Below are 140745 nucleotides of genomic sequence, written 5' to 3' on the forward strand. Positions count from 1 at the left end.
GAGCTCTACCTCACACCACATATAAAGGAACTTCCCCTTGAATTATAAACTACATGTAGCATAAATCTAGGCAAGCACTGAAAAAAAAAATACAGAAGAATATTTAGTATTCTAGATTGGGCATACCTTTCCTAAGAGAAGAAACTCACTGACCAAAGGGAAACAAAGTGATAGATTTTTTTCTACATAAAATTTTGCAATTTCTATATGGTAAAAGAGTATATAAAAATTAAATTCAGATAGACTGAGAAAAAACATTTTTTGAAAAAAGAAGAAAATCCCTATGGTTAAAAGTTCCTTCCAGAAATTAATAAAAAGCTAGTAAAAATATAAAACTGGGTAAAAAATATAAATAAGGCAATTCACAGAAAAGGAATTGCAAATAGACTGCATATTATATTAAAAAACAATAAATATATTAAAAAATACTTACCAAACTAGAAGTCAGGGAAACCTAAATTTAAAAAAATTCCTTACCATTTATAATTCATTAGATTGGCAAAAAGACTGATATTATCTAGTACTGGCAAGGATGTTGGGAAAATGGTTATTCTCATATGTGCTTAGTGAGATTATTAATTTATACATAGCAGTTTTGGAAAGTAATTCTTGCTTAATATATTAAAATTAAAATGTGCATAATTTCTTACCCACTTCTAGAAATATTTATGATAGAAATAAAAACAAAAATATGTAATAATATTTGTACAAGAATGTTTATTGATTCTTTGCTTGCCACAATTAAAAAAAAATGGAAACAAGCTAAATATTCACCCATAGGTCATAGGATAAATAAATTATGATATATCCATATTCTGAAATACTTTGCTGCTAAGTGAAGTATATCTAAAAGAGCCCACAAGTCAAACAATAATATGTGAGGTATGATTCCATTTTAATTTTTTTCTCTCTGTATGTTTATATATGATTATTTGAGTATAAAAAAAAACTTGTTATAGGTTACTGTGAGTTACCTCAGGAGGACGGTATTGGAATAGAGAGAAGCTTCTGTTTTTAACACTTTCATATTGTTTAAACTGTTCCAACAAGCATACAGCCTCTATTACTTCCATACTTTAAAAAGTTGTTTTAAAATGCTAGTTCACATCTTGTGCATATGAAAATGATGCCTTCGGGAGTAATCTCCGCTTGTGTGTGTTTGCTGGGGCTGCTGTAATGGCTCACAGGTCCCTGCGTTTAGATACCTGTGGGGAAGCTGGGCAGAGTTAATGTCCCGTCCACCATGCCGTATATGATGTGCAATTAATACTACAACCAGACTTTAAACCCCAACCATCTCCGTCACTCAAGGGACTGGATTATCTCTCCTCTTGCATTGCCCACTTGGCCTCCTCAGGACTGAGGCATGTGGGACTGCTTGAGCATTCTTGTGGAAAGGAGTTTTGAGACAGGGCACAAAGGAAATATCTATAAGAGTTCCTGACTTGTGTCAAGATGCAACTAAGTTGCCTGTGCCACAGGGAACTATATTCAATAGCTTGTAATAACCTATAATGGAAAACATTTTGAAAAAGAGTATATATGATTATAACTGAATCAGTATGCAGTGCACTGTATTGCCCTGCAAGCTACCGTCCAGAACTTAATACACTCACCAGGTCAGGGAGAAGTGGCTCGTATCCTGCCAGCATGAAGTATGGGGTCTCAGCGTCAAAAATGAAGTTGATTTATGGAAAATGGACCAAGGGATAGTTCCTGTTTCGCAGAGCTTGAGATTTATAACTGCCACACATATGCCTCCTCTCCAGGTGGCCGAGATGCTTAAAAGAATGGCCTTCTTTTTTGGACATTGAGAGAAAATTATTCCCTCTTCTCACTACAGACAAAGCTTCAGGACTAGATGTGGAATTCAGCCAGTCAGTGTCTTTTTGTCTCTCTTGTTCTTGGAAAAGAATGAAGAGTTTTCAACCTGCTTCTAAGGAAAACTTCCTTGAATGGAAAAATTCAAAGGAAAAAAAGAAGCCTTTGGCTCTGAGGTTAACAGTGATTGTGTAATGTGAAACTGCAGATAGTAAGTGAGATCTCGATTCCAGCGTTTAAACAGTTTTTAAAGTGATTTCAAAGGTAGAGGAAAATTAATCATGAGTTTTCTCTCCAAGGAAAATTCACCTCCTCAGCATTGCCATCAGGAGATCAAAGAAGGAACGTCGTTCTTTCCGAGGTAACCAAGGCTAACTGAGAGCAAAGTGCTGCTAAGCCGTGTCTCTCTCGCCCTGTCCTCCTTGCTTAATTTTTTTAAACCTAAGTTTTACTGAATTCCATACAGTTGGTTTAGACATATTCATTCAGCACACTTGTACTGAGCACTATTCCAGGTACCAGCAATAAAGCAAATATTTTAAGAGTCAGATAATTTTGTTTTATCAAAGTTTTATAGCAGAGTCTCTATTAGGAGCCTGTAAAATGGGGCTTATGATAATAACTTCTTGAGAGTGTTGTTTTCAGGATTAAATGATACTCATCTAAACCACCGTAGTCTCTTAGTAAGTGTTAAATATTTGTTGCTATTTTTGTGTTTTACTAGTCTTTTTTTAATTTTAGAAGATATTCTTACAGAAAATTCCAAAATTTCTCAAGAATAAAATATAACCATATAATCCAAAGAAATTTGATTCTCTCTTTTTTTTTGTATTTATAAATATATTGCATGAGATTATAACATCATATATGGGGTTTTGTCCTATTTTATTCTCTTAAGTGTTATAACTAACATATTGTTATATTTACTAAAATTATTTGAAATAATTTTTAATATCTGAATAATAAAATGGTATTCATGTACTATAATATATTTAGCTATTCTCCTATTGATAGAATTTTGTCATTTTTCATTGTCATTTTATTTTTTAAGAGAAAACTTTGTGTATTGCCTGCATCTCTGCTTATTTCCTTAGGAAAAGTCCCTGTAAGTGAAGTTACTGGGCCAAAGATGATCATCATTTTGAAGTCTAATACATTGTTTTTTGGAAAGAGTGAACTGCCATCAATTTTCACAGCCAAATTTCATGAGAGATTTATGCTTTCATTGGTACTTTATCTGACCCCACTTTCCCATAATGGAACATTGATTATATTTTTATGCTTCTTCTTTTTCCTTAGGTGTGAAAACTCAGGGTTACTCATTCTAATTTTCTTTTTTTTTTTTTTTTTTTAATGTGGAGTGAGTTTAAATCTTTTTTCTTTAGTCACTCCTGCTTCTTATATACATTACCTATTTGTGCCCTTGGCTGACTTTCTATTTTTTTACCACTTGGGATCTTAATGGCATCTTAGAACTCTTTATATATTAAGGACAGCAGCCCATGTCCTATTGTAGCACATATCTCCCTCTGCCACCCCACTCCCTTTTTCTGCCTTTTAGGTTTGTGATAGTTTTTGACATTAAGGTTTGTAACTTTTTAGTACATAAATCTATTGACCCTCTCTTTGTGAATGTTTTAAGTGTTACAGAAGCAGATAGTTGCTTAAATTTTTTTCATTTTGTGATTTGCCTTTTAAAATCTGTTTTAAATTGTTCAGCATTTATTGACAGGTGTGGTATGAGTAAGACTCTAATTTGTTATTTTCTTCCAAGTAGCCATTTTCCCCAGGATCATTTATTGACCAGAGCAACTGTACCTAATTGATTTACAGTGCTTCCTTTATTTTACATGAAAGATTTTCTATATATTAGGACACATTTCTGTATTACTTCATTGACTTTGAGATATTTTTATATCTTGATTCTATCACAGAGCCTTGAAGCTAGCTTTCCCTGTACTGCTTCACAACCTTATTAGCTAAACATGCCTTCTGTCATCATTCAAGGAAAACGTCTAGGAAGGTAAAACCATGTGGCATCAACATCAGAAACCTCCCTTCGGTTTGACAGGAATTCATTTGTCGATGCTTTTTGAATAAGGCCCTTTAATCAGCTAAAAATTCCTTTGCCTTAAGTACCTCTCTGATTGTAACAGTCTTTACTAAGTGTCCATTACAGCACAAGTGTTTGTTGAGCCCAATGCTGTGCCGAAATGAAAGCACTCTGTAAATAATGAATAATAATGTGGATAATTTCTCTCAAATACCCATCTAAAAATTCTTACACAGTTGTTAGTATTGAGGATAATTTAGGCATAATTTTATGACTTCCTTTATACAAGAGTATTTTCTGATTATAAATGAATATTAGCATTTAATATTTATTATAATTTATAAATATATGCAGAATATAGCTTAATGTGAAAATAAAATTAACCATAATCAGAACATAGAGGGCAGATACCACTGAGAATCTTGGTATATTTTCAGGCTTTCTATATATGCTATATACATTTAAAAATAAGGTTCATTTTTCTCTGATTAGGAAAGTAAGATGCTTTTGGTAGAAAATAGTATAAAGCATGAAGAAAAAATCATTCTGAATTTCATGATGTATACAATTTTATTCTTGCTTTTATTTACTAACTTGACACTCTAGCATATGTGTTAAAGTATTTTTCTACATTAAGGAAGAATTCTTTGAAATAGCACACTGGTATGCACTATAATTTCTCTACTGCTAAAAATTTAGGGTCTTCCAATTCTTCAAGATTTTAGATAATGTGCAATGAATACCTTTGAACATAAAGAGTTTTTGTTTTTCAATTTATACCACATTCTTAGGATAGCGTCCTAGAAATGGATTGCTGGTGTGAGTCTCAATAAAACACATTTGTTGCCAAATTGCTTTCCAAAAATGTCATACCTTTCTCTCTATATAAATTCATAGAATATTATTATTCTCTATTTTTTGGAACGTACAGTTCTTGGTAAATAGCGACATTTACTAATCTCTAGGTTTCTCGTCTGTGTTTCCAAAATATTTTACGATGTTTAAGCAATCACAGCTGTGAGTTCTTTTTTTCATCAGTGTCCGAAGGCTTACATTGTTTAGACCGGTGCTTCTAAAAATATGAATCTCCTGGGGATTTTGTTAAGACGTAGATCCTAATTCAAGAGATCTAGGGCGGATCCCGAGAGCCTGTGTTTCTGAAACACTTCCAGGGCATGTGCCTGTATGGTTGGTCTCCAAATCACAGCAAAGTAGTAAGATGCTTTATTACTTTCTTATCAAACCTTGGGCTTCACTTCCTTCCTGACTATTTTATTTTACCTTTAAATTTAAGAATTATTCTTCTTGATGGAGAAGTTCTAAGCGAAAAAAAAAATTTTTTTTAAAGAGAGAGAGAGGGAGTTGACAATGTTGTTTTCAAATGACTATATGTTAAAATTATGCCACATCACCCAAGATGTGACCCTCTCCTTTCCATATTTTGGTTTAATACTATTTTTTATCCCTCTAGCAGACTTCAGGTCATTTTAGGATTGAATTTCACTAATTCTTTTGTTACTCTTTTGTTCTTATCCTTGCCTTTGTCTCTTCTTTTGCCATTTTTCAGTGTGTCCACCACTGTGAGCCACCTCAGTGGTTTTTTAAAAAGCCCTCATATGCTCTTCCTCATTGTGATAATAGTATGATCAGAATTTAGCTCTGTGGAAGCCACCGCCAAACCTCGTGAACCATCCTATATTTTCACTCTATCCATGTCCTCTCATCTTACAGTCCACTCTGAGCTTCTGGAAATCCACTTTTATAAGCTCTAGCAAAACATGATTTTATACCCAGCCTTCCCCTTCTTTGGCTGTTGTGGCCCCTGAGATGGTCTAGCCACCTATCCCCAAGATTCCTGTGATTTGCATGGTTCTTCACTATCGAAATTTGAAGAGACACACTGTGATTGTGTATGTGAAGGAACTTGCTTTGCAAAATGTAAAGCCCTTAATGTGTTGTGTTATATCCCACTGGAGAGTGAGTCATTCCCCTTGTCTTGAAATTCTCAGCAAAGCAAGTAAAAATTAATCAGTCTGCTTTTAACAGAATGAGACTTTCAGATGCTAAATAGTTGAAATCCCTTCCTGTGATACATATTGCTTCTGCGTCATTGGATCTGTGGTCTGCACCGGGAAGGCATACATCTTTGCTATGATGTCACTCCTATTTTCCTCTTTCTCTTTCTTCTAAATAATTCTTCTTTGATTTTTCATTTTAATTACAATTTTATATTCTACATATCAAATACACTTGACGAACTTTAAGGGCTGTAGTATGTTCTATCAAGTGGATGTTCCGTAACTTACATAAACATTTCCCTATTGTAGGAAACCTGGCTTGCCTCAAATTCTTTTTGTTAAACATTGATGACTTATATTATCATTAATATAGTTTTTCTGTATCTTAGATTTTGTTTCCATAATATAGATTTCTGGGTGAAGTTCCCAATAAATAAATTGCTCCAATCTTTTAAAGATAAAGGTTTAAAAAAAACCTTTAACTCCGAAATCCCAGTTTTAAGAACATAGTCTCTAAGATCAATTTTAGTGCAGTAAATTAGATCAAATTAAATGTCTATTTGAAAACTGAATCATTATTGTAAATTGCTCTCTTAACAATTCCCAATCTGTTTTCCAAAAGAAATAATAATGGCTTAACAGTATATGCAAGTTAAAGAGAAGCTGTCATCATCATTTGATATTACAAGCTTAAAATAGTGTTTCCAATTTAACAGACCCAAAACAAAAATGACACCTTGATTTAATTTCTATATGTTTGATTGCGTGCTCAATATTTAAAAATTTGTTTACTAATTATATTTCTTAGTTTGTGAATTATCTTTTTCTGTCCTCTGCCTACTTGTTTTTTATATCAAATTCTAGGAAAAGAATAAAAAACATAGAAATAATAGTAATAACTATCCATGTATTTGTTATAATTATTTTCCTCTGTTTCTAATCTTATGCTTATATGTTTCTAGATCTATAAAAAAGATGTGAATTATCTTTTCACATACAGGGCTAAATATTTATCCTTTTCAACAAGTCTGTTTATTTAGAGAATCATAAAACTCTTGTCATATTCACGGAATGGACACGATCCAACAGGTCCATATTCCTATGGACTTACATGTAACTCTGCTAGTGTTTCTCATTCACTTTGTTATCCACACATAGTTGGTTTTTAGAGACTGTGCTCATGGACTTTTCCTACGTACTTCAGAAAATTACTTCAAAGCCCTGAGATAGAAGCTGCAGAGGCCATCTGAGCATACTGAGGTGCAAATTACGTTGTCACTTACCAGGATCTTTGAAAATAAGCCTAAAAATTGGTATATAAGAAGAGCATTCGGACTGATGTGAAAGCTGTAATAATCAACCCACTTTTGAAAACTAAGCCCATCTCTTTCAAAGGGTCAAGAAAATCATTGTGTGTTGGAATCATTCATTTCATATCTAAAACATCTAAGTAATTTAGATATGTAAAGAATTATAGAGTTCTAAACAAATCACTTGTGCATTAACTTACTAACATCATTGAGATTTATATGCCTCAAGAGGCTCTTGACATGTAACTGTCTTAAGTAAACTGGTCACAAAGTTCATATTATTCTTATTTCAAATATAGCATCAATGAAGGTCTAGTCATTAAAGAGATTGGGGTGTCAATCTAAACTTGGTTTTCCACTCTCCATAAATAGCTTTAAAGCTGGAGGAGCATGGAATGCGGTATTTGCTGAGAGTTTTAAATTGCCCTCTTAATCTCGGGCAAATGCTAGTTCTTATTTTGTTGTCAGAGGATAACTGAGGGTTGGGGTGAGAAAATAGACCAGAACTGCTATTAATAGGTTAACTTCTCAGTTTTTAATTCATAACATTCATTATCCATTTGTAGAATAGGGGAAAAAGAAAGGGAGTGTCATTAACGGCTGGGTCTCCATAGACAAATGCTAAGGTCATATTCATAACAGTGAACCAAACGTTTGGAAGGTGAAAAACACCAATGTCCTGGCAAAGTATCAAGTTTAAGAAATGGTTCTTAATGGGAAAGGGGTCAGTTTTTCCCCCAGAGGACATTTGGCAATGTCTGAAGACATACTGGATTATCCTAACTAACTTGGGATGCTGGGTGGCTACTGGCATCTGGAAGGCAGAGCCCAGGGATGCTGCTAAACATTCTGCAATGCAGAGCACAGCTCCTGAGACAATTATCTGACCCAAAACGTCAGTAGTATTGATGTTGAGAGACTGTGAATTAATGAGATATGTCTTAAAACAACTTGTCTCAATTCCTGTGTTTTTATTGATTTGGTCAGTACGATTTAATATTAAACTTGGGTATTAATGCATAATCACATAATGTATTCATGTGATTAATACGGATAACAAGCAAGATGCTTCAGGGGTCCAGTGGAACATTCGTCCCGAGTTATCTGGGTTGGCTGTCCCCTCTTATTACGAGAACTGAAAAAGCGCCGAATCGTCTCTCCATGCAGTGCAGACACAAACTAGATGATGCAATGTATCGAGGGGTAGGCGGGGAGATCGTTATCTAGGTGTATTATTGTTCTTGGCTAAGGATGTGTAACTTGAGAGAACTAGAAATGAGGAGGGAAACGTGACAGAATTCTCCATTTATCATTATTGGTGCTAATAGATGATACTCTGCAAAACCAGCAGTTCATTTCCCCAAGTTCTTCTGCACAATTTCAGCTCCATTCCCTTTAAAATGTGGATCAGGGATGAAATGTGTGTGGAGCTTGTAGGCATGTTAAACTTTCGCTGCTGTGGTCGAACTACCTTTGGTGTCTTATGTGGTCATGGATGGGCTGCTTTTCACTGCCGTTTCATTTTTTGGCATGCTTGTTCACCTGAGTTGGTAGTAATTTATTGGTTGTCCATGAGTAGGAGAAATGAAATATGTTGTAAGCTTGGCAGACGGCTGTGAGAGGTTTTGATAAGACATTAATTTTGTGAATCTTTCATACCTTAGAACACATTATTAAGATGTTAAAAAATATGAGTATCCCTAGAAAATACCCTTAAAGTATTAGAAAACCCTATTACACAGAAAGTTTTAATAAATATAATGAATTAAAACACTTGACACACTCTCTTTACCAGAGGATGATATGACATGCATTGTTCCTTCTTTTATTTGGTAGCTATTTTTCTTCCACTCACTAAGATCATCAATTCATGTCAAGTAAAAATGCGGGTGAAAAGCAAATTCCTATGGTCATGCTTCAGGTCAAGAGAGTATAACTGAGTTTACACATTGAGCTTATGCTAGACACTGAGAGCAATGATGGGTAAACTAGAAAACCAAGGATATATGTTCAGGCTCAAAAACAAGATGAACATTTGCCTGAACCAGAAACCACCCAGAAGTGAATATGTAAATGGGGCTGAAGCCATTGATATTCTGGGATCTGGTTCCAGAAGCCAGTGGCGGTGTCCTGGAGTTCCATACCAGGCAGGCAAGGGACCCAGAGTCCTCTCAAGATGAGGGATTAGAGAGAGACTTGCTGTGGAAGCCATGGGCTCACCTACAGCTCTCTGACCCATGAAACGAAAACAAATAAATGCTGACAAAATGTGCCCTGACTCTTCAGCTTTATGTGAAGCTGAAGACCTAGGGAAGCTGTTGGAACAGCCATGACTTCATGACCATGAACTAAAGCAATCCATCTGCTGGTTCAGTGTTTGCATTTGCAATGTCCCCAATATCATCACAACATAGGAATCCCAAAACATCATTATGAGTCCTTGTTTTGCATTAGGACCCCCAAGATCCTGTGTGGAAAAGATAAAAACAACAACAACAAACTTCCAGGCAGGGAAGAATGAGCCCAGATTTATGTATGTTGTTGGGGGAGGGGCAGTTGTCAGTGAGGAGACAGGAAGAGAAAAGAAGAGAGAGAGAGGAAAAGAGGGAGGGATGTAGGGAGCGAGGATGGAGATTTTTCACATAACATATACAACAAAATTCCAAACACATGAAAAAATAAAACGTGAAGGAACACTAACAACAAAAGAAAATGTGAATTCAATACATGCAGTATTAAATGTGCTTAGGATGCTTCAAGAGATAAAGAATATATAACTTCTATTTTTGAATTAAACCTTTTGTTTTGAGCTGATGGTAAATACAATTGTTAAAAAATGATATAGAGAGATCCCATGTACCCTTTACCCAGTGTCCCCCAATGTTGACATCTTGCCAAAAGCATAGTACAGTGTCACAACCAGAACATTGCCATTGATGTAATCAGATACAGAATATTTCTACCCACCAGGACCCCTCTTGTTGCCCTTTTATAGCAACATCCAATCCCCTCCCAAGATCCTAACCCCTAGCAACCACTAATCTGTTCTGTATTCTATAATTTTGTCATTGCAAGAATATTATATAAATGGAATCATACAGTATTTAATCTTTTGGGACTGGCTTTTATCACTCAGCATAATTCTTATGAAAGTCATCCTGGTTGCTGCATTGATGAATAGTCTGTTCCTGTTTATTGCCGAATAGAATTCCATGATGCGGCTGCACCACAGTTTAACCATTCCCCTGCTGAAGGACATCTGGTGGTTTTCAGTTTATGGCTCTTACAAATAAAGCTGCTATGAACATTCATGTCTAGGTTTTTGTGGGGGCAAAAATAAAAAAGAGTTCTTTATTTTTCTAGAATAAATACCCAGGTATACAATTCCTGGATAATGAAGTAGTTATATGCCTGGTTTTTAGGAAACTACTAAAGAATTTTTCAGAGTGTCTGTAACATTTCACATTCCCATTAGCAATGTATAAGTGATCCACTTTATCTACATCTTCATCAGCATTTGGTGTTGTCACTTTTTTTTAAATTTTAGCCATTCTGATAGAAGTATAGTGATATCTCATTGTAGTTTTAATTTGCATTTTTTCTAATGGCTTTTTACGTGCTTATTACTGTCTGTATGTGCTATGCACTAAAATGTCTGTCCATATCCCCTGCTCATTGTCTAATGATATTGCTTGCTTTTTCACTGTTGAGTCTTGAGGATCCTCTATGTATTCTAGATACTAATCCTTTGTTGGAAAGGTGTTTTGCAAAATATTCTCCCAGTCTTTAACTTGACTTTTCATTCTCTTCACATGGTTTTTAACAGATAAAAAATTTTAATTTTGATGGGGTCCATTTTATCAGCTTTCTCTTTTGTGGATCTTGCTTCGGTAGCAAGTCAGGAAAGGGGTTGTAGCCTCATCTTTGCTGAGTGGTGGTGAAGATACTGACTTTCCACTAGTTCTCTTCCACTATTACCGCAGTGAGAGGAGGAGGGGCACCTCCTTACTGCCAGGTGGGGGTTAAAGTCCAGGATTCCCACATGGTCTCCGCTGATGCTACAGGGACAGACGTCATTACCACCTCGTGAGAATGAGCCCTGCTTCTCTGACTCTATCCCAGTGTGGTGTGGGGCACCTCATTATAGCCTGGGGGAGGTGGAAGTCAAGGCTCCCCACTCGGCCTTTGCTGGCATGAACAGGGGAGAGCCAGTTTTTCCTACGGTGTTTGGCTGGAGAAAAGCAATTATTGCCCAACAGTGTTCTGTCTTGCCAGGCTTCCCATTTTCTGGTCCTTTGGCTAGAGAGAGCAGGCTTTTCTTGGGACTCTTTTTTGTCCACACCTGATGGTACCTGGGCTCCCAGCTTCTTCAGCTCCAAGTCTGATATATTTGAGGCAAAAAGAAAACCCAGGGAACTCACTACTCTGTTGTTCCTTGTATTTCAAGGTCTCTAGCCAATCTGCCCTCTTCCCTCCCCTTTTTAGAGTTGTGTTACATTTGTTTTATATATAATGTCTGGGGATTTTAGCTCTGCATAGCAGCAAGAATAGAGAAAAGTATGTCAATTCCATCATCTGGAAACAGAGGTCTGTAACTTCTATTTTAATGTAAGAAAGTTTGAATCAAAATCATCAGAAAGAAAACAAGCTCTGGTAGATGTGAAAAAGAATATATTAGAAATATTAGAAATAAAGAATGGTTGTTATCGCCTCTAGTTTCTGCTTCGGGTACAGGGAGCTGAAAGAGGCACCGCTCTCACCATCGTATATCACAGTAACAACGCCGCCAGCAGCACAAACCTGAGCGAACTGCAAGCTTATGACCCTCCCTGAACCATCAGAGAGCCGAGGTCACAGGGCAACCAAGTAGCGCAAAATTTAAGGAGACAGAGGACCTGAAGGGAGAGAGAGACACTTGTTCACTCATGGCAGAAGTCTCTGGACACTGGTAAAAATAATTCAACTGGCATAGAATGTTGATTTTTTTGTCAAATGCTTTTTCTACCATCTGATGAGATGATCATATAGTATTACTTCTTTAGTCTGTTAATACGATGAATTATGTTAAGTTTTCAAACTTTGAAACCAACCTTGGATTCCTAAGATATAAACGGTTGTGAAGTATAATCTTTTCTATACCCTGCTAGATTTGATTTGCTAACATTTTGTGGAGGATTTTTGTGTCTATGTTGATTAAGGCTATGGGTCTATTGTGTTCTTCTTCACAATACCTTTGTCTGGTTTGCCATCATGGTAATTCTGGCTTCTTAAAATGAGTTGGAAACTGTTCCCTTCTCTACTATTTTCTAGAGGAAATCGTATAGAATTGATGTTATTTATTTCTTAAATATTTGATAAAATGTACCAATGATCTATTAGAAAAGCCAGATTAGGCGATATGTTGTGTTCAAAGAACATAATTCAACCAAAAGTGTAAATAAAATTTGAAAATTGAAGAATAGAAGATGAGATGCCAGACAAAAGAAAACTGGAGTACATGAGTTGTTGTCTGATATAACAGAATTAAAGACAAAAATAATGTTATGAGGAACAACGTATGGTTTTATACTGCTAAAAATGAAAAAGAATAAGAACAATTGAAGAGGGAGGTATTATTATCGTGAATACATATGCACGAACAATATAACCAGACACACAGAAAAGTAATAACTGACAAAATAGCAGGGAGAAGTAATCACCAATTTTAGTTAGAAATTTTTCATGTGTTCCCACTCCCATCACAGAGATACAAAGATCTGAATTTATGAACAATTCAATTCCTAATAAGCGGAAACCAGCTATGTAACAGGATACTAGAAACACAAGAAGGTATTATATCCAATAAATAGAATAATAAACTGCGAGCATACACAGAAAATTTGTAGACTCTCCCCAAGTACCAGGGAACAAAAGAAACATCAATAAATTCCAAAATAATACAGACTATATTCTCTGGCAATAATTTAAATAAAATTAGAAAGTAAATGGATTATTTAGAAAACCCTCAATTATGGCACTTACAAAGTATATCACTATATAGCTCTTTTGTAAAAGGAATTCATAAAGGCTATTGCAAGATATTTAAAACTGAGTGAGGATGAAAACACAATTGTCATGAATTGTGTGGTACAGATGAAACAATGTAAGAGAAATTTATTACTTTGTGCATATTTATCAGGAAATAAAAAATTTCTTTTAAAAAGAGCTAAGCATTCAATAATGCAATGAGAAAAAGCAGTAGTGCAAAGTCAAGGAAATAAGAAAGAAAAAGTAAAGATAAGGATAGAAAGAAGTGAAATAAAAAATCATGTAGAATAATAAAAATAGCTCTTTGAAAAGATTGATTAAAACACATAGACCCAGGCAAGACTTTAAGAAAAAGTTAAAATAAACAAATTACAGAATAAGTTAAGTTGAGAAAACCATGGATAAAAAAGTTTTAAAATGACTTTTTAAAAGTAAATAACTATATTTACTAATTTTTTACATTATAATTATATAGGGATTATAATAAAAAAAGTAAATAACTATATGCTGATAAAATTGAAAATCATCATAAAATATACACATTTCTGAAGAAAAATAAAATGCCAGAAATGAGCCCAGAAAGAAACAAAATTTGAATAGACAAATGAGTATTAAAGAAAAAGAAACGGTTGTGTTAAAGAGAAAAATTCACCCCCAGAAGCCACAAGCCAAGGCAGTTTATTTTGGGAATTCTATCAATTTAAAGGAATAGTTAAATGGTAACTTATACAAATTTTTCTAGAAAATAGAGGACACTTTCTAGCTCATTTCATGACATGATGGGACTTGATTTCAAACCAGAGAAAGGTAACACAAGAAAAGAAGCCATAGGCTTATTTCACTGATAAACACAGATACAAAAATTCTAAATAAAACATCGGCTAACCGAAGTCAATAACATATTAAAAAAATACCATAGCACAAAGAATGGGTTTTACCATAGAAATGCAAAAATGGTTCAATACCAGAAAATATATCAGCAATTCTCCACATTAATCAACTGGAGGAGACATGACATGGTTTTCTTAGTAAAAGTGGAAAAATTATGTGCTCAAGTTCAACATCTAATTATGCTATTATGCTATTATCTTATTAAACTAGAAATAGATGTGAATTTCTCCAGTTTAGCAAGGATTATGAATCAAATATCTATGGCAAAAACAAACTAATGGTTAACAGTGGGGGAAGGAGGTGAGAAGGGATAAATGAGGAGTTTGAGATTTGCAGATACTAATTACTATGCATAAAATAGATAAACAACAAGTTCATACTGTATAGCACGGGGAACTATACTCAATATCTTGGAGTAACCTATAATGAAAAAGAATATGAAAAGGAATATATGCATGTATATGTATGACTGAAACATTATGCTGTACACCAGAAATTGACACAACATTGTAAACTGGCTACATTTCAATTTTAAAAAGTGAAAAAAAAATGTCTATGGCAAACCTTTATCAGATATTTCAGAGTCCAAGTCAGTTATCAGCTGTATGACTCAGCACTACTTTATATTCCACTAACAAAGAAGGTCACATATTGTCTGTGGCTGCTTTGGCGACCCACGGCACAGGATGAGGAATTGCAATAGAGACCCTGTAAGACCCTCAAAGCCTAAAATATTTACTGTTTGATCCTTTATAAGAAAAGTTTGATGACTCCTGATCTAGACCATAGAGGAACTTCTACAAATCAACAACACTAAGAGCCTAACTAAAAAAATGAACATCTGACAGTTCATACAACAGGCAAGTTACAAAGAGGCAAACCAAATGGCTACGAAGCAATTGTAGAGTTCTCCAACTTACTAGTAGAGAAAATATTTCCAAACCAAAAAGAGAAGCTTACCAAAATTACATTTGTCAGCTTGACAAAATTTAATTTAAAGCCATTATTAAAAACAGAATTTTGGGGGAAAATTAGTTATTCTATTAATCTGGTTCAGGTACTAACTAATTTGGCTTATTTTTGTTTTGATATGGAAAAAGAAAAGCAGAAGATAACCTTTGTTGCAATTATTAGGAATGAAGAAAAATCCACAGATTTCAAATTCTAAGGGCACATTTCCTTATCAGATTAATATAACCCCTAGTGATTTGTAAATCTGTCAGAACTAATTTTGCAAAACCTAAATAGCTAAATGAACCTTGAGGTGATAAAATTCCTTTTGAGTTTATGACAACAAGACACCAGATAAATGCTTTGGGAAAGAATCAGCTTGCTTGTATTTTCAGAGATGATAGTCTATTCGTTGCAGACTTAATCCACCCGCTAAAACTTGTGATAAGAATGTTCTTACCCACCTCCATCTAGCTCCACCCACCACCTCCCACTCCCGCTGTATTACTCTACCCCATCATGGGAGGGAGTCTTTGATTCAGGATGAATATAATGAAGGTGCTATTGTCTTAGTATCCATGTTCTTATATATGTAAACTTTGCAAACAATAAGTAAAACTGTAGTGCAAGGGCAAAACCCTGTACTATTAGATTATTCATGCATGCATGCATACCACATGCATTTATTCTGTGCCAGATCTTCAACATATAAAAATAGTCCCAGACCTCAATGAAATGTATAATCTAATTAACCAATAACTACAGTACAGTCTGTACTCAGAGAGGAGTACAAACTGGATGTTGCTGAAACATAGGAAAAAGACACCCAGTCCAGGCAGGTGCTGAGAAGGGAGAGTATCAAGGAAGATTCCTAGAGAGAGTGATGCCTGAGGTAAGGCCCAAAACCTGTGGAACTGTCTCTGATATAAGTGTCTAGGAAATAGAGAGGTGAGTCAGTGTGGCAAGAGATAAATACATACAATTAATGAATATGTAGCTAAATGTGTAGATCACTTATGTTTGGATTTCTACACAAGTCAAGGACTGGTTTGGTTCGTATATATCATTATCATAAAAAAAATGATAGTGTATACTGTGTATCTGGGAGGAGAAATGCCTGCTCTCTTCTCTACCACTGGTAGAATGCACGCAATGATTCTACAAATTAAAACCTCTTTAAGGAGGCTATTTCCAAACTTTCCCAGGTAGCCCATTGCAAGTCTGACACCTTTGTTACTCAGGATGCCTTTTCTTAAATCAACATTTATAAACAAAGAAAAACACGAAGGACTTAAGCAATAACAACAAATGCCTTAGACCTTTCTGATATGTTGAGGGTTAGTTTGAACCAAGGAAACCCTTTGGAGGATTATAGACCACTTGGGTAGAGGTCCTGTATATATGAAAAATCACTATAATTTTGATCATATGAAGATTAGAAACTCAGAATTAAAGGCATTTATTGCATTTGTTGGTTTTCTCTTTGAGATGACTAATAAATACAAATGGGCAGTCATGTCAGCGATTATAAATAAAGGAGGGAAAGGTGCTTCTGTATTTCACTTGCTGATGCTGATCTTGCTTTGGGCACGTCTGAAAACTCAGAATATGGACCCTTTGTCATTTCCTTCCCATTTTTTCTTCATCAATAGTTGACACCTCTTCCCACTTACTTGTTCAATCTAAAAACATGAATGTGATCCCTGATTTCTTTCCTTTTCCTCCTCTCCTTCCCCTATGCCCTCACCCCCATTCCTCACCCCTACAAACAGCAACGTGCATATTTACACCTACACTTATAACTGTGAATGTATGTGTACATACACACACAGATATGTATCTTGGTTCTAACTGCTTCTTTATCCGCACCATCACCTCTCACATGGACTCTTATAAGTGCTTCCCTGTTTTACTGTTTGACTTTCCTTTCCTCCCAATCCAGTTTCTATACTGTAGATTGTATCTTTGAAAAATACAAATTATCTCATGTCACTCCTTACCTTAACTCTTTCTGACTCTTTCTATCACAAAATCCAGTCATCTTACCTTCATCAAAAGGCCCTAAATAATCTGGTACCTGCTCGCTTTCCCAGTTTCTTTCTCACTTGCTCACTGTAGTCCGTTCACATCCCTGCTTTCTGTTACTTGAAGTGGCAAGTCCTTCTGGTCTTTATACACGCAGTTATTTCCCTTTGCCTGGAAAGTTCTCCCATCTCTGCATGGCTGACTCCTAATTCTTTCTGTCTCAGCTTCCGTGTCACATCTTAAGTCCTTACTGACAACTCTACCAAAGAATCTGCCTCCTGGCTCCTGTTTGTCTCTATTACAAGGACTTCTGTTTCTTTCATAACCTATCGCATTTTGTAATTACTCATTTCTTGTTAATACGTTACCTATTCAGCTCTGACGGCTACTGTAAGATCTGTGAGGCAGGGACTGCCTACCCAGGTGACAGGCTCAGTACAAGCCTTGCTGGGTAAATAAATGAATGGATCAATTGATGAATAGACCCGTGTCCTTTACTTGGGCTGTATTGATAATAAAAACTATGGAATAAAATGTCTATTAAGTTAATCTATCATTCACACCTGTGTGGGTGAGCAAGGCTGAATAGCAACAAATGTTTTGAATAAAGGAAGCAGCTTCACAATGTTAGTGCTATTTCCCCAGGAGGCTTGGGTTTTATTTTTAGCATTGGAATTTTAAGTAAAAAATAAAAGCATGAAGAATAGAGCAGAAGAGAAATAAAACACCATGCTCTTCTGTCAATTATATAAACCAAATGCTTTAATTTGGAACAAACTAACAGCTGAGACAGAATTGGCAGACATGTTCCAGATAGCCTGGATATCAAACAAATTGTCCAGAAATGTTTAAATTCTCCATAGGTGGTGATAGTGCATACATCTTTCAATTTTAGTTGTCGTGTTTACTGCCTTTCAGTTTGAAAAATAAGTACCTCAAGATGCCTGTCATTTAGGAGATAGAAAGGAGTTATAACACAAGGAAAACTAAAGAAAGTATGTATTCAGAGCTTCTGAAATAAAACCCTATGTAGCCAAATAAAAATCATGAACTAAGCCACAAGTTTTCAGAAGTTAAATTGGCATGACTAAGACTAAAACATCTATGCTGAACAATTGTCCCTTTTTTTGGCAATTGAACTCCTTAAAAAAACAAAAATGATGCTCCTGGGGGAAAAATGGTCACAATGTTAAAGTTTAAATATCTAGAAACCTATTTAGATTTCTGAAGAATATACAGAGAGAAGACAAAAGAGAGGCACTCAGCACCAGTTTTTAATTCATCATGTTTGAACCAAAACTAGTCTTGTTTGGAAGAATTTGTGCCTAGTTATTTAAATTAATTGATCTCACCTCGAGTCTTTTCAAATATTACTGTCTGCTGAATTTCTGTTTAACACGATAAAATATTTAAGACTTTTCCAAAATAGGAGTTCTAATGAACAATCTAGAATGCACTGGAGAACCCTGACTAACACAATGCAGGACCTTAAGATCCATGGTAGGCTTAGGGGAAGAGACTGTTTCCAGACCCACCTGCTGCAGGTAAGAATAGGACTAGCAGACAGAAGCTAGACAGGGAGAGGGGGCTCTTCAACACCTGAATGAGATCACGCAGGGACTGACACCTGAAATCATGCAAACTCTGCTGTGTCATCGAGGACAGTTTGGAAAACATACAGTAGCCACGTCATCTGGAATACACACAGGCCTTTCTGGTGACATATGGGCAGGTAGCATCATTTTTGGATCAGCAAGTACTAGTCTGTCTAGTTCTCCCTGGCCAAAAGAAAAGAAAGAGAAGGAACATTTATTGTGTTTACTATAAGCCACCTATAGGCATTTTGCTTATATTTCATCTTATCCCCACTTACTTGTCCACATTTTCATAACAGGAAATCTTGAAACTGAAGCCCAGAAAAATTGTCCCTATAAAGCTCACATATTAAGTCATTAGAGTTAAGAGTTAAACTCAGTACTTTCTTTCTCCAACAATGTTGTTTCTATAGCTTTGCAAGCCTCGGAGGTCATTTTTGTCAGTACATCAAAAATTGACAGAACTTTTAAAAGCAGATTTATAATAACAAAACTTCACAGGGGACTGATTTATTTAAAGAGCCCTAATTGATAAATATACAATGAGAAATAAAACTGACAAGAGTCAAGTGTTTGAATCAACATTCAGTGCATTCTGTCACTAAACTGAGGCATTACCTGGGAAGCAAAATTACACTCAAAACGTTGTTTGGTTGGTATAAATCAGAAACAAAGGACTGGAATGATCTTTAGCATGAGGTGCCTCCCTTAAGAGAGACGGAGACTTGTCTTCCTCCCTTGGTTACAAGTGGGGTCGCCGTTGGTGGTGTCCGTTGGTCACTGCTCACTGTCCAATGGGCAGTGCTGAATACAGACCATCACCACCATGTTACCTACCATACACACCACGTGAAAACATTTCTCTGTTTCAGATTTACTTTCGTTCACTCATTCAGTATATACTGTGCATCTCTCATGGCCAGACTCTTCTAGGCACTACAAATACAATAGAAAATAAAAATAGTTTAACTCCCTGCTTTTGATGGAGGGAGAACTGAAGCGGTGCTCAGGCAGTTTTTATCTTGTAACATTCATGAGTGTTCCTGTAGCTCCTGTTCACTCACCGGCCCCTGGATTCTTTGAAGATTTACTAAATCTCTGAAGAAGCCCTGCAAGCCAGAAAGCGCAGCAGCGTTTTTATTGTACTCATACAGCAAATGTCATCCATTTTGTGTGCTATCTGTTCCTGGGAGGCTGCTAGCTTGGTTCTCAACTACCTTTTATGCTTACACCTTTCAGAGACACTGGCTCCACAGTGATTAATGTCAATGAAAACGCTTCTACAAATTCGTAGCAGGTGATCTGGGGATTTCATGTGGCACCAGTATTCTCATCACTAAGAGGACTCCGTGACCCTGATTCTGTCTTACTTACTTTTTACTTTAGGATTCTGTTGCCTAAGATACCAGGAGAAATAAGTAGGCTGAGGGCTGAAAATTGAAACTTTTATGATTATACAAGAATTTGATTAAAATGCCACTTGTAAAAGAATTTATTCTAAGTATGAAAGCAGGCTTTGCTCTCTGCTCCCTAACCCCTGCCAAAGTAAAATTTTAAATACCGATCTGTAAGGTAATAGAAAGTCCTTGCTTCTACCAGTGATTAGGTAGGTTTCATACAGTAGATTTAAACAGAACAGTTTCTGCCTTGAAGCAGTTTTCATTCAAGGCTGAATGGCATGCAATTTATACACATAGTAATCAATGCCTCAGTCTTGTCTTGGGAGGATGGGCTAAATCCTGCCCCTCCCATTAACTACCTGTGAAAAGTCCATTTCTAGAGAGGTAGCAGAGCACAGGGGTTGAGTGCGTGGCATGCACAGACTGCAGGCTTTCAACCCCAGCACAGCAGTTACGAGCTGAGTGATCATGAGCAAATTTCTTAATCTCTCTACACCTCAGCTGCTTTACTTGTGTAAAATGAGATGTCCTCATCCATTCAGGCTGCTATGACAGGAAACCATAGACTGGGTGGCTTCAACAGCAAACATTTTTATTCTTCACAGTTCTGGAGGCTGGAAAGTCCAAGATTCAGGTACCAACAGATTCTGTATTTGGTGAGAGCCTGCTTCCTGGCTCATAGACAGCCGTCTTCTAGCTGTGTCCTCATATGGCGGAAGGAGTTGGGGGAGCTCTCTTTCCCTCTCATTTATAAGGGCACTAATACCATGCATAATCTAATCACCTCTCAACTCACCTCCAAAAGGCTCTACCTCCAAATGCCATCTTTCTGGGGATTAGGTTTCAACATATAAATGGGAGGCATATTTAGTATATTGCATGAGGATAGTAATGGTATATATATCTCATGGGATTGTTGCAAGGGTGAAGGGAGTTTTACCTGTAAAATCCTTAAAATACTGCCTGGCAAGAAGTATATGGTCAATAAGTGTCAACTTGTTACACAGCAGTGACTGACTCAGTAACACACCCATTGGTTCTCACTCCTCTTCTTTCTAACTCCCCTTTTCCTTCACTCTTGCTTCCCTGTGATTGCATTCCCTAATAAAACCTTAAAAGATGCACCATTGCCCAAAGTTTACTTTCTGGACTCTGTGCAGTATGACCTCCAAGATTCCTTAACACTCTAAAAATCACATGTGATGATGCCAAGAGAGTGGACTTGCAGTCAGAGCACCCAGTTTTTTTGTCCTGGTTTTAACAATGATAACAAGTGTCCTCAATAGCCAGTCCAGAAGAATCCAAGCTACAGTCATCTGAGCAACAGGACCACCACAGTTTAGAGAAGCCTTGAAGTCTAGGTTCACCCAGCCACTGATGAAGGTGGCAGGTTGTGAGCTTGTTCTCTATTTGACTGGAGCCTGGAAAGGCAGAGCGATGCTTCTTCATGGCCCCACTAGATCCCTCAACATCTAGCAACATCCCTGACACAGGATCAACACGATCCTCACACATTCACCACTTTTATCCTTTTACTGATGCTAAATCTTCAAAAAGGAAAAGTAAATTCAGAAAAGTAAATTTACAACCACTTTCTCTTTGAAAATAAAATAAGGTAAAAAAAATCTGTTTCGAGAGCTGGATATAAAATTCTTTAACAAGAAACAGATCCAATCTACACAGAACTATATTTAGATGGAAAGTCAGCTGGCCACAGCCCAACTGTACCTCCATGTTTTGTTCAGAACTTAGCGTACTCCTCTGTTCCACAGAATATACCACGAGTCATAGACATTGGTTATTTAATACGGATTTTGAGTGCTAGGAACAGCAGTTCTAAAAAGAATCAGGATAACCTGTAGACTTCAATGAATATTTGCAGGACAGAAAAAGGGCTTAAAACACTTGTGACAGAAAAGAGTGAAACCAGCACACCACAGCCATCTCAGACTTACCAGAAAGACTGCTGTCTTGTTTAGTGGACAAGTTTCAGTTCACAGTGTTAGCTGTAAAGATTACACATTCTGATGGGTTTGTATTATTCTACTTAGTTAAAACAGAGCTATGTTTTCCAGAGTCCCCTTCTTTGAATAGTTTCATGTTAGCATCAGCCCCAAGAAATATTTCGATTGAATTTGGAAGGTGGACACGGAGCAGCAGGCATATTCTTTTATGCAGAGAGATATGTTGAACCATATCCTGGGGAATATGAGTCCAACCCTGGTGTTACCATCTATAACTGAGTCTTCCACAAACCATTCTACCATTTCTGCCAGGCCAGCTGCTTCAGGGGTGGTAAAGAATGCAATCATACCAGGACACACTGTGAGCTTGAGCTCACTGCAGTGCTTCATTAGCTCTTATTACTGGGAACAAGTCATTAATGACTGAAGCTAACTGCATCAGAGAATCAGTTTCAGATAATGCGAGACGCATTCAGAGAGACGACCTGTGGAAGCACTTCTAGTACCAAAATTTCTGTCTGTCAAGGTTCAGTCAGAGAAACAGCACTGGGATTTATTAAAACAATTTGACCTTAGCTGTTTGTGGGAACTTGTTAAATAGTTTTGTAAGGTCATTGTCTTCATATCTGGTGCTGGAGTTTGAGGCTACTGAGAAAGGGAAATGAATGTGGAGATGGAGAGAGAGCAGAAAACATGGACCCCACAAGGCTAAACTAGAAACGGTGTTGGTTTTCCACTGGCTCTCAGCCTCCAGCTTGGGTGACATGGGTGACATGGTGTCCTGTAGGAGCTAGACGTGCCCCTGGCTCAGAAGTCAGGGATGCTAAGGGAGGATCTGGGTTTCTGGCTGCAAAGAAAGAGGGATGGAAAGAGTTGTCAAAGGTCAAGGGTAAGATTGGCCTGAACTATGAGAGTGACGGTGGAAATTAATAAAAGGTTATGCATTCCAGAAGTATCTAGAATGTAAAGCTAGAAAGTAAATTTGTCAGAAGTTGGATGCTGAGAGCAAGAGAGAAGGAAAGGGATTGCTCTCAGATAATTTCTAAGTTTCTGGCTGGAGGAAGAAAACTAAGAACATGACGGTGGTACCAAGACATGAAATACAGGGCAGCCAGCAGGTCTTGGAGGAGATGGGAAGGGAATGCTGTACTTGGGATTTTTATGGGAGAAATGCAGAGCGGTGTGTCAAGATTTCTTTTTTTACATGGTTGTGGGGTCACAGTTTGGAAAGAGCAAGGGAGCAGATTCATTGCAGCACTTACAAACTGTAGCTACTTGGAAATAAGCAGATAAACAAAAAAAGAATACCCCTTAAAACTAGGTTGTATGAATCTCATGCAGATCACTGGCTGACACTTTCTGACTGATTATACTGAACCAGTTAGTGGATTTCATTGTTTTATGGAGGCAAATTTCATCTAATTATCGTATCAGACTCTGTGCAGCAGTGTTCAGCTTTCTGATGTTCTCAGAGAATGTTTACCTGCTCACAACATAAGGATGTAGGTTAAAGGGGAGCGAAAGTAGTTACTCAGTAAATAAAGAAAGGGGTCCACCCACAACCACTCAACTTCTGGACCTTCATTTTGTCTTTTTTTGGCATCCAGCGTGTTAACAGATAAAGAAAAACAGAAGCTTGGCAAGGAGATTTAGACACAAGCTACAGTACATGAGCCAACGATGGGGAAATTAGAAAATTAAAAAGCAGATGTAAAATCCTGCTGCCATTACCCATCAGAGGTTTCCTCTGAAGTACAAAATTAATGGCAATAGTCAAATTCAGCCTTTTCCATACCAGAGGCTATCAACGTTGTTAACTAAGTCTACAGTGTGTGACGTGCTTAATATATTCTTCAGAATTAGAATACAAAGTTAGAGTAAGTTAATTAAAAACATAATTGCAATATGAATTAATCGTGTTGCAGGTACCGGACTTTCCTACTGTTACAGCCGTGGTCAGAAACGTCCATTTTTTGCTTTGTGCATTTTGATAACTCAGAATCAACGGTGCTATTTCAACAAAGGGACCCTCTAGTAATGACTGTCCCCTCTTCACTGTATTGTTTTCTGCAAGTTAAATATAGCACAGCCCTCTGGGCTATGTGGGGCACACACACACATACACACACACACAAACCATAGAAAAGGCTTTTGTGTCCACAGCGTTCACTTAAGCTTGGACTTCACATATAGCCCATTCTCTTAATCCTCGGAGAAATAAACCAAAAATGTCTTTTGTCCTAATGTGAATTCTTATTATTTTATTACTCAGAAAAATTTCAATTACTTCCATTAAAAGTAAGCAACAAAGAAGAGCTTCACCTTGGACTGAAAATGGGAAGCAATCTGCTGAATTAAACATAAACTCATGAGGCGTTTTCACAGCTGGTGAGAACGGTCCGTGTTGGTTATCCATTAACTGAAGGGCGGTGATGGGCAGAGATCAGGGTCTTCAGCCCTGGGCGGGCTCATCCTTTCCCAACTCCTCATTACTGCTGCCACCACCCTGGCTCAGGCCCTCATCACCCCTCACCTGGACAGTAGTAATAGCCTTCAAACTGGTTTTATCTAAGTCAGTCACCTCCCGGACCCATTCATTCAGAATATCCTTGCAAAACTCATCTTCCTTAAGCACCGTGCTGATCATGTCACCTCTGCTCAGAAGCTCTAATGTACCCCCTGCTTATCCGATTAAACCCAGGCTCCTCAGTCTGTTGCTGTAAGGCTCTTTTCAGCACTGCCCTACCTCCCTCTTCCAGAATCTTCTTTCACGTCCCCGTTTATCTTTCCTCCAGATACTAGCCAGACTCAATTTTCTTCCCATTCATTGAAACCCACCCCCACCCTTCTCTTGCTTCCATAACTCTACGGTTTCTTCCACATCAATTGCTTTCCCTTCTTGATTTATGCCAATTTGTATGCCATTTTTGTCAAAAAATGCCAACAGCCATGCAAAACCTGTCTCAACTGAAACCTCTTTTATCAAGATTTTTTTCTGACCGACCACCTCTTCCCCTTCTTGAGCCAGAGGAGACCTTCTGCTCATGCGTCTTTCATGGCATTTATCTTATTCTGCTTTGTGTTATAGTTAATTGTTCCTTCAGAATAATCTGTCTCAATTTATTTAATCCATGCTCCCCTTTAGAAAGAAAAAAACCCAATGCAATTACTCTAATGTTTTTGGGATTTCAAAAGAAATGAATTATCATGACAGAAGTGCACATTTACAACATAAATAAGTGAAGGGGTAATTATACACCATACTTATCCAATAATCCAAGATAGAGATATTGTGTGAACATGCAAACAGCAAAAATTGACAAAGATGTCTTTTTCCTAAAGTTGAGAATCAAATAACATCAATAACCTTTATTTTAAAACAAAAATAAACAAAAGAAATAAATGATCATGATTAGTAAAGAAATCAAAGAAATACAGTATTATGGTTTTACAACTATAATGACCCTGACAGAATTTCTCCATTCGTTATTATAACCCTAGTGGATTTTACTACAAATATATATAAAAGCTAAGCATAGTACCTGTCACATGATAAGTGTGCAATAAAGATTAACTATTTTTATGATTATGAATAGCTCCTGTGAGCAGGACAGTCAAATGTTCCAATATTCACAACCAGCTAGTCCATTAAATAATACCATTTTTATTTGCTTCACGGCAAATTTAAGATCTTGTCTTTCCAATAGTGATAATAATGACAGTCACTCCACGTTTTCTAAGACATGACATATGGGCTTGAAGAATAAATGCTACAGTGACCCAGAGAGGACAGTGTAAGTTAGCACTGTGTGAGTAACTGGTATGTTGGTTCTGGGCATTTCTGGGCATCACTGAGGGCTCAGAGTTGGATCATTTTCACACTGAAAACGATATACAAGCTACTGTGATCAACAGTTCAGTAAATCAGGTGAATAGCCACTGTAGAACTTAAAATTGTTCAACCATAATCAGCAATGTGTCATCTCAGGGCTTGGATAGAAAACATATCATATAATTCAAATAACCTGCTGAGGTCACACAAGATAAAAGATTTCAATGTTTCTAGATCCATGATCTTAAATGGAGGTTATGTAACAAAAGGCTAGATTAGTGATGTCAAATATCCACTTGAACTTAGTAAAAAAAAATCATCTATGGTAAAATATTTATGAGCCTAGAATCACCCCAAAAGGGTCTTTTCTTAAGTTTTCCAGTTATAATTATTAGGAAAGGAGGCTCAGAAATTGAGCCAACATCAAAAGATAAAAATGAAGACTAAACTCAATCACTTCTGTTAAAAAAAAAAAAAAAAAAAAGCCGCAAGCACTTCCTTGTCAGATGGCTTAGCAGGATTCAATCCAGAAAAGCAGCGTCACATCTGATAATGCCATTGAATGTTGCTGAAAATACCTTCAAACATTGCAGGAAACATTCCATTGTTCCTTAAAATTAATTTTATTATTTCTTATGAATAAAACCAAAACTGCATTTTACAAGAAATGAGGCAAACCATCCGTGAATACTTTTTAAATTAATGTAGACATTGGTTATAGAGCAAGATAAAGAACTCGGAGTTCAAATCAGCACGTTAACTTGGTTTTGAATCTTATCAAAAAATTGAGGCCTCTACGTAATTTTTACTCTCTTATCTTTAAATTGCAAAATAGTGTAACAAATAATTTTCATGAACTTGAGACTTTTAAGCAAACACCCAAGCAGGTTCCCAGGAATTTTACAGAGTTGTCTATATTTATGCTCTGCCCACAGTGTCCAGGGGTGGGCGATGCCTTTGCGACCATGGGCTGAGTTTGTAATAAAGAGCCTCCATCCTATGCTTTGCTGATGGAAAAGACACTTCAAAGTTCTCTGGGTGATTAGTTAGGAAGACCTAGGCTGGGGTCTGTGAAATTAAGGAAGGCTTTCCAGGGGAAGGGACCTGCGAGCTGACATCTCAGTGATGACAAGGTGCTGGGGGAGAGGAGGCTGTGAAGAAAGGTCCCTCTGAGGATGGAGGACAGGGAGCAGGAGGGCCTGAAAGGAGGCTGTCTGGGAGGCTGGGGAGTGGCAATGCCTCTCTCCTTGACCAAACTTTCGTCAGGCTCCACTGAGCCTCTTTCTACCTTCCCCAGTCCTGCCTCTGGCCTGCCCAGCCCAGTGTGGGGAAGAATCCCACTAAGTCAGTTTAGCAGGAGTCACCCTACCGTGGTCTCCCCTCTTTGTAGTTTTCCATCCACACATCTCCTCACTCTGCTCACTGGCTGTAGATTCCCACTGCTGTTTTTGAATTTGGAGTCGAGCCGGATCTCTCTCCCTGTCTTGGCAGCCTTGACACTGATTTCAGTGGTCCTGAATGAAGCGTTCCTTACCATTTTAACAGATGTTAGACCATTTTTTTTTCCTTTAACAGGAGGGAGAACAAGGAGTTGGGGGAGAGATGAATGAAGGGTGTTAAAATAAATTTCTAGGCCCATGATGGAGCTCTCCTACCTGGGGTGCAAACACAGTGACGTGATCAGATTTGCATTTTTGAAAGATCATTCTGGCCTTTAACAACTAGCAGCAATGCCAGTTTAAAAGTTCTAGACTCCCAGATACAGAAAACAAACTTATGGTTACCAGTGGAGAAGTGGCTGGGAAGGGATAAATTGAGAGTTGGAGATTTGCAGACACTAACTACTATATATAAAATAGGTAAACAACAAGTTTCTACTGTACAGCACAGGGAACTATATTCAATGTCTTGTAGTAACCTATAATGAAAAAGAATATGAAAACAAATACATGTATGTATGTGTATGACTGAAGCATTATGCTGTACACCAGAAATTGACACAATATTGTAAACTGACTATACTTCAATTAAAATAAAAGTTTTTTTACATGAGAGAAAAATTAGCTCATTTAGACATATGCAAATCTGCTCCACAAGAAGCTGCATCTCGGCAGGGACTGGACATCTTTGCCAGCCCACAGCTATCAGTGCCCCTCAAGTCCCTGTTCCCCTGCCTCAGTTCACCTGCAGCTAAAAGATGTGAGCGTTGAGCGGCCAGGACCTTCCCAGCTGCAGAATCCTCCCTGTGCTGTGGGCACGTGCTGGGGGGTATCGGCAGTCACTCCACCAGCCCTACCTGAGACTGGTGAGGGGCTGGGGGAGGACACGGGCAGTGCTTGCTCACAGGACAGCTGATACCCTCAGGCTCTTTTTTAAGATATTATGACATTAAGATACCATTTGAGAAAGCTCCTTTCTAACTGCAAGTCAAGTGCCTGAAGGTTGCCGGGCTTGGGGGAACGAGGGGCGGATAACCATTGAGGACCCCTGAGGACCACAGTGAAAGCCTTGAGAACCATGAAACACTTTAGGAAAAATAAGTGCATTGAGGTTAGCAGAAGAAGAGCACTTGCTGAGGAAAAAAAATCAAACGTTAAAGGTAAGTTTCAGGTGAAGAAAAGGCTAAGGTGTTCCATGCTGTGAAGCCATAAACAGGTAGGAGATGGGACAAGAACGCGCAGGTATCCAAGGTGAGAAGCGGGTAGCCGTGCAATGGCCTCGATTAAGGAAGGGACTAGAGTCCCCAGAGAACCCGGTGAAATGTGTACCATGCACCTGTCATCTCTGTCACACATGCCCCCACGTGACTGATTTATCAGTGACAATAAGTATCTCAGAGAAACCTTTGAATTATCTCACTCCATGCTGAAACAGGACTTTATCTTTGTTTGCAGGAACAAAGAAACTCACTTGTATGGCTTCTCTTCTGCTTTTCAGAAGAGCACCTTCAAGTAGTTTTTTTGCTATTTGGAATTTGCCTCAAAAACACGAGTACGTCATCCCATTACTAAACTTGACTCACCAATAACTTTCCCTGATTAAAAAGAAAGAAGTGGCTCCTTACATTATATTCTCTGTAAGATTTTCCTGTCCTCTGCTGCGTTGGGGGATGTTGCTCTGCCATTCACCATCAGCTAATTAGCAGCGCAGGTAAAATTTTTAGCGTGAGAATTAGGTAAGCATCTGGAGGGAAGAGTTTTTGCTTCGTGATCAGGCTGCCAGCTCCTTTGCGATCTTAGTTGTTTTCAGATTTGGTTAGGCTGTGTTATCTTGCTTTGTAAGTGTTGGAAAATGAGAGAGAAATTTGACAGGTGGGAACAACGCATCGTGTCTGACAATGCTTTTCCAATGAGCGATGGAGGCATTTTAAAAAATTGAGCTGGGTGTACTTTCGTGCTTTCTCTGTATGACTAACTGTGATAATGACAACAAACAAAAGGACTTGCTGTCCTGTAGGTAAAAGCCAATATTATATTATAACAGCAAAAAAGCACAGTCCCTTCTGTTACATAAAAATGGGCTGCTGTCAAGGCCTCCTGGTGTAGTCATCACACAGAGACAGGTATTTTTAAAAGCTGGCAGACTAGGCAAGAGTGACCAACATCACATGAATTTCTTTCCCTCCCGCTAGTTTTCCTGTGGGTGGCAGTCAGCAGTGGATATTATGTGGCAATTGACCTTTATATAAATGAATGAGCATTAGGCTGGCGCATCGATTGGTAAGAATTTTGCTTTCATTAAGCGGTAGGAATCGTGCCTTAGCTATTTGGGTTGGAAAAGCTTGACGCAGTTAGAGTTTTAATTAGAAACATGCTAGCCTTAATTATCTGTTTGTCACTCTTTCTTGATGTCAGTGGAAATGGTCCTACTTTTGATTCCTCGTCCCTAGTTCCATCTCCAAGCTACCCCTCATGGTCAGTTGAATTGTGGGACTAAAACCCCAAAATGTGGAAAATCACCCTAATAATGGAAAGAGACATCATGGGCTAAGAATGCAGGTACTTATGCTGTGGGCTTCAGAAGCCATCTCATTCTGTGGGGAGTGGCTCTTCAGGAGCACCTGAGGTGTCCTTCTGTGGTCCCACAGTGGGTGGATGATGAAGCTGACTTGCACAGAGCGGAGCCTGTTCTCCTCCGGCCATCAAGTCCCCGAACACAGCAGGTTACTTCCCCAGTAACTTCACTGAGGCCCAAATTATCCTCCCCCACCCAGCCACTACTCTTGCAAGTCCCCAGCCCCACCCCAGGCACCAGATGATCTCTGGGGGCAGGACAACCCTGGAGGAAGAAGCCAGATGGCCCGTGACAATGAACTCCTAGAGGAAACTCACCTGTGTGTCCTCACCACACGCACGCACACACACACACACACACACACACACACACACACACACACACACACACACACACACACACACACACACACACACACACACACACACAGAGCTTATTGCATCACTGGGCACATTGAAGATGCCTAATGCACAGTTATAGATTGACCAATTGATGTGATGGGCCAGAGAGTGTCTTCCAGGCCCTAACATCACCCAAATTAATGTGTCATATGAGGGAAATTCTGTAATAAAACATGAAGTGATTGGTGTTAAGGTGATATTCTGAAAAAGCCCTTTTTAAACTCCAAATGGCTTGAATGAAATAACACTGAAACAACACCAGCATTGATGGTTAATGTTTACTGAGTGTTTCTATGTGCCCAGGACCAAACCCTTCACAACTATTCAAATCTCCACCCTATTGCCCTAAGGTATTTGCTCTTATCACTATTTTGTAAATGCAGAAACTTATCACTTAGCCCTGGGGGACTGGCAGACGACCACAGGGCTGGTAAATCCCAGCAGGCCAACTCCAAAGCGGGGACTCCTAAACCTCACTTCCATTGATGAGTTCATTTTTGGATTGGGGTGCATAGAAAACAGCCCATCTTGAGGAAACTGGGCAGAGGACATGTGTTAAGAGGAGAGCAGGAGCGGTTTAGGGCAGAGAGTAAGAGATACACGGCAGGGAGGCCTGGGCACCTGTAGAGAGAAAGAGGCAAGTGTAGGTAAAAACCCATCTCACATTCTCTCTGTCCATTCATATACATGCAGTGGAATATTATTCAATCATAAGAGGGAAATCCTGCCTTCTGTGACAGTATGGACAGACCTTGAGGGCATTAATGCTAAGTGAACAAAGTCAGAGAGAGAAAGACAAACACTATATGTTCTCACTTATACGCAGAATCTAATAAATAGGGAATTTGAAATTTGCACCTCTTGGGGAGAAATGTTAGCTACCTTAATTGTGGTGGTGGTTTCATTGGTGTATACATCTATCAAAATTCTTCAAATTGTACCTCTGAAATGTGTGTAGTTTACTGTACAGGAATCATACCATGATAAAGGTGTTAGAAAAAAAAAAGTTGAACTGATAAAGAAGATGGTTGCCAGGGGCTGGGGGCTGGGAGAAATGGGGTGATGTAGGTCAGACAACACAAACTCCCAGCTATAAGATAAATCGAATCAGAGGATCCGATGCACAGCATAGTGATTATAATTCACACTGTACGATATACTTGACAGTTGTTAAGAGAACAGATCTTAAATGTTATCACCACACACATACACACACAAATTGTAATTGTATGAGGGGATAGTGTGTTAACCAACTTTCTTGTGGTAATCATTTTGTAATATATACTTGTATCCTATCATCACAATATGCACCTTAAACTTGTATCTGTTATATGTCAATACTATCTCAATAAAGCTGAAAACAAAACAAAAAACCCCAAAATTTACATTAAGCATTTCTCAGTCCAAACCCAAAAATCAGTCTGAGGTTCATCCTGGACATAGGTTGGTATTGCCAGCTGGGGAGGGTCCAAGTAGATTTTTCTGAACTGAAAAAATTCTCTGTATTAGCTTCCGACTGTTACTGTAGCAAAACCCTGCAAATTCAATGGCTTAAAAGAAGACAAATTTATCATCTTACGGTTCTGGAGGTCAGAAGTACTAAAATCAAGGTGTTGCAAGGCTATTTCTTCTGCAGGCTCTAGAATCCATTTTTTTTTTTTTTTTTTTTTTTTTTTTTTGCCTTTTCTAGCTTGGTAAGGATGCCTGCATTCCTTGGCTCATGGTCCCATCCTTCATCTTCAAAGCCAGCACCATAGCAGCTTCCAATCTTTCTCTGCTTCTGTTGTTGGAGATGACCTTTTTCTGATTCTGAACCTCTTGTCTCTTTCTTGTAAGGACCTTTGTGACTATGGTAACCTCATGCAGATAATCTGTCCAGGAATAAATCCAACTCAAGATCCTTTATCCAAGATCCTCAACTTAGTCATGTCTGCAAAGATTCTATTACCAGGTAACACATTCACAGGTTCTGAGGAGTAGGATGTGGACCTCTTTGGGGCACCATTACTCAGCCTATCATAGTCAGTAAAAGTCGAAGGTGCTATAAATCCAATCCTCTGAATGGAAAAAAAATGACAAAGATTGGAAATCATCTGTGCTGTTGAGAAGGTGGAGAAATGAAAGTTGTCCTACATGACCCATGAGTAGTGAAGGGTAGAGAGGAATTATTATGATCGAAATTTTGAAAACTTGTATCTGGGTTTAACCAACAATTTTAAAGGCACACATCCCTCCCCTTGTGCCACTGTTTTAGGTGCAGTCCCCATGGAGGAAGGGGGAGCAGGACCACCTCCCTCACCTCTCTCAGGAGGGTCCTCATCATTGTTTTGCTCCACTTGTCTCTGTGATTTTGTGGCTTTGCTCCTTGTCCTCACTACAAAGCAGAGGCATTCTTTTTGCAGTTTTGCTTATAACTGTTCTTGCTCTCACTATGTGTATACATAAAAGTCTGTGGTTTTGAATAATGGCAGTAAGGCATAGTGGTTCCAACTTATTTGTCCACTTTTCCCACTTTAACCAATGCAAGTTAGAGTCCCGTTTTTACTACTGTGCACAGAGTCCATATGTATTAGTTAGACTGTGTTGGCTACCAGCAATAGGGCACTGAAACCTTCAACCAGTCAGGACTTTGTCCTCCCCAACAAGGAGTCTGGGGCCATTGCAGCCCAGATTCCTACTGGCTGCTCCTCTTTCCTTAGCATATGGCCTTGGTCCCACGGTGGCAGGAGCGTTACTGCGCCTCTTGGCTTTAAGTCCAAGTCTCAGGTGGGAGGGAGATGAGCCAAAAGACAGAAAGGGATGCTGTTTTGCGTGTCTCTTCTGTAATGGGTTCACAAAGCTCTTCTCAGTGATTTTGCCTGAATTTCACAGGCCAGAACTGGGTCCTATTGCAGTCTAGATAGAAGAAAGTCCTGGCAGGTGCATCTTGTGGCTTTCTGGATTCTTGTGGGAGAGAAAAATAGGAAGGGGCAGGGGGTTGTGGAATGGATGTGGGTAGCCAAGCCATAGCATCTGCATCAGCTTTAGAGGGAATTTTAGGTGCTTGAGTTTTGCAAAAAAAAACTATATGATCTGAGATGGAACTAAGTTTATCTTAGACCAAAGGCACCTCTGATGGTCACTCCTGCCTCCATCATAAGATGCCTGGAAACAATTAATTTTTGATAATGATTGCCACAAAGTCCAGAAATCGGTCAGAATTATAATTCTATGAATTTGGGGACAGTAGAGTATACTAGTACAATAGCCCTAATAAAATCTCATTTAACCATTATTATTTGTCTTGGCACTACAGAAAAATGAGATTTAAGGAGAAAAGGTTGCTTCAGAGATTATCCAGATTTACTTTCTTCTTTTGCAGATGAGGAAACAGATTAACATGGTGGTGACGTGATTTTCTCAGGGTTTTTCCTGGTTGGTGCAGGACGCAAAGGGACTGGTGGTCAGAGCTCCTTCTGCCCTGAGCTACTTGAAGGTCAGCCCCACGAGCCAGCCCAGAGGACTGCTGGGCTCAGATCTTACCCAGAGCTACACAGACAGTGCTTTATATGATCTCAGTCTTTATTTTTATACCCAGAAAATAATTTCATGCAACTACTGATGTTTCAATCAACACATATTCTATTTATATTTTCATAAATGCAAATTTGATTTTAAGGGGGAAAATTTACAAGCTGGAAGTGAGGAGATTCCAGTGTTTGTGTGTCTGTCTTAATAACAGCTAAAATACACTTCATAGACAACATATCTACTTGTTAAAAATATAAATGGAAACATCTTGGGAGTGTTTATGTTTAAATATCATAATATCTTCAGTGAACCACAAAATTAATACATACATTTTTTTTTTTCTAAGTAATGTTGCCATAGTAAATTTAGATTCAGGATAAACTGAGGTTCTCATATGCTCAGAATTTTTTTTTCATTCTAATAACCTTTATTATTGATCTTTTAAAGAAATGAAATTCAGAGCCTGTATCATATACTATCTAGCATCCTGTCAGTTATTAAATGTAATCATAACAGTTCTTGATTTTCTAAAAGAATGTTCCAAGTAGTGTCAAAGTACTAATTCTGCTTTGACACATCCTTTTTCTTTTGCTTTTTTTTTTAAGCAAACTGATTTAGAAGTCAGTAATTTAAAATACTACATTGTTTAAAAAAATTGAAAGTATACAAGTCAGTAAGCTGGGTCCTATCCGCATGTCTGCCCGTGAGGCTGTGTAACCTCAGTGACGATCTTGACTTCACATCTCTGGGCTTCAGGTTCCTCATCTGTAAGTGAGATTAGTGGACTCGATTACCTCTACTGTGCCCACAGTCAGTGCTACAAAGAGAATGGCTGATTTGTTATCATCTTTTTGATCCTGAGTGCTGTCCTCACTATGTCATTCCAAGAACCTCTAAGAATTATGGGCTCATAGATTTATTACAGGAATTAGACCTTTCACAATCATTGGTGGGGAGAGGACAATGGGGAACTGATGGACTCATGGGGGAACTGGAGGATCAAAAGAGTTCCTGACCAGTCAATCTGAGAAGTCAAATCCAGGCAGCCACTGAAGGGGCCAGGAGAGGAGGAGCTGATGGAGGAGTCTAAGGAGGAATCAGTGGGGCCACAGCAGGTGTCTGGAGATAGGCTTGGGTTGCTGTTGGTCAACCGGATGAGAGTCGGGAAGGATGCTGGAAGAGAAATAGAGGAGAGTGAGCAGAAACTGGAATGTTCTGACCTCTGTATGGCACCTCTGACCATACAACACCCAGAGAGGGAGACTGCTGTGTAATCCTGCCTCCCAAGCCTTGCACAAGGTTCTCTTTTGGCCAGTTCTAACCTGGAACCACCTAAGGATGAGGTTTCTAGGAAGTACAGTTACAGCTTAATTAAGATGCTAATAGAACGATTTAATACAAACCCAGACAAACAAAGTGGGGGGGGGATCTTTGTTCTGTTTCTGTCCACTGTTTATTCAGTCCTTTATTCTATGCATTTTTGTAGTTCGTCTCAAATCCTTGGTGCAGAAAGTTAGGTAATGAAGACTTCTAAAGAAGTATGGCTATGAAAACATCTGAGGATCGGGGGACCATGTGGACAATCTCAAAGTGAAGCTTTTGGTCTAGAATTAACCTGACTGCCTGCTCACACCAGCCCCTCCCTCCTCACAGATGCCCAGGCTGTGGGAGGAAAGAGTAGGAGGTTTTGCAGAAATGGGACACAGAGCCAGAAGGGAAGAGGAGGCAGTGGGCGGAAGTGGCAGGTGGAGATACAGGATGGAGAGGGAGAGAGAGTTCAGGAGAAGAGAATAGGGGGTAATAGAGGAACAGGAGTTTGGAAGAAGCAGGGAGCAGCCATGAAAGTTGGAGAAACAACACTGAATGCACATCTGGCTAATTATAAGAATTATTTTGGGAACTTTCTTTTTTATTACAATGAAATCATTTGTATATCTCAAGGAATACAGGTCACAAATATTTAAAGGTTGCTGCGTTATACTCCATCAGATATCCACCACTCAGCTTAAGGAAAAAAATATTGCCTGCTGCTGAGGGTCTGTGGGGGCCCTCCTCAGACTACCTTTCTTACCCTGGGAAGGTAACCTTGATCCTGAAATTAGACCCCAGAAATGTGAGGTTGCCTTTCAAAAGAATACAAAGGAGAATAAACAGTGTGAGTGGAAGGGGAGTGGATGGGATTTCACTGAGCAAATTTTCTTTCTCAAGAAAAGTGTCATAGAGATTTGTATATTCTGACCACACCAGCTGAGTGGTCTCTGGGTATGTTGATAAGGTCTGAGTGGGCTGGCAGGGGTCATTGTTCTCATCCTGCCTCCAGTATGTTATCCTTCCATGCCTTTTGCATTTTTTTTCCCCAGCAAAACTGGAGCCCTGTGGTTCTGTCATCTAAACAAGCAGAGAAACCTCATCTGCAAATTGGTACCATCTACAAATTAGAGGCATTAACTGAGATAGTTCTTGTATACAGAAATTCAGTATTTAATAGCACCATTGAAGGCTGTTTCTTTGTAAATGATAAATTACCTGGATCTTCTTCTAACATAAAGAGGGCTACTATTCTGTTGCCTTTCTGAGACCTCGAGATCGGTCTCTTTGGGTTCTTTTGGCTTTGTAGGTCCTCAGCAGCCAGTAAGTCGAGTCCATCATAAGGAAGGGCTTTTTAGGTGGGCGAGGTGGGCGTGCACAGCAGAGGGAGCTAAGAGGAAGGGATGGTCTTACCCAGTTTTCAGCCCTTCCCTGTGTCTAACGCTTTGCCTGGCACAGAAGCTTTTGTTGAATTGTTGAGTAGAAAGGAGACAGACATAATTGGTCAGCAAAGCCTCCGCAGCTTTCTAGTTTAACTATGCTTTTCGATCATCTACTTTGATTCCAACCCCACTGTTTCCGAACTGCAAGCAGAGCTGAAAATCCACAGAGAAATCTTTCCAGCATCACTACGTCTGCCAAATGCAGTGATGACTCAGGAGCAACCAGAGCAAGCCCATCGTCCTTCAAACCTTCAAGTATAATTCCTCCAAAGGGTCAGAGATGAGCCAGCATTTTCTGCCCTGTATCTCTGTACCCAGGTTGTCAGAATGGCCTATAATAAACCCCTGAGTGGACACGGGTGGGAGGAGGGGCGAGCAGCCGCCAATGCCAGGCTTGACTTGGTAGGGAAGCTGCAAACTAAATGCAGAATGCTCTGAGCTCCGGACGCAAGTCTGCCAAAGTCAGTGTGGTGATAGAGCAGGTTTTCTCAGCTTCAGCACCGTTGTCATTTTGAATCAGGAAATTCTTTGTGGGGAGCAGTCCTGCGCATTGTAGCACGTGCAGCAGCATCTTCGATCTGCACCCACTAGGTACCAGGAGCACCGCCCCTATCCCCTCCCCACCAAGTTGTGACCATCAATACCTCCAGACATCGTCGAACGTTCCCTGGGGGCAAATTCATCTCCCTTGGGAACGACTGTGTTTAGAATATGTCTATAGCAGTTTTTTTCTCAAAACATGATTCTAACCCACCTGTATCAGAAACACCTGGTGTTCTCATTAAAATGCAGAGTCCTAAAGGGCATTCCAGAATCACTGGGATGTTAGTATTTGCATGTTTGATGAGTGTCCTAAGAAATTCTTATATACATGAGGTTTGCAACCCATGGTCTTCACTAACATTTGAAATAGGAATTTGTTTTGATAATCCAATAATACGTGGCTTGTAAGTAAAACTATTTTAATGAACTTCCTTTAAGTGCAGGATTTTGTTCAAGAAAGCATTTCCATGTCTCAAAGGACAGGGCTTGTCGTAACTAACCCTTGCAGCAATATCTTTTTGGATCCGTCTCCTAGAGTAAAGGACATAAAAGTACCACTCAGTTTTAAGGTTAGTCTTAGCATAGTGCATGGAGGAATGTAAACAGACATTTAAATCCAGGTGAGGGATCAGATGTTGTCTGAGTTTTGAATGAAAAGTGAAAACATTTTAAACTAGGTAATCTGTTAGGATGCTCTTGTGGAGGCAACCTCAACCTTAACATCCTTTGATTCACAGGAGGCTGGGTGCTCTGTGCCTGGTTAATTGGGGGAAGGGGCTCACACTGTCAGAGTCCTGGCTGTGGTGGTTACAGGGAATGCAGTATAAGACTTTCATTCCTCTGAGTGTTGGAGAATCGAAGCTGCCCATGAAGATGTGGGAGAACTGAAAAAGTAGAACAAAAAGACTCTTCAAAATTAACAGAGCCTGCCTTACATTTTTGCTTAGGGCTGATTCTGCCAAGAACAACAGCTAACATTTGTAATGCATTTACTATGTGTTTAATGAGCATTATCTTATTTAATCTTCTCAACAGCCCTAGGAGGCAGGCACTCTAGTTATTCCCCTTTGCAGATAAGAAAACTCCAGTTTCGAGGTAGAACCATGGCCTGAACACAGGCCTTCTTTTTCTAACCCAGACTCTTTCCTCTACCTGATGGGCTGCCCAGATTCCAAAAGGAATTCGACCTGGGAAACACCCTCTAGGGGACAAAGGTTCACAGGCTTCTGTAGACTTAGCAGTTAATCTGTTAGAAGAGCGTGCTTTTTGATCTGGTTCCCAATTTGGGCTTCGGTTGTATCAGCGTCCTCCCTGCCTGCCGAGGTCGCGGTGGGCTGCGGGGTGAAGGAGCAGAGCGGTCCCAGGGGCGAGGCGGGACGGCAGGAAGGTGGCTGGGGCCAGCGGGGCCACCCCCAGGCCTGGGCAGCGAGGCCTGGCACCCCAGGGCCTGCGGGAGGGGAGGCGGCTCTCCCAGCCGCCGCAGATGTGGGCGGGAGCCCTTTCAACAGTGCAGAGCCATCCGAGTTCTTTTTCTGCGCTCTGCCCTTCTGCTGACTACTCCCTTTTGTGCCTTCTTTTCTCCTCTAAGATATTCTCTTTCATCTGCTTTCACTCACTTAGAAATAAAAGGGAGGCAAGGAGGATGAATCCAAGTGATTTTTCCCAGCTCTGTGTCCCCACAGGGAAGGCCGCGTCTCTAAAGCTCTGCAGAGACCCCGGGAGAGTCTGCTGGTCACTGCGGGGGAGAGACGGGACGAGGAGGGCTGAAAGGAAGGCGGCTGTCAGAGCTGAGTGTCTGGAGAAGGGGCAGACGTTGGAGTCAGTATCCTGTAATAACCTGTCATGGAAAAGAATCTGAGAAAGAATACATATATGTATATAAAGAATATAGATGTATGTATTTGCTGAACACCTGAAACTAACATAACGTTGTACATCAACTATAATTCAATTAAAAACACAAACAAAATAGGAGAGAGAACGCGTGGTATTCTGATCGACCGTAGAATTTTAATGTCCAATCAAGCGGGTTCACATTAGGATTTATTTGTATCTGTGTTTCCACAATTCTGTCATCTTTCACTCCCAGTGTTTGCTCTTCCTTCTGACCTGGTCTGAAAAACTCGATGCCTCCAAGGGCAGGACCTAAGGCCATGACAAGGTGACCTTTCCAGTTGCCAGCACGCTGGATTACCTGGTATCCTGCTTGCGGCCCCCCAGTTCCAGCTCCTCAAGTCACATAGAGAAGGGGTCAGGGCACAAAGTTGAGCTCTATTTGTCTTCAAAGCGTATTCTGCAGCCCTGAGAGGGCCAGTCCTTGGCCTGAGACCCCAGACAGAGCTTCCAAGGAACAGAGCCGCCGAGGAACAGAGCCACTGACTGCTCTTTCGTTTCTATTCCTCCTTCATCCTGTAGGCCACCTGCAAATCCAGAATGCTGGGACTGAGGGCTTTTCTTGTACTTGCTTCAGGGTCTCCTGCCACTTCAGCTTGGTGTGCTTATAGGTATCATTGGAGAGGATCTGGCTCGACGTGAGTCACCCAACACCTGTTTTCCTGTGCAAAGTGCCGGTCAGTGGGGAGCGTGAGCCTTCATTCCAAGGCCTTTGTGTCCTGTACTGGGTAAGCCCTCCATTCCAACATCACTTAAGTGTCTTTGTGCCCTGTGTTTGGGACAGAGACATACCCATTACACAATGAAAAGAATGCTCAGAGTTGAAGAAAATAAAGGAAGCAGAACTTGGCTTCCACACAGAAAGTGACTCGTTTTACACACACACACACACACACACACACACACACACACACACACACACGACAAAACTGTCAGGAAACCCCAATTTCCATGCATCCAGTAGAGAGCAACCACCACCAGGAACCTGGACTCCGGAACTTGCTTTCATAGAATAATTTGCTTTTCAAGAACCACATCAATCTTGTCTATTTTAAAGGCTTCCCTCGGGGAGTATCCACTCCCTGAATAGCCACCTCAAAGATAAAGTGCTCCCTCTGAGAGAATGGAGCTAATTCTATTCATGTCTAATTCAAATGACTCCTTTTATCATGATGACAGTGGACTTTGAAATCAATCTGAGATTCTATGGGGATGTTCCTTAATAAGAGCATAAAAGCTTGCTGGAGAAGCAGACCTAATACCGCGTCCCAGTGCTGCCAGGGTTTTATTGTCTCCCCACCCTCCCTCTTTTATATTAGAAGTATTGAAAGAGAAATAGAATAACTTAATGGTTGAGGAGTGGGTATAGCTCAGTGGTAAAGTGCATGCTTAGCATGTACAAGGTCTTGGGTTCAGTTCCCAGTACCTCTGAGACAGGATGGAGGGGGCAGGGCACAGCCATTCAAGGAATCCCACAGCAATTAACATCAAAATAGTGAAAGATTCAACCCCCAGTAGGTCTTGAGGCTCAGAATGATGAGAGATTTAACTTCTAGTAGATCTTGAGCTTCATTATATGCCCATTGTAATATATTAGCATGGTGAATAACATGCCCACAGGTACTACGGCAGTCCCAAGGCTAGCCACAAAAGGTCAAAGAGTGGGAAATGGCCAACTTCCTGGGAATCCCAGCCCCTTCCCCAGGCTATTTGGTCCTTCCACTTATTAGCATATGAAGCCACCAAGCCCATAAAAACCAGCAAAGCAGGCGCTTCGCGGCCGCCCCCCTCTCCCTCTTCGGAGACGGCCCACATTCTGTCTATGGAGTGTGTACCTACTTTTAATCTGAGCACCCAAGCCCCACACCTCGTGGCCTTTCTCTTGCCTTTCAGTGTATCTCTCTGAATAAATCTACCTTCCCTCAGCTGTGGTTTGCTCTTGAATTCTTCCCTGCGCAAGCCAAGGACCCACACTTGGCGGGGCACGTCCCAGGGGCTCAACCGAGACCTGGGACACAGCCTTTCTCATGCCCCACATCTGTTTTCCTGCATCATTTCCATTAAATAAATAAAAATAAATAAGTAAACCTAATTACTTCCCTCCTCCTCCTCAAAAAAAAAGCCTCTTAGAATAAACTTAATGGTTGAGTTTGAAGTCTTGGAGGAAGGAGCAGTGACTCAGGATGGATTTCACTCTGTAAGGTCATATTTTCATATTTGGAGATTTCCACTATGTATAAATCACTGTGTATGAATTAAGGGGTACAGTAGAAAAAGTTTGGATATGTGCAACCTGAGATAGCTCTTTGTTTTAAACAGTTCCCTTCGGCTGGAGTAAGTTTTTTCCTTCCACTTTAGTGCAGCATATCTTCTGAGCACGTGGTGTGTAAAGACCTGTTCTGGATGCTCAGTTTCCCTACACCTTGTCTCCTCTGCAGCCACCAGGCACCGGGTACGATCACTTCAGAACTTAACCAGGGCGGCGCTCATTAGAGGACAGGACAGGAGTCCCAGTGCACACAGCACTGTGACCCTCCAAAGTGGCCTCATGTTAATGACTTCACTGTCTGCCCTCCCCTTTCCCTGGTCTCTGCCCCCTCTGCAGCTTTCCCCATCTCCTATCCCAGAGATGATAAGAACAAGTTTCTAAGAGGGCAATTCACCATTCTGTGGTACCATTCCAACCTTTGGTAAACGGGGAAAGATGAGGCCAATTTTGTGCATAAGCAGGATGGAAGATGCCTCCATGTCATGATTTATTAAAAAGCCTAGGGAGCTATCATTTTAAAGTTTATTAGTCTAATGGGTTAATAGTGTCTTTTAGAAGACACACAGGCTGAAAAGAACTTGAAGAAATGCTGCAGGATACAAACACTATTAATTCAAGAGACGAGGAGCCTATAATTTTGCCCCAGGCCATCTTTCAGAAGAGGCTTTCTTCCACCTTCGAATCCATGTAGGTGTTGCAAGCCAGCCTGCTCGATTTCATTGTTCTGGAAACTCTTTCTAGGAAAATCTTGATAACTGGTACAATATTTATTACTTCTGGTGAAGACAGGAAGGATCGGAGACTTTTCCTCTTTATTCACTCTTGAATTTTATTAATCTTAATGAAATTCAGAAACTTTAATTCAGTGTCCGTTGGGCTTGCCTGATATCTCTGTTTTGAAGAGAATATAAAGTTGTACCTCTTATTTATTTTCCATTTCTCTGAGGGAGTTATACCTGTATCTCCTCAGTCTATTTCCATATAAATATGAGAGGGCTACCTTATGTACATTTTAAGTCATCATGAGAATGTGGATGCAAATACCAGGAGCTTTTTTAGTCAGCAAAAACCCTTTGGACCTTAAAGCTTAGTAACCTGGAACCAAAGGGCAGGGTTGTCTCAGAACACCATTGTAATTCAATTGTCTGAGTACAGATTAGTAATAATACTTGCAAGTGGTGAACTGGTTTTCTAATATCAGCAATAAAAAATGTATGGCTGAGATTTAACATTTCAGGATTACTCTCCTCTCCCAACCATTGGAGACCAGCCAGTGCTGTAGTGAAAAAATAAATATTACGGTTGCCATGGAAACTGAGATCACCTTGGAGATGATGAATACCAGCAGGGCTAACTGGAAGCTGCAATCACATCCTTTCTGGCCAAATTAATCACGATCAAACAAAGATCAGCAAACACTTTTATAAAGGCACATGAGCCCAAATTCCCTTTTCCGGACCACTTAAGTAATACCAAGTTTTGTTCTCTGTGAGTAAAGGAGTGTCCTGATAAGCAGTTATATTTCCATTTCCTGCAAACTTTTTTTCTAGTTCAAATGGAGGGGATGTGGGATGCCTCTTTCATGGTACAGAGAAGGTTTGACGATGAAAGTCCACCTCATACAGGAAAGATCACAAATTTTTTTCCATTATTTTTTCCTTTTGCTATGAACTCTTATCTCTTGAGAATCTGGTGAATCTAGGTTATTATGATTTTTGAAGTTTTAAAAGTTTATGGCTTTTACAGAGACTCCTGCTTGACAGAGCTTGGCCAAAATCATCAAATACATGGTGATGTTATCAAGAAAGTATTATTGGACAGGAAAATATTATTATTGTATAAACAGAAGAGTTCTTAACTGAATGTTGAGATGATAAAAAAAATCTTTGTTATCAGGCATGGTTGGTTGGACCTGGTTTTAAAAGACAGTAAAGTCATTATCAACAGTGATACTATTTCAGTCACATATTTCTATCAAGTATTGGAGGGAGCAATAATAACAGAAATAGTTGTGTTTTTCAGGAAAATAGGATTACATTATGAAAATATTGTTAAAACTTGATAACGTCAAATGTGATTGTTTAGATGTCTGTAATTTACTTTCTAATCCTTCCTCCTGGGCAAAGTGATATTACTATAGGTATATGAATAGTGATGGGTAACATGGCTTCTGTCACAGAAAATCTGAGAAATCTCAGAGGTTTAATTCAACAAAGGTTATTTCTCAATTCCTAACGCAAGCCAATTTTAGCAGCCTACTTAATCTTAACATCACTATTTTGGAAAAACTTGGCTTTTTCCCCTTTCTCTGTAAGAAGAGTCCCAGTTCTTCCTTACTGTATTTCTCTCCCCTGTGAGTCTACCTTTGCTACTTACACAAAACACTTCACTTTTGATCACCAAATACATGGAGGTTTTTCCCGACATTAAGCAATTCTCTGCAACACCAGCTGGGTGTCCTACAATTTAACTCAATTCTGACCCTCTCTACCCGGAGCTAGTGTCAGATCCCACAGGTAATGGCCCAGTCCTACAAGATCATCCCCTCAACACACATGCACTACAGATGCCAGTCACAAGCTCAGGGTATCACCTGTGCTTCTGACCAGCCAGCTACAGATATTAATCAATCCCCCGGGTTCAATTAACACGCTAGAGCGGCTCGCAGAACTCAGGGAAACACTCGTGTTTACCAGTTTTTTAAAGGATATGATAAAAGATACAGATGAATAGCCAGATGAAGACATACAAAGGGAGAGGTCTGGGAGGGTCCTGAGTGCAGGAGTTTCTGTCCCCCTGGAGTTGCGGTGTGTCACCCTCCTGGTATGGATGTGTTCAACCAACCCAGAAGCTCCCTGACCACCCTACTATCGGGGTTTTATGGAGGCTTCCTTGAGTAAACATGATCAATTATTAACTCCATTTCAGCTTCCTCTTTCCCCTCTGGAGGATGGGTGTTGGGACTGAAAATTCCAAGCTTCTAATCATGGCTTGGTCTAGTCCCTGTCCAGGCGTCATCCAGGAGCCCATTCAAAGTTGCTCATTAGAACAAAAGATGCTCCTAGTGTTCTTATCCCTTAGGAACTTACAGGACTTTTAGGAGCCTTGTGTCAGGGACAAGGGCAAAGTCAAAGACAAATATTAGAATAAGAGATGTTCCTAGTGTTCTTATCACTGGGGAGATGATGAGGGTTCCAGGAGCACTGTGCCAGGATCTGGGAGCGGAGACCAATATATGTATTTTCTATTATTTCAAATCACAAAAAAGAGACCAGGAGTTTCATGTGCCTCCTTAAGGGGATCCAGGGAAAAGTACATGATACCAACTATAAAATGTTCTCGCCAAAAAACCTCACTGATCAGACAACCCATCCACAGGACACTGGGGCACAGAAACTTGTCTTTGGGCACAGAAACACCAGAGGGATGCAATCAGCTAAATCCAGAGTGCGGAAAACGATACAGGACAAATGGTTTGTTTCCTTCAACAAAGAAATTGCGGGGTGGTGGGGGAGGGGAAATCTAAAAATTCAAAGAGACTTAAGAGATATTACCGATTATAATGTGTGGGATCCTGACATGAAGAAACCGACAGAAAAAAATTATGAGACAACTGGAGAAATTTTAATACCAATTGAGTATTTGATACTATTAAATTCCTGTTACATTTTGGTGCATGGTAGTGGTGTTGTGACTAAATTAAGATGAGAGGAAACTCCTTTAGGGATACACGCTGAAACATTTACAGAAGAAATGGTAAGTCTGGGATCTGTTCCAAGATAAATTCAGACGGTAATGGTAGTCGGGGTGAGACCTTTACCTTTTCGTTTTTCTGATCTCTCAGCAACAACAAAGCCCTTGCTCATTAGTATGATGTTATTAGAAATGAGTTTCCATTGTTAAAATTAGGGGCTTTCTAAAAACAAAATGGATGTGAGAGATGGGCTTCTGCTTGTGAAATCTGTGGTATTTAAGACAAGAGGATTGGCTAAAATGTTTTAGGGTTATTCCTACACTTTAATGAACAAGTTTAAAAGCCTTGGGATCCCTTTTATTTCATTCTTCATCTTTCACCTGTAGGGGTGGTGTCTGAGGTTTTATTCTTAAACTGTCCTGTATCCAAGGTATTGGTTGAGAGGAGTCTAGTTGTGTCTGTTCCTTTTGAATAACTGAATCGTGACTCTACATGAGTGATTCTGAAAGTATGCTTCAGGGCCTTCCAGGGGCCCTCAAGACTTGAAAGAGGTCTATGAGGTCAAAGTTATTTTCCTAATAGTAAGGTTATGTTTGTTTTTCTCACTCTCGTTCTCTGATGAGTACACGGTGGAGTTTTTCAGAGGCTCCGTGATATGTGAAAAACATCATTGCTCTGCCAGCTAGAAGGAGGCGTGTTTATATTTATGAAAGTTCTCAGTTTCATCTTCCAATGAAGTAAGTACTCAGAGATATAAAGTATGTAAACAAAATCTCTTTGGGGTCTTCAATCAATTTTAAGAAGGTAAAGGGTTCCTGAGCCCCCAAAGTTTGAGAAACACTTCTTTAGATGGTTATCATATGTGCCTTTAGTAAAACTGTCATGCAAGATATTGAAGGGGTTCAGAACACACTACTCCAAAATATGGCACCTTGGAGTATTAAACATCTTACGATGAAGGAATTTGAGCAAACGGCAGAAGCAGGAAGGTGGTTCTGATATCCCCACCTGCCTTTTTCCCTGAAAGCAGGAGATAAATGTCCCGTGTGAGAGGTGTCCTCTCTGTACCTGGAGGAAGGGGGACATTCTTATCATGGAGACAGGAGATGTCAGGCTGAGAAGGCTGTATGCACAAACCATGTTACTTCACCATTGATTCAACTCAAACCCCTCTGTCTTGTCAGTTCTTCACATATGTATCATTTCTTCATCTGCAAGGGTATAAAATCTTTCTGCCCTGACCACTTCTTCATGGGTCTTTGTTCTCTTGTGAAAGTTCTCGTGTACATGTAAACATTTTTAAAAATTGATATGCTTTTAACTCTGTCTTTGTCTATTTAATTTTCAGACCCAGCCAGGAACGCTGAGAGAGTGGAGGAAAATTTTCCCCTCCTCTCCAGTGTAATAGGAGTGTATATATTTTTGGAGAATTAAACTTCACCCGGCTTACAGAACAGTTTTTCTCTTACATGCTAATTAATGTCTATATCGTCATAAGACTCATTAAGCGGCTCGCCTTTGTTATAACCTGGTAGCAAGGAAGAGGGTATCTACACTGATCTGTAATCCTTGGTGAGTATTATAATTAGCCCAAAAGAATTTAGTGGTTATTTGTGCTCATGCTGGCTTGGGTCAGTCTATAGCAGTAATGAAAACCATAAAGCATATGCTCAGGAGATTTGGGATAGAGGGTTAGGAAGCTGGAGGAGAAATAAGACTAAGGGATGAGAAGATAGAATGGAGTTTAAATTCAGGCAGAGAAGACAGGAGGGGGAGGCGTTGGGGGAAGGGCTGGTATGGAAGGAATGCAGAGTTCTAGGTCCTAGAAAAAGCAGGTGGTCTGGAACTTTTCCATTCTCAGCAATTCCTGAAATAGTTCTCTGGCACCTAAGCCAGCCCTGGTTTTCCTTTCTAGAGAAAGACGTTTCCAGAAGAGTAGAGCCTACAGAAGTATTGTTGCCTCCTGCCCCAACTGCTTGCAAAGACTGAGATGATTTATTGCAGAACAAAGTCATTAACTGTCCCAGTTAGAGATAAAGAGACTAAAAATCAAAATGCAATTAATTAGTCAGTTAACCAGCATGAGTTATCATTTTAGATCGTTTCCTCTTGGGAGCTCTGAGGATGGAAGAAGTTGTTCCAAAGAGCCACATGTAGAGACAGGAAGAAGAGGGTACTGAAGGCTGGACTGCCAACAGACATGTATTAAAAATTTCTGTAGGGCCCCTGTGGCTGGGTCAAAGACGTCTCCTTGCCTGGGTGGTTTTTCAAACAGAGTTAAGATTGTGTGCCCTCTGTTTATCAAGTTTGGGAAGACTTTTAGTCTAAGGGACATTTTTTTTTTTTAAATAATGATTTAGAAAGTTCTGAGAAGATCTGTCACTGAAAAAGAAAGAAACAGAATATACTCAAATCCATTCAAGTATAGGCGACATGACATTTTTCAGTTTCTGGAGCAGCTCAGAAACAGTCTTTTCAAAACCGTTTGCCCTTGGTCTTCCTGGCCTCATCCAGCCTCTTCACTCTGAGTCCACTGTTTCCACCCCTTCATCCCTCTTGCTGTCAGTAGTGGGTTCTGTGCATCCGCAAGGCTAGAGCAGACCACAGAGGCAGAACTGACCCAGGCCGAAGTGGATGGTTACTGTCCAGAGCAAGGTGCAAGCTAACGGTCATCACAGCACAGTGGTTATTCCTGTGCAGTAAAGGGGGACCTGGTTATTTGAGCTTATAAACTCCTTGAAGGACAGGCAATGTCTTACCTTGCTTTATGTTCACAACACCTAACCCAGTGGTGTACAACGAACTCTCAAAAAGTGATCATTACAGTGGCTATCCAAGGGTGCAGTCACTGGGGAGATCTCACTTTCTGAGTCACACAGTTCCATTTTGTTGGAATATGTGTGTTTTTAAAATAATGACTGCAGATTATTTCCATAACCATTAATGTCATGCAAATAATTTTAAATGTATGCATAATAGTTGAAGAAAGTCCTGAAAGCAAAGGTGAAGTAGCAGCTTGGGGATGTCAAATCAAAAGGAAAGTCCTAAACACGGCTGAGAGACTAAATGGACAGGGAACAGTAAGTGGCAGGAAAAGCAAGAGAGGGAGATGTGAAAGTCATGCCCTGGTAGGAATCAGCATCCACTGTCCAAATGAGGCAGGACCCAGATGCAAGTTCAAGCTATGCTTTGGGGAACGGGGCAGGAAGAGAGCATGAGAAAAGAACAGACCATAAATTCTTATCTTTATGCTCTGAAATGAGGAAGCAGATCAAAGATGCCCCAGGCACGTCACTTGATGTAGGGCAGGGACAGGTATTGGAAGGAATAGCATTCTAGGCAAAAAGGCACACACCGTAGAAAGACTTAAGACAGGCAAATGCTTGTTGTGTCTGAAGAAAGTGAGTGGGTGAAGCCGAGTGAGGCGGGTAGCAATAGACGAGGTCAGAGGAGTAATAAGGGACAGATTATGGAGGCCTTGCCAGGGCTGGGCAGCCCTTGCAGGGCAGGAGGAGGCGAGTGACGTGACTAATCCAGCTGCCATGTTGAGAGTACACTACACTCAAGGATGGAAGTAGGAAGACTGGTGATGTGACAATTTCAGAATTCCAGGTGAGACAAGGTGAAAAACTGAAACAGTGGAGATGGCTAAGAAATGTTAGAACTATAGATATATTTCGAAGACAGGGCCAAAAGCATTTGCTGAAATAGTGAATGCGGGGTATGAAATAAAAACTAGAATCAATTGTGATGATAGTAAGGTTTCTGGGCTGAGCAACCGGAATAATGGGGTTGCCATCAACTGAGAGGGGAAGACTACAGATGGGCCAGGTTTGTAGGGAAAAACAGGCTTTCAGTTTTGATGTGCTAAATTTCATTTGTCTATTAGACATCCGAGTAGAAAAGATGAGTCTGGAATAAAAGGGAGAGTTTGGGAGTCACGGGCATGAGATGGTTTAAAAGCCATCTGATCACCAAGTGAGTGAGGGTAATTATAGAAGACAGGAGAACCAAGGACTGAGTCCTAGAGCACTGCAGTGTCAGTGAAAAAAGGGAAAAACCAGCCACGAAGACTGACAAAAAGGGGCTAGTGAAGTAGGGAAAAAACAAGAGGATATAGTGTCCAAGAAACCAAAGATGAGGGAGAGAAAGACAAATGAAGCTGGAAAATCAGTAAGACGATGACTGAGAACCAAATACTTCCCCATTTTCTTTGCCTTGATCCAGGTCCTGACTACTCTTTCCCTCCTTGCTTCCAAGATTTCCCAAACAATTCTACAGATCACCATTAAGTCCTGGAAAACCGCCCTCAATGTGGTTTCTCTTCTGCTTAGGAGACCTTACTGCTAGCCTAGGAACCAGTTCCTTAGCCTGGTTTCTGACATTATTGCTAATGTGAACTCCATTTTCTTTTTCAGCTTACTTCCTGCTATTCTCCAATTCAAACACAATACTCCAGAAAGGCTAACATGTCTTGCAGACTTTACTTCTCCATGATTGTAGGTCTATATCTTGGTTGCTCTTTCCCTCTGAAACATTCTTCTTGAAATATTGCCTTGATTCATACAGGTCCTTCAACGTCTACCTCAGGTTGCTTCTTCCCAGAGCATGACCTTCTTTTTGATAAACCTTCAAGGTGTTAAAGACAGTGAAGTTCTTATGGCTGGTTTCCAATCCATAAATAGCATCACATGAGTGTGTTTTCAGATACTTAAGAATCTTTTTGGAAGTCTATTTCTTTACCTATTTAATAAAATGAATAATGTCAGGATTTCCTCTTACTTAACTTGGGAGAGTGGATATTTGCATTTTAAATTTCTATTTTCCCACTCTTCTGATATCTGCTGTTAGCTCATAGGTATAAAATTTCATTAAGACCATTTCTATTTCAGGTTCACATCTATGAAATGAAGGTAATTTACATGTTCAGGTGATGCTGGAATTCCTGGGAGACTGGAGAATGAGGAAGATGTGCTGTACCAATCATAAGACCTTAGTAGATGGACTGTAACCTGAGGCTCTTAAGAAACACTAACTGCAGGTGATCATTTTGGCTTATAAAATCATGAAATTGAAATATTATGTACACCTTGGTAACTGCTCTGTTGATGAAATGAAAATAACTGCTTTATTTCAAATAGGGCTTGGGCCTTAAAATTAAAAGGCAAGTACGTGAGACACAAAGATAATACAACATTAATGTTTCAGAAAGACCATTGACCAACTCTACAAGGACTGAATTGCTTTTGCATTAGAGAAATAGCTTTTCTATTGTCTATGTTTTTAAAACGATATACCCAGCTTTTTAAAAATTTTATCTTTTATTTTAAATTTTTTTTTTCATGTAGGTACTGGGGACCGAACTCAGGGTATCATGCTACAATTGAGCTATACGCTCCCCACCCCGGTAAACACCACTTTTGAAGTTACTTTCCTTGTTTATTCTAGGATCAAATGAGCAAGCGTGCCGCTGGATTAATTCCTTCTTTACCTTCCAGAAATTGGCTTATAGGCCAGCCCGTGCCTTGTATTCCAGTAAAACTTAAAAATCTTGTAACCAGCCACATATGTTCTCCCTTTCTTATCATAGAGTATTTTGCATACTGACCCACAAGTGAAGGACAATGAAATATAGTCTGTATTTTTCACATCAACAAAAGGTTAATTAATTCTATCAATATCCCCCGAAAGCCCAGTGTTTAACAGCACTGTGCAAGACTCTGAGGCATCTTGCTGAATGAAGTCTGAAGTGCAGAAGAATAGAAATATTGAAAAAAAGAGTCTACAAAGAATATGTTAAAATCAATTCCAGAATTTCCTGAACTTTCTAGTATACAAGTAATTCACCTGAATTGACAATAACCTCCTTCTGACCAAGAGTTAACTCTTGGTAGATTATGGCAACAGGAGTGAGAGAACACAAACAAATATAAAATACATACTTTGAAATACCCCCTGTTGCACCTTCTCAGATTTTTTTCCCTTTGTTTCCATTGTAAACCCATGGCAATGTTACCTTTATGTCGCAGAATGGTCAGTACTCGATGTTACCTCTCCTTTAACCCATCAACCAGAGTACATAACCATAACATTGTGTTAACGAAAGAAAATAATGAAATACATACATAAGTTAATTTAAAAAGTTAAGAGAGAAGAGTGTGAATAATCCACCAATTAAACACTAACTAATGTTTGAGAACAGGCTATGTTTGTAGGACTAGACCCTTTTGGTATAATTTTATAAACATACAATTTTTTATTGGAATTTCTTAGTGTATATCATTGCCAGAACTCTAGAGTAAAAAAGGAATGGCTTGTATTAAATTTACTTTGTTAACTGCTGAACATCTTGTTAGCCAATATAAAACACAATGTAGTGTTCACACGCCAAAGAGAATGTATTTCACTTAGATTACTTCGTAAGATAATTTTTTCCTGTCTGTTAAGCAATAATGAGCTTGCTACATTGTAAGAGACAATTATTTATAGCCTATACTGAATATGATCCAGGTTCTAAATGTCTTCCATATTTTTTGCTCATATATATTTTATTTGACCCTCTTACTGCCCTGACACAGTAATAGACTATAATAGTGAGCTCATAAAATGCAAGAGCCTTTGAAAGATATTTCCTTAACTCTTCAACTAACTGGCTGGAAAGTTAATTTGACTTCTCAGGTTATTAACATTGTAAATGATAACATAAGGTAACACATTTGGAATCTGAAAATGCTTTAGGGAAAAATACATACCTAGTGAACACAGAAAACATCTGAGTGCAGAAAAAAGTGATTCCATTTTTAAAAATAATAATCTCTGACCAGCTTTGGGCTATTGATGATTCATTAGTTGACATCTTCAAATTAATAATTAATTCACTAACCCTTAGGGTGACTGATTCAAATGAGCTGGATAATAAACACTGTTAATGTCTACTAAAATATATTTAAAATCAACTAAGAATATTTTCTCACTGATTCAGTGATTAAAAATTATAAGCTTGGGTTTTATTCCAAAATAAAGTATAAATGGGATGCCTTTTGCCGTGCATGAGTTTTCAATTAGTAGAAAAAAAGACATACGGCATTCTCTCCTCTCTCTATTACCCCAAATCCCACATTTCTTCCTTCCCTCCTCCATGTCTTCCTGCCTTCCTTCTAGCACATGTGGTTTATTGAATATGGATGCAAATGACTCATTTCAGCTCCACAGATCTTGTTCAAAGATAATATAATGGCTCAGAAGGGCATAAAGGCATAATTTTCATGGCAGAGTTATGCAGTCAATAATTCAAACACAGGAAATCAATGTATAAAATAAGTACTGAAAATTCTCATTCCAAACCCTATGCCTCCTCTAATGTCAGTCTGTAGTATATCACCCCCTCACCAACCCCATACATACTTCGAAGATGTTATGAAAATTTCAAACTGTATTTTCTGCCTGAAAATTTAGATACTTTTCTCTTACTAGTCTTAATAAACTCTAAAGCTAATCATCAGATTTTGAATATATGTTTTTAAAAAACGTTTTTAAAAAAGCCTGGTTTGATTTTAATTGACATGGATACTGAGAATCAATAGTTCTGGATTTAAGTCATGATTCTGCCACAAAATTGCATGTTCCCTTGGGTGTAGCTCCCATGTCATTATTGCTTCTCTATTCCAGATTTTTAACGCTTCTATTAGCAAGGATTCTATCTTTAATACCACAAATATTGTGACTTTGTCTAGATTATAAACAACTGTACTGCCAATAAGACCTTCACTTTTAATTTGTAGAGTCTACATGATCCTGGAGACAGTCCATGCTCTTCGGTGTTGAGAAAGAATTAGAGACTTTTTAGAAATCTCAAATTATTAAATGGCCTATGGGACAAAGTAATTTTCTTAATCATTTTTATGATAAAACAAGTGCTAAATCAACTAGTAGTAAAGAGAAACAATAAGAGAATACATGAAGCTTAAGATTATGGGGAAAACCAACTTCATGTGAGAATGACAAGATCCAATGGGTAAAGGTTTCCTGTATCCTCTTTATTACTTATTTTCTCTTTCCTTATACTGCCAGCAAAAGAACAAACATAGATGTAAACAAGTTTACCAAAGATGTATTCCAAGATAGGAACTGATCTGTTAACCTGTGAAGATTGAGTGACCTAATTCCGTCACGTTAACGAGCTCTGTTCTTGGGCAGGCCTGATTTTTAAATGACTATCTCAAGATGACATCAACTATTGAGTAAAAGGCACTTCAGTGAAATGGGTCTTGTCTTCCCTCATGCCATCACCCTGGGAGAAAGAGCACGTAGAGAGAACCTAAGAGAATGACTTCAGTGTGAATTCAGATCAAAAGGACTTAAATCATCAAATGGGGATCCAATATCAAGGTTATATACCCTATTATTGATACAAGGTCTAAAACAGGATTACAAATAGGGTGGGGGAAGTATAACAGGGCAATTCATTGAAAGTAAGAGACAGAATAATCTATGTGTGGCTCTTATGATTCCTACTTAGAGAACAAGCAGTTAAGATTTTGGAGCAATCTGAATACCATGGCAGTTGAATACACACTGCTGGCAGGTCAACGTTTTAATATTTAAAGCACTGTAAGTAAAGTTTTGGTAAATTGATGGATTTTAAAAAAAATCTATTTTACTTCTTTTAATTATTCATGATGTGTTTTTACAAGGATTAGAAAGGGTTAGATTTGAATTGCTAAAACAAGTAGGTAAAAACTTATCTTTATCCAGTAAACTGTTAAATGCTGGTATAATATCTTTGATACAGAGTTGTGCTAAAAATGGTTTTCTTCTTAATGACTTATACTGATTACCACTGTTTCTTCTAAAACTATATAGACAGAAACATTCATTTGAGCCTGAAAGCTTTTATAATTGATGGCTGTTCTTAAGCCAACTACAGGGTTTTCTAATTTTTGTTATGTATCAAAAGTAGTATTTCCTACTTCAAAGAAGCTCTACCACTTTTGTTTAAATTATTACACTAGAGGGGAGGGTATAGCTCAAGTGGTAGAGTACATGCTTAACATGCATGAGGTCCTGGGTTCAATCCCCAGTATCTCCTCCAAAAATAAATAAACAAATAAATCTAATTATCAATGCCCCCCAAAAAGTTTTAAAAAAAATTATTATACTTACATTAAGATTATCAATGCTAATGTAAATGTAAAATTGATCATACATTCTGCTTTGGGCCACCTGCCATCACCTGGTATGGATAATTATAACTCTGCTTATAAGTCTGCTGACTACTGGCTCACTGTTCTGAAGATGCTCATTGGTTTGGGGAAAAATATTAGATCCTTATGGCTGCTGTAACAAATTACATAAAATTACATAAAATTAATGGATTAAAATGACACACATTTATTCTCTTGCAGTTCCAGAGGCCAGAAGTCCAAAATCACTCACTGGGCTAGTCAAGGTATCGGCAGGGCTGGTTCCTAGAGAAGCACTAAGGGCAGAATCCATTTTCTTGTTCCTTCCAGCTTCCAGAGCTTCCTTCCTTGCATTTCTTGACTCGTGGCTTCTCCCTCCATCTTCAAAGCCAGGATCTTCCATCCTCTCCCTGCTTTGGTCGTATCACCTTCTCTTCCATCTCCTTTTTATAAGGACCCTTGTGATTGACTTGGGCTCATGTGAATCATGCAGGATAATCTCCCCCATTTTAAGAACCTTAATTTAGAGCTGCAAGTCCATTCTGCTATACAGAACATGGACACTTTTGAGGGGGCTTTATTCATCCTACTACAGAGGATATTCTTGGAGGGTAGAGTGGGGACAGGGTGAAGGTTAAAAAGCTCCTAGGTGACACTTGCAGGTAGTAATAACCCACATTTGTGGAACGCTCACTACATGCCCAGTGGGCACCATCCTGGACCCTCTGTGAGCTTCAAACCATTAAATCTATGGTAATCGGTTTTCAGCCCAGGGCACCGAGAACCCTGGAGTTCAAGGGATAGAAAGGACCTGATATTTTATGTTCTTATTCACCTCACTTCACATTTGAGGAACTAAGGCTTGAAATTAAGAAATTAATTGAAATTGAATTAATTGAATTGGAGAGATTCAGTGATTCATTCAAGGCTACACACAGCAAACCACTGGGGGCCTGTGGTGCCCTCCTCACCCAATCCAGGCTAAGAACACTGAGCTTCCCCTCTTCTCAATGGCATGCCTCATGTGATGGGCACACCCCCAAATTCTATGTTAAAATCCTAACTCCGTGTAATTCAGAATGCAACCATATTTGGAGATAGGGCCTTTTAAAAGGGGATTAAGGTGAAACAAGGCCTCTAGGATAGGGCTTGAACCCACACGACTGCTGTGGTCAGAAAAAGACAGGCACCAGACACGCACAGGGAGAGGGCGGCCTTCTGCAAGCCCAGGAGACAGGCCTCAGGACAAACCAAACACCTTGATCTTGGACTTCAGATCCAAGAAAATCAATTTCTATTGCTTAATCCACCCAATCTGTGCTATTTTGTATGGCAGCCTGAGTAAACCAATATAGCCCAGACAGGCCACGGGCCTCAGAAGCTCTTTGAGCTGGAGGCAGCTAGGTCATGGTCCAGACTCCCGGGGTTTCCCAGAGGAAGAAATGCAGTTTATAAGTAATTTTCAACATTTATAAAAGCCTAAGGGAAATGTACAAACATGCAGTCTAACTAAAATTCCAGGTTTCATTGCTTTGGAGTGGAATTATATCAAATCAGTATGGTAACACAGCTATCTCATATTCATTAGCAACAGCAATGTGGTTTTGATTAATTAAAAATGGAAAAGTTTTAAATTATTTAATAAAGTTGATTTCTCTGATAAGTAAAAAACTCAGGCTTTTTAATGGCGAGGCGGTAGAACAGGAATCACCACTTTGAGCCCCCAGTTCCTTTATTTAAATCTTCCAAAAACCATGCTGTTTAATCCTCTTCAAATTACTAGAGCTTTCAGGAGTAAACTTAGCAAATTATATGGCTTTAGTCACTTGTCACATCAGGGGACTTGAGAGCCATTGTCTTCAAATCTGGGAGTATCACTGACATTTGTTAGATGCTATGTATCTGGTTATTTTCCTGAAAGTCACTGAAATTTTAAGTGAAAATGATCCTGAGTGTATTAGTCAGGGTTCTCCAGAGAAACTAAACCAATAGGAGATTTCTCTATCTATTTAGATGATACATAGATAGATAGATAGATAGATAGATAGATAGATAGATAGATAGATACATACATACATACATACATACATACATACATACATATATTTATTTTGAAGGATTGGCTCTCCTGATTGTGAAGCCAAGAAGTCTTACAATCTGCCCTCTGTATGCAAGCCAGAGAAGCCTAGGAAAGCAGGTGGTGTAGTTCTTGCCCAAACTCAAAGGCCTAAAAACCAAGGGAGCCAATGCTGTAAGTCCCAGTCTGAGTCCAAAGACCCAAGGACCAGGAGCACTGATGTCCTAGGGCAGGAGAAGATGGATGTCCCAGCTCAAGCAGAGAGAAGGAATTCACCCCTGCTCTGCCTTTTTTGTCCTATCCAGGCCTTCGATGGATTGGTTTATGTCCATCTGCATAAGTTAGTGCAATTTTTGTTACTCAGTCTACCAATTCAAATGCTAATCTCTTTTAAAGACACACCCAGAAATCTGGATGCCCCTTAGCCCAGTCAAGTTTTCACATAAAATTAACCATCACGCCAAAAATAACAAAAGATGAAAACAGCTTAATTCAATTGGATGGACCTAGCTCTTTAACCTAATAGAAGCAAAGTAAAAAAGCCACAAAATGAAAAACCCCAGGGCATGTGGTAGGATATCAAGTACCTTCAGTTGAATGTATTTGAAAGTTTAAAAAACAGTACTTTAAGTAGAAATGTATTTTATTTAAAAAATAACAGCAAATGTATGAAGAACACAAACTGGTATTCACTGGAGGTTTATTAAATGCTTTAAGGTAAAATATTAAGCCCACTCTGTTACAACACACAGGCTTGATGTTCTAACAAGAAACACTGTGCCTCAGTTCAGGGAAGCTCGTGATGCCAATACAAGGTAGAATTGGGGGGAGCTACAAATACAGAGCTATCTTCCTTCTTCTCTCCCAACAACTGCAACTCTGATGTTCAGAAACGTTTAGGCATTGGGAAAAACCTGTAAAATTTCCTGAGTATTCCATTAAACAATTTTTAGAAATTATGTTACCTTAATGGAAAACATGAAAATTTTCTGATCGAAAAATCCACTTTAATATTTATTATCTTCAATAACCGAGAACCACAATCCTATACATTTATTACACCATAAGAAAGTCTTTGGAGTTATCATAAGGCTTTCCAGCACAAGGTAAATTTCAAGGCAATGGATCAAGGACTAAATTTTCTTCAACTACCAACTTAGTGATATGCGAAGATAAAAGAAATGTCAAGGTTACCTGACTATTTTCCAAATAACAGGATCTAAAAAATATTGGTGGAAGACAAGGATATGGGGATGAGTGGATATTGGATGATAACAGACATGATTAGGAAAAGGTACTGAGACTAGTTAGCACTAACTAGCATATATTTTCATTCATTACTCAACATTTTCTTCATATATATAGTTATTTCAAGGTAGCACTTCTAAACACTAAATTGGTTCATTCATTTGTTAAGTCAGTTGCAAAGAAATTTTGATTCTGAGTATCTAAAGTTATAGCTAATAGCATTTTGATATCTACCCCTAAGACTATCTGGCATTCTCAGCCTTGGCTCTTCAATAAATGGTTTCTTAATAAAATATCAATAAACTAGAACTGATGTTGAAAAAAAAATACTGTCTATCTAGAGCTCAGGGTACTCGTCACAATCAACTTAAGCAATTCTTATCAATTAGTTCACAAGGAACTAAACTAATTGAACCAGTACATACATGTCACCTTGCACAGAAGCTAGAACCTCCTTTTAAATAATTCAAACAATCCTGTATAAAAGCAATTATTCAGAAAATCACACCTAAGATTTGCATTCACACTCATTTATAAATATACAGTGAATCTGGGGCCTAAATTTGGTACTTCTGGTCCACACTTTCGTACCCAGCCTTTTCCAAATTGGACACTCTGCTCTATGAATATGATCATTGACGCAAGAACTTTAAAGAAAAGAAACTTTAATTTGGATGGAAGTATTTTGTATTCATACTAATAAAAGAGATCATGCTTTCAAAGGAGTGGGAAAAATAAAATCATATGTAATAATATAGAGTACTGTAATCATAAGTAATCCAAACATATAGCCACCCCCATTACAGAATTAAGCAGCCAGGTCTAATAATACACTACAAACCATTTGATTAAAAACGCTTATAACCAATGCTTTAACAAGGAAATGCTGGGGGAAATAGGTTCAAAGTAGATAGCCTTTTAAAATAATATATATATATTTTAACATTAAAACCTTGTTTCAGAAGTTCCCCGCTTCAAGTTGTTACTCAAAAACTCATCATGTTCAAAACTCAAATTATTGTGAGATCTTGAAATCATAAGAAGTTTCTCCTTATTGGTAAAGTCTTTCTTGATTGCAGCTTGGGGCACAAGCAACCTCTCCATCGGGTCCTCTTTGTTCTCCAGTTTCATATATCCTTTGCTGTTGCTTCGATCCAACCGAGGCCAACTTGGATGTTTCCGTTGCTCTGCCTGAACAGTTAGGGTGGAGTGACCCCTGTCTAAGTCTAAGGATTTTGAGTGTGATGAGAGCAAATGCAAGGATGTGTTGGACCCAAACTGTCTTCTAGCAGCCCCAGGAGACAAGAGCTGTCCAGCCCCAGGTCCAAGGGCCACAGAGGACTTGTACTGACTTGCCAATGACTCCCCAATGGAATTATTCCTTGGGAGCATCATACTGACCGGCTGGAAAGACTGACTGGCATTGGGCAAAGGGACCACAAGGGAGTCCATTGACAAATTCCTTGACCTACTTCTGAGGTTATCAGCATCCTCAGTGATGTTATCTATACTAGGCTCATCAATAACACAGTTATTTAGTTTGATCACAGGTAGTGTAAAAGCACTGATGGAGGATGACACAATTGATTTGGTTTCACATTTCTTAGGGCCACCGGTCTTATCATCACTTGTCTTGGAAGGAGGTGGATAGAGGCCACAAACAGAGGCAGAGCTGTCAGAGAGCAAAGGTGGCCTAAGATGCCCACAACTCTTACTTTCATTTAGTACAAGCAGCCCATCCTCCTCAACAGAGCTGTCCATCTGAAAATTGCTCCTAAAACCTGGGAAAGAAGCAACAGTATTTGCTGCCAGTCTGGAAGCACAGGAGTTCCCATTCTGTTTTACTTCTGTTTCTCCCATTAAACCAGTGTAGATGCCATTCATATGCTTTTGCTCCTTGATTCTTAGCGTGTGGATGTCGATGACTGTGGAGTAGATATCCCTCATGTGTATGATTTTGGTTTCTCTATCACGGTTCTCATGAAGAATGGCGTTAGCGCAAATGAAAATGAAAATGCCAATCCCCATTGTGAAAGGGCCAAGCATTTTCATTTTATCAGAATGCAAATGCTGCTCAAAGAAGCGAACCACCACACCACCTTGGTTCCGGATGACCTGAGTTTCGTTTGTTGACAATGTTGTCTCGGCATCGATAAAGTGTTCTTTTTGGGGCCAATATCCAAGGACTGCCATTGCAATTCCTACAATGGAGATAAGAACTCCTAAAATGAGGAAAAAGCCAGATGGGGAATAAAGCCGGATTTTGCCTCGAACCACCACAACATCGGCCCGAGGTCGGCGCCTGACGGGTTTCTTCTCCTGGGCTGCAGGTGATGGGCTGAGGTTGACATGATGCTGGGATCTGGCAGAGTCCTGCCTTTTCAAGGCAGCCAGGCCAGTTATCACCCCACCAGTTGCTATCATAGCTCAATCTTTTATTCTGAAAAGAAGAGAAAAAGATGATAATCTAAATATGTTCTCAGGTATGCTCATCAGTTCAACAATTGTTTATGTATTTTTGTTGTTGTTGTTTCATATAATCAATGGGGCACAAAAAGATCTTTTTAACTGACATAGTTTGAGTAGAAGTTTTGTTTATTGACTAATGTAAAATTCTGGAGATTCCCTTGGCACAACATTGTAAAATGATTATAAATCAATAAAAAATGTTAAAAAAAAATTCTGGAGATTCCCTTTTTTGGCTGAATTAATGTTTCTATTATTAATGAAATGTAAGCTCAAGGCATATTTTACTTAAATAATTTTATCACTTACATGAAACAGTTCCCTGATCTTAAGACGCATTCTCTCTCTCTCTCTCTCTCACACACACACACACACACACACCATCCTTTATTATCTGTGTTAAATAAATAGAAATATCCAGAACACTTAAGAGGCCCCAACAAACCCTAGATTTTTAAATAGAAAACATCCCAGCAACTCATAGTTCTAAGATCACTCTTGTGAAAGTCACCAGTGAACTCTCAGCTATTACATTTAATTTCTCCTGCTCAGTTCTCGGCCTCCTTACTTCTCTGTTTCCATGGGTATTACTTGACCCTTCCTTTCCTGAAACTCACTCTTGTCCAGCTTTTTATGACACTAAGTCTTCCTAGCTCTTCCCTAACCTTGCCCACTGTTTCAATTTTGGCTCATCTTCCCTCACCTAAAAGGAGACTACCTTCCCCTGAGTGTCCTCTCCTTGGCCATCTTCTCCTTATGCCCTCCCTGGACATCCATATTCCTTCCTATGCCTTCTACCATTTCCTTTATGCTAATGAGTCCCAAGTCTATATTTCAAACCACAGCCTGAGTGTATTTGACATTTCCAACTTTCTGCTGGGGAACCTACTTTCATGCTCCACCAGTAAAACTGCTCCTCTTCCACTATGCACCACACAAAGTTGAACCCACCTTCCACCAGGACTACTTGACTTGTCTGACTTTTTCAGTGGTGTCAGTTCTCAGGCTTGACTCTTCACAGTTATCTTTACCCCACTCCCTTTCTTCTTCCTCTCATTTCCCAATCAGGTTCTAAATCTTAGAAATTTTCCCTCTAGAAAGTCTCTCAGTTCTACCCCTTCATTTCAATTTTGCTCTTCTCAGCCTAGTACATTCTTCTTAACTCTTACCATTTAGTAACCAGTATAATAATCTCCCAACTGCTCTTCCAAATTCCATTTCTCTTCCCCCACAATCAAGCTTACATGCTGAGGACAGATTAATTATCCTCAAATACAGCTCTGAAGTTGTTTAAAGAGTGGAAGAATGGATAAAATATTCCCCACTACCTATTAAAGTTTTAATTTGAGATTTCAGATCCAGAGAATTTACCTTTATCTCTAACTGTTGTCTTTCATTTACATAAAACCAAAACCCAACAATATTGCCTGTACTCCATACTACACTGTTTCTGAGACGTTAATACGTTTCATCTGTCTAGACCCCCCTCCCCCCCCATCGTATTTCTCGTATTATCATCTGGCTACTCATCAAAGCTCATATTCCACTTCCTTTATAAAGCTTCTCTGATTGACTCACCAAATCCCACACAAGCTCATTCCTCAGAGCATTTTAGCAAGTTTTCTATGGCACTCGCTGTATTATAATATCTTAGTTTTTCTACTTCTTGTGGTCAAACATCAAATTTAATTCATATTTCTCTTACCAGAAACATTTAATATAATATCTTACACACAGCTAGTGTCAAGAAATATTTTCTAAAATGCTCAGTAAGGGAGTAATACTTCTCCTGAGATTTGCTAGATGACTATCACATTACTATACTAACATTCCTAGTTAAAATTTTAAACAAATTTAATACCAAAACAAAAAGTAACATTTTGTGTGTTGGTAAAATATTTGTCATTATTTGTCATGAATAGTTCTCAAGCTGCCAAATCTGCCTGGAAGGGAACAGAGGATATTTTAAGACCCACAAGGTCTCTGGCAAATTTCTGAGGGTTTCTTCATGGCATTGAATTTCGTCTTGCAAAAAATCAAGCTCTCCTTTGAATTTCTATTTATGATTTCTAAATCATGTTTAAATAACAAGGTTGTGGATGGTATCTACAGTTTTAGCTAGCTGAACACGCTGCTGAGTAAATCCAGCCTTGCCTAGAGTCATCACTTGGATTAAAATGTTGGAAGAACAAATATTATAACCCATGGCTCTACTCTATGAAATTTATCAAAGTATACACACTATAGTTTAGAACTTCTCCCAAACCTTGGCTAAAATAAAGCTTCGTTGTCAGCTTCTGTTTTCTTGATCAAAACCAGTTTTGGGTGTTTGAAAAAATGCTTAGATAGCAGCCACCTAACTCAGTTATTTCCATATGGCAGGATAAGGATTTAGTTTGAAATCCTTCAAGTAGAATGAAAACAAGGGCAAAAGGCTTTGATCTGGTTTAAAAGCAACCATTGTGACTCCCCATTCCAGACACATTCCTAGTCCTCCCCAAGTTGTGGAAACATTTTCTGCTAGCAATGCCATTTTCCAATCTTGAAGCTGATAGAAGAAAAGGGGCTGGAAGAGAAACAAACATTTTGAGAAAGATGAAGAAAGCAAGACAGAAAAGAGCAGTGAGTGACTGGGCTCCTCTGTGAGAAAGTAAAGCGGGTTGGACGAGACAGGAAGAAAACGCTAGGGCAGTTTAAGAGCATGAATGAAACTGAAAACAGACTCACCCTAGGATCCAGCAATCCCACTCCTGGGCATATATCCAGAGGAAACCTTAATTCAAAAAGATACATGCACCCCAATGTTTTATAGCAGCACTATTTACAATACCCAAGACATGGAAGCAACCTAAATGTCCATCAACAGATGACTTGATAAAGAAATTGAGGTATATTTATACAATGGAATACTACTCAGTCATAAAAGAGTAAAATAATGCCATTTGCAGCAACATGAATGGACCTAGAGATTGTTATACTAAGTGAAGTAAGCCAGAAGGAGAAAGAAAAATATCATATGATATCACTCATATGTGGAATCTAAAAAAAGAAAAGACACTAATGAAAACAGAAAAAGACTTGTGGACATAGTAAACAAACTTATGGCTACAGGGGGAAAAGGGGGTGGGAAGGGATAAATTGGGAGTTCGGGATTTGCAGATACTAACTACTGTATATAAAATAGATAAACAACAAGGTCCTGATGTATAGCACAGGGAACTATATTCAATACCCTGTAATAGCCTATAATGAAAAATAATATGAAAAGGAATATATACATGTACATATAAACACATGTGTACGTACATATGTACATATACATATATATATAACTGAATCACTATGTTGAATGCCAGAAATTAACACAACACTGTAAATGGACTATACTTCAATTGAAAAAAAAAGTGTGAATAGGAGGAGGAAAGAGCCCTGGAGGAGTTTAGAAATCAAAACTAGAATGAGGGGAAAATGACAGGCTCCCACAGCTTCTGCAGCTTCTACCTGGCCAGCCTGGACAGGGGCACCAAGACGTCCAAGGACTAACAAGCTCAGGTTGGGGGCCAAGGTCCTCCTTTAATTCAATTCAAGGCAATTCAACACTAAGTGAGCCTCTTTTAGGATTCGGGGCCCCAAACTGACCCTTGGGGGAAAGCAAAAGTGCGCAAACTCAATTACTACTCCAAAGACCTTGAAAGCTAATGAACAGGTGCATATATCTACGTAAGACAGTATGTGACAATCCCTAGAATAAAATTTTAATCAGGGAGGACCGTTAAAACAGGCTTCATGCAGGTGATAACATTCTAACACTGATCACCATAAAACAAATCAAGTGAGTGGCATTTCGGGTAAGGTCAAGAGAAAGGAAGGCTGGAGACCAGAGCTCTGGCTTGCCTTCAGCACACAGTGCAGCCCTGAAGGAAGAAACCAGGCAGGGTGAGAGAGGAAGGGGATGGCCAGGTCTTGGAAGGTAGTGAGAGTCACTCCTGAATGCCTGAATGTTACACTCACAGGCCGCAGAGCTGGAGGAAGGTGCAAACACTGCTGTCGTCATCTTAGGAAAATTAACCTCAGCTTGTAGATGAAAGCTGTAATGAGGAGCTGATATTGGAAAACAGTATAAGGATGCTAAAGGCAGCTTGGCAATAAGAAGCCAAGTGAAACTATAAAACCTGAAGGGAGTGAATGTACAGGCCTCTGCATCTTCAAACTGCAACCTCACCTTGGTCCAAAATACTCAGTACATGCAAAAACAGCCTAAGTCTACTTTTTAATTTATGCTGCAAAGTCACATCTCCTCCATCTTATACTTTTGTTTTGTTTTGTCTTGTTTTTTGGTTTTTCTTGGTGGTGGTGAAGGGTCAGAGGTATAGGGACACTGTTAACTACAGTCTTCTTATAGTAACAATCATAGCATTCTTCTAAGTGTTAATAACAAAGGTAATAGTAATAATAGCTAACACACACTGCTTATAGTCAGGCACCGTTCTTTAGCAATAAGAACATATTTAACCTCACAACTATTCTGGAAGTGGACATATTATGGTCTATATTTTGCAGATGAGGCAACAGAGGCTCAGAGAGGTTAGGTAACTTGCTTAAGGTCACACAGCTCAGGGGTGTCCCCAGAGCTTGTGCTCTTACAGAATTTGAGATGGGGATGGGCCTCCACATTTGCTTTCAGCTGAGGTCCTCTTTCCATGTCAGTTTTTCTTATTTTGATTCCTGTTTCTATCAGAACACCAGACTCTAAAGAATACTTTGTGCCTTCAAAACTGTGAGTGTAAACCAACCGGCTCCCATTTCTTGAATCACACTGACCACCTGGGAAAAGTCATGGGGAGTAGATGAAGATGAAGGCCTGGCCCTGCGTGAGGCTGGCCTCTCACACCTGCTTCCCTCCCCTTCAGCATGTGGAGGTGCAGGCTCAGAACGGACCACTCCCCGCCCCTACTCTCCTCTTCTCTCTACCATCTGTGACAGGACAGGGTAGGGACTTATTTTCTCAAAGGTCCATGTGAAGAATTCTTCTACACCGAGTTTCATTTTGTCAGCTTGGGCACAGAGTTTGGGTTGATCAATTTCTCTGGAGATTGGATCCAAGGCTTCACCCAAACTTTTGGAAACTGAAGCAAGCCCTGCGGCATTCCCCTAGAGATCTCCTCCTAGGTGGGCGCTGTTAATCTGTGTAGATACTCATTCATGTAATCGGCAAAAATTGTTAACTGATACTGGAATAGACATAGGGCTCAAAATATGTGTCATGGCCTGAAGAATATCATGCTTATTAGCAGCTACCTTTTTGAGGAGGTCATTCAACTAGCTGTACATAAACCTAACCTGAGGGTCAGCTACACTCAGGGTTTCCATATTCTCCAAAAAAGATACCACGATTTTGTTAAATACCAAGCTAAAAGACAGGTATTCTTCTGTTGACAACCCAAAATTAAAAATAAATTAGTCTGGGTTAACTTTTGGCTACATATTTGATCACCTTATTTTTCATTCCCAGTGTTCATAAATCAGCTCCAGCTTGCCAGCAACAGCTAACAAGATCAGCTGCTTAGACTCTGCACGACGTGCCTTCCTCTTCACAGGGCGAACCAGGGCTCCCCTGGTTGTCTCCAGGCCCTTGTCATTGAACCCACTGGCTGCAGACCTCAGGAAGCATCAGTAGGAATTCAATCTCATTTGCTACCTTTCTCATGACAGATGTAGACTCTTGCATTCTTTGAAGCGCTCTGTTACCATCTACTCACCTACCTTGGGCTCCTCTTCCCTCTGGACAACGTTTATTCTACACCTTTCAGGCAAAAGCTCGTTCTCCTCAACTAAGAAGATTTCTGCCTGTGCACCACGTAGTAACACTACACCATCCCATGTAAGTGTCAGGTTTATCCTCTCCTATTCTTGCTCTGATGATAATTCTAAAAGCCTTACTGATGTCCTTTACCCTTTTTACAAGCTTAAGCACATTCTGGGATTTGCTTTTTATAGCACTAATCCATACCAGGTTTTAATATTCCCACCCTCAAGGAAGTTTCTTTCCGTACATGTAAGTCCTCTTCTGACCACATGTGAGCCTACCACACACCAGACACGATCCTAGATGCATTCACATACTTAGATCTGAGGTAATGGTAAGTAAACAGACTTGCGGAGTTGAAAGCCTTAGAAGACTTTGAACCCAGACAGTCCTTTTAGCCAATTAAGGGCCAGGAATGTTGTCTAAGACCCAACAATGAAACAGCAGAAAGAATAGGATTGGAATTCAAGTTTTCAGACTCCCAGTCCAATGTTCATTCTTGGTTAGACATTCCTCTATTATTTTTCATGCTATCTCCCAATGCCTCTCAGAGTTCCTGGAGGTAATAAATGCTCAGCAAGTTTTGTCTGTGGACTGTAAACTACCCTGATGAATGCTTGGATATGACTGAAATACACTAGGCACTGGGCATACAAAGTTAATACCCGGTCCCTGGTTTCAAGGAGTATGAAGCCCAGTGGGAAACTAAAGTGCACATTTAAGATAAAATGAATGAACTGCTATGAGGGAGTTATGCCAAAGAACGCTCTTGCACACTATCTGGAGGAATCAGGGGAAGCTTCCAAGAAGCAGCAGCAGGTCACGGAGACTGGCGCATCGGTAGTTCTCCACACAGACTCGAAGTCATCCCATTCCTCCCTGTTTCACAAGGGTCCTTACCCTATGGCTTTCCTCCATTTTCTAAGCTGAAGTGTGCCTATTATTTTAAATAGATTTGATATTGCCTTACTTGTATATTTGAATTTTTATTCTTCTCTCAGGGTTTACAAAGTTGCCAGACGGTGAGGCTATCTGCCAAAAGGAAGTAAAAAGTAATCTATGCCTTCAGGACCAAACAAAAACATTATATAAAAACCCCATGTGGTATCCACAAATGTGACAGATGGAAATATCTTCTGTTCAAGCTAGAACAGTTTCAGGACTTCCTTTCCAGTAGAGACATTTTAAACTTTGAGAGGAGGATTTCTAATCCATATCTTTACTGGAGTTGACAGAGAAAATGCCTATGGATGACAGATAGCTCAATCATATTAAAGTTTAAAAAATGAGAATAGAATAGAAATCATCTTTTAATGTGTAGCATAATGGCTGTGCACAGGGACTTTAGAATCAGAGATGAGGGTTCACATCCTTGCTTCCTTAACTTGATAGCCATGCAACCTTGGACATGTTGTTTTAAGCTTTTCTCATCTCAGTTCTCCATCTGAAAAATGGCAAAACTCCTCTTTAATACAGAGTATACAGTACACAGGGGGCAGAAGACCTGGGGAGACCTGAATTCCTCCACACCCCTTTTAGCCATCCTTAAACAATTGTCTCAACCTCTTGGGCTCAGTTTCCTTATCGGTAAAATAAGAATAGTAACAATACCTACAGGGTTGTTGTAAAGCAAAGGAGATAATGAATGCAAAGCACAGATCAGTGTCTGGGAACTAAGTTCTGGACATCAGTGACATCAGCTGTGGTTGACTTTACAGTCTTTTTAAGGATAAAATGAAGTAATATATATAAAGTGTTCACTATAGTATTGTTTACAGTAACTCCTCCGTAAACAATAGCTGTTATTATTAACTCTTCATTGGTCAGTATTATTAACTCTTTCATTGCTCAGCTAAGGAAACCGAAAATATATTTTAACGTATTGAGTTAAACAATTCATGATGGTGAGGGAATTATGACTACAAGTTGGCACGGAGATTTAGAGTCAAAAACTATCTGAGTGGAGTCTGTGTATGTTAGTGGCAGAACACTGGTAATTTAGTAGTTCCAAAGAAGAGCTGAATTTATGGAAGAGATAGGCGGGAAATACATCAGAGAAAGAATAAAGCATGTTTTCTTTTTAATTCATTCTATTTGTTGAGACTTGGAGACTTGTCTGTGTCAAAAAGTAACAGCAATAATAAAAACAAGGTAGGAGAGCCCACACCACTTCATCTGATGTTTTTACTTCTCTTAATGATGCAACTGAATCAAATGCCTGAGAAATCTGATCAATTCTGCACGCACCATTCCATTTCCTTGGGGGCACTTGGACATAAAACAGATTGAAAACAAAGGAATATGGGGGCTTGGGGATATGAGGATGAGAGAAGATGCCATAAGGGTGGCATAAAGTGAAAATTTACAAAATGTCAATTTTGTGACAAGCAATTTAAGCTATGATTTTATGCACACTCTGAAGATCTTTGTTGGCCTGCCTTGGAGAGAATGGTTTCTTAATACTTAGTACAGTTCTACTTCCATGTGAATGTTGGAGCTAAAGGGAAACACAGGGTGTTTTGATAATTAACAGTGTGACACTCAAGTCATTAAATATAAAATACTGTTTTATGGTCAAGTACATCCTAAGCATGCAGAAAATGCTAGGAATGGAGAATGCACTTGGAAATCTATATAAATTCTTTGTTACTGATGCTTTTGTAACCTGCCAGCCTGACAAACTGTAAAATATGGGCCCAAACCAATTACGAACTGTGTAACAGTGACAGGGAACAATTTCTCTCCAAGGGATAAAAGCCATGAAGCCCACAGAACACAAAAAATCTTCACGAGGCCAAACAATAAATCCACAAGGAGCTGTTAGAAAAAACCCTGCTGAGACCCAGTGGGAGACATTTTTTGCAGAAGAAACAGAAAATTATTTCCCCCAAAGTAGAAATACGCTCCCCATCCTGGACCCCAATTCTTCAAATCTGGACAAGCTCTTACAATGATTGCCACACTTTCTGTTCACTGCGTTTCCTGGCAGGAAGTTGATTTGAAATTGGTGTAAAGAAGCTATCACTAAAGGAGTCACAGATTTACTAAAATGCAGGAAATTCGTCAAGATATTCCTGGATAAAGAGCTGAAGTATTTAAAATCACAAATTGGACTTTTTATACGGATCCCTCCTCTGCAGGATAACGTATCTGGTAACTTCACTTACAGGTAGGGTGACCATGGTTTTGAAGATGATATTGGAAAGTGAGATTAGTAAGTAGTAATGTCCTTTTCAGTAATTTTAAATGCCTGGAAAATCCGAACACATGCTGACATACCTATAGGACAAGGGGAAAAGCTGGAGGGCAGTAGTAAATTTTAATTCCATTTGCTCCACTTTCTAGTCAATATCTTGTATGCATCTATCAGTTTTGCACATAACACAGCAGTACTAACACCGTTAAGGATGCAAAAGGTCTTCTCTAGTGCAAATAAGGAAGCATCTCTCATCATAACAGAAACACCATCTAAATTAGCAGTGAGCCGTGCCATCCTTTAATCCATGGTAACAGTACGTTAGTACATCAAATTTCTTATAAAGTTTTCCAACTGACAGTATAATAGGGGAGAACCTTTGTATTCTGTTACAAGTTAATCACTAAAGGGCCAATGGTAGCTCTAAACTACAAAGCATTTTTAAAACCTTAGAAAAACATTAGGAAATATTTCATATTACATCATTCCCACTCAAGAATTTACTTTTTCCTCCCCCATAAGTAAAATCTGAGCAAGATTGCCCTTAAAGCAAAATAGAAAGAGGTGTGAAGGGAGGTCTCAGAAGGAATGGCAAGATCAAATGCCTCAGGATTCACAAAAAAGTGAATTTGTTATGCTTGGAAATACAAAAGTCCATTAGCACTTAAGGAACATATTGCACACATTCCTTTAGAGAAACGCCACTCACGGTAAATGTACTGAAAAAACATACATGTTTTCCTGTATGAAAAACATACAGGAGGCAGCAGGGATGCGTGGAACTGTTTCTACTTTCACTTCCTTCCCTCTCTGCCTCTACTTGTACAGGTTAGTGGCAGCAAGGGAGACTGAGGAAAACAGATTTTGAGGTTTGAAGTTTTAAAAAAGTATTCGTTGCCCAGTCTGTCTTCCTTTTATTTTTCTTATTCAGGAACTACTGTGCTGAGGGTAAAGACCCAACAGTAGAAAGTGGAGAAGAAGCCTCTCCCACCACCGGGTTCTCTAGTTCCCCTCCCTGGAGGTAAGCACAGTGCTGGATTTCTCAAAGCTATTTGCAGAGAAGGGGGCACTGTTTTCTCATTTGTTTTTTTTAGAATTGACTTATACAAGATCTTCATATATTGAAGAAATCAGCTCTCTGGTAGGGATATGCTTGGCAAACATATTTAATTTATATTTTTACTCTTTTTGATTGTATCTTTTAGCAAATAGGAAATTTCAATTGTATGTGGTTTAACTTATCAGTATGTTGACTGATGACCTCACATAATCTGCAGAAAGGTCTAATTCAATATAACATTATATTAAAAAATTTCCCATGTTATCTTCCAATAATTGTATGCTCCAATTCCCTTATATTTTAATTTCTGATGTATCTGGAATCCCCTTTTGTGTAAGAACTGAGATAGAGATCTGCTTTGTTTACAGGTAATCAATCTCTCCTTCCTTGGTTTGAAATGCTACTTTCATTACATATTCATTTCATATGCTTGTACTATTATACCAGATCCCATTTGTTTATGGGTGAACATTAAGACTTATCATTCTGTCCCATTAATAAGTCTATTAATTTGCCATAAACAAACTGATTTAATTAATATTCATATTAAAATACATATTTGAATATCTGATAAGATTAGCTCATTCTCATTCTCCTTTGTCAAAAGTTTATCTATTGTTACACATTTTATGTTGTCTATGAAGTTTAAAATTTGATTTTTAAAAACCTGGTTAGTACTTTTATTGGGATCATGCTAAATTTTACATAAAGCTAGGGAAACTTGGCATTGTTATACCACTGCAGCATTCTATCTAAACAGTTTAATTAAATTAATTAATTAATTAAAGTATAGTCAGTTTGCAATGTGTCAATTTCTGGTGCACAGTGTTATGTTTCCGTCATACATATACATACATATGTTCCTTTTCTTATTGTTTTTCATTATAGGTTATTATAAGATATGAATATAGTTCCCTGTGCTATATAGCAGAAACTTACTGTTTATCTATTTTATATACAGTAGTTAGAATGTGCAAATCTCAAACTCCCAATTTATCCCTTCCTACCCCTTTTCCCCTCTGGTAAACATAACTTGGTTTTCTATGTCTGTGAGTCTGTTTCTGTTTTGTAAATAAATTCATTTGTGTCTTTTTAAAGAATGTTATTTTAAGTCACAAATTTTTTAAAACACAGCTCTTCCTCATTTGTTGTTACCTTTGTTTCCTTGTCACTGGGTCTCTATTGCACATCAGTACGTTTTCTGTCACTATCACTTCTAACGTCAAGTGGGTGTTGTTTGGATGAAGGAAGGTATTGGTTTTTGTACATTAATTTTGTAATAAGCTACTGTACTGAAATCATTCCCATGAAAAAAAGCTTTCCAGTTCATTCTCTTAGGTGTTCTAGAAATACAATTATATCATGCAGACATATTCTTGCCTCCCTTTTCCCAATTTTAAGCCTCCACCTGCTATTATCTAACTACATCACCCACTCCCCGGAGAGCAAAGGTAAACCAGCGAACAGCAGGGCCAACGTGGCCATCTGTGCCTCACCCCTGAACTGAGGGGAACGCCTGCTGTTTCACCACCAAAGAAATACCAGTCGATGCCTGTTTTACTGAGAGTTTTCACCTAGAATTCCAGGAGACAAAATTAATTGATTCAGAGCTGCTGCTGGAGAGGAAGATGGAGAAAGAGAAAGGAAAGAGGAGAGAAGGGTGGGAAAAATGAACAATGAGAAGGAGAAACACGTCCTGGAGGAGAACACCATAGATTATTAGTGCAAATGTTGTCTCAAACCATGAACACCTCCTATATATTTCCTTAAAGTTCTTTACTTCTTGCCATCTCTTCTATTAAAAGGCATTTGTATAAAGACAGGAACTGTCCTTCTGAGGTTGCCGGGATAACTGAATCTTCTACAAATCCTGACTCTAAGTAGATTAGCTAAAAGGGAAATATTGAGAAGAATGTTGGATGTCAGGAATACGAAAAAGACTGGAAAGAATGCTTCGCAGTAAAAATGATTTCAAGGGAGACATAACCTAATGTTAACCAGAGATAAAACTGTGTTTCTAAAAACATTACACACGCACATTACAACTTTCTACAAGGGTAGGGTATTTTTGGATCATGTCTGAGATATTTTTAGCTTCAAATCTCTGTTATACTTTAGAATGGTTTGCCTCACTGGTAATTTCCTGTGACAGATAGCAATCCAAAAGAAAATGGACAAAAGATGCTAACAGTCAATTCACAGAAGAAAAAAAATTCTAATGTTCAGGTAACAAATGAAAAGAACAGTAGTAAGCAAAGAAATGCAAACTAAAGCAATCTCAAAAGTAAAATCATAACTTCACTAACTGACAAAAATGAAAAAAAAAAAGAGGGATTATTATGCCAATTATTGGTGAGGTGTAAGAGAATGAACTCTAATAAGCTGCTGATGAGAAGACAAATGGTACTTTTCTGGGGTTAATTTGGGAATGACTATCAAAGGTTTAAATGTCCATTCCCTTTGCCATGCCCCGCCCACATTTCATTTCCATAAAACATCCTTTAGGAAGACTCGCAGCAGTACACATAAAATTATGCATTCAGCGCTACAGTAACAGCAACACCTTGGAAACAAATGTTCACTAACAGAAGTCTGGTTTTGTAGATTATGCTGTATCTGTATTACACAGATACTTACAGATATTCAAAATGATTAATATAGACCACTAAGGAAAAATTTTCACATCATATTCTTCAGATTTAACAACAGAAACAGCAGGATCCTGCTTATGTGAAATCTACAGATGTGTTTGGATGTGCACTGAAGCAATGCAGAGGGCAGCGTCATTGTTAACAGTGCTTATGCCGGAAGAGCGGGATAGTGGGGGATACCTAAGTGAATGTTCACTTTATACCTATCCAAATTAGTCACCTTTTTGCAAGAAGCACATGCTGCTTTTATTTCATTTCCACATTGGAACTCTACTTAAACACAGAGCAACAACAGGAGGCTGAAGCTTGGAAAATAAAAGCAATAGGCAGACCAACCTCATTCACATTTGGGTAATTCCATGGGCTTGCTAATTTAAAAATAGGTGTCATGTAGATTTTGAGACAAAAATGCAGACCTTGAGAAAGTAGAAAATGGCTAAAATCACTAACCTGACTAAACTGGAAATTCAGGAACAAAAGATTTATTTATGATACATCATAATCTTGGAGCACAGAAAACAAGTCTATCTACCTGGGCAACACCTGCATTTACTGAGTGCAACACACAGGATGAATTAAGAACGGGTATCTGTCTCGAAGCAATTTATAATCTAGAATATGTTCAAGGATAAGGTGTGTGATACAAACCTAGATGTTTCTGACACTAAAACTTGTGATTTTATCACAGTGCTACATGGCTTTTCTGGCTAAATGCATCTGGAAAAGACTCAAAGGTCTGGTCCGTAATAGCTATAATCTTGAGGCAACAACGTAAGTTACAGCTTCAGGTCCTTACTTGTAAAGTGAGAACACGTATCCTCTGTGGAGCTAGGTTATTTGAAGCGTTTGCAAACTATGCATCAATAGAATTAGAAGTAGTAAACAGTAAAACTTCAGCTCTGAGACACTCCATGGGTTACAAGTGGCCCTTAAAAAACGGAATTAATGACTTTGTATTCAGCTCTTTCAGAAGAAGAGCTTTTTATTTCCATTATGAGGGATGAAAACATTTCTAAAATATAATATTTCATTCCAGGCTCCTCAAACAATACTAAACATAATTTAATTTTCTCTCGATGACTCAAGAGTTGTTTTGCTTTGTTTTGATTATGAATATCAACAATGACATGTTTTTGTGTGATACTCTGAAAGCCTTAGGAAAAGTCAAGTTTTTTCCTTAAAAGCTTATGATCAAGAATGGGAAATGACTTTTTAAAAGCATAATCATGCCCCTCGGTGAATATGGTTAGTTCTGTCACACAAATAAGGTTCCACAGAAGTTTGGACGAGGGCAAGATGACACTGCCATTGGGAACAGTGGGTTACTGCAACTGTCTTTCCCTGTCGGTTATTATTTGGGGTTTTGGCCTTGGAAATGAAATAGCTGAACAAATAGGTTTATTGCTATCATGTGCAAATTAAGAGCAAGCAAAACTGGAGTGAAGACTTTGAGGTTACAGATACTTTGGGCTTTACGACATCTATTTGACATGTTTTTTTTTCACTTTTCGTGTGTGTGCCTACTTTCTGGTTTTTCTGCATTCTTAATATGCCTGCAAATTTCCAGTTGAGTGTAGAGTTATCATATTGTATCATCCTTTACATGTTAGAGAGCTGTTTAGATACATTGTAGCATGACTACAAGAAAACAAGTATCTTCTAGACTTTACATTCCATATGTATTCTCGTAAAGAGTCCTTTCCACCTGTTCAGGGCTTTTATGAATATATTTCAATATCCTTACCTGAAAGATTCTCTCTCTCTGTTTCCATACATTGTTAAGTTAATTTGAACTTGAGTAGACAAGAATGTTGATGATACTTTGAAACAAACTTTTAAAAAGCACCACCCATTTGTGCTCAATTCACACTATCATAATAATTCAAAACCAAGAGTAAATATCTGAGTGATAACTCATATCAGTCTTTCATTCACTCATTTTCATTCATCCAGCAAACATTTCCTCTGCATTCACTATGTGTCGAGTACTCTTCTGGGGACCAGGGATAAAATGATGAACAACTCAGACTTGATCCTCACCTCACTGAATCTATCTGTTGAGTGGGAAAAACAGACTTAGAACAAATAATGACAAGTGTTATATGTATTAAGAAGAGAAAATTTAGGATGGTGTGGCAATGAACATCAAGGTGACTTACCTAAATCTGAGAAGTTTGAGGAAGTGACTTTAAACTGAGACAGTGCAGAGAAGGTAGGGCAGAATAGCACGTGCCAGGACTCTGAAATGAAGGAATGCCTGGTTCTCAAAGAAATGAACAAAAGCAGTGTAGCTCTGGCAAGGGGGTGAGTGAACAGGTTGTAGAGGCAAGATCACATGAGGTTTTATAGATCACATTAAGGGCTTTGAACTTTATCTTAGGAGACATACTGCGTGGACTTTATGCAGAGATAGACCAGGATCAGATTTGCATTATTTTAAGATTCCTGCTGCCATATGGAAAAGAGGGAAAAAATGGATGTAGGAAGACCAGTTAAGAAGCCCTACAGCAATCCAGGTAAGCGATGATGGTAGTTTGAACCAAGGTGGTAGCCTGGGGTGAATTGAGTGGACAGAATTGAGAAGGCCATTTAGAAGGCAGAATAAAGAGACCTTGGCATTGGATCAGATGTAGGAGGTAAGGGAGAGAAAGCTGTCAAGATGATGCCTAGTTGCTGGTTTGAGCAATGGGATGGATGATGACACCTTTTAGAGAACTAAGGAACAAAAGAAAAAAAGATATTGGAGGAAAAAGTTTAGTTTTGATATGTTAATGGTTCTTATATTCCTAGAGACTTACTGTTAATTGTCTACATGTAACACACACACACACACACAGCAATCTGATAATCAGGAGCTGAAAATTTAATCCACTGAAAAAACAAGCATGAGGTTTAATGACTATGAATCATAATGTTGTTTTTCTTAGTGAAATAAGATCTTTGAATCTTCATATTAGTCAAATATTAATGACGAATGTGATTTTGGAAATAATTTCTGTTCTCTTACAGTATTAACTTATTTTATAATTTGAAGGAGAATCTCAGTAGCAATTAGTATGGAATAATTGTTAAACTTAATTTACTATTAAGAAAACAACAACCACAAAAAGACTGATTCCAAAATTAATGTCTTAATAAAAATCAATGTAATTGTGACATTTAAAATGCTAAAAGAAAAAAAACCAAGAACATCTATAAAATATTCAGTATATGAAACACTTTAAAGTCTCAGAAGAAAAGGGAATTCAAAGCATTATTGTTAACAAATTATTTCTAGTTTAATTTTCAAATGGCTTGTCTCAATAAAGATGATAAATTTTCACTAATGCCGCTTATAAATGCTATAAAACTTCCTTAGACATACACAGCACAGTAAGTCATTTACATATCAGGTTGCAGTTTTCTTTTAAATAAGGGCACAACCTCAGACACCCTCCTGGAATTGTCTTCTGGGCAGCAGAGACCAGTGGGAGGGGGTCTAATGACTCTCAAGTAGAGAATAGGAGATCTCGGGAGCAGGAACGGGGCGGGGGTCAGCTTTATGGTAATTACTTAGTAAACTGTGAGAGTGGGGCTCAAAGGAGTCCCAGGGTCCTTTCAAAATTGAAGGATCTATTATGTTATGAAGACTTTGGCTCTCTTTTCTCTAACTACTGACATGTAGTTCTCTTTAAATTATAGACAGCTGATTTTTTCACCGAGTACTGATGCAATTCATCAGTAATGAAGCTTGCTGTTGGTAAGTGACGCACAAAGAGCTGAGGAGAACATGCTAAATGGTTCATCTCTTCAGCTTCCAATTGTACCTTGTGGTCTCTGCCGGGTGCATGGGGAATTTCTCTCTTCTGCTCATCCTCCCAACTCGGCACCTTATCATACACTCGGTAGAGGAAGAAAAACCCTCCAGCTTTGGGCCAGACCTCTGTTCTTTCCATCCTCCACTGTCTCTAACTCCCTGGCTCACCTCTCCTTGCCCTTCCTTCTTCAGAGGCTAAGTTTGCAAGTCCTTGCATTCCACTGAATTTCATTCTGGATGGAGTAAGATAGGCTCTCAGTTCTCATGGACAGATTATCTACAAAAAAAAAAAAAAAAATCTTTTATACTGCCTCCAAATAACTTACAAAACAATAAAATCTTTTTATAATGTCCTAAAATAACTAACCTCCTATGAGTTTAACAATGCCAAAAGAGTCTCTGACTCCCCCTTCCAAAATTTGGTTTGGAAGTTCGGGACATTGTTCCTGGTTCCAGAGAAACAGTATGAGCACAAAAAAATAGCCTTCCAACCACATGTATGTATTTGGTGGCTGCCTTGTTTATTATGTGTCTCCTCCACTAGGTCATGAGCTCTAAGAGAACATTTTTGTTCACATTCCCAGCAGACGGAGGGGGTGTGGAGGAAAGGGAACCCTCCTACTCTGTTGGTGGGAATGTAAATTGGTGCAGCTACTATGGAAAACAGTATGAATATTTCTTAAAAAACTCAAAATAGACTTACCATAGGATCCAGCAAGCCTACTCCTGGGCATATATCCAGAGGGAACTCTAATTCAAAAAGATACATGCACCCCAATGTTCATAGCAGTGCTATTTACAACAGCCAAGACACGGAAGCAACCTAAATGTCCATCGACAGATGACTGGATAAAGAAGTTGCAGTACATTTATACAATGGGATACTACCCGGCCATAAAAAAGTATCAAATAATGCCATTTGCAGCAACATGGATGGACCTGGAGATTGTCATACTAGTGAAGTAAGACAGAAAGAGAGAAAAATGCCACATGATATCACTTACATGTGGAATCTAAAAAAAATGACACGAACTTATTTACAAACTAGAAAGAGACTCACAAACATAAAAAAACAAGCTTATGGTTACCAGTAGGGGAAGGGGTTGGGAAGGGATAAATTGGGAGTTCGAGATTTGCAGATACTAACTAATATATGTAAAAAATAGATAAACAAGTTCATACTGTATAGCACAGGGAACTATATTCAACACCCTGTAAGAGCCTATCATGAAAAAGAATATGAAAAGGAATGTACATATATAAATGAATCATTATGCTGTGCACCAGAAATTAATACATTGTAAATCAACTATACGCCAATAAAAAACCAAACAAAAAAATTCCTAGCATAGCACTTGATGCATAAGATACTATCAAGCAGTATTTATTGAATGAAGGTGAAGTCTAGAGAACTCGACTTGGCCAGGTGATGCTCGTGAGGCTGGAATTCAAGTGAGAAAATGCGTGCACGTGTTCTTGTGCACTGGCCCGTGCTATGTGCATGTAAGGAATTGTTATAGTATTTACAAATACCGTGAATAAAAATTCGCCATCTTTACTGAAATGAGTCATGTGAAAATTAAACTAGTAACAATTTGCTAACAGTAATACGTTGAATCCCCTTTTCTTCCAGGGTTTCAAAGTGTTTAATGTACTGAATATTTTATACACACTGTGGCACTTTTTTTTCCTTTTTACATTTTAGATGTCATAATTACATTGATTTTTATTAAGATGTTTATTTTAAAAGCAGTTGGACACAGATGCTTTCCTACTGTTTTCTTAATAGTTAAATGTAACAATTATTTCATACTAATTGCCACTGAGATTCTCCTCCAAGAACAAAACAAATAATACGGTAAGAGAACAGAAATGAGTCCCCAAATCACACTCATCAGTAAGCATTTGGCTCTAGTGTAAAGATTCAAAGGTTCTAATTGGAATAGGGAAGCTAATGATCTTCTAGGCAGATGATGCTCAGAAGCTCTAAGGTGGCAAAACATCTGATATGTTCCAAGAACAGAAAGAAGGCCAAGTGCTTAGGGATGAATAGCACAAGATGAGACTGGAGACATGAATAGGGGGCTGGTCATGCAGCTGTACTTAAGAACTGTCAAGTGTGTTTAAGTAGGTTAGTGACATGATCCAATGTGCAGACATCACTTTGGCAGCTGTGAGGATAATCAATCACAAGGTGGCAAGAACGAAGTCAAAGGCAGACCAGGTGAGGAATGTTGGTGGGCTGGAGTAGGGCTGAGACAGATGGTGCTGAAAAGAACAGAACAGACCAGAGGGATGCACTGATCTAGCCTATATAAAGGATAAAGGAGCAGATCTCTGGCTGGGGGGATGGTTTTGCCGTTCATTGAGGTAGGGAAGACTGGGAAGAAGATCTCTGCTGCAGAGGGCAGTATTGGGGATCACAGGTTCAGGTGTGGGTGTGCTGAGTTTGAGATGCCTGTGAGACATCAAAATGGAGATGTCACACAGGCACTGGCTATGGGAGCATGAAGAACAGGGGATGCCTACCTGACATGTGCATTTTGATATCTCACAGGCATCTCAATGCCAAAGTTTTAGCACAGTTGAGACAAAGTGCAGCCCAAAGTAAGGGAGTTTGAAGGTAGTTCCGTGGCCAAGATCTGAGCTGGAAATATAAACTCAGGGTCATTAGTATACATCCCATGTGTAGAATGGAAAGTGCCTTAGACCTTTTGTCTGATTTAAAAGACCACAGATCTGATGGAATGTAAGTGAGGAAATGCTGGCGCTTGAATTCTGAAATTTCCTTCATGGATTTTGGACACAAAATCCTCTGAAGACAACTTACTCCTAAATAATTAATGCACATGTATATTTTGGAAACAAAATCCTATAAATGTGTTTATTTCTCATTGAATGCAGAATCAATTAAACATCAAAGCTTTCCCTTATTAAAATATGTATCTTCACGTTAAAAATATATCTTGAAAAAAGAACTGACACAAGGAGACTCAAGAAATCATTTCTCTTCAATTATGTGTTCCAGAACCTTGGTTAAAAAATGTGACCATAGACCTTCTGAGTTTGGCAAGTTATTAGGTAACTTTTAAATTTACATTTTAAAATAGCATCGCGCTCCATTCCCCTTCATGAACAACTCACTCCTAAAGCCATCTGTTGGGGCTGAGCAAGGCAGAAATCCACACAGGAGCAGAGGAGCCACAATGGCTGAGAGTGGCGTGTCGAAGCCTGGCTGGGATGAGGAATATGTATACTCAGAGGAGTGGCAGCTCAAAGTCTGAGTGGAGGAAAGAAGGCATCCCCACAGGGAGGGGGCAGGGGTGCCCAGCCAAAGAGCTGCAGAGCCTAAGCAAAGCAAGGAGCATTTCCACCTGGGGCTGGGCCAACACAGGGTGTGAGAGCCTGCACCCGGCGAGACAGGACTCCCTGTGGGAGGGGCAAGGTAGCCTGAGATGGGTGTTGAGACCCGGGCAGCATGAGGAAGGAGTGCTATTACACTATAGCCCAGCGCAGGGAATCAGAGCAGTGACAACGAATCCCCATGGGGTGGGTGGGGTGGGGTGGGAGCAGCAGTGATGAGAGATCGGCACCTACTGAGAGGGTCTGTGAGCAGCAGCAACACCCTGATGGCAATGAGCACAACTATCGTCCAGATCCTGGGGACTAAATACCATTCTCCACTAAAAGGAGTCAGGGCTTCTGGGAGGAAGGTTAGTTTCAGAGCTAAGGCAAGGAAACTATAAGAAGATGATCTCAAAACAACATGCGCCCCCACAAAAGCAAGGAAATTCTTAAAGAATGATGGAATCATGCTAAAAGGACATAAAAGCCAGCATGAATAAGCGCTCACTGGCCAAATATGGGATAACCGAGCATCAAAATAAATAATGAGAGTAACAGATTGTAATCCATTAAACCATGAGACCATAATAATATAAACTCACATATGTGTAAACTGAAAGACATCTGCATAAGTTCAAAGTACCCCCTCACAAAATACCTTTGATAACTAGAAATGGAAAACAACATGAAACTTTACAGTGGCAGATACCCCTTTATCAAGTGATCAAAGTGAACACCGTTATTATGAGAGGAACTGAAATCACACACTAAATGACACAATGAGAATACAGTGCCATGAAGGGATCCAGAATAAGCCACTGCGGCATAAAAATTATTTTAAGCTAAAGGCACTTGAGTTCCTGAAATCCCTTATCTGCCTAAAAGCAGAGCCTCTCAAAAGAACTCAAAAAAATTCAATTGTCATAAACCCCATCCCTGGGAATGACTCTGATCTTCTCTTTCAGAAAGAGAAGTTGGCACTAAAACCAAACACATGCTGTCACAAAACTATTTATCTCCCATCTATTCTCCTATGGCCCATTTATCTTTCCCCAAAGTCATTTGTTTATCTTTAAGTGCCCTTTGTCTCCACTTCCTAAGAAGTTACTTGTTCTCCCAGCAGTGTCCCTCTGGCCCTCCCCATTCCCTATTAAGTTGGTATATAAGCCCCAAATCCTAAACTGCCCCTTTGCGTCACATTCCTTTGTGAACTCCTGTGCATACGTGCATTAAATCTGTTTTCCTTTCCTCTTGCTAATCTGTCTTTTGTCAGTTGAACTCAAAGCCCTCCAAACACTGAACTAAAGAGGGTAAAGAAAAAGTTATTTTCCACCCCAACAACCACTTCTGTGATATTCCCACCAAACCTGAATCTAACATCAAGGAAGCATCAAAGTTACACTGAGAGACATCCTATAATAATTGGCCTTTCAAAATCATGAAAGTCTGGGAAAGACTAAAGAAACATTCCAGACTGAAGGAGACTAAAGAGACATGACCACTGAATCCAACACATGATTCTGGACTGGATCTTTTTGTTATAAAAGACATTATTGGGACAACTAGCAAAACTTGAGTGGAGTCTAAGAATTAGATGGTAGCAATGTACCAATGGGAATGTTTTGCATTTGGTGGTTATATTGGTAGTGATGTAGCGAATGTCTTTGTAAGAAACATACACTAAAGTCCATGAAGGGAAGATTCTCATACCAGTAAGTTATTTTCTAGTGGTTTAGGAAAAAATGTTCTTTGTACTATACTTACAAAATTTCTGTAAGCATGAGACTAAAAAAAAAAAGAAAAGAAAAAAAAAAGCACTTCAAAAAATGGCATTGATTTGCCTTAATGGCCCATGCACTCATCCCAACACAGTCAATTACTGGTTTGAAACAAATCTAGAGGGTCATTGTGAGATATCCTATTAGGTTTCCCAAAACTTCCACTTGACACAGGCAGCCTCTCAATAGTAGCCAAGTCTACAATCCACTGTGGTTTCCCTAGAGCTGCAACAACACTGATAACTTATTCCTAATCAAATAGGAAGGTCATGCCCCCAAATTCAATCTTATCAGAACTAAGACATAAGTTCATTAGCATTTCACTTGGGCTTTTGAAGTAATCACTCTTGTCATGTTTGCTGATTATCATTTAGCTTTGTTTAAACAAGGGATCTGCCACACTGAACAGGAGCAATGTCTCAATTATGCATGGGTCTTAATAGTGCAAAATTATATCATACAAAATCCTTTCACCGGATAGACTTCCCAGCACTATTAGACACGTCCACAGAAATAGATTTTTCTTTACATGGTTCTTTTCACATTTAAGCAAGTACCATGTATTCTCTTCAAATGAAAACTTACTAGAAAATGCCCACAATTATAGTCAGATCATTAGGACTTAATAGATACGTTTTTAATGGAAATTTTAATGTTAAAAGCACTTAACATTTTATCATTCCACATATTTTGAATCCATCTGAATTTTTGTCAGCCTTTTAGTTTTCACTTACCGAAGAGATGCTAATGTGTGAAATGAGAGCAGCAGTGCAGACAAAGTCGTAAGGTTGGTCCTCAGTCCCCCTCTAAATCCTGGACCACACAGGGAATCTCCGTTCACAGAGAATTCACAAAAGAGCTCTGATCACGGGGACACCTGAAAGCTTGCCCAGGAGATTAGAAAACGTTCAATTCTACAACTTAACTCAAACAAATTCATTTTAGTTTCAGGAAACATGATACTCAACCTCACATTTTATTTTAAATAAATGTAGCGCACAATTTTGCTGTTAGCCATAGTATATAAACCACAACATGACAGACCCTCTAAAGACAAAAATTAACTTCCTTACTTTTCCCATGTTTGAAGATTACAACCCACTTCAAGAACATGATTCATTGTTTTTACTTAAAGTGATTTTTTTTTATTAAAAAGAGAGAAGAAGTGGTGCTTTTCATACATGAGGCATCATATTCCACAGAGAAAGAGAAAATCACACAGTGATTTGCTATAATTAATCCTGTCCTCCCAAATGCTGGGTCCCAGGCTTTTAAGCTGCTGAATTATCTTCCTCTTTTACCTAACCACCTGCTAGTCATGAGATATCAAAATACTTTATAAGAACGACAGAAAAAAAAATCCTATCTGTCTGAAGCACTTCCTGTCCATCAGCTCTTTGAACCTGAGCCAACCCTGCCATGACGGGATGTGGGAAACACATTACTGAGTAGAACTAAGCAAGGCCAGCCGTTCTGCCCTGGTCCCCCAGGAGCCTCTGGGATCCCAAGCAGTTGTAATGACAAACTGGCTCAGAGAAGCCTGGCATGCCCGAGGGTCCAAACTACCCTGAGATAATTTGTTTAAGGTTACCTCTGACTTCATGAAACAGTGTATTTCATATAAAGGAAAGCGTGCTAGTTCAGAGGGTAAGACATGTAAACACCACTTAAAGATATATACAAAGATTTAAAAATAGACTTTGAGGCATCAAATGTCAGTTCACGTCCTATGGGAAGCAGATGTCAAGACAGAATTAGAACTATAAGAGATTATTGAGGGGAGACACCTATGACAGATAAAGAGGGGAGGGTTCAGGAGTAGGCAGAGGAATGCTCAGACCACCATAAACACTAGGCACCTGTGAAAGGAAAGAGAAGGAATGAATAGGAGACTCTGTGTGATGTGTGTGGCTCTGAGAATGTCTCTTCCAGCCCAGCCTCCAGGAGACTGCCCACTAGAAGAGTCCCGCGTTGGGCAGGACTGGTCTGGCCCTGCCATGCTCAGTCGTCCACCGCCTGGGGCAGCATTCCTGTGGGAATATTGTGCAGGTCAAAAGACGTGGCACCTGCAGGCTGTTGGCCAACTACCCCAACACCAGTTCTCTCCTGAAGGAAGGTCGGAGCCTTGCACCTCATCAACAGCTTCAACGCAGAAACAATCAAACTAGCTCAACACGATGCACAAACTTACTACACAAGTCTTTTCAAGTCAATTTGCTACTTGAAAGCCTTTCAGGGTTCTCCCATTACCCACATAATAATGTCCAGACTCCTCGCCAAAGCACATATGTTCCTTTGGGATCTGGACCCTGCTTTTCTTTTTCCAGTCGACTCCGTTTCCCCTTCTTCGCCATAAACATCCTACCATGCTACAGCCACGCAGATTCTCTCATGCTCTCGTATGCTGGCTTTGCTTCCCTCCTTTTCACATGCTCCTTTCTCTCCTTTTGTGTCTGGTTCCCCAACCCCATGTAAGCACCAACTCCTGATAAATCCATTCTGGGCTCTGGGGCCATCCAGAGCCTAGAATCCAAATTCAAGGGAAGTAGATAAGCAGTAGGAGGTCTGGGTCAAGGGATGGAGGGTGGAGACAGGAGCAATGCCAGAACTAATCACAGGGTCTGGGGAGAGGTTTGTCAGAGACTTTCTCCAGCCCTAAGGGGTAGTTGGAGGCAAAACCTTGAAAAATGCCCTCCTGGGCAGAAAACCTGGAAAACCCTCTCCTTTAGGGTCCCCCTGGTGAATTTCTATTCATCCTTCAAAAGCCCCCCTGGGTCCTGAAGCCTGTATAATCTGCCCTACCTAATCAGGGTTCACACCTCTGTCCATGGTATTGTGTACACGGGGACACTTTTTGTACTGTGCTGCAAATACAGTTTCCCTATCTACCCCCTCACTGCTCTGAATTTCTCAACTACATTTTACTAAGCTTGCATGCCTGCACTTTGTAATGGAGCATAGTAAGTACTCAACACAAGTTTGATGAATGAACTAAACTTATTTCAAATGTTAGAATACAGACAGTATGTAAATAATACATCAATATGCTTGTTATCTAAAAATAAAGGGATGGGGGTGGAAAATTCAAAGATCAGGTCTGAGATGTAGTCTCCTAAGCCTGCTTCAAAAGAGAATTAAGTATCAAAGTTTGTGAGAGGCAAGCCCCCTTTTCACATGAACCTTTATATACTTTTTCCACTTCTTAAATGTCATTTGTTGTCTGATTTGCAATATAAATTATCTGTCTACTTTGGGTTTTTTCTCCTCTAGATTGGAGGCAACTTGAGGGCTATCTCTCCTATCCATCTCCGGGTTTCTTGCAGCCCCCGTCAGTGTTTTAGACACAGCAAGTATTTATGATATTGATCGAATCAAGCATCTTCCTGTACGGAGGTGTAAGGGGACACGGGTAGTTGATGTCCAACTACTGAGATAATTATTTGTGTAGAGATAATTGAGGCAACAAAGGTTTTGGTTCTGAATTACTTAGATCATTATTTTAATTCTCTTTGTTAAATTCTGCAAACACATACAAAATACATCTCTTAAACACAACAATCCGACTTTAGTAAGATCCTGACCCAAATGACCAGAAGCTATTAATCCTGCTGTCAAGCATATGTGGTGTTTCACAGTCTTGCTACCTGAACCCCACTCCAAAGTAAACTGAATCTCTCAGTAAAAGGAAACATTCAGTGAGATTTTTTCCAATTAACTTTGCTTCTATCACTGTTATTCAGAAGGTATTTAAAATATGTTTAAACATTTTCAGATGCAAGGTTATTTCTCCACATTCTCTCACCAACTCATCCATACAGACTTGATAGGAGACTTTCAGAGAGTAATTATCTTTCCAGGAGCCTTTAACACTATGTATGATAGTCTTTACCCCATCGATATGAAAATAAAAGAAATGCTAAGTTAAAATCAAGTACAAGGCGTTCAGACCTAGGAAACCTGATTATAAACTCTTTGAGGCTTATATTTAACATCTAGCAGAGGCAAAAAAAGAGCCTGTCATAAGCTTTGTCAAGAAAATCAAAGAAAAAAGTTTAAAAAACATGGAGGAGTCAACCTTGAGGAGGCAAAATAAATCCTGGCTGGGAGGCTAAGACACAGAGACAGTCAGTGTGAACTACTCTCTCTAAGATGTTAGTCTTGAAGGGAAGCAGAAAGAGCAGCGGTGAGAGATGGATTCACCATTAAGGAGAGGGGATTGGTTTTCTGTTTAAGACAGAAGAGTTTTATTTCTGGCAACAAAGCTGACAACGTGAAACAAAATAAGCTATTTTCAGGGAATAAAAACTGAGAAGTAAAGTCACTTTGTTTGGAGTTCACGACATTAGACAGCAGGTATAAATCTAAAACAGTGTACCTGGAACATGGGAATCAGAAGATAGGAAACTACATGTTAATGCAGATTAATTTCACAAACCTAGTGAAGAGTGAAAAAGCTGGTTTTGGAAGATATTATTATTGTGTTTATATTAAATAACATGTGAGGCTAAACAAAAGATTTTTTAAGTGATACATACATGTGGGATTAAACTATAAAGAAAAGCAAGGGAGAAAATGACCTAAAATTCAGGATAGTGCTGGGGAGAGACGGAGGCGTGATCAGAGCACACAAGCGGTTCCGATACGCTGGAAAGGGTCTAGTTCTAAGCTGGGTAGTGTTTGTTATACTATTACTCTTTGAACTGCACATATATTTTATATTTCTCTTTTGTACATGTGTTATGTTGTAGATAGTTTAAAAAATCAAATACAAAGGCAGAAAAGACTTGGTTATATTATATGTTAATGAAAAGGAGCCAGGGCAAAAGTTAGAAGTGGAAGGTAGGAAAAGACAAGGATGACTGATGGAGGCGGATCCTGGAAGAGAAATGATTTATGAGTTCCTGGGATGGATGAATTAACCTTGAAGAAGAGGGTCATCTATTCCCCGAAGTCAGGGAATGACAGGAGGAAAATAAGCATGCACTGGCTTGAAGCAGATGCAATCGCTGACTTTGCAAGTCAAAACCAGTCAGACATTGGCAATTTCACCTGGGTCTGTCCAATTTGTGGAGAGGCTATGGTCCAATGAGGTATTAGGAATCACAGGTCAGTCATCTGGACTAGGAAGCAGTGGGCGAGGAGACTTGGGGAGGGCGATGTGAACTGGCATAAGGAGAGGACAAGAGGCACCCACGAGGACTTCGGAGCAGTGTAAGCACATCCGGGGCTGGAAACCACAACTGTGTAAGGGCAGTTGTCAGAGCTGAGTGACTGCTCACGTGGATGTGAATGCACATAATTTCTCCTTCGAATGACTCTCCTGCCATGACACAAAGCCAACTACTGGAAAGTGAATGGTAAGAAGAATTCAAAACAAACTGCTGCAGTAGTGCATTTAAGTGAGAAGAGCAATTCTTAAAAGTTTCTGTAACAAGAATAATTCATTCAAAAACCATAGAATACACTTCTGCAGTTGAAATACAAGCTATCCAAGATTACACCTTTCTCATTCAAAATTCTGTAACATTTAACATATAATTTGCTTCCTCCAATCACACTGTGATCATGTAAGTGATCACCAACGTAAATCAGCAGAAAAAAATTTCCTCAAAGTTAAAAAAAAGAGAATCATGTCTGGACACCATTTATCAAAATAATAACAATAAAGAAGATGCCATCATGACAAGTATCTAGAATTTACTCGGCATGAAAGTGGAATCTTCTTTGGTCATATATTCTGTCTGAATGATAGGAAAGGAAATCTGTGAATCTGCTGTCATCGGAAATTAAATATTGTAAATGTTTGGTTACATTTGTCAACAGAATTCAAATCATTAATTAGTAATCACTAATGCAGTCACACATCAGATGCCTCTCAGAATGGAGGGGACCATTAATGTAAGGAATCCAAGGCAGAACTGTCCATCCATGTGCTTTTCCCAAGTGTTTTTACCTGGAGCAACTGAACCTAGAGATAGAAGGAGAGAAACAAGGCTGCCAGGGACAGAAATAATATGAAATGGAGCCACTGCAGATCCAGAGGGTGGAGGGTGGAGAATAAGACCAAGATGCAAAAAGTAGAGCAAAAGCGACATGGGAGGGAAAAGGGATGAAGAAGGGCTCTTGTGTGCAAACAGATAATTTAAATAGGCAGTATTTTTCATAGTAACTTAAGAAGATACTGTGTTAAGTAAAATTTGTAATGGAGGACAGAGTATCTCACTTCACCTAACATACACACTTTTAATAAACTTTACACGTCAACTTTTTGTAAAATTAAATAAATTGTAAACCTAGGATTTATAGAAATCCCTTGAGTTCGCTATGACGTGTTTAAACTGCACAGTCTGGACATTTCTCTTTTGCTTCTGCAGTATATAACACAATGGACTATATACATTTTGAAAAATCTTGGCTGTGTTATATGCTGAAGAACAGGAGCCAAAGGGGAAGGGGAAATAGTGAAGATACAGAAAGACAGGAATAATTCACGGAGTTAAGCTCTGGAAGAGAAAGGGAATTATAGCGACTTGAGGTGAATAAATGAGCCCCGGCTCCTCCTAGAAGTTGGAGGTGGAGTAGAAAGTAGGCAGGAGGAGAAAAGGGTGAAGGTAAGTTGGTATTTGAAACAAATGAAACTGCTGATACTGCAGGGAAAAACAGTTAAACATCGGCAATTTCATACAGATCAATCTAACGAACCAAAATAATCACCCACAAATTATTTTCTGGAACATAACCGGTAATCAACACATGTTCACTCAATAATAAACACAAAAATTAAGTTTCCTTAAAGTTGAATAGATGCTCAAGTCATTCTCATAAGTATAATTTAAAAGTGCCTTTGTAGCTCCCACCCATTTAATAATAAATCCTTCCAATATGTAAATTGATAAAACGATTGCAGGGTTTACAAACGTCTTTCATTGAGACCTCATTACTGAGTCGCTTGGCCTTTTTTCTATTTTTCACTCAACTGATTGTCATTTTCCATGAACACTGTTGTAGTCTCTCCACTAGATGCAGGGTGTCTCCAATTTCATTCTTTGAAAATTGTTTGTCACCACTGACTCAGCGTCATATGGCCTGCAGTTATTTTACTAGAAATAGAAGAAAACGTGCAGGTGTGCCCCCGCCCTTCCACGCCTCATTAGTTATTTGGGAAGGCAAAGCAAAGACAGATGAAAAGATCAAGGGTAGGAAATACATGAAGTGTCCACACGCACTGTGTACTCAGTATATTCAGCAAAAGGTTGAAAAAGAGGAAACCAATAAAATTATAAGTTGTTGAAGCAAGAAAAAAAACCTGTTTAATGTATTTCACTTTAAAAGTTTCATTGTTTTAATTAAAGTGTATCAATATATTTTTTCCTATTTATTATAGAAATGTTATTTTTACATAATGCTCCATTTGCTTAATCGTATGAATTATTCTCATGGCAAGTTAGAATTTTTTCCCAAAAGAGCCCTTCACAAATTCTTTCTCTTGAGTATTTTAGTCATAGTAATAAAGTCAAAAGCCATCAAGTTTTTTTTTAATGAAGCTATGAATATACAAAATTTGAAACATTTAAAACTCTTGTAAGGCAAAGCCACTTTAGTAAAATTTAGCAGAGGAAATGCAGATGGAGAATAATTGCAACACATATGACATGCAAAGGAATACTGTCCCTACTATATAAAGAGTGCTTGGAAATCAATGGTTAAAAAAAAAACTTAATAGAAAAATAGGGCATAAACAGGCAATTTACAAAAAATTTTTTAAAAGATTATTGATACATAAAGAAGACGCTTGACCTTATTAATAAAGTAAAGCAACGACAAGGAAGGCCAGGACACATCATGTTTTACTTATCAAATTTACACAGTTGAAACAATTCAAAAGACCGAGTGACGGCAAAGTGTGGAGTAATAAGCATGGAGCCAGTATAACTTGTATAAACTTTCAGGATATCAGACTTGCAGTATTTGTCCAGTTTTATTAAATATGCACACTTTAGGCCTAATAATTCCTTTTCCAGCATTATTCTACAAATTGGGTGTGTGGGATAGGAAAACATTTATATAAATTTCAAAACACAAAAGACACTCCTCTGAATAATCATGGACGCAAACATATATGGCAAAAGGATAAAAACAGGGAGGTGAAGGCTGCACAAGGTACTAGTTACCGCCAAGGTTGGACGGCTGAGCGTGGAATATGGGGGAGGAAAGTTCCAATGGAACCTAAAGCATCTTATTCCTTAAAAAATATTTTTAAATAGCAAAATGTTAACATAAATTATGTCTGGGTGATGAGTGCCTCCTATTCTCTATAAATTTTTGTATATTTGAAGTACTTCACTACTAAACGTAAAGCGTTAACTGAATCAAAAAGTGGGTATGTGTTAATTATATTTTTGTTAACAACATTAAGTATATAAATGTATATGTGTGCATATCTGATATGTATATATATTATATTTTTTAAAATCAGGAAGGTTATGCTCAAAAAATATGAGTAGTCAATTTCTCTGGGGAAGAGGTTATTGCTGACTTCTATTTACTTCTTTATATTTTTCTGAATTATCCGCTTTTTTTTTTAAAAGTTAAGTATTATTTTCACAAAACCACCAACAACAACAATCACAGAAAACAACTCCTTCATTTCCTCTTGGGAAATCTGATTTTTTTTTTTTTTACAACTTTTATCTCACAAATTTGGAATATTCTTGGCTTAAAAAAAAAAAAACCTGGTCAAAATCCAAAATATCTGAGGAATTTCTCAAAATTCCAATAAAAATATAAACAAACAAAACTCCATAAATAAAAAGTTGGTGCAATAGATTTTCCTTAATTTTTTTTCATCTTCTATAGCATCCCCTACTAATATCTGCAGAGCACCCACTATGTGTAAGAAAATGCTAAGCCCATGTACACAAATGTCAGAAACACTATTGAATAAGAAGTCTGAGAGTGGAGAAAGTTTTTTAAAGCTCTAGCTGATATTTTAAGCACCTCTGTCAAATGTAAACTGTATTGACTTTGCACACAGGTTCATAATTAAAGTATGTCTGATACGTTCCTTTGAAAATGATTCCGACACCGAATGTCCCTTGTCACTGTTTTCATATTTACTCCAGGGAGGAAGAGGAAGATGTTAAAGTGTTACATTTGAGCCACTAAGGGCACCAGCACAAGCTTGATATTCCTGTACTATTTAAACTGCTGTCAAAAAATGATTATTGCCTTAAATGACCACACCATTATGGTCTCTGTATTTTAACTACCATGACGCACAGCATTTGCTTTAAGTTCCATCAAACTTCAATCCGGCTAGAGTTTCCCTTCTTGGATACGCATCACAGTCCAGTCAAGGAAGTGTGTGGTGTGCCTGTTGCTGGCAAAACCTTCTCCCGCTGACCAGCGAATTTAAAAGCAATTGTTATGAACAGATATTTAGTTCCTTAACCTTTTATTTTAAAAAAAAGAATCACTCCTAATGCCAGGTTTAATTAGAGCTTTTGTAAAAATTATTTAATTGAGCTCTTCAGATTTTCAGTCAGAACCTGAAATATTTTCTGAGCTTTTTTCACTCAAATGAGTTGTTTACGTAATTCTCCGAAGAAACAATTTGTGAGATCTGTTCTTCCCGAGCGTGCCTTCACAAATGTGCCACGAATGTTTCAGAGAGTGTCACAGAGCAGACTGTCCAGGGCCGGCGGTCGGAACTGCTTTTCCACAACTTCCAAAATTACAGACTGATTTTGACACATTTCAGCAGGCTGGCATCTCAACTGAGGGTTCTAACCAGTTGGCAGAGGGGAAAACTACTGAAATGACCCCTTTTCCAGGCAACTCAGTCTAGCTGTGGGAATTAGAGCCAATCCATCCAGCATGGCTAGGTAGCTAGTCAGAATTCTTTTGTTGGGAAAAAGGTTAGGTTCTTTTTTTTTTCCATCCTACATGCAGAAAGAACTAGGAAGATATTTCATATAACTAATATAATTTACTGAGTGCCCACTACTTTCAAAACATCGCAATATGGTGAAAAGAATGCAAGACAAAGGGAGAAGGCCAGCATTCTGGCATAGGTTTTAACACTGGCCGATGGGGTGGGCTTGGGCAAGTCACATAAACGTTCCCGCCGCAATTTCCTCAGCTGGGAAATGAAGGAGATAGAACACATGAACTTTCAAATCCTTACCCACTTACAAGTTTAGGATTCTGTGATTCAATGTTCTCTAAAGGGTCTTGAGACTCTTGGAAGAGGGAGAGTAAATCACACTCACGATCCTCTATTTACCCAGCATTGTATCCTATATTCTCGAGAAAGAACGTCATATCGGAAGCTCCTGCATGTAAATTCAGCCTTCACTCCAGTGCTTCGTACGTACCATTTGACATCTTAACAAATGCACAAAGGATACCAAAAAATAAATTAGCAGGGGCGCTGTCAGCCAGACATGAAGCGAAGAGGATAATCCGTGCCAGAAACTGTCCTCCCACACGTAAAGAAACTGGTAATTGGAAGTCAGAGGAATCCCCCACCTCCGGGAGCAGACTGTGCAGAGGCGGGGCGCCCCTGCCAATACCCAAAGCTTTGCCAGAAGCAGCAGCAGCGTGGGGGGAGAAGAAAGCTCTTCCACCCCCGCTACTCTGAGTATTTACAGGGATTCATTCCAGTTCCTGGCAAGAACCTGCTGGCAGAAGTAAGTACTCCCTTCTGTAGGGACGGACGGGAACTTCAGTGTGACAGTCATGAAACAGCAACATCAGATCAAGCCTGGATAAAGGGTTGTTCTTGCCTATCAGCTCAGCATTTTCCTTTAAGCCATCTCAGGCTTACAGATCCTAGGCTTGGGTTTAGACCAAGGTTTCCTTCCGCACAGAACAGTCAAGAGCCGAATCTTCTGGGGTGGATAAAAGGCTTTGGAGACATGGACAAATATTGACTTCCCACTCTAACAACTGACTCACAATACGGTTTGTTGAATCCCTAAGTACAACCAGGGATGTGATTCATGACGCTTTCACCTCGACGACAACGCAGCGTACAAACAATGGGAACGGAAACCAGTTCATTATTCTAACTGAAGGGCAACGTGTGATACTCAATCTGTCAGATCAAGAAAGGGAGAGAGGAGTCCTTTCTCAGACGGTGAGGTAACATCTCAAAAGATAAAACGTGGCTAGAGGTTTTTCAAATGTAATTTATAAACGCACATTTTTGAGCAATAGAGAAACACGTTCCTTGGCCCAAGCCGAACAACACTGGTTCCTTCGATGAAATCATGGGTTAAAATGGCTCGTCATGCTACTAAATGTTTCAGGCATCTCCTTAGAGCTGAGAAGCTGTTTGCCATGCTTCCCTGCTTTACATGTCAGGCCTGAAAAATAATCTTCCTGAAAAAAAGGACTCTTGAGACTATTGCTTTTAGCAGCAAAACAGTCTAAAAGTACTTAGGTAGAAAATGACAAAACACCGGCACCGTTTGTGTGAGGTCACGTGATCCCAAGGGGGCCAGCCCGCTGAATGAGATCTTTGATCAGGCTCCTTCCATAAAGCTGTTATTGGCACTGAGGCTTGAAACTGATGTAAAACATCTGCCCACTGCACATGTACCTTTGATGTTTGCATTGGTCATTTCTGGCCCCCAGGCAATGACGTGACTCCATTTGTTGAAAAATTACTTCATCTCTGTTGCCATAACACTAGGCATATAGCTTTTCAAACAGCACTCAATTGTAAGAATTGATTTACCTTTTTCTTCTGATGCTCCCCCCTCGAGAGATCAAGCTCCTTGAACCCAGGGACAGTAAAAGGAGGCAGCGTGCCTTAACACCCAGACCCCTTGGTATTCCTCTCTCTTCCACCTTTTATTACAGACGATCTTATTCAACTAACACTTCTAACTTGATCTCGGCTTTCAGATTCTGTATCCCCTGATCACTGGATTCTATCCAATAGTGATACCTACATGGTTTCTTCATTCCTAATTTTGCTGGTTAATTCTGTCAGTTTATTCTGATCCAACTTTATTTCTGCAATTTTGTATGTCTACACTCCCTGACTCAATCTTACAGAATCCTAGCTTTATTTAACTATAAATAGTTATTAAACCCTACTATATGCCAAGAAATGAGCTACTCACAATAGAAACCAAAATGAATGAGAAATCAAAATGAATGCAATGTCAAAAATTCACAGTTTAGCGGGGAACACAACCAAGAAACATAAGTCACGTATAGTAAGTGCTAGAAGATACAGATCCAGGGTGTTAGTTTGGTAAGAGGACAGGCACGTAGTGAGGAAACGATTTCAGTGAAAGGTGGTCACGTATGGCTTCCAAAATGAAGAGATGACGGAGGCTTGTCTTAAAGATGAATGGATGTTAGCTTGACAAAGAAAACAAAAAAGAGGAAAAACAAGGAGGGAACAGTTGGCACAAAGAGTGAGTGGATCTGGCAGGTTGGGATCTGACTGCTAAAGAGTGTTGAGCCGAGAAGGTCAGCAGGTCACCAAGGGCCATCTATGTCATGCTTAAGAGGCTAACCTTCACTATAAAGGCAAGGGGAGGCACTAAGGAGTAACTCCACCCAGGCAGCAGTACAATGGACAGGAGGACTGAAGGTGAAACTGGAGGCAGAAAGGCTGGTTTTAAGGACTGCCATAATATTCTAAGCAAGAGACGCCTTCACTGAAGCCATTGCACTTGAAATGGATAAGAATGGGCCATGATGAACTGAAATGACAGGCAGGATGAACAAAAGGGATTTGTAGGGATTTGCTAGGTGCAAATGGGGAAATGATGAAGGGAAGAGTAGGAGATGGTTCTCAAGTACCTGGTTAAGGCATGTTTTTAGACAATAACAACATCTATCATTTGTTAAGCAGACCAGGCAATCTTTTCAAAGTGATTAACATGCATTACCTAATCTGAACTTCATAACAATCCTGGATGATTAGTAACTGTTTGACAGATGAGGAAAATGAGGCAACAAGAGGAGGAATAATCTGCACAAGGTCATTGAGTTATCAGGGAACAAATGAAGATTCTGACTCCAGAGCCCTGCATCAGTCCTTCAGATTAAAAATCTTGAAGGAAGTTTAAAAGGAGCAAGGAAATTAGAGAGGCTGTGGAGAAAAGGGAACCCTCCTACACTGTTGGTGGAAAGGTAATTTGGTGCAGCCACTATAGAAAGCAGTATGGAGATTCCTTAAAAAACTAAAAATAGACTTACCATATGATCCAGCAATCCCACTCTTGGGCATACACCTGGAGAAAACTCTAATTTGAAAAGATATATGCACCCTCAATGTTCACAGAAGCACTATTTACAATAGTCAAGACATAGAAGCAAACTAAATGTCTATCAACAGATGAATGGATAAAGGAATATAATGAAATACTACTTAGTCATTAAAAAGGATGAAATAATGTCATTTGCAGCAACATAATGGACCTAGAGATTATTACACTCAGTGAAGCCAGAAAGAGAAAGACAAATACCATATGATATCACTTATACATGGAATCTAAAAAAAAATGACACAAGTGAACTTAATTACAAGACAGAAACACACTCACAGACATAGAAACCAAAAGGGAAAGGGGCAGGGAGAGATAAATCAGGAGTTCGAGATTTGCAGATACTGACTACTGTGTATAAAACAGATAAACAAGGTCCTACTGCATAGCACAGGAAACTATATTCAATATCTTGTAATAACCTATAATGAAAATGAATATGAAAACATATATATATATATATATATATATATATATATATAAATAAACTGAATTACTATGCTGTACACCAGAAACTAACACAACATTGTAAATCAATAAAGGCAGTAAAAAGGCGAGGGGCAAAGAAGTAAGATGATGAGTTTACTTGAATACATACTAGGTTTGTTTCTGGAGCTTGTGAAATATATGAGAGAAGATCTCTAGTCAGGCCAGGAAACACGATTCTGGAATTAATATGGAGGTTATAAGCTAAAGATACATATTTAGGAATCTTCAGGGTATAGGTGGTAGTTGGAGTCTGGGTGTGGAAGGTGTTATAAAATTTGAAAGAAAGATGGAGAGAAAGAGGCACCTTCGATCTCTGCCTGGACCTTGAAGCCTAAAGTCCCAATATCCAATGCCAGATTTCTCTCCACTTTGAATGAACACACTGCATAATTCTGCCAATGATCAGGGCATGGGGGAGCAGAAGATCTGAGAAAAAGGTGATGGCATTAATGGTTTCATAAAAGAGACTGGAGGTTATGGCGAGTCCTTGTCCTTTTGATCCAGAAGAAAACAAAAAACCTGCTATACATAATGAACAGACACAACTACTATAACTGATTAGTTCAAGTACCTTTTCCTTTTCTTCTTTCCATATTTATTGCACGTCTGCCCTGGGTGGGATCTGTGGCTCCGACAAAGACACAGTGCTGCCCTCTAGGGGCTGGTAGTCTGGGAGTCGTGGGGAGGCACAGACAAGCTGATCATTACATTACAAATCTGGGAATTCTGTGTGACTGCCTTTCTCAACTCCAGGCAACTTTGTTCCCAGAGGACAAGAGGCAATGTCTGAAGATAATTTTTACCGTTCAACTTGGTCTGCTTTTAAAGAGTATGTCTTTTCTAGTTGTTTTTTTTTTTTTTTTTTTAATGGAGGTACTAGGAATTGAACCCAGGACCTCACGCATGCTAAGCACACGATCTACCATTGAGATATACCTATCCCCAACTTGGTCTGCTCTTAACGCTGAAGTTACTGGCATCTGTAAGTAGAGGCTACGGATGTGGCTAAATATCCTACGATGCATAGGACAGTTTTCCACAACAAAGAATTATATGATGCAAACCATCAATCATGGGAAGGTTGAGAAATTCTGCTGTAGTGAAGGAGAGCAAACAAAGTCCAAGGCAGAGGGACCAAACACTCAAGGCTGCCTTGGAGGACCAGAGCAAGCTCACAAACATTGGAATGGACTCCAGAAGAAGGAATCTGCCAGGCAGTGAGTCGGTATCTGATTTTAATGGATCCATGTTCCTTGAAGAGCAGTATTTTTTCACGTCCCAATCCATTATCAGTATTTATTAAGCACCTATTATGTGCAATGCATTCCCTCCATGATAAGGAGAAATATTTATGAGAAAGACAGGGTTCATCCCCTTATGTGTATAAAGAATACTAACTCTTATCAAGCTTTTTCACACATTTCATCATTTAAACATCAAGAGTAATCCTGTGAAGTACATAGTACTAGCCTCGCTTTGTAAATTCAGGAATGGCTCACTGAGATTAAATGACATACTTTTCAGACCACACAGAAAGTGGCAGAGTTGCTCCAAACACTGAAGTCACTCTTATGCTCCTCCTGCCCTCCACATAATAGCACCCTCAAAATGTGTGTCATTCACCTGATATGAGAAAAGGCACTGGTCATTTCACAAAAATGGCACACATTCAAGTTTGCTTTACAGCTACAGTTAAGAACTTCACAATGCTTCACGGTTAAAACTAGATGACCGCGAGGTATAATCAGATCTCATTTATCCAAGATCCAAACAACTGAAATAAAATAAATAAAACTGTATGATTTATAATCACGTCTATCCAGCCCTGAAATTTTGTAATCAAAGAAAAATTAAATTATAGTCAAAAATAGCTTGAAGCCTGTTGTGCAGTTTGAATTTTTTTTTTTTACAGTTTTTTGGAAACTGATAAAGCATTTATCATATTTTTAGCTAACCAGAACATCTAAGAAATCAAAACACTTCTGGCCATTCTTGATGAGTTCTTAATGCAATGATAAGCAGAATAACTTTTATTAGTAACTCTTAAGCATCCATAGGAGCATTTTTTGCATGGCTAAACCCTCTTAAGTCAAGCATATTAACAAAAAGATAATTAGCTCTTTGGATGGAGACCTTATATCTTTACTAAACAAAGCAAGTCCACGTAATAAAATGAGCCCATAGAAGCTTGAACATATGTTCCTTACTTAGCACAACTGACTTGGAAATTTTACTGAGAAAGTTTGAAATTTCTGAGAAAACCTGAAATTCAGTGAATCATGGGAATCAATGGATGGTTTTTAAAATCTGGCTGTGATCTCCTGGATCTAAAAGTAATGGTTTCTCAAAATTCTGGAGCTGTATCACTGCCTTCCTTCTATCAGATTCAGAAATTTTTAGTGAAGAGCCCTGGAACCCGTATTAACTTTATACATTACTTTCAAATTTATAACTGTTATTTTTTCTCAATTTTTTTTATAAGATGATGATAGAGTTGTGGGTTGAGGGAGACAACATAATGCTGAAAGAGGAAGCGCTCCGGTGGCAGGCCCTTTACTCAGAGAGCAGTCAAAGACAAGAGTATATTAAGAATATTTCTAGAATATTCTTAGATGGAGAATTGTTACTTCACATGGTGCAGTGAGAATCAAATGAGAAGGCATAAACAAAGAGTACAAACTAATGTTAGGCATTTTCCTTCACTGAAAGATGAAACTCAGGTTCTCAAGGAACAATTCCCTCCCATAGCCCTTTAAATTGGAAAGGCCACCTTTCACAGTGGTCATGTACGGCGGAGTTGGCTTGGTGGACCACGGTTCCTGGTCTTCGCTTTCCTTAATCCTTTTCCGCAGGTTCATGCCTCCCTCTTCCCCTAATGGTACAGACACTGAAATATCTACTCTCTTTCTCATTATTCCCAGCACGTGCCTTCACTGCCCTTTCCAAAATCTACACTTGGCATTCTGGACGGTGCTGCAGTAGAACAGGCCCCGGGCTGAGAATCAGGAGACCCCCAGCCCCTCCCCAATCTGCTTCCTGCTTCCACTAATATTCCACTAACATCTTGCCGAATGACTAGATCCAAGTTATAAATCTTTGTTCCCTCATATGTAAAATCACAGGACTGTATCAAAAGATCTGCTACAGTCTATCCAAATCCAACAATCCACAGTTACAACCTAAAATTATATTCTAAGGTTCTAATTTGTTGAGAGGCAAGGAAAATATCATCGACTTATCTAATTATCTAAAGATGATGAAGCTAGAATATAGTAGCATTTTTCATATTATGTTTATTTTATATTTCTATTCAACACATCTTTATTAGATGAAGGATGAATGGTTTTTTTAAATCAGTTTTCTTGTCTTCTTAAACATAATGATTGTGTTAAAATTAATTAACACTAATTTTAATTTTAAAATTAAAATTTTGCCATTTAGTGACATGCTGAATGCCATGTGTTAAATGGTTTTATAAGCACACATACCTGCAGTGGTTGATGGAATTCACATAAATTGCAACAAATATGCTTTCTGTAAGGATATTAAAATGCTTCCTTTTTTCAGTCTTGGTAATTTTAGTGTTTATAATTGAGTGATGCAAATATGTTTTAAGTATTGAAATTATTAAAAAAATTAAATATGTAAGTACATAAAAGTTAATAGTCATTGTTTCTGGTGACAAGATTGAGAAAGCATGATTGTCTAATTGTGCCGCTCACAAAGAGCATCAATCACTTCATCAGAAGCAGAAAGAAATAAGGCTGTATGAATTTAGATTATGGAGTGAAAGCATTCAAGAATGTCAAGAAGGCACACACGTAACATCAACGGACACAGAACTTATCTGGGCAATGGGTTGTTGTATCTGAAGATAGGTCCCATTTTCTCTAAGGGCAGATATAGTACCTCTCCTGATAATTCATTCTGGAGGTTAGCAATTTAGGAAATATCTACACAGCTAGTTTGCTAATGTTGTAATTTAAGCATGTTTCCTTTTTAATTGTTTTTTTCCCCTAAAGAAGGAGGTATCTGAGTCTTACATTTGAAAGCTACTAATATAAGCCTTCTCTTCTCCAGAATAATCCTAGTTCCTTTCACAGTTAGCAGTGTCTTAATCAGGCCTTACTGCTCACCTAAACTTCAACTCCCTCACTTCACTCATCATTTGAAGATTACTGAAGTAGACACGGTCATCTCCACAGGCCAGGCCATCCACTACTGTACAATATAACGAAGTTAGTGATATTTAAAATTTCACTCTCCTCTTCCCTGAGTGGACCTTGCCATTCTCCCTTCTACTCCCATGCTGCTCATTATGCAAATGTCCACCTGTGAAAGGAAAATTACTCTGAGAAGGAGAAGCTAACTGGTAAATTTTCAGTTCTTACAGTCATTGGAATACCTACCTCACATCTTTGTATTCTTTTCTAATTTCACAAAGGCTAACAAGATTTTTAAAACTTCCAAAGAGAATTCCCCTCCAACCCCAGGGAACTGGACAGGGCTCTGAACCACCTCGATATCCCTAAATCCAGATGTCAGAGAGGTTCAAATATGACTGTTTCAGGGAAACACAGTCAAGGGTACGGAAACTGTGTCATGATTTTGATCTAGAATTCCCTCTAGAGTTGACTCCCCTTGGCTCAGCCACTGGTAAACAAAGTTGAAAACTCATGTGGTTGAGTCCACGTCACCACACTCAAAAGATACAAGGTCTCCTACCCTTTCAAAACTCCATCCAAACAAAACATCCCTTCTGCTACAAAGGAATTATGGGAGTTTTCCCAAAGGCCTTTAATGTTGTTATATTATCTTTATTATAAACAAAATAGGGTAGGGAACAGTAACAGAGAAGTAACTCCTCCTTTCTTTTCAAGCATTTCAGTGTTTGTACCAACTTCACATAAGAAAGACAATACAATCACAAGATGATAGAACTAGAAAGGATCATAAAGGTCAGATGCTCTTAGAACTGATAAAGGGTCCTCCTCTCCCTCTCTCACTTTAACAGCATTAAAGGATCCTTGATGAATGAGCCCTGTCATGTGACTGCCTTCAGCAAAACTGAAAGGTTTCTGGTTTAAAACAGGTTCTCCCTGGGGGAGTGCCTGGAGTCCTGCAGAGTAAACTAGAAAAGGACCAGGCTTTCAACAGCTGCAGATGAATAAAAAGGAATATGACTTTTGAGCACAGTTTTAAAATAACAAAGCAAAATTTGCAAAGCAAATTTATTTTATTAGAAAATCTTCCAAGGTTCTATCTGCTGAGATTAGAGTTTTACTAGGTTCTTTTTTATTTCTTTTTTTGGGGGGGGGGGTCTTGGGGCTGTGGTGGCAGGTGGATGAAAAAATATTTCAGTGCTAATCACCTAGAGTAGCTTTTAAAGACCTATGGCTTCCTTTCTGCCCAGAAGGCTGATGTTTGTAAGGGATACAGTGAGCAGCGTAGCATCCCTGGTAGGAGGGGGGATGGGTGGGTGTGTGGAACTGACTTTGAAGCTGATGAGGTTAGAAGGCTTCTCTATTCACTTTTCCAGATGCTTTCTACTGGCCTGAAAAGATAATCGATTCCCATGTGCCAGTGTTAACGGCTGACGTTGAGGCGGCTTCCTTTAGTGACTTTAAAAGCAGGCTGTACACGTGCACTGTTAGGGCAATCACAGCTTGCTCTGACAAACAGAATCTGGGTCCAGAGCAGCTTTTAGCTCTGCCCCAAGCAAACTTGGCTGCTACCATTTCAGCAGAGATTTTAAAACACCCAAATGCCGTGAGTATCACTCACCCTTCCTCTGAGCATCAGTGAACAAGATAGGTTTGAGCTCCTGTTTTACTTTGTTAGCGATCATTTCAGGGATGGGGCTGGGATTACCTCAGAGAATGGAAACCAGAAAGCTCTTTCAATACATTAAATACTGTATTTTCAATACTTTGTATTTTCCACAACAACTATACAGTTGCTGTATAAACTCAGATAACATACACATGAATGAAATAAAGAATACAGGAACATTCTGGATAATGTGAATTTAAGAGCTTCCCCTCACAAATACACACATATTTCCTTAGAATATCAATATGATTTCAAAGAAGGGAGAGTTTCTTTCTCAACAGAAGGATAATTTTCTCAACCGTTCATTTTACATTTCAAAGCATGGCCAGAGGGCAGAAGGTCACCCCTAAAAACTCATCTGAAAATTCTTCTCGTGGTTTATTTATAATAATGTGAGATTACACAGCGTTATGAGTGAGTTGATGCTCAGACTCTTAGAAAAGGTTTTCAAAAAGGACAATGACATACAAGATCACTGGTTGCAAGACTATAAACCTCCCTTTATTTCAAGCAGAACATAATGTAATTTTACAATTACAGAAGTGCAAAGAAATTAAATTTACCTTTAGACAATAAGCTTCCAATTAAGGACATTTTCTTCAAGGAACTTGGGTGGAGAGGAAAGACCTGGAGGAACGAGGAGCAATCCCATTAAAAAGCCTCCTGAACAGAATGATCTACACACTTGTTGTTATAGTGAGTGTTTTACCAGAGTAGCAGTCTGTCTTTATTGTGCATTAAAAGCATTTATTGGAGGAACTTTGATTTGGCAAGATAAGACAACTGCTTTATGTAATGAGGTTAACAAAAGAAATGGTCCGACAAACCCTTGACAACGAACTGTTAGGAATTTAAAGGTACTCTGTTAGATCACTGAAGAATAAACAGATTATAAAAATAGTCATAAAAAGCCATCTTCCGGGTGACAACAGTCCTCCAGGGCCCTGATGCCATCCCTCATTGTCACTCACCTCCAGGCACAGGGTCCCAGTAGGAAGCCCTGGTCCCCATCCAACCTTGCAGTGGCTTCTGGTGATAAGAAATTAAAAGTTTCATTATGTGATCTCCATAACTGATAATTCCCCAAATACACATGCATGGATCATAATGTTAACAAAGAAAATCCCCTTTTTAGAGAAAGACTGCTTTTTTCTTACTACTTTCTTCACTGTTTATATCCAAAAGATTGTATTAAACCTGACTGATGGTCTTCCTGTGTTTCTTTCTACCACTGGATGAGATGCTAAAAGGGATAAATCCTTTTGCAAAAAGATAATAAATGTACTCCAAATGTAAACTTCTGTAATATTCTTAGAAGAAAAACAAAACTAAGGAAAAGAAAAAAATTCCATCAGAAAACTTTAGAGGATCGTTATCTGCCCACTGACAAGGTAGTAAGTGTGATATGATCATCACTTTAAATGTCAAGCTTCATTAAAAACATACCGAAATGGCCAATGATGCATCTGAAAAACATGCTTTTCTTTCCCAAGATTGCAAGGAAATTGCAGAGGAAAGTTTTAAATATCACAAAAATTGATATTTCCTTTTTTATTGATTAAAAACTGTAATTTAAAAATGTAAGTAACAGACCATTATGCAGCTTTTAGAAAGATGTGTCTACCAAAACTTCAGCAACATGACAAATATTTATAATAAACTAAAAAAAGCATTCATAAAGAGTAAATTTATTTTATATAAAATACTGATAAAAGTAACTTATGACATTGAAAAACTGTTTAAGAAGTGATTTCTTTTTTCATATGTTTTGAATGAATTATTCCTATAGAGTTCTTTAGGTCCATGGCCCTCAGATTTTTAATATTTGTCAGAATTATTAAGAAAATTTGAAAAAGGGCATAATAATCCTTTGTACTCTAATGAAGACAGTATTCACCACTTCTTGATGTTCATTTTTATCTCTATGCCAACCAACTATGATTTGCTAAAACACTAAAAATTAAAACTGAAGACACTTATTGGGCGCTGAGCATGACAGCTCATAATTTATAGATTAGTATTTTCAGGGAGACTGGGAAAGTAATATCTAGATACGGAGCTAGATACGGAGCTGAGTTATGAACTATGAGAACCAGATTATTCGTCACTGTCAGGCATACAAGTGTTCAACTTTCAAAGTTTATTAAGATGGCATCATGGCTGTTTCAAAACATCAAAATGAAAAAGGCGAGGGGGAGGGTATAGCTCAGTGATAAAGTACACGCCTAGCATGCATGAGGTCCTGGGTTCAGTCTCCACTACCTCCAACAAATAAATAAATCTAATTACCTCTCCCCCAGCTTAAAAAAAAAATAGAAAAGGCCAAGTAAGTGACTAGATTATCTATTGTGGTCCATTCTCTTCAGGATGGCACTGCTGACTTCTTAGCTAACATGAAAAAGAAAACTAAGTCTAGAGTAGCTCTTTCTCTGAACTAGAAAATATCTTTAGCTTGACAAGACTTGCCTGTCCAGACCCTACTTCAAAAAGACACCTGCACCCCAATGTTCATAGCAGCACTATTTACAATAGCCAAGACGTGGAAACAGCCTAAATGTCCATCGACAGATGACTGGATAAAGAAGTTGCGGTATATTTATACAATGGAATACTATTCAGCCATAAAAACGACAACATAACGCCATTTGCAGCAACATGGATGTCCCTGGAGAATGTCATTCTAAGTGAAGTAAGCCAGAAAGAGAAAGAAAAATGAGATCGCTCATATGTGGAATCAAAAAAAAAAAAACATAAATACAGAACAGAAAAAGACTCAAGACATAGAATACAAACTTGTGGTTGCCAAGGGGGAGGAGGGTAGAAAGGGACAGTCTGGGGGTTCGAAATTTGTAGATACTGACAGGCATATGTAGAACAGATAAACAAGATTATACTGTATAGCACAGGGAAATATATATAAGATCTTGTGGTAGCTCACAGCAAAAAAGAATGCGACAATGATATGTATGTTCGTGTATAACTGAAAAATTGTGCTCTACACTGGAAATCGACACAACATTGTAAAATGAGTATAACTCAAAAAAAAAAAAAAAAAAAAAAAAAAAGACTTGCCCGTCCAGGCACCTGATGAACCCCTCCAAGCTGCTCTCCTAATTCAACTGAATTCAACAATTCAACAACTAAAGAGAGGGGTGTTAAACACAGCAGAACACCACACCTGGCCTTAAGGAGCTCACACCATTCATCAAGTGAGAAGGTCTGCTTCTGGTCTGGAGTCCCTCGGGGGCCAGAGCGGTGTCTTAAGGTGCCTGGCCACAGAAAAATGACTTAACAGAGGAAGCTTAATAGCAGAAGGTTAGTAGATTCAGAATCAGAAACGTCCCTGCTTAGTGCATCTACACTGCCCCTGCCCCAAGAAAATGGAGAGAAAAGCTTCCTAGGGAGGAGATACTTCATTTTTTTTTATTGAAGTACAGTTTATTTACAATATTATATTAGTTTCAGGTGTACAGTATAGTGATGCAGTATTTTTACAGATTACACTCCGTTAAAAGTTATTGCAAGATAATGCCTACAATTCCCTGTGCTATGCAATACATGCTGATTGCTGATCTATTTTATACATAGTAGTTTGTATCTCTTAATCTCCTACCCTTAATTCTTGTGAGGCTGCAGGCTTTCTTCAGACTCCTGCCCATTGGTCTCCAAAAATCGAGTGCTCAAGCCTAGAGTTGAAGGCGTTCTATTTTTTGGTAACATTGCCAGTGGTAACAGCACTAATGGAAAACAATAACTCCCTTCCACTCTCTAACCATCTCTTTTTGTTGTCCTCAGGGAGATGTTAGGTCCATTTTTACTACTCACACCTTTGGGTCTGGAATAGAGAGAGAAGGTAGACAAGTCACTCTCTGAGCATCAGGCTTAACTGCTGGCATGAACAAAGCACCTCCAAGGTGCTGGGAAGTGCAACCAACGTTCCCAAGAGAGGCAGGGAAGACTCCACAGAAGAGGTGAAATCAAGGTGGATCTAGAAGAATGAAAAGTGCCTCCCCACAAAGAAAGGATTTCTGCTTAGGCAACAGGCAGAGATGACAGCTGTTTCACACAGAGCATGTGTGCAAAACAAGGGCATGGTGGTGGGAGTCAGTGGAGAGAGGGGACCGCACTGGGCAGTGTCCACTCTGCCAGATCCTCTACTTACATGATCTTTTATAACCCAATGCCCTTCCAAGGAGGTCATGCTGTCCCACGCTAAGGACAGTGAACTAGGGCTCAGCAAGATTAAACAGTTTGACCAAGATCACATAGCTCTTAGGGAGTAAAGCTCAAATTCTCCAGTGATTTTCATATCCTCCCTGGCAAGGGGACACTTTTTGCAAACAAAATCTCACTTAAATCATAAACAGCTCAGATAATCAAAGTTGACTACAGATTTTAAAAAGCATCTTTGAAGGGGAGACACTTTTGCTAGGCAGACAGATGGCAAGGACTCTGGAATGAATGGAAGAGAGAGTGCAGATCAAAGATGGAATCCCACTCAGAGATGGTCCAGGCAGATCAGGTAGCCAGCCTTTCAAAAGTTAACGTTTTATGAGCAATTCTTCAAATCTCACTGGCTAAACTATAGAATTAAAGGATAAAAACCAAATAAACCTTTCTGATGACTACATTTAAATTTTAAAATGGCACTCTGAGTCTTTCCACTAACTACTTTTTATATGTGCACCTCAACAGAAAGAAAAAAAAAGGCTGTCTCCCACTCTGCAGGGATAATATCATGCTTTCATGTGTGTCTGACATATCATGAGGCAGTCTAGGGACTGTCACTCAATGTACTCCAGTTGTACAGAAAAACGACTGACATTCTAAGAGCTTTGTACTTGGAGGAAAGTTAGTGGAATCCCCAGCACAGTGACCCAGGGCTGATGGTTAGCTTTCACTCAACTTCTTCAGCTGACATAATTATCCAAGGGGAAGTCAACTTCCACAGATACTTACAGGAGTCCTGTCTGAACGGCAAACAAGCCCCACTCCTCTGCTCAGGGGTTACCTTCAGTGTTGGTTGACCCAAAGGCACAGATTTGGAAAATATACTTTTTTTTTTTTTTGGTTGGAGGCAAGTAAGATGATAGATCATCAAACACAGCAAGCAGTATCTGGCACAACTTCTTAGGACACACTGCCGTGAAGGTCTCATATAACTGATGGACACTTCTGCTAGCACAGATAACACCAGTGGTAAGTTCAGTTCTAAGCATTCAAGTAAGAAGAGAAAGGTGCCAAAGGAGGTTTGGAGGCTTCTCATTGACACAGGGGACCCTGAGCAGCACGGGGTAAAATCCCAAAGGACTCAAAGTCCAGGAGAGTTTTTATTTTGTACTTTTCAGTCATAACTTAAGAAAGTACTATGGACATTATAAGCACTATTAAATGCTCTGATAATTTCGTATTATAAATAAGGGTGTTCCTGAATCGTAAATCATCTTTGAATATGATGAAAAATATAAAAAATGAAAAGACTATATTAGAAGATTAGAGAAAATGTAAATGTAATCACCTCTAATTTGACAGTGTTCACACAAGGATGATTTTCAATTTTCGCACATTATTTTCATGTACTACTGGTGACTCTCCACTGTGTCTTTCCCTGTAGGAAAATAGGAGCAAAGCTGTGATGCTCCCTCTGGGTCCACTGTCACATGCAGAACGGGCTAAGCGAAGCTCCCAAGCGGAGAGGCTAAAGGCAACCTCAAATAACAGGCGTCTTTTCAATTTTAATGAGCTAAAATGCATTTGTAATAAGACCCAGGGTAATCCTCTGAGTCTTCTGCTAGCGATCCAAGTAACTCTCTTTTAATTTATATACTTTCCTTATAGTATCCTAGAAAAGAAAGTAGCTTAAACTGCTGCTTGCAGGTTTTAAGACATCTATCACATAGATAACATATGACCTGGTAATGCTTTAAAATAAAGTTATAAAATGAATGTCTTAGGGAATATAATGTACAACATAGTGACCATTGTTAATAATACTATATTGTCTATTTGAAAGTTGCTGAGAGTAGATTTAAAAATTCTCATCACAAGAAAAAAAATCTGTAACTATGGGTGTTGATGGATGTTTACTAGATTTATTGTGGTGAGCATTTCACAGTATATACATATATTAAATCATTATGTTGTACACCTGAAACTAATATATGCCAACTATATCTCAATTTTAAAAAAGTATACATACAAATGCTTTAAAAAATTCAAAGACCTACTAAATTGGAAAGCAGTGGTGGAACTGATAGTAGGAATGATTAATAATTAGCATCATAATGAAACTGATCTTCAGGTGTGCTATTCTATCATTATTTTATTGTGAAGACATGACTCGTGCATTCATTCTGTTCTAATTTAGCAGCAACAACCATGACATGGAATGCAAAAAAAGATTTTCAGTAATTTCTATTCCCATTTCACCCAGAAGTTTGTAGGCTTAAACTACATCAAGGTTGCACTGGTAGGTTAAATTGGAGAAAGAAATTGAACCCGAATCCTCAGAAAGGGCTCAGGAAGAAGCCTGTGCAAAGCTTTCTTGGTAATATCATGTACCTTTCATCAATGACATCACACCCCTGGGCAGAGGGAGGGCGGGAGGTGCTGCTGGTCAGCAGGTCTCCTGCCATCACAGCTCCAAGGCTGCTACTTCTCCATATGCTTCTCTAACCACCCTTAAATGTGGAAATCAGCAAAGCATGTTCCTAAGTCACACTCTTTGTTCAGTCTCTGTTCTCTCCTTGGCTTTATTACCAATTACGGGTAAGGAGTCTCAAATTCATGTCTCCATTCTAAATTTCTCATCTGAGCTCCACACCCATCTGTCCAAACATCTACTTGCCCTTTCCCCTGGGAAATCTCACAAGTGACTCAAATGTAGCATGTCCAAAACTGAACTCATGAACGGAATTTGTAGGAAAAGTCTTCCTCACCTTTGTGAATGCTACCACCATCCATGCTAAAATCTTGAAGATTCTGGACCACAATTTCCCACGTGCTGTCAGTTACCAATGTCTGCGGATGCCACCTTCCAAACCTTGACTCTTGACTCTGCCCATTTCTATTGAACATCACTGCCACCACCCGATAGATGGCCCTGTTATCTGTTCCTTTATGCATTCTTGCTTCATCCAACCCCTTCACCACGAAACTACCATATGATGTCTAAATGCAAATCAGTTCATGTCATTCCTCTCTTTTTCAAAGCCTGCTCTTTGGATCAAGTACCAAACCCTTACCATTTCCCTCATGGCACTGCATGACGGCCCTGGCCCAGTTTCCCACGTTCCTCTCTCACCATTTCTCCCCTGCTCACTTTGATCCACTAGCAGATTTCTTTCTGTTCCTCAAAACAACCCAACTCCTTCCTGCCTCAACCCTCCTCTTTTGGTTTTTCTCTCTAGCAAGTATCTGCTCCACTCAAGCTCCTCCAGTATCTGGTCCCACCTTACAAGACATTTTCCAGGGGAGCCTTCACTAGACCCTCTGATTCATGACCTTCTCTCCCAGCAGCCTATGTGTCTTCTTGGCATGAATCACACTTATTATTTATGATGTAATTTTGTTGCCCACTGCTACCAGAGTATAAACTCCCTGTCCACCCTGTTCACAGCTTTCCCCCAGAATCACACACAGTCAGTACTCAGAACATAGCATTTGCTCCATGAATATCTGTTGGCCAAATGAATGCTGGTATTTAAGGAGATTTTTCTGGGCATGCTCCAAGTCATTGACCCTGACAGTCCACTCACTGAGTATTCCCTTCTGAGACTAGTCATGACCATGAGGACTGGGCCCAGGAAAGCCCCTACTATAAATTAGGATTCTAGCAGGTGATTCCTGTGCTACTCGGAGTAAAGTCCAAAGTTTCCTCGTGGCCCCAGGGCCCTCCAAGAGCCCTGCTTTGTTTCAATCACACTGGCCTCTTTGCTATTCAAACATTCCAAGCCAACCCCCACCTCCCCTGCTGCCTCCTCCGGCTTTTGTACTCCTGTTCTTTGCCTGGCACTCTCCTCCCCTGACACTCTAATGACGTCTTCCCTGCCTTCATTCAGGTCTCCCCTCAAGTATCAGACTGATCACTGGGGTCTTCCCTGACTAGGCTACACTACCCTCCATCCCAGCACTCTGTCGCTGAGCTGTTTCATTCTTCTGATTATTTGTCACAACAAATTATACCTGTATTGTCTGTCTCCTCCAACTGGAATGTAGGAATCATAAGGAGAGGAACTCCCGTTTTGTTTCCTGTTACATATCCTGTGCTTAAATTAGAATAAGTATTCAGAAAATATTTAACGAAAGAATGAATAAAGCAATGAATGAGTGATGCTCTACTAGCAATTAGGAAGGCAGCAGTCAACAACCTGCCAATCTAAAGCTGCAGGAGTATATGAAGGTCGGGAGGAGTGGTGCCCATGAGGACTTGGAGGCGAGCTTAGGTCACTAGACCCCAAGGCAAATGAGCCAAGGGGAGGGTTCCTGGGGCAGCAGGTAGGGTTGTATTGGGCAGAGGGAGGGCAGGAGGTGTTGCTGGTCAGCAGGTCTCCTGCCAAAGGAGCAGTGAGTCTCTCTGGCAGATGGGGAATCCCCAGGGTAACAGCAGCAGAAATGAGAATCAGGGCGCAGGTGGCTTTGTTACCTAATGATGGATGGCACACGCTGCCTTTTTCATCTTTGTCTTATTTTTGTAATCTGGCTTTTAAAAACCATTTAACCGAATTCCAAATTGAAGGTGTCTGTGGAATAATCCACAGTTTTACTCATTACCATCTCCATTCCCCAAGCTTAGACTCAGGGAGACTCAAAGATCATCTTTTAAAACACTCGCCCTTGCTCTAGGTACTCAAAGTCTTACCAGATTGCTCTCTGGGCTGTGAGTTCCTTGCAAAAAGCCTGTTAAGTCCCAGCACTGACCACAGTGGATGGCACTTGGCATGCTCTCCATAAACGTCTGATGACTCAGTATTTTGAACTTGATCTCCCGGAAGACACTGAGCTGACCATTAGTTAACAAATATCACTATTTATATGCTATTATCATCTATATTCCACTATGCAGGTGTTGGCAGAAGAGTTTTGAACAGAAGTTAGTTCAAGGATTGGGAGACTCAAAATAAACAAGGAATTTCCACATATGTCAAAGTGTGATAAAACCAACTGAGGTTAATGAAATCTTTATCTAACATGTAGACTTTCCAGAGATTTCCACCTATACTGGGAAGGGGAAAAAGTATATAAAGAAGATGATTATAGCTAAGCATTATATTTTATTTTCAATATTTCAATTTTTAATGTTGAATATAATTGAAAATTATTATTAACATTCAGAGTACAGTTAACTTTTTATCTAAATTCTTTCTAGAGAAGTAATTTGGTCTTTTCATAAAAATATTGTGATTAAATGTAATTTTTTTCATTTATTTATTTTTAATTGAAGTACAGTTGATTTACATGTGTTAGTTTCAGGTGTACAGCAAAGTGATTTGGTTTTATATATATATTCTTTTTCAGATTCTTTTCCATTATAAGTTATTACAATGATGCAATTTTTATATCCAAGATATTTTACTGACAGTATAGAAGATACAATATAATTAATTTAGCAAACATTTAGTGAATGTGTATAATACACAAATCACTATGCTAGGCACAATTTAAAAAACATAAGCTTCACATAAAAAACTCCTTTCTCAGTGGACAGGTTAAGCTATTTATGTTCTAAGGAGAGAACTATATTTATATTAATATTAAGTACTGGTATTTATATTAAAAACCCTTTGAAGGTGGATATACTGTATCTGGGATGTCTGCAGCCACATAATGATGTAGGGCACATCATGGGCAGGACTAACAGGGAGTTTCTAACGTGAACATTGCTTTTGTTCCCAATACCATCATCACAGGGAGGTACTGCTTAGCATTCTTAAACTTAGCTCTTATTTTTAATAAATGACCTAAACATCATGCTCCAAAAGAAACACCTTCTAATGGCTTCTCAGTGGTCTGAGAATAAAGCCTAACTCCCCATCCCAATACACAAGGTTGGTCTTAGCTCAAAGGTCTCAAAGACAGAGGTCTTTCCTGACCCTCGGATCTACAAAAGCCTGGGAATGCTATTACATCAGATTCCTCACTTTCTCTTCAGAGCACTTTCTACTTTCTAAAACCGACTTGTCTTCCTCATTTAGAATGTCCACTTCACCACACTATCCTATCCCCAGCCACCAGCACATAACATTTATTGAATCAATCTTACTAATTAATGTACTTCCGCAAGCTTGAGTTTACTACTTTATGCATGGGATAAGAACTTTCACATGTCTCATCAGAGAGCAAATAACAGATGTATATAGGTTGTGCTTTCCTACGTGGTTTTCTACATTTTCACAGGATAAGATGTGCCTCACATTTGATAAAATAGGTCATAAATATAATTCAACAGTGATTACTGAGTGAATTTCACTAAATAATAATTTAGTGAACAAATGAATGAAAATCATTTTGCTCAATGATTTGCTCAGTAGAGAGCCACAAATAAAATGGAGTCATAACACTCTCATAATATTCTCCTCCAACTCTTAGAAGAAAACCAAAAGTATTTTTATTTTAGTTGTGAATTATATCTGCAGCAAAATAGCAGTTGTGGAGAAATGGAAACTGGCACACAAAAACCACCTCAAATTAACTGCTATGGTAAGTTCAACAGTTCCCTGTAGTCTCAAGCAATGTTTCTGGCCAATAAAACACCCTGCAGAGGTTTGAGTAAGCTCCAAGCTCCTCCTTCTTATGGAGTAAGTCAAGGTTTATCACTATGAAAACCAGACACCATGATGTGGTTGGCTTTTCTTGGGGAAAGGGAGTAAAAAGAGAAGTTTCAACATTCAGGATCTTTGTTTGGCTTGTTTTTGGAGAATCAGTGACTAAGAGAGCAGAGGTCCTCTGGTTGGTGGGGAACTGCTCAGGTGTTCACATCCCACTCATCCGACCTCATGTTCTACCCACCAGCTCCCGCATCACCTGCCCAGAGCACAGCCACGAACAAAACAGACACAGGCCTACGCTCCCTGGGTTACAGACCCTTCCAACAGGGTAGGGGCCATAAGCACAACAGTTTCAAACATTTCACTATCCCAGGACTGCAAGGACCTGGCCACCAGCTACAGAGGTGGGACCGGCAGAAGATTTGCTCTGAAAAGTGGGGCTCTTGTATCACCTTCATTCACAGGTTCTCCACATCAGTCTAGAGAGTGCCCTGGCACCACGTGTCTACCCTTGGCTTTAAAAAATCATTCACAAGCTAATTTTCTCTCTGTCATCATGGGCCCTGATCCGCATATTCAGGACCACTGTGTGAATACATTTTTTAAATGGACTGGTTCATCGGGATATTTTACCAATCTCCATTCTAAAAGAGAGGTCATGGTAATAAAGAAACAAAATCAGCAGTTGGCATAACTCTTACTTATTTTGAAACAGTAGTTTTTTCTCATTTAAGAAAGAAATAAATGAGGGGGGAGGGTATAGCTCAGTGGTAGAGCATATGTTTAGCATGCACGAGGTCCTGGGTTCAATCCCCAGTTCCTCTATTAAAAAAAAAAAAAAAGGAAAGGAAAGGAAGGAAGGAAGGAAGAAAGGAAGAAAGGAAGAAAGGAAGAAAGAAAGAAAGAAAGACCCCTAGTACAAGTACTGTGAGGGGGTATTTCGTGCGCTGTCAATCACAGGTTCACCTCTTCTGAAAATCAGTTTGGCATTAAGTACCAAAAGTCTTAAAACATTCATACTCTTTGACCCAGGAATTACCCTTCCATGAATCTTGCTTAAAGAAGTAATGTGAACTATGAACGAAGATTTCATCAAAATATTATTTATAATACCAGCCATTTGGAAACAGCCTAAAGGTCCAATTTTAAGGGAATAGTTAATAAGTTATGGTAAATCATATTATCAAATATTTACAACATTAATAAAGCTTGCCAAAAAGCTGGAAAATATTTAGGACATAAGGTTAAGCAAACAGAGCAGCCTGTAATTTTATTAACTATGGAAAAATTCATTAAATATAAAGGGGGAGAAAATGCTAAAATGTGAAGGGTGCTTTCGGGTCATGGGATTATAGGCAAATTTTCTCCCTGATTTTTTTATATTTAATGTATTTTCCAAAGTTTTCATTGGAAATATGTATTGCTTTTATGATTGGAAATAATAACAACCCTTCAGAAATGCTAAGTAACTCTACCGTGTCACAAATTCTTGCACACGTATGTTCTGATACTTGCACTGAGCTGATCTGATATATGGTTTGCCAAGTGAGCCAAAAATTTGTGCCTCTCCTTTGCCAAAATCAGCTTAGAGAGAGGGTTGAGATTCTTTGGATTCATACTGCATTTCAGCCCAAAGATGCTGATTCTCAAGCTGAAAATATGCCTTAGCAGCTGCCAACCTATCAGCACCTCTGTTTGCCAAAAAGCCTGGCCCTTCTCAGCATCACTTTTACCCGAGGAGCCTCTCTTATTATTCTTCAGCTATATTCCTAACTCTACCAGCTTTAATCCAAAGCATCATAATCACTGATTTACTTGTGGTTCTCTCATTAGATTGAGATTCTTGAGATTCTTGTCATTCTGACAACTCCAGAATCCAACGTGGTACCTGGTAAACAGTGGGCATTTAATAAGTGTTAAATAAATTTTTACAGGATAGGAAGAAAATCACCTCAATAACCCCCAAGAGAAGTATTCACTAACAAGATCCTATTGTAATGGAAGTCTCGGTTGGTGCCTGAAATCAGATGCACTTTGGAATATACTTTCCAGTTCATGAAAGAGCACGGTAGACCTGACATCTGGGAGCTGGCCCTAGTATTCTCCCGTTGGATGGAAACGATTTCACAGAGCATCAACACCAGGAAAAGCCACTCCGTGATCGCGATGGATCAGGTGGGAAACAAGCCCACTATGTAATCAAATCTGAACACAAACAAAGACGTGAACATCATCCACCAACACAATGACCGATATTCCCCTAATCTGGCTGATGAGCTTTTGCTGCTTCTCTGCCAATCACAGTGCTAGCCTCTCTAGTCTTGCTCCTTCTAGATAAGATTTATTAAGATACAAAATCATAGGATTATCCCTGCTTTATTGCAGAGCAAAGTCCTGCTTCTTTAAACCCTCTTTCAAATCATTTACAAGCCCAAATCCCATAATCACTCATAATCACTCATTTCTAACACCCTTTCTCTATGACACCACATGTCTCTCTACAACATACATTCTCCCTCACTGTAACTAATAGCAAACCTACCCTGTTCAACTACGAGTCATTTTCCCGTGGTCTCTGGCTGGAGGACATTGACGTTCTTAGCCATCCTACCTGGAATCCCTTCTTCTCTTCTCTTCTCTCTGCACATATAAACGCATCAGAGCTCACCTCCTCCTGGAAGCCTCCTCTAATCAGCCTTCCAGGTTTCAGATGGTTCCATTCCTTTTAGTTTCTAGAAAACTTTGTTCAACTGCTACCACTAAGTTTGTACTTCACAATACTAGCTAGCACTGTGATCTTGATTACTGTCTGAAAGATCCTGCCAACTCTACAATCATATTACTCTACCATATTGCTTTAAAAGTTTATGCATGGCTGTTTTACCCCCCCCCCCCAAATAGGCTATGAATTCTCTCAAATATGTCCCAAATACTTCTTTTCATTTACCTTCTCATTCCCCTTTCTCTTATCACATGTATACACAGTCCACTGCAGACAGCAAACAGCTACATCCAGTCATAAAGCCACGCAGAGACAAACCTGACCTTGCATTTGCTGGGCAATGACGTGCTATCACTCATATGCTATTAGTAAACAGTTTCATTCAGAGTATCTTCAAGTACAGGCATTAATCACAGGAATGCGTTCCATGTACCTGCTACATTCGGTATGTGCCAGTGCTCTTCCTTGCTCTCTAAACTCTCTCTCTCTCTTTCTCTCTTCTCTCTCTGAATCTATCTCTCATGTATTGAATTTCAGGGCAAAGCACCTGTATGTACAAAGGTAACTTCAGGCCATTGCAGCTGGCGGAGATCTCTTCTCTTTAACTGGAATCAGTGACTAAAATTAAGCCCTCCAAACACCTAACTTGCCTACATTTCTATCCTGCATAATGATAGCGATCCTGCACTGAGGGGAGAATCCCACCAGATTACTACGTTCTGCCAAAACCAAATATTCAAACGTCTAAACATTCACTCACGATCTCCCTTCACAACCCTCTGCCCCCTCTGACTTCTCATTTTTATGGTCCAGACTTGAAATTGACCTTGGCCCATCAGGACCAGGACGACTCCCTGAAGATCCAGGATGAAGTCTAGATTCAGAGAGGCCTTGGTTTCCATGACAGCTCCTTCATCTTCCAGTCTGGCTCCAAGAGCTCAGGCAAGTAATTTAACCTCTCTAAGCCTTCATTTCCTGCCCCCCCCCCCAAAAAAGCCATAATAAATCTCTTCCCTGGACTCTAATGAAGATTTGGTGAGATTATGTACCTAAGGCATGTGGTAGACACTTTTTTCCCCTACTGGTGCCTGACGACTAACAGAACTCTGTCTCCCTTTAAGGAGCCGCCATTCCATGTCTTATTGATTTACCCCACGCAGGATATTTAAAGCAGGGCAGATGGTAGAGTTCCTGTTCTCAGATCAACAGTCAAGCTCTAGTTGTTCTATTGATCTGCCCACCTGTTCAACTTCCTGATGCTGCTCCCTCCCACTTTCCTTGCTATACCCAAACCCCAGCCCAAGAATCTACCCGTGTGCTACTCTCACTGTGGCACGCTTGTCCAGTTTGCTCTGCACCTGCACCCTGATAGCCTCTATTTCATCCCCTCTGACCTGGACTTCTGGGATCCCAGTTGCCTACTGGAAGGCCCACTTGGGGGCCCATCCTTTAATTTGGCCTGATATCCTGGATTCAGACCTTGATCTTGAGAGGTAGTGTTGAGTAGTTCAAGCACAGGGCTTTTGTTTCAGGTTGTCAGGGTTTGAATCCCAGGTCTACTACTCAATGACCACATAACCTTGAGCAAGTTATTTACCTCCCTAACTTTCAGTTTTCTCACCTTAGAGGGCTTTTATGAAATTTCAATAATATAATGAACGTAATGCATGTAACATGGGACGTGGCATTACTTTTATAAATGTCAGTGCTAAAAATTAAGGTTTTGCCCCAAGGACATGTGGTGGCCACAGGCTTCCTTTCTACACAGTCTAGTTGCTGTGAAACTACTCACAACACACAGCCATTCCACCTACTGGTCCAGCCTGTCTTCCTGGTCTGGCCCCTCCTGATCTGTTTCATCCTACCGATGATTCCGTCAACACAGATGTTCCTTCATCCTCACCAGGCCTTCATAATGTTGCTCACACATGCCAATATTCTAACTGGGGACCTATCACTTTGTGCCTCCTAAGTGATAACCCTAATCCGTGCTCACTGCCTCCCCTCTGCCCGTTTCCCACAAGCTCAGTGAATGTGTATAAACAATACACATGTTCATCTGTATTCAACACTTTACTTCCCAGTTAAAGCTATCACTGTGACACTGGTGTAAGGCCCAATGTAGGGGTCTCCAATCTCATAATCTATGGATGACCAGGGCTTTTGCAAATAAAATCCCTAGGCTGGAGATAAAGCACAAAGGTATTTGCTAAAAGTACATGGACATGGATAAATGGGGGGGGGGGTTCTCATTCAAAAATATTCTGGGTCCTCTTAGAGAAGTCTAGATATAGAGGGAATTAGCTCATCACCTGGTTTTGCCTTAGTTGGGAAGAGAGACCCACTTCTGGAATTTGCATGGTCTTGGGCGCCTGAGTTGCTTCTATGTGCAAACTACACATCGTTGTGCAGGGGGCTGTCTCGAAAAAGGAGGGAGCACTTCTCCTCAGTAACAGACACACTGTTTTTGATTGGCATCATCATCAGCTTGAGAGAGCCATACGATCTTGACAGAACTGTCAATCATGGGGCCCCTACCAGTCTCCTCTTCCCCACCCCACCACCAGCCCCACACACATCCAGGGCTGGGCACGAGATCCAGTCCGTGACTATCACAGCAGCACTCTCTGCTGGACATGGAGATGGATTCAGTGACCACCACAGCAGGGCCAATTAGAGCCCTGTCAGGAGATTTTTATAAATGGGATGTGGAAGAGACAAGACTTCTCTTTCCTTTGGATCAAAAGCCCAGGAGTGCAGGCTGGGAACTACCAACAATCACCCTTTCTCAGCACATGAAAAGGGGCCTCAGAATGAAGCTGACTCAGAAAAGAAGCTGAGAAATGGGGAGAGAGAAAGAAAGAACCCTTACCAAAGTCAGGTGAGGCTGTGGGTTCCAGCCACGACTGAAGCAAAGGCTACCTTTGGACTTTCCAGGCACAGGAGACAATAAATCTTCTTTCTTAGATTAATTTAGTTAAATGTAGGTTCCTCACGGGTATAATCAAGTGAATCCTGACTAACTCCTTTCCACAGGAATACAAGGTGGGGTGGTGGGCGGGGAAAGGACTACGGTCCCCTTAGTGCACTAATGCTTGGGGCAGAGTGACAAGGACACAGCAGGAAGGAGTGTACAGACCCACATTTTCATGCTTTGCTCACATTCCCATGAATTTTATGTGATTTCACCTCTGGTGACAAAGTTTCTGAAGAACAACTTGCTACTGGAACATATCTCATTAATTAACAGTACAATGGCCCAAGAATCCCCACCTTTATATGAGAATTTCCTTTTTCCAATTGCACTCAAAGCCTTTGGAAGACTCTTATCAATGACTCTTAATGATCAAATCCCAGAATTCCTGGGGGGATGGGGAGGGAGGTGAGATGAGGAGAAAGCCCAGAACAGGAGTAATCAAACTGAAGATTAACCATCAAATTGCACAGCATTTCTGATTTTGATCTCACAACTGGAGATTCTTATCCTCTCGAATGTAACCTAAATTTTTACTCAGAAATTTGAAACTCCACTAAAATCTTATGCCACCCTTCTCTCTCTCTCCCATTTACACAGGGTTTCCAAAGTGCATTCTGGCTTCTCCTATCTCTATGGACCCTGCAGAAAGGCAATGGAGCGTCCTGGTGCAAACGTGCTTTGCTGTATTAGTCCTGATTCCATCACCTTTCTGCTCAAATAACCTCTTGGGGTTGTTACGAAAATCAATTGCCATCACTTGTGAAAATGCATCAAAACCATCAAGTACTAAGTGAACGTTGCTATTCATTATTTTATTATATATTGTGAACTCATATAATCAATGAAGGGCCAGATGCTCCAGGTCAGATCTCCTTGACCTCCTATTATCATGGTCATTACTCTTCCCCTACGTCCGACATCACCTCCAGCCTATCTTCCTCCAACCCAAACTCAACTAACCAAACCACCATCACCGCCACTGCATCCTGATTTCTCCCTCTCCTTAAGTCCTCTAGGGCTCATCAGGCAGCATTTTAAAAAGAAGATGGAAAGATCACAGTCCAAAGTCCTTGGTCTGTCAATGAAGGCAGAGAGACTCAGAAAAGCCTAGAAATCAGTGTGTCCTAGAATCAGTGTCTCAGCCAGGATAACAACTTGGGTTTTCCAGCTCCCCATCCAGTCCTCTTAGCAATCCACCATCGTGCTCCCCAGGGTGAACCAGTCCCCTGATGCTCAAGGACCACTCCAGGTGCTCAGTGATCTAAGGCACATTTTCCAGTCCCCTCCCTGCTAGCCTGTACTCTCCCATAGGAGAGGCTACTTTGCCATCCATCAGCAAGCAAGACACCACAACAAGGGTTCACTCATGTTTTCTGAATGCTTGGACACATATCCAACCTCAGCAGAAAAAACATGCCTTAGGTCCTGAAATGAATACACTTGATAAAACTGCAAATCATACATTCTTTAATACAATGAAAGGTCCATCTCACTGCAGATTTGTTTTTTTCCCATCTCTACACAAGTTCTTTTTCCAATTGTGTTTTGCTTGACAGAGACTTCCCATGCTGTCTCCTCTTTAGGGAGAATAATACTAAATGAAATTTATTTTAAAACTGCCTCCTCTTTTAGACTCTACATTCTATTTGATAAGTAATAAGCACTGCTATGAAGACTTATTTTATCTTCTACTCATGTTGTTTAAGAAATCTAAAAAGTGACATCTGCTTTCATTTTTGTTCTTATCTATTTTCCTAAGTTAAAATGATTGCTTTTCCTTTATACTGAGAATCATTCTGGGAACGAGAGAACTTAAACAAACTGTTCAGATTCACACCCCCCTTTATGTCATTAGTTACCTTTCTCTGCCTCATGAGCTGTTGTCAAAATTCTGAAATTACAAAAGTCTATGTATAGTAATCTAACTCTCAGAACATTCAAGAGCTTCACTAGTAATTCCTCCAAGTTGAAATAAGAAGTGCAGCCATCGTTCTTTACAAAGCGCTTTCCTGAAGAACCCCTTCTGACTGCGAGTGCCTTTGGGATACTCCATGTATTTCCCAGCACCTGACTCAGAAGCAACAGGTAAAATCTCCCTTTGCCAACCGCCTGGAAATTGCATACAGAGGCTTCCCACACAACTCTCTTCCACTGAAGGCTTCCCCAGCCTAGGATACAAAGCTAATTATAACCAGGGTTACAAATTATAGCTAAATCATCTCACAATTATGAGCTCTCTAGTAGGACTTCGTTAGAGAAAATCACTCCTAACACTTCAATGTATATATTCTAAGAGTAAAAAAAGAAAAAAAAAACTTACCACATTAAATTGCTAAAGCATTTAACTATAGTTTCTACTTAAAAGAAACATCATTTTCTGTTTAGAAGAATGCCTATTCATCACTTAGGCTGTTTGAAAAGCATGAAACTAAAGCAGATGCTTCTGCATGGGTGAAAAGTAGAGGGAAAATAAAGTAAGGTTTGAGAAGTTTCAATATTTATCCTACTTTTCACAAAATGGTAATATATTCTAGTATCAGTAGCCAAATAAACGGAAGTCATTTTATAAGTGTTTCCATAATGCAAGACATGACAAGCCAGCAAAGTAAGTAGCTTTCATAGGAGTTGGTAATATTTATTCATAAAGCTCTACAGAAAGTGTATCTCAGAACTTGGTTTGACAGCAAAACCTACAGAGTTCGATATTCTTACTGACAAATAAGAATAGTTGTCGATTCTTGAAATGTTTTCTGCATACACAGTTGTCCACAACTACTTCTGAAGGTCTTCAGAAAAAAAAAGCAAGCAAGCTAAGGTAAGACACTTCAGTCCAACAACTTAGTCCAACACCAGACCAAGGTGGCACTAGGACTTTCAATTACTAAATTACTTATTTGTGAAGCTTCTGACTTTCTGGCGTTACCAATGGCTGGTAATGAACAATGAATTGTTTTTATTACAAATATCACTTACGAACACAAACACATACTTCTCAATCGAAATCAAGCGGCAGTAAATACCGCAGAGAGCCTGTACCTACACAAGGTGAGACGTTGGCCTGGGCAATTAATTACAGCGAAAGAATGATTAATGGAGCAAATCCTGCAAATCCTCAGCCCTTTCTCTTAAGGACAGACTACGTAGGGAGAAGAGTAGTGCCGTATTTGGCAAATAATTGCTTCGCCTCTCCATTTTGCTATGTAGACACTACCACAGACAGATATTGCCTTAGAAAACCCTGACCACACTTTGCTCTTGCCAAGGACTACTATAAATTAACGCCGTGGACATCTTTACAGAGAATGCTGACTCTCTGGAACGGAGACAAAGGAGGGTGTAGCTTAGTGAAACCCTGCCAGGCGCTCCAAGGCTCTGGCTTCTCCAAGGCTGCCCCGCACCGCTTATCCTGGGCTCCCGGGACCGGGGAGATGTCAGGCTTGGTTTATTTCCCAAACTTCAGGAGACAGTTTTTACCCCAACTCTGGGGGCTGAAGCGGGGCGGAGAGGTGGTGGTGAAGCAGCGCCCCGTTTCGGCTGCATCCACTGCCCACCCACCTCCCCACCCTCGGCAGCACCCTTTCCTTCCCCCTCACCTGTCCTGAGCGCGGTGCCTCTGGGGTCCAGTCTCCTCTCGCGGCTCTCACTCCCGGAGCTGGTGAGACGTCGGGCGCCTCCGGAGCCGAGCGCAGGAGGCGGCAGGGTCGGGGGCGTCAGCAGGAATCTCCGCAGCCACCGGCAGCCGCGGTCTCCCTCCCCATCCCGGCGGGGCTCGGGCAGCGGACGCGGCGCGGCCACAGCCGGCGGATGAGTCAGGCGAGGGGGCGGGCGGCGAGGAGCGCGAGCCGGCGGCTGGGGGCGCGGGCGACTGCCTCTGGGCTGGGGGCGCACCGCTGCCTGTGCCCGCCGTGGGTCGTGGGGTCGCCGGCCGCAGCCATAGGGCGCACGGAGTCCGCGCGCTCCTGCCCTCGGATATCACCCGGCGCTGTGCGCCAGGCAGGAGACGGACTCACAGCTCAGTCGCCGCCACCGCCGCCGCACAAGAAAAGACAAAGGGGACCCGGAGCAGGGAGGGGAAAAGTTTTCTGCTGGGCTTCAGACTGATCCCCACCAAACCTCACGCCCGAAGCGCAGAAGAGGCGGCTGGGGGCGGGGTGCAGGGGGCGGGGCGGGCTTCCAGGAGATTCACCACGCTCTCGCGACCCGAGTGCGCGCCAATCTCCAGCCGCCCACGACCCTTGGGAACTCCCGGGGCCTTGCCGCCCTCGCTCTCGCCTCCCGCTTCGTCCTCAAGGATGTGGACAAGATCCAGTCCTCCCCTTGCAGGAACCCCCGACCCCATGACCCGTGCCCCAGCTGCAGAGTTGCACTTCCAGAGCAGGGACCACCGCAGACAAAACCTATCTCTGGGAACAAAAATAGCCGCTTTCAGGAGCTTTTCTCCAGGCTGGAAGGCCAGAGGGTGGAAACGGACACACCCACCCGTAGGGCGCGCCTCTCGCTGAGTTAGAACCCCGGGCCCCAGAGCCAGGGCCCCGCCAGCCCCCGTAGCAGTCGGGAGGCCTGGCTGATTCCCAGTTTTACAGGAGCAGGCGCTGCAGGACCCTCACTCCACGCCCCTCGGACTCTTTCTTATCAGACACCGCCTGGGCGGGTCGGGGTCCCCCTGGCGGGCTGGGCTGGCGCTGCCCGAGCGGAGCCAAATCCGGCCCCGAGCGGACACTGCGAACGTCCGTAGTCTTCACCGCCTGGAGCGTCCACCCGATTAGCTGTGGGTCTAGCCCGGAAAGGGGCTCTGGGAGAGCAGCTCCGGACGAGGGTCATGGGCAGAGCGGACGAGGACTAACCGGATCGTTGAGGGCTTCAATGAGCAGTGCTGAGGTTCCACTCCAAACACCACAGCCTAGGAGGGGTGTAGATTAACCCGGCTTGCCCCTTGCTCCCATGAATGGGGACTGCCCTATTCATAGAGTAAAACCGTATTGTAGTTACCTCCTCTCCGGCAGAGACAGAACTGATGATTGCATGTGTGAAGGTCATCTCAGTAAAGTTTTATGTAAAACTCTGGATTATCAAATATTCCAACCACCACCCTGGCATGTACAGAACACACCAGCCCCCAGCGCTGGGAGTTGGGTGTAACTGTGTGTCTCCTGAATGTATTTGAGGTGATGACTAGAAATGTGACGTTTTAGTGCAGTGTATTTGTGTCTTTCATTATGCAATCTGTTGGTCTTGTTTTCAAGAAAAGCTTGTTTCTGGAGGTGGAAAATGTAAGGAGAGCGAAAGAGAGAACAGAATCCCATGCAAAACTTTAACAGGAAAAAATAAACTTGGAAATCAGATACAACACTGAGGAGAAACTGCTGTTGAAATGGATTTCTTTGGTACAATCTTCTTGTCTTGACTAGAAGAATTTGGAGATTTGACACTTTCAGTAGAAATTTCACAAAATTGTTAAAAAAAAATCTAAAAACTAAAGGGGTTGGAAGTTGGAAGGGGTGGAGAAATGAGTCACCCCTATAAACCATCTGTGATTTTGTTTTTACCCCCACCCCTCCACATCTATACTCTTGAGCCCACAGCCACCTGCTCAGCTCTCTTAGGTGTTCTTACACATTTATCCAGGCACCCGATCAAAGGGGTGTGATTCCATGGGGCCTTTTTTCTAGTTGTAGCTTCTACATTTTATAAAGAAATATCCTGAAGCCACATTTTTCTGAAAAGCTCCAGAGAGAGAATATTCCTGGTTATATGCACTGGCTGGTAAGGTCCACAGAGATCGCTAAACATGACATCCTAAGGCAAGTAGTGACACATTTAAAATGGTCATCTAATCATTATACACATTGAAGGACTGAGCCTCCCTCAAAGAGGGACTGATGAGGACCATGAAAGAAGGAATAAGCACATTCTTTTGGACCCAGATATTGATGATTCATTTCTGAACTTAGATTTCAGTGATTCAACCAAAAAATAAGAAGCAGAAAAATGGACTCCTTACATAGCCTTATGATCACCCAAAGGGAATTATTTACATTTCTTTTTATCTTCTTTTTAAAATAATGACCATTAATCTCAGAAAAGGCAGGGGTGAAATATCCTATAAACAGAGGATTATCTCACTTTAGTAGACCAAGCAGCTCACAAGATATTAGTTATAAATTCTTCCCTGGCACTGAGTGCTCAAGACAAGCTCAGGTAAATTATTTAATCTCTGCTAATGGCCAGTATGTCTCCATCTGGAAAGACTGTGGTGAAAATACTTTGTCAGTAATGGATTTTGAATTTAGCTCCATGTCCTTTTTTGAAGTAATGGATGGAACTTCTCACCATCAAGCTGCATTGCACTTCACACATAATATTTTTTGCAGTGTCCTTCTGTGATGTGTAAATTTCCACTGGAACAAGCTCATCTTATAAGAGTGCATAGAGGGAAGAGAACATTCCCTGTAATTCAAGCTTAACTATATGCTGACAGAGGGACTTTGAACCTCATTTCTTCCATCCCTTAAGTAGGAACAAAATACCTATCTCAAAGTGTTTTTACACAAATTAAATGAAATAATACATATAAGATTCTTTCCACCTGTGACACAGATCTTCAACATATATTTAGTTAAACACACATACACACCAAACTTATTTTAATGCTATTAACACAGTTAAAAAAAAAAAAAAAACTCTTTCTCTGGAATCTAACAATTAACTTTGAGAAAAACAGTGTTGCCATCCACTGGGTTTACATCTATAAAGTACCAAGAGTGAACAGTGTTGTTTTTCCTATTTCAGGGTTCTTCACTTTTAAAAAGTATCATTGTAAACCCAATGCATGCCAACACATTTTTAATAAATTAATTTTGAAAACATACATTGGAATAAAAAGGAGTAAATACTCTTAAGTAGATCATGAAGCAAGGCTAAAGGAACGCCTATTAGAAAGTTTATGTGGGATTATACTCATTTTCTTTTGTCATAAAGTTGGCCCATATCATCTTCAGACCTCAGAAAACAGAAAAAAAAAAATCCTCAACTAGAAAATAAAAATATCTTCAATGGAAAACAAATGAAATTCTTTGCCAGACTCTTATCTGAACTACTTTGCTCCAGCAGTGAAATAAATTGGTAATGTTAAAACCCCTGAGGAATCTTTGCTGGCACCCATAGTTGCTGTTTCAAAGAAAGGGATAAAGAAGGACAAAGTCAAAGAAAATGATCTATATGATTTTATCCTTAACATATGGAGTTAGGTGGAAGGAATCCAGGAGAAAGAAAAAGGTAGCAGATATACATTTAAAAATAAAAATTTAAAGTCATTTTTATTTCAATGTGATTTTGACCTCCATTTTTCCATATTTTTAATTTTTTCTCTCTTATTATGTGCAATTTACTAATAGTTGAGTAGATTTAGCAGCAGAAAGATGTTGATAATTTCTGTTCATTGAATGTGCAAGTTAGAGTACCACCCTCCTCAAACAGGTATTTTATAACGTTGAGGTGATAATATTAGTTAAATATTTTATGAAATCTGTGTTGACCTCCCTGTTTGATAATAAGTCTGATTAGCTTCTTTTTACCTGAGGAGCACTGGCAGCATACATTTTAAAAATGCAAAAATGGGCATTTTTCTCCCCAGTTCTTTCCCCTGGACAGATTTTACACCTATATAAAGGGAAGGATCACCACATAGCTGCTGGCAATCCAAGAAGTACTTTTAAAATATATTCTATTTTGTTACAAGAATCTACCCACAGAAGATAGATATTTGACTGAAATGATAAAGAAAAGGAAGTGGTGGCTCACCTGTGCCACTGTCCATGGTACTGAACCAGCCACAGGTCATGAACACTTGGCTACTCAGAGTGTGGTCCGAGGATCCACAACGATGCCATCACTGGGCAGCTGTTAGAATAGCAGGAGCTCAGGTCCCAGCCCAAACCTATTGAGTCGTACTCTGCAAGTACTAACATCCTCAAGTGATTTGTCTGCTTTTGAAATTCTGAAAAGTGTTGTACTAGGACACAGTTCACATTGCCTTATGAGTTCCCTGGAGCTCTGCTTATCTCAGCCTTCATTACAGTCCCCTCTAGAAGCACACCCCGAATTCTGCTCTTTTAGCTACATTTTATTTGGTAATGGCAGTGTGATGTTACCCAGAGAGCATAACCTTTGAGTCAAACAACTAGGTTAAAATGTCAACTTGTACTGACCATTGTGAGCTTCATTGTCCTCATTCATAAAGTGTCGATAATTGTAGTATGTCCTTATAATGCTGTTTTAAGGATTCAATGATAATAAAATCATATTTTAAAAAATACTTAGCCTGGTAAACAGCAGATTTTCAAAACATCTTTCACCCAGTGTGTGAGTGCTACATCCTCTACCAAGAAGAGATGCCCTCTTAGCATAACACTTCCTAGGCACGGTGACATTTATTGTAAAACAGTTTAATCTCCAACTTCTTTTCAATCAAATCAACACCACAAACATATTAAATTAGTTAATAAAATGAAACTTTAAAACCTACCAAATCTTTCAGTTTAGTGTTCCTCCGCCCATAATTATGAGCTGGAATAAAGATAAGGTCTTTGTTGACAATTACAATAGATCTGTTTTCATTAAATTAGAACAAGATGACTTGGCATTTTGAATTCAAAAGTGTTTACAAATATCTGAATGCCTTAATTATACCACCAACAGAAATCTGTACATCACACAGCTGATTTTGTAAACAGTAATCATTTACACTTATGTATAGACTTTAATTAAGCCATAATGTTGGTAAAATAGAATGCAGTTTAAGCTGTGCTATTTAGAAGCCCTGGGAATACCCTTTCACACATTTGTTTTAGAACACGAAGAAATGTTGACATATTTATTTTTCAGAAGTAACGTCAAACGTGATCATCAGTTCTATTACAATAGTCATTTAATGAGTTTTGACACTTGGGATCGTTGCTCATTGGGCTACTACTGATCTGAAAATACTTGTTTCTATAAGGGAATGAGATATAAAGAACTTAAGCAAGTCAAATCTTCTCTTAGGCACTACATTTGATTTTTTGAATTGCTGGAAAACAGCCTTGGAATTCCTTTCAGTGCTCTCATTTTTTAATTTATGAACACAATATAAGTTCCTATCTCAGGATCATATAACTAGAGAGTGGTAGGACTAAGAGTAGAGTGCAAGTCTTCCTATTCTTATTCAGTGCCTATTCAACACTTATAAAACATGGCTACTGATAGGCTGCTTTAAAGTCCCTAGGTGACTGAGAGATTTCCCTGGAAGTAGATAAACTTCCCCAGCTTTACCATGCCTCCACAACCCAAGAAACCATCCTTATGATAAAATAAGTAGAGCTTCAGTTTCAGATTGTTCATGTATTAATTCAGAAAGCACATAATGTATTGAACATTATATTCAGTTAGGGTCCTATAAAAATGATTCAGAGCCCTTTTCTTCATATTTGTGGCCTGGTATGTTTGGCACTTTCTTAAGCATATAATTTAAGTGTGAAAAGTACCCTAATCAGGGTACAAAATAGTGATACAAAGTAAGGGTCATCAGAAGTCCTTTGGGAAGCTGTAGTTCAAAGGAGATTTCAAAGACATGGAGATACAAGATCTTGGTCTTAAAAGACAAGGAGGCTTCAAAAGGTAGAGAAAGGGGATCAGAATTCAAAGAGGAAGAACTGTGAATACAGTTTACATAGGGGAAAACAGTGTGGTTCATTCAGAGGTGTGTCAGTAAAGCCAGTATGGCTGGGGTATGGCCAGAGCTATAAAAAGAATTTTGGAGAGATAGGCAGGGACCAGCTCACAAAGGGCCTTGCATTCCAGGTTAAGGAGTTTAAGTTCTATCCTGGAGAAATCAAGTAACATGAAAATGTCCCTTTGGTAGCAGTGGTAGAGTTTGAATGGAAGGGATGGGTGACTCAGAAGAAAGCAGGCAAAAATGTTCGATTTTTTAACAGCCCAGGTAAGGGAAGATGATGGACTGAATTAAGACTTTGGGAATAGGGATAAATTGGAGAAATTCAGAAAGTAAATGTCTTTACAGTTCCTAGCACTGGTATTCAATGGGCAGAGCAATGGATTGGCTTTTCTATTCATACTACTTCTGCTAAATAGGAAATGAAAACTAAGGGTTCATTGGCTATTTCCAACACAATGCTATGTCCTCAAAAACTTCTAATCCATTCAAAAGTTAAAATATAGATATATATGAAAGCAATGGATTGCAGTATTGTCCATAGAAACAAAAATATCATAGCGAAACTTCATATACTTACTATGAGGTAGGCACTATTCTGAGCATTTTATACAATTTTTTGGAGTGCTATTTTTTTCCATTTTATAGCTGAGATAACTGAAAACTAGGGAGGTTAAGTAACTTACATAGGTTGGTAAATGGAGGAACTGGGCTTGAGAGCCCATGCAGTCTGATGTCAGAGTCTAAGCCCAAGGACTATGTTAGCCATCTCTCAGTGAAAACTGGAAATCACTCCTGTGCTTATCACTAGTTAAGTTATGATATGTTCATACAATAGAATATCATGCAGCATTAAACAGAAAGATCTATATCCAGTGATATGGTAGATGTCAAAGAGACACCTTTAAGTGAGAAAAGAAGTTGTTGAACATCTTGAATAGTGTGATCCCATCTTTGCTAAAACGTATGTGTATGTGTGTTAGTGTGTGTGTGTGTTGATGTGTGTTTTGTGTAAGGCATGGACGGAAACATATCAAAATATTAGCAGGGGCTACAAGTAGGGAATAAAATTAGAGTGAGAGGATTCTTCTAGTTTTTATTTTATACAATTTTGTTCTTTTAAATTGTTTTATAGTGACATTATATTGCTTTTATAATGAACATTCAAAAAATGACAATAGCACCTATTAAGACCTTTCTCTCCTCTGTAACTGTGGACCTAGCAACAGGATGGATCTTACTTAAAAATGACAGATTTAAGAAGGTCACCTTCATATTTTCAGAGCTTGTCTCCAAACCTGACATATATAAGCAACAAGAAATTTAAAAACCAGATTTCACGTTATAGTTCATCAGCTAAAATATAAAATTTCTGGGATCCTTACTGAGATATGCAAATTGAACTGAAAGCTTCCTGCACTTTCACTGTATGTAAAAGAAAGTCCCAAGAAGACTTCTGCAAATGCGATCAATCTGCAGCTTCACTGTGTTTTCCTTCTTTTGTATGTAGGAAAGTAATTTACTTCAAAATGTGGGAAAAGGCAAAGTAATGGTTGCCTGATTTTTTTTTTATATCCTTCTAACAAGGGCATTATCTGCTTACATTCTTCTGCCTCTATGGGAGAATGCAACTTTTTGCTATAGTATATTTGATTAGCAACCATCAAATGATTAAAAAAAAAAGGAAAGTGATACTTATTGCTTTTAGAGAAATTAATCCTATTAACTAGGCTTATACCTAATTTAGCATTTCTTTTCCTACTGAGAAGATGAATCCCCATGCTTCAAGTGTTTGTCGAATCAGCTCTTTTGTCTTTCTGTAAGCTTCCTCATTAATTACTTAAACAGAAGTCGACATGTGCCAACAATATAATTGAGACCGGCGCTTTCACAAAGTTTACCAAATATAATCATGAACAATGCTCTTTTACAGTGTGTTTTATAACGTTTATAATGTGCCAGAAGGTTTTCCTTCACAGATTTATTAATTACCCAATAGAGAATTTGAAATGACTTTTTTAACCTCAAGAGAGAGGATACATACTGGAATGTCAGAGCTCAAAGAGTCTAACCTGCCCAGATTCTGACACCTAATAAATGTCAAGCTAGAACGAGAACACGGGTTTCTTGTCTTGTTGCTCAATATCTTTCTGTGCAAAAATACTCTCTTCTGGAAAATGACTGAAGTGAGAATACAAGTGGTTTGCCAGGGGCGACTATGAATGAAGAGGTTAACGATGGACAACCTACTGGATCAGCAATTTTGAAGGCATGATTGAAGGAAGATTTTAAAAATTAAAATGAAGAGATGATTTATGAGAGAATTTTACAAATCACATGGCCTTTTAAAGACAAAACAATTTATCAGAGAAATTCAGCTTTCCCATCTGTTGATTTAACCTATGCTCCAAGTTCACGGCACAGTAGTTATAAAGGTAGAAATCTGCTTTCCTCAGCAAAAGGGATATTTTGATAAAAGTGTTTGTGAATCACTTGCAGAAGGAGAAGCAAAGTAACACTGAGATGAGTCAGTCAGATCTGAGAAATATGAATTAATTACTGAATAGTTTAGTGTCTGATTCTCCTCTTATTTTTTTCCTTATACATCCCACAGATGAGTGACTCTTCTACAGGAAGGGAAACTACTAGTTCTAGAAAAGAATAAAGGATTGAAGGTAAAGTACATTTTGATGGACTCCACCTTAGGCAAAAAAGAAGAAAGTCAAGAAGGCTATTGAGGCCTCTGTTACCATCTATGGGAAGGTCAGAAGTTATAAAATTGTGGTAACAACTATTTATTCCTTTATTCAACACACTTTTCATGAGTTCCTACTACTATGTGCCAGGCCAACTGTCCCGGCTCTTAATAACTTGGATCCCAGAGATGCAGAAAATCATTACCTACAGAATAAAAGCATGAGGCAGTGATAAGTGCTATGAAGAAAATCAAGTAGGGAAACAGGCTAGAGAGTGATCCTGGGCTGGGTATGTGCTTTTAGACAGAGGCAACAGGAAAGTCCTCTCTTGGAGGGGATGTTTGAGCAGAATATCTGAATGGGACAAGGCTGGGTCTGGCAAATATCTCCAGCAAGGGCAGACCAGGCTGAGGGAACAGCAAATGCAGAAAGACTCTGAGGGAGAACGTTCTGGGCATGTTTGGGGGCCAAGAAGAAGGCCAGTATGTTGACGCAAATGAGGGTGAGTGGTAAGAGGTTGAAGAGGAGGAGGAGTCAAGGTCCCACTCTTCTGGGCCTTGTAGGAGTCAAGCATCAATTCCACGTTTGATAGGAAACCAGTGAAGAGTTTAAACATGGGAGAGATTTGTATTTTATACAACCAATCAGTTCCTCCCTACTGACACCCTGTCCCCTTATATACATATTTGGAAGGAAGGACGGGTGGAAGAAAGGGGGGAAGGGAAGAAAGAAAGAGAGGAAGACTGTGTTAGCTTTACTTTGATCTGGAAAATTTTCCTCCTGCTGTGTCATGACACCTGCCCCCACTACGGCCAACTGACCCCCTCCATCTCCTCGAAGTTTCCAACGAATCGTGAGTGACTAGAAAGTATCCTTTCATTCTCTTGGTCATGACTAATAATACAGTTAATTCACTTATGATCCCAAGTTGTGGAGATTGGGGCTGATTGGAGTGTTGTCAGGGAGAGTGAATATTCAGTGAAATGAAATCCTTTCTAAGTTAAAAAGATTAATTGAAATAGATTCTGAGAGTTGTTGATAATGCATCTTTGAAATTGCCCTTTATACCAGATTCAATATAAAATTACACACACACACACACAACCCAGAGTACATAAAAATCAATAACAATAATCCTAAAAGTAATTAAATTTTATTATCATTTCCAAAAAGTTAAGTCTTCTCCCAGAAGTTTTCTAAAAGTACTTACTTGACTGCATTCTAGAAAAGTCAGGTTTTGTTCCCAGTAGTTTTGAATCAAGGCCCCCCACATGGTCTGAATTTCCTAGGTTCACCAGTTATGCTGCTTACCAAAGTGTGGTCAGCGTTTCCTTTTCTTTCACACACTATGGATAAAGACCTTGTCACAATAGATAAGGACAGTGTCACATTTTAAGTTATTATTAAAGAAAAAGATGTACATTTTCAGTATTATGGGATTCCATCAAGATGATATGGTATTTCATATTTTTTAAAAGAGAGAAATCCTTGAAAAAACAGAAACACGCTATGGTTTGCAGAGCCTTTAAAGTGAGTTTTAAAGTGACTAACTTTAATTAATTATGAATGTGATTGTAAGATATTAAAATTAATAGCCCAATTCTTGGCTAAAATTAATTGAAAGTGATGCTTAATGCACCGGTTGCTTAGCAATTACATCTTTATGTTTTCATATTAATTTTCCAAAACGGCTGCTCAGTTTATGCACGATAGCCAAAAAACAGCTCATTATGGATTCCAAAACAATGTTTCCGGAGGTTTGTAAGCAAAAAAAAAAAAAAAGAAAAGACTTAAAAAAAAGAAAGATTCTAAATCTCTGGTCTTCAACCATTTTATTTTCTTTGTTATCGTTTATTAGACTCAGAGTCATTTTGAGAATCTGGTGAAAGCTATGGCTTCTTACCCCAGGAAAAGACACGTGCAATCATACCCACAATTTTTCCCTGTGCTTAGAATTCACTGTTGCCCTGATATCCTTTAGGATATCCAGCCAATTATCCATAAATGCAAGGTTAAGAACCCCTGTCCAAAGGCTAGGTCAATGTTTTATGTCAAGGTTAGGAGACATGTCTGTGTCTTTGCTTTGTAGGAACTATCTCCCCGCCAAGTTTAATCCATTGATAAAAATAATAGGGATCATTTTGGAATATTTGAAATTTAATGAACCAAATTTATGAAGGTGTTTGGATGTGGAAAGCACATAATTACGCATTTTAGTATTTCAGCCAGTCTGCAGGGTTAGAGGAAATAGGGAAGGCATAGTGAAATGCCATCTTTTTGTCGTTTATTTCCTGAAAGTCTCCCAAAGAGCATGTTTTAGTGCATTTCACAACCTGCTACGATAACAACAAACATCCCACTCACACATGCTGCCATCAGCACCGCCTGTAGTGCACCAGTTCCAAGGTGCTGACCTGGTCCTTCCTCATGGGCGAAAGATGAAAGTCACTCCACACCGTGACAAAGCTCTGACTACAGGCACAACACTATTGCCTGTCCAATGGCATCTACAGTTCCAGGATGTCCTCATTTACCTGTATATAGTCTAAATGTCATTGGAATTTTTAAGCCAGAGTGGACTTCATTTACCTTTAAGGCAAATAAAGCCTGATTTTATTCCGTTTCTTATTCAACAAATCTCAGTAGGTTCTTAAGCGAGGAAAAAAAAAAAAAAAAAAAAAACAAAACTGAAACCTGAGTTAAAAATAAGAAAATAAGTTGCACTGCCATTGCATCTTTATTCTTAAAGTTACTGATGCTTTCTATTTTATATTGTCCATAGAATAGTCGAAGTTGTCAATTAGCTGAAGAATGCTGATGTCATGTGTTGTGTTCAAAAAAGGTAGAGTGATAGCTCGTATTAGTTACCATCACTTAAATTTTCTTTCTTTCTTGACAGCTAATTGTCAAACAATACACAAAACCCTTAAAACTGAGAGTTTGTGGAATCTAATGTCAGGAGGCCTCAGTCATCAAAGGCACCTAAATCTCTGTGTGGTCCAAATGTATTGGCAATCTTTTAATGCTTCTGGCATCCATTTTTGCTTCCAGACAGATTTCACTCAAAGATGACACACCTTGTCTGGAGACCTGACTGCATCAGGGAAATTAAACAGCATCAGGGAAAAAAAAAAGGTTCAAGAAGAGACTGAACACAATTTGAAGCAACATAATCTTAAATTTAATCATTGACGATGCCAGATGGCTGGCTACAATAACAGGAAGCCACATGAAGGTGTTTGTCAGGGGAAAAAAATCTCAAAATGTTATAAATATAAATACGATCAGAATATCAAATTTGGTTAGACACAGTTTTTGTTTTTAGAGATTCCAAGGAATTCTTGTGGAATTACAGGTGAGACTTGGAGACTCCATCCTGATTTTACCTTAACCCTTTTTATTTTCGCTTAAGTGATTAATGTTTGTGATAAGCAGAATAATGACTACCCAAGATGGCCGTGCCTCCATGCCCTAGAAACTGTGAGTTTGTTATGCTACATAGCAATGAAGAACTAAGGTTGTGGATGGAATTAAGGTTATTAATTAGCTGGCCTTGACATGGGGAATTTATCCTGGATTATCTGGGGAGATAGAAGGGGAGGGCAGTGTAATCACAGAGTCCTTGTAGATGAAGGACAGGGTAGGAGAGTCAGAGTCAGAAAGAAATTTGAAGATGCTTTGCTTCTGGCTTTGAAGATAAAAGAAGAGGCCACAAGCCAAGAAATGTTGGAAAAGGCAAGGAAACTGATTTTCCTCTAGAGTCTCCAGGAGAAATTAGCCCTGTCAACACCTTGACTTCAGCCCAGGCAGATTTATCTCAAACTTCTGACCTCCAGAGTTATAAGATAATATATGTGTGTTGTTTAAACCACTAAGTGCATGGTGATTTGTTATAGCAGCAATAGAAAACCAGTAAAGTATTATTGAACACATATTTTTCAACCATCTCTGCATTAAAGATTGGGTACATATTGAGGTATGAATCATGGTCCAACACCCTCAATAAGTTTAGTGGAGGATAAGATTATATTTACAAAACATCTCCTCTGCATATTATGTAGTAAGTCCTGTGGGGGAAATTTCCCTGTGCTATACAGAGTAACTTGTTTATCTATTTTATACATAGCAGTTAGTATCTGCAAATCGCAAACTCCCAATTTATTCCTTCCCACCCTCTTACCCCCCCTGGTAACCATAAGTTTGTTTTCTATGTCTGTGAGTCTTTCTGTTTTGTAAATAAGTTCATTTGTGTCTTTTTTTTTTTTTTTGGTTTGGTTTTAGATTCCACATATGAGTGATACCATGTGGTATTTTTCTTTCTCTTTCTAAGTGAAGTAAACTTAGAATGATGATCTCAAGGTCCATCCATGTTGTTGCAAATGGCATGATTTTATTCTTTTTTTATGGCTGAGTAGTATTCCATTGTATAAATATACCACAATTTCTTTATCCAGTCATCTGTCAATGGACATTTAGGTTGCTTCCATGTTTTGACTATTGTAAATAGTGCTGCTATGAACATTGGGTGCATGTATCTTTTTGAATTAGAGTTCCCTCTGGATATATGCCCAGGAGTGGGATTGCCTGATCATATGGTAAGTCTATTTTTAGTTTTTTTGAGGAATCTCCACAGTGTTTTCCATAGTGACTGTACCAATTTACATTCCCACCAACAGTGTAGGAGGGTTCCATTTTCTCCACATCATCCTTAACAAAGCCCCAGTTTTGATAATGAGCAAATAAATGAATTAATGATTGTGTATCTGATTTGCTAAAGTCTATATCATGTAGTGAGTATATTGTCCTTCACTTAGCAGGTGTAAGTGATGGTCCTCTCTCAGGAAGTTTCACTGTGGAATTGTCTCCTTTGTGGTGACTGGCTTGGGCTGAGTCCTCACTTTCCCTGATATGGTTGTTCTGATGACAGGTTATCCACATTGGACAATTGCTCCGTCAGGTTTAGGGCTGGTCTTGTAGTCTTGGCATATTGTTTCCCCTTTCTGAAACATACCTACCCATGAGGGGAGAGAACTCAGAATCTTGGCCTCATTTCCATTCTCCCTGGAGCATGACAAATGCTACTAATCAACTTCCCGCAGACTACTTGGCTTGTCTATGCGACTAGGAAAGCCAACCTGAGAAAATTAGCAGCTGGAGGCCTGACCTTTTGCTACTGTTAGGCCTTGGTCCATTCCCTGCAGCTCAGAGACAAAGGTGATTTGGTGTTGCCAAGTATTTCTGCAAATGTTATACATCTTGAAATAAAAAGGATTGATTGTCCTTTCTACACTGAGCATGCATTCTGCCTGTCTGCTAGTAACAGATTTGTCTACTGTTAATACGACCTGGTTGTCGATATTTCACTGCGTTTCTCAGATGACCTCATTGACAGCACAATGTGCTCTGGGAGCAGGGTAAGCTGGGCTTTCGTTCTAGATTTGCCATATATTGCTTATATCACTTTGAGCAAAGGGGAAGAAACTAGCATTGTTGAATGTCTTCTATGGACCACTCTCTGAGTAAGATACCGGATATGCATGTAAGCTCCTCAAATCTCCCAGTGACTCTGTAAGGTAGGTATACTGATCCTCATTTTGCAGATGAAGAAGTTGTACCTCAGAGAGACTATAGAACATGCCCAAGATCATTGAACTAATAAATAACAGAATTAGAAAACTAACTTAATTCTGCTAGTTGCAAAGACTTTGCTGTTTCTACCATACAATATTGCCTCTGGAACTTAGTCATCTCATTCATTAAGTGAAAAAAATAAATCAGGTGGAACTCCAGGTTTTCTCAGTAGAGACCCAAACAAGATCAAAATCCAATGCTGTGTAGACCACAGCCTTTCTTTATTTTTTCTCTTTTTCTCCTATTTCTTTTTATGACATTTCTTTAATAGCATGCATTAGGTGGAAGTATTGCAGGATTATTCACTGAGATAGTAATTTGTTTAAATGTGTTTCCCTACTCCCAATTCTCTCACTGCCAGTTTCAAGCAGTGGACAAGGCTCAGCTCTTTCGACTCAGAGGATATATGTGGCAGGTGGGAAAGCAGAAGCCACTTGAAATCAGAGAATTTTCCTAGTTTTTGTGAAAGTCTAAACTATTTGAGATTATTATGATGAATGTTCCAAGCATAGATGAAAGAGAAAGTAGCACCATTGAACAGAGGAAGATGGAAAGATTTCAACAGAGTAGGAGAAGAATGGAGATCTGTGTGAAGGAACCCAAGCATAGCCCCAGGACAGAGCCCTAGAGGAGTGGCAGGTCCACAGAGGGGTCTGGCTGTCCTCTGGTCCCACTGAGGCTGAACCTCAAGCAAGGCTTTGCAACCTCCATGTGGCATAGAAACAGAGCACATGGGTGTAAGGCATGAGCGTAAGGTGACCACGATGAACTGGAGAGGAAACAATCTTTCCTCAATCTGTCAGTACCACATACACTTCCTTGATTCTCATGCAGCCATCGTGACTAAGACTGAATTTCTCTCCTGTCTGTATAGAAGCTTAGAATAGATTTTATCTGAATGTAAAATAATAAATAAAGGTGATACTTCCTGCCACAGAGTTTATAGACTGAATCACACCTGCTCTACAGTACTGGATGTGATTCAAACATGAGTCAGGTGCATATGGAAGCTTTATTCAAACCTAGCTTCCTGTTCTTTATAATCTCTCATAAGGTCCCCTTTTCATGGTGTAATTTTTAAAGTATTAAATGTGAGCTACTCTAATTCTGTATTAAATTATACTGAGCTCCCATTAGAATTGCTAATTGATCCAAGTCTATTTAACAATATAACCGCTAGTAGTCACTCATGGAAATATCATTCAGGAAAGAGTTCAAATGCACTAGATCACTGGGCATACTTAGGCTACAACACAGATTTCCAAATCTTGGTTATTTCTAGGGAAGAGGTAGAGCAACTGGATCAGAGGAGGGTACACAGGGATGTGAGCACTTGTGATGAGTTCTAAAGTCCAGACCTTAAGTGAGTGGTAAGAGCACAGGCTTTCTTTTATTATATATACTTCATAATTTACATATGCATAACAAATACTGATTTGCATGTATCCAATAGACATCAAAATATTTTTCAAGGCTGCAAACCTCTAGCAAGACCCATGTATTGACATCTCTATTTGAATATGTATTGTATTTCTCCAACTTAACATGCCCAAAAGGTAACTCCTGCTTTCCCCGCAAAAGTTCTTTGCCCAGTCTTTTTCCTTCTCAGTAAGTGGCGCCATCTTCTACAGCCTTAGTCACTCAAAATGAAAAAATTAGGAACCACAGTTCATTCTTCTCTCCTTCCCTTTCCACATCTAAATTCTCACATTCTGTCAATTCTACCTCCTAAAAAACACCCCAAACTATCAACTTTGCTCCATTTCTATCACTACCATCCTAAACCAATCATCATCACATTTCATCTTGGCTACTGCAGTAGCCTCCTAACTGGTTTCTTGCTTCCACTTTTCCATCCCATAAACCACCTGCCACATAACAGTCAAAGATACTTTAAAGCATAACTCAGATTCCATCATTGTCAAGGCTCTGTGATCTACTACTGACCATCTCTGCAACTGCATCCCTAACCACTCTTACCCTGCTGTTGTCTGTTTTGCTTTCCATTTCTTAAGCTTGCTCAATTTTCTTAACTGTAGTTCTTTTTTCTTGCTGTTTTCTCCACCTGGCATGATTGACTCCCTACTCATTGGAGGGCCTACTTCACCTTGATGTCCATGTCTTTTTTTTTTTTTACATTTTTTACAGATTTATAATAATTTTACAATGTTGTATCAAATTCCAGTGTAGAGCACAATTTTTCAGTTATACATGAACATATATATATTCATTGTCACATTTTTTTCTCTGTGAGCTCCCATAAGATCTTGTATATATTTCCCTGTGCTATACACTACAATCTTGTTTATCTATTCTGCATTTTGAAATCCTAGTCTATCCCTTCCCACCCCCCACCCCCTTGGCAACCACAAGTTTGTATTCTATGTCTATGAGTCTATTTCTGTTTTGTATTTCTGTTTTGTTTATTTGTTTGTTTGTTTTTAATTTTAGATTCCACATATGAGCGATCTCATATGGTATTTTTCTTTCTCTTTCTGGCTTACTTCACTCTGAATGACATTCTCCAGGAGCATCCATGTTGCTGCAAATGGCATTATGTTGTCGGTTTTTATGCCTGAATAGTATTCCATTGTATAAATATACCACATCTTCTTTATCCAGTCACCTGTTGATGGACATTTGGGCTGTTTCCATGTCTTGGCTATTATAAATAGTGCTGCTATGAACATTGGGGTATAGATGTCATTTTGGAGTAGGGTTCCTTCTGAATATATGCCCAGGAGTGGGATTCCTGGGTCATACGGTAAGTCTATTCCTAGTCTTTTGAGGAATCTCCATACTGTTTTCCACAGTGGCTGCACCAAACTACATTCCCACCAGCAGTGCAGGAGGGTTCCCTTTTCTCCACAGCCTCTCCAGCATTTGTCATTTGTGGATTTTTGAATGACGGCCATTCTGACTGGTGTGAGGTGATACCTCATTATCGTTTTGACTTGCATTTCTCTGATAATTAGTGATATTGAGCATTTTTTCATGTGCCTATTGATCACTAGTATGTCTTCCTTGGAGAATAGCTTGTTTAGATCTTCTGCCCATTTTTGGATTGGGTTGTTTCTTTTTTTCTTATTAAGTCATATGAGCTGCTTATATATTCTGGAGATAAGCCTTTGTCAGTTTCATATGCAAAATTTTTCTCCCATTCCGTAGGTTGTCTTTTTGTCTTACTTCTGGTTTCCTTTGCTGTGCAGAAGCTTGTAAGTTTAATTAGGTCCCATTTGTTTATTCTTGCTTTTATTTCTATTGCTTGAGTAGACTGTTCTAGGAGAACATTTTTGAGATGTATGTCAGATAATGTTTTGCCTTGATGTCCATATCTTGTCTCAAATGTCACATCCTAAGAGAGGACACACTTTGCCACATGGTGTAAAGTTGTAAACACATATGCACACACACACACGCACATATATACATACAACAATCACCCCCTGGCATGATGTCAGGAGTGTTCATTGACCTGCTCCCCATTCTATTCCTAGGGCCTAGAATAGTTGCATTATAAGTAGCAGATATTCAGTAAAGACTTGTTGAATAAGGGAATAATGGCTATTCCAAAACTATATGGCTAGATCTCACATTTCTGCTTAAAGTATTTCTAGTCATTTCATGGCTTGTTTTTACTACTATAAAAGAACCTTTATTTTTACCATTTTATCTTTTAGCTGATTAGTATTAGCACATAGTAAAAACTAATGAATTTTGTATAATTATTTTGTAAGCAGTCACTCTCAGAAATTGTCTCATCAAGTCTAAGATTTTTTTTAAAAGTAAAGTCTCTTGAATTTTCTACTAGACAATCTATTTTTCCAGAGATAATGTTCATATTATCTTCTCCTTTATCATTGCTGTATGTCTTTTTTGCCTTACTTGTATTATTGCATTGGAAAGAAAACCCAAAGCAATGTTGGATTTTAATGATGATGGTAAACAGTAGTCATGTGGTTCTGATTTTAATAAAAACAGCTGGTGACATCTTTATTTGGAGTCTCTATGAAAACTCTAATTTTTCCTGCTCATTGATCCAATATGTTAATGATTAAGTTACAAATATCTTTCATATTCAATCATAGCTTTATTTAATTTCTATTCATTTTTACTTCAGCTTATAGTCTAAGAAATAGCCTATCCTTTAAAATGACTTGTGTAGATAGCTAATCTCATCCATGTTGGGTTAATTTTTTTTTAGTATCAATGTCAGCAAATAATCTTATTTCATATTCTTAAAAGGGAGAAAGAGTGCTGAGGAATAATGCTGGTACCCAGTTATTTGGAGGTTATATATGTGATAGAGATTTGATGTTGGTAATTCAAAGCAACTTCTTTTCCCAGTTCTTCCAAGTCTGATCATGGGAGCAGGCAGCACTCTCAGAGCCAACACCTCTCCAGCATATTAGGAGGAGATCCCAAGACATCTTAAATCTACCCTTTCCACCAACGAAATTCGGTGCCCCTAAATCCTCTTCCTCCTTCTTCTCACTTGTAACTACAGTTCTGGGTTTTTAGCTTTGGCTTTTTTCAAAAGTTCTTCTAGCTCAAGATTATCTGTTATCGAATTCTCCCCCCTTGAAATACACTTGCTCAATAAAACATTTGTATGTTTCTCCAACTCAGTGGTCTTGGAGGCTGTCTTAGTCCCTTTGGGCTGCTGTAATAAAACACCAAGACCAGGTAGCCTAAAAACAACAGGAATTCACTGTTCACAGTTCTGGAGGCTGGGGGTCCAAGATGATGGCTGGGGGAGGGACCTCCTTCTGGCTCCTAGTCAGTGCATTTTCACCACGTCCTCATATGGTGGAAGAGTCAACAGATCTCTCTGGAGCCTCTTTTATAAGAGCAGTAATTCCATTCATAATTTAAACACCTCTCAAAGGCCACACCCACAACACTATCACATAGGGCACTGGGGATTTCAGCTTATGAATCTGGGGGAATACGAACATTCAGACCATAGCAGATCATGCACTTGAGCACTTTATTCACATAATACTTTTTTCCCCTCTCTCCCTCTTCTAAGCTGTAAACTATCCTCAAAATCATAGCTACATAA

At 39.4% G+C, this 140745-nt stretch overlaps 1 protein-coding gene and 1 non-coding gene across 3 annotated transcripts; one reads left to right on the forward strand and one right to left on the reverse strand.

Annotated features, from left to right (window-relative positions):
- Window positions 1-53975: 53975 nt before the first annotated feature.
- TRNAV-AAC (transfer RNA valine (anticodon AAC)) lies at window positions 53976-54049 on the forward strand. Its single transcript has one exon. It is a non-coding gene; the product is annotated as a tRNA-Val (tRNA).
- Window positions 54050-58363: 4314 nt separating this feature from the next.
- On the reverse strand, window positions 58364-121674 carry TMEM200A (transmembrane protein 200A). 2 transcript variants are annotated; one of them, XM_010988649.3, is made up of 2 exons: window positions 121238-121674; window positions 58364-59908 (listed from the first exon to the last, which is right to left on the reverse strand). In XM_010988649.3, the coding sequence occupies exon 2, from the start codon at window positions 59890-59892 to the stop codon at window positions 58414-58416; it is 1479 nt and encodes a 492-aa protein (XP_010986951.1). In that variant the 5' UTR covers window positions 59893-59908; window positions 121238-121674; the 3' UTR covers window positions 58364-58413. The 2 variants fall into 2 exon arrangements, with proteins under 2 accessions (XP_010986951.1, XP_010986952.1); XM_010988650.3 differs by lacking the exon at window positions 121238-121674 and adding an exon at window positions 76612-76696.
- Between the last annotated feature and the right edge of the window lie 19071 nt (window positions 121675-140745).

Source organism: Camelus dromedarius, chromosome 6 (assembly GCF_036321535.1).
Source record: "Camelus dromedarius isolate mCamDro1 chromosome 6, mCamDro1.pat, whole genome shotgun sequence".
Lineage (NCBI taxonomy): Eukaryota > Metazoa > Chordata > Mammalia > Artiodactyla > Camelidae > Camelus > Camelus dromedarius.

Excerpts from the sequence above, each read along its gene's own strand:
- TMEM200A (XM_010988649.3), bottom strand. The coding sequence starts at position 59,892 with ATGATAGCAACTGGTGGGGTGATAACTGGCCTGGCTGCCTTGAAAAGG.